The following is a 144179-nucleotide window of genomic DNA, read 5'->3' as shown; positions in this document are numbered from 1 at the left end:
GCACACTCTTGCCTCTGAGTCAGGAAGTCATGGGTTCAAGCAGAAGACTTGAGCACATAATCTGAACTGACGCTTCAGTGGAGTACTGAGGGCGTTTTGCAGTCAGATGTGCTCTTGGATGAGATGTTAAACGGCCTGCCCTCTCAGGCAGATGTAAAAGATCATATGGAGGATAAGAACAGTTTTAATCTCAGCCTTTACAATGAACCCCTCACGTCTTGTGTGAATTTCTCCAGTACTATCCATTCAGTGTCACAGGCAGCAGTTGATTTCCTCATATTACACTCGTCACTGTGTGAAGGACCAGCATGATTTGGAAGACAAGATCTCCACTAGCCAATAGATCACATGACAGTATTTGATGAGGAGTAAGGAAGTTCTCCTGGTGTCCTGGCCAACATTTATCGCTCAACCAATAACATTACAAAAAAAAACAAATTATCTGTTTATTTATCTCATTGCTGTTTGTGGGATCTTGCTGTGCACAAATTGGCTGCCGCGTTTCCTACATTACAACAGTGACTACACTCCAAAAGTAATTCATTGGCTGAGAAGCGGTTTGGGGTGTCCTGAGGCCATGAAAGACGCCACATAAATACAAGTTCTTTTTTTCTTTATCAGCTACATCAGAACCAAGAATGAACAAAAACAAACAAGCCTAATCTGGGGCAGACAAGCTCAGTCTGAAATAAACAAGCCCAGATCAAAAATATGGCACAGTCTGAACAAAGCAGATAGATTCAGTCCACATCAGACAGGCCCAGTCCCATGCAGATAGGCTGAGTTTGAAGCAATCAGGCCTAGGCCAAAAGCATAGGCCTGCTGAAAAGTATTTGGCCCCAGTCTAAATCTTCAAGGCCCAGTCCGAACATCAGATAGCTAAAAACCTTTTTGTTCTATTCAAGTTTGTGGTTTTAAAATTTTGAGGCCCAGCTGGATTAGAATTTAAACTCGTTGTCTGCTGCCATGTTTAAATATGGCTGCGGTTTAGTCAAGAATATTTACAGACATTTCAAAGCGGTTTAGTTGGTTTTAGTGGCAGCACCAGTAGCGGCTAACACTTCGACACCCCCCTCTCTCCCAACCGCACCCCCCTCCCCCCGCCCCTGGGTGATACAGATACAGATGAACAGATGGTTGGCCTGTGGGAGTTCCCTGCATAAATAAATACCACTATTTTTCTCGTAATGAGACAACTTTTCTTGCCAAGCCCAATACTACTGAGGTCATTGTTGCTCTGATTTTTTTTCTCTTTTTTCTCTTAAGCTGCAGATATAAGATCCTGCACTCTATTGAACCTCCCTGCAGCCTCATTGTATTGAAACAATAACTCATACCGCTGCATCAAAGATGGGAGGGAAAGTAGAGAGTGAGGAGGACATAAAAAACCTACAAGGGGCTATAGACAGGCTGGGTGAGTGGGCGGAGATTTGGCAGATGCAATACAATATTGGAAAATGTGAGGTTATGCACTTTGGCAGGAAAAATCGGAGAGCAAGTTATTATCTCAATGGCGAGAAACTGGAAAGTACTGCAGTACAAAGGGATCTGGGGGTCCTAGTGCAAGAAAATCAAAAGGTTAGTATGCAGGTGCAGCAGGTGATCAAGAAGGCCAACGGAATGTTGGCTTTTATTGCTAGGGGGATAGAATATAAAAACAGGGAGGTATTGCTGCAGTTATATAAGGTATTGCTGAGACCGCACCTGGAATACTGCATACAGTTTTGGTCTCCATACTTAAGAAAAGACATACTTGCTCTCGAGGCAGTACAAAGAAGGTTCACTCGGTTAATCCCGGGGATGAGGGGGTGGACATATGAGGAGAGGTTGAGTAGATTGGGACTCTACTCATTGGAGTTCAGAAGAATGAGAGGCGATCATATTGAAACATATAAGATTGTGAAGGGGCTTGATCGGGTGGATGCGGTAAGGATGTTCCCAAGGATGGGTGAAACTAGAACGAGGGGGCATAATCTTAGAATAAGGGGCTGCTCTTTCAAAACTGAGATGAGGAGAAACTTCTTCACTCAGAGGGTGGTAGGTCTGTGGAATTTGCTGCCCCAGGCAGCTGTGGAAGCTACATCATTAAATAAATTTAAAACAGAAATAGACAGTTTCCTAGAAGTAAAGGGAATTAGGGGTTACGGGGAGCGGGCAGGAAATTGGACATGATTTTAGATTTGAGGTTAGGACCAGATCAGCCATGATCTTATTGAATGGCGGAGCAGGCTCGAGGGGCCGATTGGCCTACTCCTGCTCCTATTTCTTATGTTCTTATGTTCTTATGTTCTCATCGTACCATCTGCTACTCAAACTCATTCTTACCCAGGGCCTCAGAAATATGGAACTTCTTTCTTACCTCAATTTTCCGTTCCGCAACAATCTTTAATTGTCCGATTCCAAATTTGGGGTGGGATGGGATGAATTTCTACAGTGGTTGACCCGTTCGCCCACCAAAGCTACAGCGGACAGACAGGAAAACCTCTGTGGAAATTCACTCTCCTTGTTTGTGGTCAACTGGCCATCACTTCTTGATTCACCTCATCCCCACTTCCCTTCACTTTTCAATCTTGGCTCTTTGACCTGCTCTATGGGTCTTGGCTCTTTGACCTGCTCTATGGGTCTTGGCTCTTTGACCAGCTCTATGGGTCTTGGCTCTTTGTCCTGCTCTATGGGTCTTGGCTCTTTGTCCTGCTCTATGGGTCTTGGCTCTTTGTCCTGCTCTATGGGTCTTGGCTGTCTGCCCTGCTCAGTGGGTCTTGACTCTTTGTCCTGCTCTATGGGTCTTGACTCTTTGTCCTGCTCTATGGGTCTTGACTCTTTGTCCTGCTCTATGTCATGACTCTTTGTCCTGCTCAGTGGGTCTTGGCTCTTTGTCCTGCTCTATGGGTCTTGACTCTTTGTCCTGCTCTATGTCATGACTCTTTGTCCTGCTCAGTGGGTCTTGGCTCTTTGTTCTGTTCTATGGGTCTCTTACCTTCTTTGAGCTGTGCTTCTTGTCAGGTTGTATTGTGCACAAGCCCAGCAACAGCTGCTGGGAGGGGAATGGACTGCAGAGCCTCTACCCTGCAGACACATCCAATTGGGACACAGGGATGGTCGAGGGCTGCTCCCTGTGTACCTCCCTGCACCTCGGAGAGTGAATGATTGCTGTCCAAACCCGGGAGAACAGCAAATCCTGGAGAACAGCAATTCCGGAGCAAACAGCTGACATCCCACGACACATCAGAGCAGGCGCCTCACCGCTCATGCTATTGGTCATTTTTCAAAGCAACCCAGCAGAAGGTTGGGAAGCCAGGGGAGAGAGAGAGGGGAGAAGGGGAGATGGTCCTTTTCCCTTTAACCCAAGGGATAGAGTTACCAACTCTGGTTGGACATATCCCTGGAGGTTTCATCACATGACACCTCCCACCTCCAACTGCCCCCCCACCACGCTCCCGCCATTGGTCGCTCGACACAACCATCCCCACGGCTCATCGCCTTCCCAGCCAATTGGAAAGCAAACAGACTCTCCATTACCCGATTGGATGATTCTTGACTGTTAGTCAAACAGCCATTTCTTCCCCCATCTCTAATATTTCTATAACTAAAAAACAGAAGTGTTCAAAGAAAATGAAAAACAAGAAACACTTTTTTTTACTGCCCTTGTAATTTTCCTCCAGGATTGCTGGAAGCAAAGTCCAGGAGATTAATCTTTAATTCCTGGAGATTCCTGGACAATCCTGGAAGGTTGGCAATGCTGCCAAGGGAGCATTCACACAAAAAAAACCAATACGCTCGCAGTTGCGAATCTCCCAAAGGGTCGAGAGCTTGAAGAAAAATTAAAATAGAATCTTTCTGGTACTAAATATAATTACTTTCTATTTGTAGAATTACCCACTTCCCAATAAGAGAAACCACAATTTTTTTTCCCTAAATACAGAACTGCTCGGGTTCACCTCATAATTTCCACAATGCCCATTAGTAAGAGGCCGTTACTGTTCTTCCTGGGGCATACACGTTGCTATTTGGTTGCTATAGGGAGGAGAAAGCAGGTGTATCCTGGGCCTCAGATGGTTGTTTCCTGTGTAGTGTTATTTTTCTCTCTCTCTCTCTCTCTCTCTGCAAGTATCAACGCGTACAGGCTGTACTTCCTGTCTTACCAGAAAATAAAACTGCTAAACTTTAGCAATGAACACTTTTCCCCTATTAGAAAAGACAGTAACAAAAATAAAATTATGTTAAAGGCTGCCGTGATAGCTCAGTGGGTAAATGCGCTGTGATAATGAGCCATTAGTGTCAGCCATGGCTCAGTTGCTAGCACTCTCACCTCTGAGTCATAACATTGTGGTTTAAGTCCCACTCCAGTGGCTTGAGCACATAATCTAGGCTGGCACACCAGTGCCATACTGAGGGAGTGCAGCACTGTCGGAGGTGCCGTCTTTCGGATGGAGATGTTAAACCGAGGCCCCGTCTGCCCTCTCAGGTGGATGTAAAAGATCCCATGGCACTATTTCAAAGAAGAGTAGAGGAGTTCTCCCCAGTGTCCTGGGCCAATATTTGTGGGACCTCGCTGTGTGCAAATAGGCTGCTGTGTTTCTTACATTACAACAGTGAGTACACTTCAAAAGTACTTTGTTGGCTGTAAACTGTTTTGGGACGTCCTGAGGTTGTGAAAGGTGCTATATAAATGCGAGTTCTTTTTCATGCAATTCAGAAGGGTCCCAGGTTTGATCTCTGCTCTGTGCTGAGTCAGTTGATTGCTGCTGGGGCTGCAATTGGGGGGTTGTTAATGTTTGCCTGACTACCTTGGGGTGAGGCGGGCCGGGGGGGGGAGAGTTTCTCTGGTCGGTACTTGTTAGTGTCAGCATAAATAGTACACAATGATTTCTTTTGTTTGCTATTTCTAATGAAATTGTCAATGGACCATGAGCTGTGGTACTGGGTCATACAGGGGTCAGGTTCAAACCCAACCTAAACTGAGTTGGCTAGTCTCAAATAGTGACAGTACTTAGGGTCTTACAATTGACCTGAACTCCCCCCATCAAGAGCTGGGAAGAGGGGAGGAGGGGTGGGGGGAAAGGGGAAAGGGGAAAGTGTCCAGATGGTTGGGGGAGTCAAGAACAAGGGGCATAATCTTAAAATTAGAGCTAGGTCGTTCAGGAGTGAAATCAGGAAGCACTTTATTCACACAAAGGGTAGTGGAAATATGGAACTCTCTTCCCCAATAAATATGTGGATGCTGGGGGTCAAATGAACTTTGCAAGGCTGAGATCGCTAGATTTTTGTTGGTTGAGGGTATCAGGGGATATGGATCAAAGGCGGGTAAATGGAGTTAAGAAACATATCACTCATGATCTAATTGAATGGTGGGACAGTCTCATGGGGCTGAATGGCCTCCTCCTGTTTCTACATTGCTTGGTTTCTGCTGCTGATCTCTATCTAGGAACGCATATTAGAAGTGAGTGTGGGTGCTAGTACAAACAGAGTCGGACTTGACCACGATGCACCCCACGTTGGAGTAGCCTTCTGACGCCCGCGGTCTGGGTTCACGCACCAAAGGCAAACCCTTGGGGGAGGGGGAGTTGGCTACCACCGCCAGTGGAACCATATCTCTCCACGAGACGCCACCTGTCAGAGCCAAGCGGATAAAGCAGCAAGGACACAAAAATCTTGTGGTGTGCCGCGGTGTTTATTGGAACCGCGGTCCGTAAATAGCAGCTGGCTACCGTACGGCCACCTGCTGCAATGTTTCAAGAATCTGAAGGAATAAAAAACCCGAGTGCACACACACTCGCGCACACATATACACACACACACACATGCACTCGGACACACACAGATACACGCACACACACACATGCACTCGGACACACACAGACACACGCGCACACACACACACACACACACACACACTCGGACACAGACACACGCACAGACACACACACTCGCATACACACACAGACACACGCACACACTCGCATACACACACAGACACACACACGCTCGCACACACACTTGCACACAGACACACTCGCACTTGAACACAGACACACGCTCGGACACACACTCGCACACAGACACACACAGACGTAAACTCGCACGCACACACACTCGCACACAGACGCACTCGCACACAGACACACACACTTGCACACACACTCGCACACACCTGTCGTTTGTTAATAAGCAAAGTTAATTGAGGAAAAAGTAAACTCATTTCAGCCCTGGTGGGTTTCCCCCTCCTCATCCCTCAGCTGTGGGAAAATTCTGCATTAAAAAAAACAGCATTTTTAGCCAATGAAATATATATTTCCCCCCTCCCCCCCCCACTCCTTTATTTTTCGGGGCAGATATTTGTACTCTCACAATGACTCAAACTTAAGAAGCTGTTTAATCCATTTCTCATTTTAGAAACGAGAAAAAGAACCTGACCACAAATCGAGGCCTGCGGTAATTTCCCTTTTCTGCTCCCTCCCTGTGCCCACTGCACCCGCAATAAAGTCACAGGACCATCTGTCGAAGCCGCGCGTTGCAGACGTAAGGAGGCATTGTGAGGGGCACTAATGCTGGAGAGTTCCTCTCTCTCTCTCTTTCTTTCTTTCTCTCTCTCTCTCTCTTTCTCTCACACACTCGCTCTTTGCAGGTCTGAATATCTATCATTATTTCATCTGGGTCATTTTACACGGAACAATATGCTGCACATGTCAGCAAGAGAGAGGAAAAAGCACAGAGAGGCTGTTCGTCATTCTTGTTTTTTTTTCAGCGAGCGATTACTGTGAATCAGCACGCACACACACAGCTCGCGGGGAATTCCGTGGAACCCACCCGAGAGTAAAATCCCTTCCATTCCCGCTGTCAGCCTCTCCCGACCCATCACTTCTGCTTATAAAGACAGAGCTTCTGTCTTTCAGCAGTAGCACTCCCAGGCGCCCGTTCATACCCAGGAAGCTGGAGTGGTTGTGTCAGACGTGCAGCATTGTAGTGTTTGCCGTGAGCCCTTCGGTAATCCTGAGCGAGCAATATTCTCTCAAAGTGCAAGAGCTAGAGGAGGAATGTTTTTCTTAACCCAAAGTGTGGTAAGTATGTTCAACAGATTATCAGCACGGGTAGTGGAAATAGAAACATAAATGGGTTTCAAGAAAGAACGAGGCAGGTTCTTGTCAATAAATGCAATTCATGGTTATTAGGAATGCACCAAAGGAATACTGTGGATTGGTGGACTAGATGGATTACTTTATTTGATAGTTTTCTTTCAGAAAATAATATTTTGGGATACAGTATATGAGTAATTTGAGACATGACATGTGATAAGTGTAACATGCTTGGGAGGAACAGGTGATTTTAGACCTCTGGTTCCCAAAGTTCTGGGGTTTTCCTCACCTCATGTCCGGGACTGTTGTAGACTAATTGTCAGAGATTGATTGCTACGATTAGTCAACAACTCCATTATCGTTGTATCATGTGACTACCAGGATGGTAGAAAGTGAACTGGATGGACCTTGGTTCTTTATGCATCTAGCAATTGTCCCTCTGGACCGAAGGTCTTCTCCGGCCTGAAACTGTTATAATATTACAAAAGTGACCCAAATGCCATAGGTCGAAGGAAGGGTCACGCAGTCCCCCGCCTGGTGACTTTTATATCTTGGCTTTGTCGCAATGGTGGGGTAGGGAAAGAAATTTAGGGAGCTGGGGAAGAAAATCGATCATGGTTCCCGCTCCTGGTCACTGTCCAACATTGTTAGTGCGTGGGTATGGATGTCCAGGCAGAGCCGGATTATGTATCTTCGGGATGCCTTCCTCACTCAAATAGCTTGCCGACGCTCGCGGTTCTGGCCACTCGAGTGTAAGCACCAGAGGGCTGGGTGTGCCTGTGAAACTGTCCCCCTGTGTGACTCACTGCCCATTTTTCATGTGTGAACCTAAGCAGTTAATGCTGGAGGGTATGACAGCTTAGCCTGATTCTGTCTTCACTCAACATCCAGGCACTTTCTAACAGCACTATCTGTGCATGGTGATCAGAAGCTGGAGCCCTGCCTGATTTTCCACCCTCTCCTGAGCCTATGGAAGAACTACGGCCCAAATTGAGGGACACAGTGGCTTAAGGTGAGTTACAGGCTGGAATATAATCAAGAGGTTCGGAAGGTTTAGGTACAAAATCAAATTGTCTACACTGGGTTCCTCACCATTTGTGTAATTTCTTTCTCTTTTTCTACAGGCGCTTTCAAGGAGTCTGTGCGGCTAATTCTTCCTGTCCCACCTCCCCCCCTCCCACTTTCTACTGAAGTCTTTATGGACTTAATGCTAATTGTGATAGGGGTTTTGGGCTCTGACTAACTCCTACATATTAGCATTAGCTCTGTGATGTGACTGCTGTCGACAGGTGTGTGTGTGTGGGGGGGGAGGGAGGTGGGGGGGAAAATCGAACAGAGACAAGTGGGAGGACGGGGTGGAAAGCAATGAATCAGAGTTTCTGGGAACATTACTCCCCCATCGCACAGGAAACCTGCAACTGCAGGTACAGCAAGGAGGTCTATGTCACAAAAAAAAAACAGAGATTCATTGGCCCCCGTGCACGAACGATGAGATGAACGCCTACTCTTGAAACCATGGTAACGTAGATGCTGCGGGCTTTCAAGTCTTGTGACGTCACGGGGAAAGTTGAGATGGATATATTTGCCTCAGAAAGAAAGAAAAAAGTAGTTGTGAACTCATGCTGGCAGAAAATGAGCTTGACTCTGATACCCTTTAGTTATAAGACGAGAGTATTAGAAGTATCTCCTCCTCCCGTCCCCACATACATAGAGAACTGGATACATGGGGGGCGGAAATCCCAATCAAAAAAAAAAGCAGTTGATGCCATCTTCTTACCGAAGAAGTAAATATCCGACGCTCTAGGGCACTGAGTTTAGGGCCAACTTCCTAGCTACCGGCCTTATTGAGTCTGGCAACTTAGTGTTGCTGGCGGTTGGTCAAGACTTCTGTATTAGGACCATTGGTATTAGCGCACTGTAAAAGCATCTTGGGACGGTCAAGTAGTCTGTGGCAGGCTGGCTGGCCTAGTGATTTGTGACTTATTGCCACTGAGATCCACTCAGAAACCAGCGTTTTCACTGCCTCTGTGACTTGTCAAACACAAAACTGCAGCAGTGGCAAGAATATTAGAAAGACCATTTGGCCCATCAAGCCCAATCCATCCAGAGTCCGTACATGATTATCCTATCCTGAGCTTCTCTCCCACATCACCTGTTCATTCCCTACTTTAAGTAACACTTCAAGGTTCCTTCCCCTACCTCCCCTGAAAGTAAAACCATGCACTGTCATTAACATCCCTACAACCCCAATCCCCTTTCTCAGTTAGGGTTGCCAACTCTGGCTGGACGTATTCCTGGAGGTTTCATCACATGACCTCCTGTCTCCAACCGCCCCACTCCCACACTCCTGCCACTGATCGCCTGACACATCCGACCTCGCGGTGCCCTGCCTTCTCGCACCAATTGGAAAGCGAATAGACTCTTCGTTACTCGATTGGATGATTCTTAACTGACAGTCAAACAGCCTTTTCCCCCCATATTTTTATAACTAATAAACAAGTCTTCAAAGCAAATAGAAAAGAAACACAATTTTTTTAATGCCCCCTATGATTTGTCTCCAGGGTTGCTAGCAGCAGTGTCCTGGAGATTAATCTTTAGCAACACTATACTCAGCAGATATCCATCCAGCTCCCCCTTAAAGCCAATCAATTGTCTCTGAACCAACTCCCATCTCTGGGTTTCTGTTCCGCTAGTCCAGTATCCTGTGGGAACATGAGTTTTTCCCCAATCTCTAACCTTGCTTGAAGCTCTTGAATTTTCTGTTCAGGAAGAAGACCGTGCTACAGCCAATAAGCATAGAAACTCAAGTCTCCACAGAGTATCACTCATCCAGCCTATGGGACATGGGGCTCGCTGTACTGCTAGGGCAGTCTGCGGAGGGCAACTGTGACTAGTGAGGATGGGCGTATAGTCTATTGTTTTACTTGGTCTACTTGGGATTAGGGAGTGTTCATATAGAGTAAAATCCATTTAAAAAGACACAGACAGAAAGAACGTCCATTTAAAGGATCAACCTTGTGGCTCTTCTCCGAACTCGTCTTGTCACATCCCAAAGCACTTCAAGTACACCTCCATAGCGCTCTTTATGATGGCCGGCAGCAAGGTTGAGGCGATTCACCTCATATGGGCTCAACTCCCAATCCAGAGACTTGAGTGCATAATCCAGGCTGACATTCCAGAGCAGTATTGAGGGGATGCTGCACTGTCGTAGGTGTCATCTCTCAGATGAGACATTAAACCGAGGCCTTGTCTGCCCTCTCAGATGGACTTAAAAGATCCCATGGCACTATTTCAAAGAAGAGCAGGAAAGTTCTTCCCGATGTCCTGGCAATTATGTATCCCTCAAACAACATCACTAAAACATATTATGTGGTCATTATCACATTGCTATTTGTGGGACCTTGCTGTAGACAAATTGACTGCTGCATTTCCTACATTACAACATTGACTAAACTTCAAAAGAACTTAATTGGCTGTAAAGCGCTTTGGGACATCCTGAGGTCGTGAAAGGCACTATATAAAATGCAAGTTTGTTCTTTTTTTGTTAGAAGCTATAAACTTCAAACTGACACCTTTGCAAAAGAAAAAGTCATTGGCCACTGGGACACCAATAGGAAGAGATTATCCCGGGCACAGGGAGTTTGAGCATAGACCAGGCAAATAATGGGCAATGGTGAGACTCGACACCACAAACATTTCCCATTAAAGCAGTCCTTTCAGTTCAACACACAACTTAATTTTCAGATCTAATTTTTTTATTGCAAAACCAATGAGACAGAGGAACGCTTATGTAATCAAAAGCATTCTACCAATAAAACCTCAAATTGTAAACTGTATTTGTCATTGTGACAAATGCAGTTTACAATTTGAGGTTTTATATAAATAAAAGAACAAATTCATAAATACATAAAATACATAAATAAAACATGGTCACAATCGATATTCACTGATGTTCTCAGTTTGAAGCAGCCCAGTGTCCGGTCTCACCACTGTCCTGGAATCAGTGTCCCAGTGTCCAGTCTCACCATTGTCCTGGAATCAGTGTCCCAGTGTCCGTTCTCACCACTGTCCTGGAAACAGTCGCCAATTGTCCACTCTCACCCATTGTTTTGGTATCAGTGTCCCAGTGCCCAGTCTCACCCATTGTCCTGGTATCAGTGTCCCAGTGCCCAGTCTCACCCATTGTCCTGGTATCAGTGTCCCAGTGTCCAGTCTCACCCATTGTCCTGGTATCAGTGTCCCAGTGTCCAGTCTCACCATTGTCATGGAAACTGTGTCCCAGGGTCCAGCCTCACTGATGTAACTGATCCTACAAGGGGGCAGGCAACCTTGAACCTGGTCCTGTGTAATGAGCCAGGATTAATTAATAATGTCCTAGTTAAGGATCCCCTTGGAATGAGCGACCACAACATGGTTGAATTCCATATCCAATTAGAGGGTGAGAAGGTTGATTCTCAAACAAGCGTTCTGAGCTTGAATAAAAGAGACTATGATGGTATGAGAGCGGAATTGATTAAAGTGGACTGGGAAATTAGATTAAAGGGTAAGACGGTACATGAGCAGTGGTGTTCATTTAGGGAGTTATTTTACAACTTTCAAAATAAATATATTCCACTGAGGAAAAAAGGGTGTAAAAGAAATGACAGCCATCCGTGGCTAAGTAAAGAAATCAAGGATAGTATCCGACTAAAAACAAGGACATATAAGGTAGCCAAACTTAGTGGGAGGATAGAAGATTGGGAAGTCTTCAAAAGACAGCAAAAAGTAACTAAAGGATTGATTAAGAAAGGGAAGTTAGATTATGAAAAGAAATTAGCAAAAAATATAAAAACAGATGGCAAGAGTTTCTATAGTTATATAAAAAGAAAAAGGGTGGCTAAGGCAAACGTAGGTCCCTTAGAGGATGAGACCGGGAAATTAATGGTGGGAAACATGGAGATGGCAAAAATGCTGAACAAATATTTTGTTTCAGTCTTTACAGTAGAGGACACTAAGAATATCCCAACACTGGACAAACAGGGGGCTCTACGGGGGGAGGAGCTAAATACGATTAAAATCACTCAGGAGATGGTACTCAGTAAAATAATGGGACTCAAAGCGGATAAATCCCCTGGACCTGATGGCTTACATCCTAGGGTCTTGAGGGAAGTGGCAGTAGGGATTGTGGATGCTTTGGTGATAGTTTTCCAAAATTCCCTGGACTCAGGAGAGGTCCCGGCAGATTGGAAAACTGCTAATGTAACACCGTTATTTAAAAAGGGTAGTAGGCAGAAGGCTGGAAATTATAGGCCAGTTAGCCTAACATCTGTGGTGGGTAAAATTTTGGAGTCTATTATTAAGGAGACAGTAACGGAACATTTAGATAAGCATAATTTAATAGGACAAAGTCAGCATGGCTTTATGAAGGGGAAGTCATGTCTGACAAATTTGCTTGAGTTCTTTGAGGATATAACATACAGAGTGGATAAAGGGGAACCAGTGGACGTAGTGTATTTAGACTTCCAGAAGGCATTCGACAAGGTGCCACATAAAAGATTATTACTTAAGATAAAAAATCACGGGATTGGGGGTAATATTCTGGCATGGGTGGAGGATTGGTTATCGAACAGGAGGCAGAGAGTTGGGATAAATGGTTCATTCTCGGACTGGCAACCAGTAACCAGTGGTGTTCCACAGGGGTCGGTGCTGGGTCCCCAACTCTTTACAATCTATATTAACGATTTGGAGGAGGGGACCGAGTGCAACATATCAAAATTTGCAGATGATACAAAGATGGGAGGGAAAGTAGAGAGTGAGGAGGACATAAAAAACCTGCAAGGGGATATAGACAGGCTGGGTGAGTGGGCGGAGATTTGGCAGATGCAATATAATATAGGAAAATGTGAGGTTATGCACTTTGGCAGGAAAAATCAGAGAGCAAGTTATTTTCTTAATGGCGAGAGACTGGAAAGTACTGCAGTACAAAGGGATCTGGGGGTCCTAGTGCAAGAAAATCAAAAAGTTGGTATGCAGGTGCAGCAGGTGATCAAGAAAGCCAACGGAATGTTGGCTATTATTGCTAGGGGGATAGAATATAAAAACAGGGAGGTATTGCTGCAGTTATATAAGGTATTGGTGAGACCGCACCTGGAATACTGCATACAGTTTTGGTGTCCACACTTAAGAAAAGACATACTTGCTCTCGAGGCAGTACAAAGAAGGTTCACTCGGTTAATCCCGGGGATGAGGGGGTGGACATATGAGGAGAGGTTGAGTAGATTGGGATTCTACTCATTGGAGTTCAGAAGAATGAGAGGCGATCTTATTAAAACATATAAGATTGTGAAGGGGCTTGATCGGGTGGATGCAGTAAGGATGTTCCCAAAGATGGGTGAAACTAGAACTAGGGGGCATAATCTTAGAATAGGGGGCTGCTCTTTCAAAACTGAGATGAGGAGAAACTTCTTCACTCAGAGGGTAGTAGGTCTGTGGAATTTGCTGCCCCAGGAAGCTGTGGAAGCTACATCATTAGATAAATTTACAACAGAAATAGACAGCTTTCTAGAAGTAAAGGGAATTAGGGGTTATGGGGAGCGGGCAGGAAATTGGACGTGAAGCTGAGTTCGGATCGGTCAATGCCCTGTGGGTGGTGGAGAGGGCCCAGGGGCTGAGTGGCCGGGTCCTGCTCCTACTTCTTGTTTTCTTTAGATTTGTGGTTGGGATCAGATCAGCCATGATCTTATTGAATGGCGGATCAGGCTCGAGGGGCCGATTGGCCTACTCCTGCTTCTATTTCTTATATTCTTATGTTCTCACCATTGCCAGCGAAACAGTGTCTCAGTGTCGTCTCACCATTGTCCTGGAATCAGTGTCCTAATGTCCAGCCTCACCATTGTCCTGGAAACAGTGTCCAGTCTCATCATTGTCCTGGAATCAGTGTCCCAGTGTCCGGTCTCACCATTTCCCTGGAATCAGTGTCCTAGTGTCCAGCCTCACCATTGCCCTGGAACCATGTCCCAGTGTCCAGTATCACCATTGCCCTGGAATCAATGTCCCAGTGTCCAGTCTCACCATTGCCCTGGAATCAGTGTCCCAGTGTCCAGTCTCACCATTGCCCTGGAATCAGTGTCCCAGTGTCCAGTCTCACCATTGCCCTTGAATCATTATACCAGTGTCCAGTGTCACCATTGTCCTGGAATCAGTGTCCCAGTGTCCAGTCTCACCATTGCCCTGGAATCAATGTCCCAGTGTCCAGTCTCACCATTGCCCTGGAATCAGTGTCCCAGTGTCCAGTCTCACCATTGCCCTTGAATCATTATACCAGTGTCCAGTGTCACCACTGTCCTGGAATCAATATCCCAGTGCCCAGCCTCACGATTGCCATGGAAACAGTGTCCCAGTGTCCAAGCTGGCCACAGCCCATTAACCTGCCACTAGTGTCCTGTGCTCAGGATGACCTCTCTCCCATTGTCTCGTCATTCATGCTGACCTCGTCCTGGCATTATGGTCTCAGTCGCAATCATTACGGGACCTTCATAATCAATGACACAGGATGCCTCTCTCTTTCTCCCATTCATTGGGTCAATTAAGGTGATTGACCACAACACCTCCTGAGTCACTGCCTGCCTTTAGGCACTTTACGAGTTGACCATACCAGCACCCTCCACTCCATCCTTGCTGAGCCTCTGTGATATTCCAAATCCATCTTGATCAACTCTTCCCATCTCAACAACAGCACGAGCTACATGACCAAAAGAAGTTTGGTTTTATGTGGTGCTTCCATCTGAGAGACTACTTAAAAAATATAATAATGATTGTGCTCATCAGTGTGAGGGAAGTTATTGCTGGGGAACTTGCTGTCGTCATCAAGACTCCCAGATCTGGGATTGCATAGTTAGGTCCAGAGTAAATCTTTCTCTACCCTACCCTACCCTACACCTGATAACGTGCCTTAGCCCTAATCTCAAACAGCACCCCTACTGCATCAATGTGACGTTGTTCTATATTCATACCAGCCACCCTTTAGCCTCCATGAGTGAGATTTCCAACATAATACCAACTGGGGCCAAATTAGGACACAGTTTTGTGTTGTGGCCCCTTGCCCACAAGGTACTGGACTGAGACTCATTTTGCATGGTACCTTTACAGCAGGGGGTCTTTGGGAGACTTCAATACCAAAGAGTTGGCATTAATTCAATGTGGCTTCTCAATATCCACAACCTTTTTGTTGTAAGGCCTCAGATACACCCCATGCAATCGCTGCACTAAAATGAAAGGAAAGTTCATGAAGTCTTTTCTCGTCTTGGCCATCTTTCTCCCATCCTCACCTGAAGCCGTTGACCCCTTAGTTTCCTCAGCCCTTGTCATTTCAGGCACCTCACACAAGTGGCCATTAGTCATGTGCAGTCATTGACAGTTTTGGCAGACTATTCAACTGTAGGAGCCATCACAGCTCAGCTAAATCATGTCTTCACCCAATGTCCACCACACATACACACTCCAAGCTTCACTGGATAACAACCAAGAACATGAACCCTGGACAATCTTCCCCTCCCTGACTCGGGCATACCGAGAAAAACTTCAATTCCCAGTTGCTACTCTGGTTGCTTTCAGTTATATAAGCACGGACTGGGAATTGAACTTGGGACCTTTCAGAACAGTATGGGTTAGCTACTCCCTGGATAAACTCACTGACTCATCGAACTGGCCCATTATTCATATTGATTATTTAGTACCGACAAAATTTGAAAACTCTATATTATAGAAAACAAACCATTGCTTATGTAGATACAATTCAGAAATTTTGTCGACTGTTGGATCATAAAATAAATGCAATAATCAGTAGGTTATGGCATTGGAATTGGGGTCGACAAATAATCCAGTAAATAAAGCAGATGAACCATCTAATGAGAGATCAAGGGGGGAGAAAATGCTGCCGTTTGGGTGAATAAAAACACCCAAAACACGAGATGGAATGATGTTAGGCACAAGTAATAATCAGGAGTGATCAATCAATCCCATGCTCCCAGCAAAGAGCCTTGCCGCATGGGAGTGCTGACTGGTGATCGGGCTAGCCACAATTCTCCGACCCATGCTGCCATCAAAGAGTGACTTCTCACTGGGAGCATCTTTATAATATCCTTATAATATCTTGCAGAAAAAGGAAAGTAGAAGACCTAAAAATACCATTCTCTCTATCCAAAGTTCAAAGTACGTGCTATACTGCAGGAGCGTCCAATCTACCATCCTAGCAATCTAGGCCTCAAAGCCCAGGCAAATATTTGTACTTATATTTCTTACTTGCTGATTTGTTCTGTTTGAATTTTCTGAGCCTGGAGGTTTGGGAAGGGATGCTTTTAGTTCTATTGGTGTCAGCTGTGGCTCAATTGGTAACACGTGTGCTTCTGAGTTTAGAAAGTGTTGGGTTCATATCCCCATTCCAGAGGCTTGAGTACAAAATCTAATCTAAGTGTAGGACTGAGAGACTGCTGCACGGTCAGAGGTGCTTTCTTTTGAATGAGATGTTAAACTGAGGCCCTGTCTGCCCTCTCAGGTGGACATAAAAGATGCCACATTTAAAGAAGAGCAGGGGAGTTCTCCCTAGTGTCCTGGCCAATATTTATCTTTCAATCAACATCACTGAAAGACAAATTATCTGGTCATTATCACATTTGTGGGAGCTTGCTGTGCACAAATTGGCTGTCGTGTTTCCTACATTACAACAGTGACTACACTTCAAAAGTGCTTCATTGGCTGTAAAGCACTTTGAAGTGTCTGGAGGTCATGAAAGGTGCGATGTTAATGCAAGTTCTTTCTTTGCAATCTGAAAAAGGTAGGTTAGCGTTTCTCTTTCGGATGCTGACGGTCTGTTGTGTACTTTTGAAACCTTCTGATTTTATTGCACCCTGCAACAACTCAGTACTTTAATTCCATCAGGTGCATTTCCTTTATGAACACAAAAGCAGGAATGCATTAAAAAAAAACATTTAAAATTCTAGGTGCCCACCTTCCCACAGCAGAGTGGTGAAAGATGTTCAAACGGTGAGAAGTGTTGCACTGACTTGTTCACTCTCTCTGATATGAATCTTATAAAGTCGTGAAACAGATAGTGAGGGAGCTTGAGCACACAAGTACACAGGTGCGTTATCACTGCTAGTCCAGCTCCCTCTGAAAAATGTTGATGCTGTCCATGACTGGGCTCAAAAAAGAGACAAGAGCCCAGCTGGATACTTTGGCCACTTTCAAATGGTTTATAGTCTACATTTTCTCACAACCTCCATCAACCAGTCAGGGAGTAAGAATCCTCTCTGGGCTCATAGCCCAAAGTGTTAATATAGATTTCTCTCTAAAAGCAAAACTGATTCTGGATGAAGACATCATAATTATCCACAGCTCACAGTGATTGTCATTTAATTGAAATGTGGAGAAAAATAGATTAAAAGTCTGTGGCGTATTATTTGTATTAATAAGGTCAAGGAACTGAGTGATGAAATGGGTTATCATCACTGGCCTTTCACCTTTGGCAATGTAGTTTAAATCCAGCCCAAAAAGATTAATGAAGGTCGTCTCCACCTGCTTGTTATAAAAGCTCTATATGAAATGAGTTGGGTTAGTCTTAATTCAGTTGCTCGTGGGTTGGGAACCACTACACAAAACTGCCCCATAATTTGGCATTAAATTGGCAATTCCAGAGTAGGTCTAGTGATAGCTGGTGTGGGAAATGGAAATGTTGGGGCAAAGTAGAAGGCGTTTTACTCTGCATTTAGCCATCATCTACCTGGCCTGCGAGTGCCTGATTCTACCTTAAATGAGAAAAGTAATCCATCCCCACCACCAACATTCCTCCCTTATTGAGCACAAAGTTCAGCCCCCACTCGCCCCAAAAAAGCAGGGTCAGAAACGTAGCTTTTATGGTAATTAACAAAAAGGTTTTGGTTTTTGTCTTTGTATAATTTACATTCTGAAGCAGAAATAAAGAAATTACTTGCATTTACATAAGGTAATACTTCACAGCCAATGGATTAGTTTTGAAGTGTAGTCACTGTTGTTATGTAAGCAAACATGGCAGCCACGGTCCCACAAGCAGGAAATGAGATGAATGATCAGTTAATCTGCTTTTCGGTGGTGTTGATTGAGGGAGGACGAAGTCCAGAAAACCAGCATAACTCCCTCATCTTCAAATAGTGCCTTTGGATTTTTTATGTCTGCTTCAGGGGGTAGACCAAAGCTCAGTTTAACATCTTATAGGAACAGGAGTAGGTCATTCAGCTCCTCGAGTCTGTTCCACCATTCAATTAGATCATGGCTGATCTGTATCTTAACTCCATCTACCCCCCTTGGTTCCATAACCCTTAATACCCTTGCCTAACAAAAATCTGTCACTCTCAATTCTGAAATTTTCAATTGACCCTCCAGCCTCAACAGCTATTTGGGAGAAGAGAGTTCCAGATTTCCACTACCCTTTTTGTGAAGAAATGCTTCCTGACATCACCCCTGAACGGCCTAGCTCTAATTTTAAGGCTGATCTGTATCTTAACTTAGTTTCTATCTACCCTATCAAATCCTTTAATCATCTTAAATACCTCAATTAGATCACCTCTTAATCTTCTATATTCATGGGAATATAAATCTAGTCTATGCAACCTGTCCTCATAATTTAATCCTTTTAGCCCCTCCTCATGGATGATGAAAGAGGGTGAAGGGGGTAACGGGTGGGGGGAGATGAATTATTGTTGATAAGCACAACTGGTCGAACAAGATGCAACACAATGGCCATTTTGAGAATAAAAGGTATTGCACAGACTCTCAACAAATGTACTGAAGGTCTCCACCTCTGGCAGCAATGCACCCAGTAATAGTATTAATGAGAAATCATGTTCTTGCAAAATTAACTGCACAGCTGACTGACTTTACAAGCCCTGGCAACATGACGATTCATTAAGCACGGTCCCAACTGACTCAGTTGGAAGGATGCTGACAGCTATTCTCATTGCCCCACATTTCCAACCCACGATATCTTGCGAGCCAGCCACAGTAATGGGAATTACCTGCCCCAGGTGAGACTGAGCGACTGCAGCAGAGTTCTGATTACCTTCACTTCAGCTAGAAAAAAATGCAGTAGTCTTAGAGGTTTAATTCCCTTAGTGCAACGCTTCTAGCACGAAGGTTACCACATTCCTGTCACCATTATTTTAACGCAGTTAAAATTTATTTGAAGCGGGTTAACAAACGGATTAAAATTGAGCAGAAAGTTAACATGAACACGCTAACCGGGGCACAAAGGGAATTCAACCCCAAAGCTCGTCCAGGCCTGAATTTTGCTTCATACATATGAAAAACAGGAGAGGATTTGCTAGGATATGAAATGCCCTACCAGAAACTGTGGTGGAAACAGAATCCACAATAACTTTTCAAAGTGAAGTGAATAAATACTTGGAGAGAAAAATTCTCAGTGTGGAGAACAAGACTAATTGGATAGCTGTTTCAGAGAACCGCCACAGGCACATTGAGCTGAGTGGCCTCCTTCTGATTCTAATTAACCTCTCGCCTTTTGTGAGAGAAAGACAGTATGTGTGAACATTAGCAACAATGACGTGTCCCATTGGTTTGACTTAGGTACGCGACTGAATCCTGCTAAATTATTAAGGGAAGCTCGCCAATGCTTGCAATCTGAGATAAAACAAATAGAAAACACAGGGCAGATTGGCCAGTGTCTGAAAGAGAAAAGGCAAAGGTAATGTTTGGGATGGGATTGTTCATTCGAACAGTGACCTGCTGTGCACTAACACCATTCTCCTTTTTCATTTGAAGTGAAGTTTTTCATAATCATTGTTGTAATCTATCACTGGGCAGCCTTTCCAATCTTGAATGATTCCCACTCAAAAACATCAGTGAATGGAAGATTTGAGTAAAATGTTGTGCTGTAACTTACAATAAAAGGATATATAAATAAAATAGTCTAAGTCACTTCTCTTATTTGTCTTGTTCTAAGATTATAGTTACCTTTCCCTCTAGCACCGTACAGTCAACAGCCTTGTGACAACCAGGTACAGTATGTAAACATTAAACATTGGATTCACCCCAATTTCCAGTGTGGAGCTATAACATTCAGACCAGGAAGGCTCCGGGATTGATGCCTGGCGTAGACGAGAAAGAACAACATGGTAACCCACTGAGCCCCTCCAATTTATCTCTTAGCATCTTTGAATGGCTTGGATTAAGAGACAGATTATAAATGTTGGATGTGTCAGATGCTGGAAGATTTTTTTTTTAAGTTATTAACCTTTCAACCTTTCTCCTGACAAAATATCCTTCCATCACGTTCAGATTCCTCAATGAAACTTATAACTCTTAGATTCGCATAACTCTGCCTAAATCCACCATTCAGGGCTGCCCATTCCAAAACCTTACTTGCACTGGTGGTTGGGACACAAGAATCTATTGGCTGATAGGTGACCTTTCTCTCCCTCCATGCAACAACCTCTCTCGCTCCTCATTGTGACCCGTTATGTCTGCATTTGATGGATATTATTGTCACTGTGCCTCTGAACTATCCTCTCCTGTTCATATAAAGCTACAAATACACCGTAACTACTCACTCTTCACCGCTTGCATCTTCTCTGCGATGAAGACTCATTGTGCCTATTCAAGCTCATTCTTTCCCAAGGCCTTCAAGCTCCTCATTTCCCACACTCTTTCCTTCCCTCCCTTCAATCCACAGGCTTTTAAATCCAAATTTATCATCTAGCCACTACATCCTAATCTAATTTTCTCTCTTACTCTTTTCAACCTGGATGGTTTCCTGCACCAACACATGGATCTTCTCCCTTCACCCCAGTTCCTCAATAATATTAAAACAGATAGCATGAACTTGCTTTGGAGTCATCAACTAGGAGACGTTGTCATATCATTTCTAAATCATCCAGCACTTAATGAGACATTCTGCTCTCAAAAAATACTCCACTAGGATATCAACTTCTCAACTCCCCTCCCCCTTAATGACTCTCAACAATAGTAGGAACTCAGCGTATTCAATCATTAACCTTTCAATGATTGTGTACATGCACCGATGGAGATGAACATTCAGAAGACTGCGCGGTGGAAACTTCAATACTGACATTTTCTGTCTAAAATTAACAAATCGCCCCTGTGGGGCATGCAGATTATTATGCTCATTATTTCATACGTCAAGCAAAAGAAAGCAGATAGTGCGTGGGAGTAGCTGAAGCTTTGACCTTTCTGATACCGATCCTGGTTTTGCATAGCTGTCCTGAGTAGGTAGCCAAGGTTCTGAACCCTCCACTGTATGTTGGCACGCTGCCCTCTCAACTCTAGGACCTCAGCCCAAATCCAGCCTAGATCTGGTAAAATGTGTCCTAACAACAGGGATAGGAACGTCCAACAGCTGCACCAACTAGGAAGGCTATGTCAGCTGGAATAGAAAGTCATTATCAGTCATCACTTGGTCCAGTACTGAACGCAGAGGATGTTAAGTTCAGTGTCCAATACTCCCCATATCCCCATGTGGACATTTCAGAAATAAACTTGAGAATGAACTAATGGCTGCACTCATTCAGATGTACGTGACAGCCATTGAAATTTGCTTTAAAGACACACCAGCTGCCGATGGCTCGATGGTGGAAGCGTTGCCCACTTGGCCATTCCACCATACAGCCAAGGAAGGCGTCAGGTTCAATCTCTGCCAGGTTCAATCTCTGCCAGGTTGGCTGATCTCAGCTAGGGGGGCAACCAAGACACTACAAATGACCTGCACACTTCTGTGTAGGGGAAATAAATCTGCAGCGTTCCAGTTCCTGATCATAGCTGGCCTGATAGTTGGAACACTATAGTTGGTACTTGGCTCAGCATCTCTAGCTTGTGGGGAGGAGGGGTTGAAATCAGCCAGGTTCCTACATCAGATGACTATCGAGTGACACCAGTTCCAAGTGCATGCATATGGAGTTTGGGTGAGGACAGAATTGGGCTCAGCTACAATACCCTCTCTACTGGAACAGCCTCCAATGTCTGGACTCACATGTGAAGAATGGGACTTAGGTGAGATACTGGAGGTCTTCCAGAACCTGTCGAACAGTGCTCCAGCAATAGTCAGTGCTTTCAAGGGAGAAAGCTCCTTAAGGAAGGCAAGGTTGCATCAGATCACCAAGCACTCACTCTAAGCCAGAAGGCACACAGCAACCGACCCAATTCAGAGAAATCAACAGCAGCTTGGCTGAAAGGACGAACCGACCTTTACAGTAAGACTGTCCTGGCAAACACTCTAGATAGTGGAATGCACTACCAGGGACATCCATAGACCACCCACAGCTGTACAACTTCTACCATATGCATTTCATTTATGTGACATATGGTACCGAGACTCATTGGGGGAGAAATTCGACTTGGGTGAAGATGCAATGTGGGTGATATTGATTCTACCGCCATTCAAACGCCCGTCCAATATTCAGTTACATTGAAGTCAATATAAGCAATGGTATTATTGGACCTGATATAATGGGATGTATATTGGGCGGTAGATGCGATACTACCCGTTTTACATCCCCTCCCAAGTCGAACTTCACCATTCAATCTTGCAAAATATTTTGCAAGAACACAGGTTGAAAATGAAACAAAGTTTTTAAGTCCTATTTTCGCTTGTTTGTTCCACCGCTGAGTCCAGCCTTCCTCCCCTGGCCTCCTTTCACATTTTTGATATCAATTCCCTCCCCTAGATGCTGACGTTTGCTGTGATGTAGCACTAGTTCCTCGGGTACTATTGGCCCTGCCATACCTCACTCAGCTGGCCATTCTCCGTGTCTGGGTCTAGGCACTGAATGTCAGCAGGCTAGTCCAGCACGAGCAGAGCCCAATCCTGCCCTCACCCAACGCACACGCACATGTACTTGTCAGTGTGGGGGGGGGGGGGGGGGGTCACTGATAGGAAGAAGGTACCCTGGTTGGTTTCTCCCCTCTCTAGCCCTAGCGGGGCAGAGGCCAACTGTAGTATCCCCACCAGCACTCTGGCTGAGAGCAGCCACCAGCAGAGACCAAGAACTGAATTTGTGACCTGGTCTGTGTGGCTCAGGGTTAGGTAAACGTACATGACACAAACTAATTCAGGTGCAGCCTTTTACACGAATGAGAACTTATAGCAAAGATGCACCTATTTGGTCTGGGAGCAGATAAGGTGGGAACCCTCTGCATAGGGATGAGAGACATGAGGGGGTGAAAATTAACTGTGGCCGTCTGCTACACACTATTAGGTCAGGAGGAGGAATCGGACCAAGAATTCTTTAACCAAGTAAGGGAAGCGTGTGCAGGGACACAGTTGTTATGGGTGACTTTGATTTTCCAGAAATAGATTGCTCTAGAAAAGAGCCAGGTATACATGATGGGCCAAATAGACTCTGCGGCACTGTAAATTTCTATAGTAAATCTATAACGGCTGGAATAATCGATCAATAGCACTATATTAACAGTACTGTTGTTGGACCTGATATTAAGTAACAAGGAGGAGGTGGTGCAGCAGGTCAGAGTCAGATAAAAGCATGGAAACAGTGACCATGATATGGTGGCATACGATGGAAAAGAGAATCAGCAGAGCAGAAACATTCAACTTTACGTCAATTGTCAACCGTGGCTCATTGGTAGCATTCACACCTCTCAGTCAGAAGGTTGTGGGTTCAAGTCCCACTCCAGAAACTTAAACACAAAATCTAGGCTGACACTTCGGTGCAATACTGAGGGAGTGCTGCACTGTTGGATGGTGCCATCTTTCCAATAAGATGTTAAACTAAGGCCCTGTCTGCCCTCTCTGGTGGGTGTAAAGGATCCGATGACACTAATTCGAAGAACAGCAGGGGAGTTTTCCCTGGTGTCCTGGCCAATATTTATTCCTCAACCATTATCACTAAAAAACAGATTATCTGGTCATTATCTTATTGCTGTGCGCAAAATTGGCTGCCGTGTTACCTACATTACAACTTGACTACACTTCAAAAATACTTTATTGGCTGTAAAACTCTTCGGGACGTCCTGAGGTCACGAAAGCGCGCTATATAATTGCAAGTCTTTCTTTTTTTTTAGAAAGGCAGATTTTGATAGGAAAGAGAGATGACCTAAGGAAACTGTTGGAGAAGAAAAGTGGATAATGCTTATAATAGGCACAGAGTATAGAACAGATACATACCACTAGGGAACAAGGGGAACAGAGAGAAAAGAATGATTACAGGAAACAATGGAAGTAGAACAGGGAATGAGCACAAAAAAAGATTGTTTCTACAGTATAAAACGATGGATAGCATGGTAGAAAAATATGAATATTAAAACAAGGTAAAGGAGATTAGAAACCGGTCATGGAAACTAAAATAGAACACGAGGTTAGCATTGCAGGGAATATTAAAATAAATGTCATGTAATTCTATATCTTCACAGCAGTCAGGTAAAATAAGGAAATGGTGGGGTCAGTAAAAGATTCCATCAGGGATAGCAAATATACTAATTTTTCTTCTCTCTGTTTAGAGTAAATGGTGGGTAGTGTCACCAGCACGGAGGTTGAATTTCCAGGGTGGTAAGGGTACAGATGGAGGAAGTAGTAAAATAAATAGAAATTTTGGATAGGCTGAGGAAATTTTTAAAAAGACAAGGCTCCAGACTGGGATGGACTCTGTATATGGGTTCTTAAAGAAGTGGCCAGCAAAATCAGTCACTAGCTCAAGAGAATCGTTAGGAATTGTCAGGCCTGACAAAGAGCGGGCTGCTGAGTGAGAGACCGGAAAGGGGCTGAAACCTGCAGGACCATGTCTCAACAGGTGTCGGGACAGGAGGGGAAGTGGTGGGCTTGAATTTTTCTCTCCTCCCCACCATGGTCCAACGATAGCTCTTACAAAACATTTTGACTGTTTAATACCATGATTATTAAAGTGGATATTGTTTATTCTCTCAACCGTACCTAGAGGCTGCAGCTTTAGCTGAAGTTTCAGTCAATAGCAATTGCACCTTGAAAATAATTTGGTCTCAAACTGCATTGTGTAATTACTGTAAATGTGTGCGTCAGATACAAAATCACGCTTGCCTGCCCTTGCTTCTATTTCTGCGCTTGCTTTTATTCAACTGAAAAAAAAAAGCCTCTGTCTAGCCTCGGGCAGCCTGGTGGTTTGCTATACAGCATTCATGGCAGAAGTTAATATCCTGCAATCCCTCATTTGGGAATTCAAACACAAGGGCCTGGCCTTTATAGAGCACCTTAGCACCACCTCAGAAATATCTGAGGGCTTCACATGACAATGGCTGAATCATTTTGAAGAGTGGTGACTTTAATCGTGGAGGCTAGGATGGCAGCCATTTTGCACACAGCAAGAACAGGTCGGGAATCTTTAGAAAAGAGAAGGCTGAGGGGGTGACCCATTAAGAGGTCTTTAAAATTATGAAGGGGTTCGATAGGGTAGACATAGAGAAGATGTTTCCACTTGTGGGGGAATCCAAAACTAGGGGTCATCAATATAAGATAGTCACTAATGAATTCAATAAGGAATTCAGGAGAAATGTCTTTACCCAGAGAGTGGTGAGAATGTGGAATTCGCTATTGGCAGTAGTTGAGGTGACTAACATACATGCTTTTAAGGGGAAGCTAGATAAGTACATGAACAAGAAAGGAATAGAAGGATATGCGGATAGAGTTAGATGAAGTAGGGTGATATACACCAATATAGACCAGCTGGGCCAAATGGCCTGTTCCTACGCTGTAAATTCTATGTAAGTCACCATCGGTAGTGAGATGGACGACTAGTTAATATGTCGGTGGTGATGTTGGTTAATGGAGGAATATTGCCCAGGGCACTGGAAGTTCTTCCTCAAATAATGTTGTGGGATCTTTAACATCCACTTGAATCAGCAGAACGGGCAGATAGGATGTCAGTTTAATGTCTCACCACCTATGACAATGCAGTGCTCTCTGCACACTGCACTGGAGAGTCTTCCTAGATTGTGAGCTTAAACCCACTGAGCCAATGCCACTTAACCTTATCTGGGAGCAGAAACTGTTCCTATAAATGCTGCAACCATTCATTTAGTGCTCATATAGGATACAGCAGCCCACATCTGTCCCAAGATACAGGGAGTAACACATGGATTGAGAATTGTTTTACATAGAATCACACAGAATGTACAGCTCAGAAACAGGCCAATCGGCCCAATTGGTCTATGCTGGTGTTTATGCTCCACACAAGCCTCCTCCCTCCCCACTTCATCTAACCTTATCAGCATAACCTTCTATTCCTTTCTACCCCATGTGTTTATATAGCTTCCCTTTAAATGCATCTGTGCTCCTTGTGGTAGCGAGTTCCACGTTCTAACCACTCTCTGGGTAAAGAAGTTTCTCCTGAATTCCCTATTGGATTTATACAATCTTATATTGATGACCCCTAGTTTTGGACCCCCCCACCCCCACCCACCACCACCAAATAGAAACATCTTCATAATTTTAAAGACCCCTCAGCTTTCTCTCTTCTAGAGAAAAGAGGCCCAGTCTCTTCAATCTTTCCTGATAGTTATAACCTCTCAGTTCTGTTTCATCCTGAAGAAATTAAAATGGGAGAGGCAACTCCTGACCGCGACCTGGCACCTTCCATTGTCTGGCTAAGGTTGCCTGAATGCCTCAGACAAGGATAGGGTCAAACTCGACTATGATACCCTTCTAGACTGAACACCCCATTAACACTCACACCCGGATTTTCCACTGTGGCGCTCCTGGAGCGCACTGGGAGTGCACGTCCGGAGATTCCGCAGATCCAGCCTGTGATTTTTTTAGGGTGAGGTACCCGAGGGCTCCCAGCCCTGTGGATCGACACCGTAACAAAAGAAGGAGAACATGGAGAAAGCCTGACGTAGACCTGACATCAGGTTAAGTGCACATTAGTTTTTGTACTAATTCCTACATAGAATCATACAGTACAGAAGGAAGTCATTCGGCCCATCGTGTCTGTGCCGGCTCTTTGAAAGAGCTATTCAATTAGTCCCACTTCCCCTGCTCTTTCCCCAAAGCCCTGCAAATTTTTCTTTTCAAGTATTTATCCAATTCCACTTTTGAAAGTTACTATTGAATCTGTTTCTACCACCTTTTTAAGACAGATCATAACTCCTCACTGCGTATAACTCTCCAACACAACAAGCTCAACACGGATAATATTTCATATTTTACTGCATACATCATTTATCCATTTACTTATATTACAATTTTTTTTTAAAAAACAAGCTGGCTTATTTTTCCTGCTCCATCTCTCTCCACCATCTGTTTACGGTGCTGTTGCTTCCACTGTCTCTGTATGAGCTTTGCCTTCTGTAACCTGCAGAACACAGAACAAGAGGGGAAACAAAAAGCTTTTTATTTTCTTTTCAATAGCACATCAAATAGCACCACAGTTGCACACAAAACAAATCAGTCACCAAAAACAAAAAATCAACTAGGTGAATCTAACACACCATTAATGGAAATGAAACTGAACTTTTCCAACTCACCAGTTTCTGGGATCTCTGCCTTAATCTTCCCCACACAGAGAAAAGGGTCTACGGAAAGGGATGGGAAGAGAGTTGGATTGTTACTTTCGATTATTACTGAAGAGGAGCAACAGGCCCCATTGTATAGGCATCCTCGAAGGATTAAATTACAATCTGAACTCTTCATCTGAAGTAACGATGAGTCATAAGGTCTTCAGAAGAAGAAAAATAGAACTTGCATTTATAATGGCATCTTGCACAACCTCAGGACAAGCCAAAGCGCTTAACAGATAATGTTGCAAATGCAGCAGCTAATTGTCCCACAGACACCGATGAGATAAATGGCCAGATGATCTGTTTTGAATTAAATGTTGGCCAGGACACCGGGAGAACTCCCCTGTTCTTCTTTGAATAGCGCCATGGGATCTTTTACATCTAGGGCCTTGGTTTAACGTCTCATCTGAAAACCAGCACCTCTGACAATACAGCACTCCCTCAATACTGCACTGGAGTGTCAGCCTAGATTTTGTGCTCAAGTCTCTGGAATAGGGCTTGAACCCACAACCTTCTGACTCAGAGGCGAGAGTGCTGCCCATGCCCACTAAGCCAAGGCTGACACCTAAAAATACAAGATCTCCTCTGGTGCCTCTGTTGGGAAGTATATTGCCTTGTGTGGAACTGAGCCACACAGACTAGGAAGGCTGCAGTTTGGACCCCAACTCTACTGCGTGAGCTGATCTCAGCCAGGATGGTGGTAGGAGTGTCACAATTGGCTCCAGCGTCCCTGAGCCAGGGGAAGGGGAAAATTTATCAACAAAATCAACCAGGATTCCTGCTCCCCATCGCTATCCTGTGAGGCCTGATCAAAAAGCGAGTGCTGATTGGGCAAGAACAGGACTGGGCTAAACTGTGAAGCTTGCCCTTGGTCAAATAGCCTTGCTGACCCTCACTGCCCAGGCTCACACGTGAAGAATGGCCACCTCAGCAACAGTATTAGATCAGCAACAAAGGCCAATGAAATTATACATGGGAAGAGTCAACACCTTTCGGAAAGGAGGGGGAAAGGAAATAGACAATATGATGGATTTAAAGAAGCAATTACAGGAAAATAACCTCAGTGAGGAGTCCGGGTGATGCCAAACTGAGAGCAGGGCTGGAGTGGCCTGTTGCCAGCTGACCCTCTGCCTCCTGTTACGTTGTCACATTATGTACCTTGGACAAGAATAGGCCATCAGGCCAATACGTGCTTATGTATTTGGAAGGCTTTTTAAAATTTTGTTTGCAATCAATTAATTTTTTTTTGCAGTATCCAGTCGGACTGCAACATCTGCAATGAAGGATTAAATCAGGGAAGTTCTAATCCCTGCAGCCTCACCAGGAAATTACACTGGAACGTTATATCCAGAGGGTTAATTGCTGACGATGAACCAAATGCAGTTTGAAAACCAGTCAGTTTACAGTCAAGATTTGATCACTATAGCTGTTCACCCTTTGTGCGGGGAAGCTACCTGCTCCTTGCCCTCTGCCACTGTCGCTCTACAAGCTGCCCATGAGTGGGCCAAGAGACTGACCCTTCCTTGCTCACTCTTTTGTGGGGATGTGCCTGGCCTCTGCTCTTATCTCCTGCAACAGCACGCGGCTAATATTGGGTGATACACTGTCACCATTTTACAGATGAGCCATTACTGATTTTACACCTCTCCCTAGTCAAGGGCACTCATGCCAATTCCCAATTGCTGCCCTGGTAAAGATCAGTTGAATCAGTAGAGACCAGGGGCTCAATTTTCAAAGTGAAAAACGGGTGGGTTGGGGGCGGGGGGCATTGAAAATTGCCCATTTCCAGTTTGCACCGGGGAGGGAAACCAACCCGTTCCCAGGAGGCGGGTCAGGCCTTAAAACCTTTCAAGGAGGCTTTGGACCTCCATTTTTCTGCACTTCCCGATTTCAACCTGGGGGGGGCCGGAATTCCCGGGCCTTCTGTTTTACATCTCGTGAACGGAGACGAGAAGGCCCGAAACTAACAGGTAGGTGCCTAGAAAGGCACAGCTTGTGGGCCCAGAGGAGCAGGAGTGCTTGCCCCAGGCCCAACAAGCCTACCTGCACCGACCCCCCCACAACGATCAAGGACCACACCCCCCCCAACCCGCTCCTCCCCACCGACCCCGATCCTCCCCCCACTCTGATCCTCCAACCCCCGACCCTCCCACTTCCGACCCTTGATCCTCCCCCAACCCTCCCCCTCAATGATCGCAGACCCCCGCGATGACCCCCTATCACAACACCCCCCCCCCGCACCCCATGACTGACCCCCGATCACGACACCCCCACCCCATGACTGACCCCCGATCCCTCCCCTCATGACTCAGGACCCCCGTGCCAACCTATGCCCACCCCCCATCAATACAAACAAAGACTGACCTGAACACGTCCTCTCCCTGGCTAGTCTCCCGTCTGACAGGCTGGTCTCAATCGATCAGGCCAGTCAGTCGGACGGGAAATTGACAAAAAAAAGACGTCCTTACGTCAAAATCGTACTAATGGGTTTCCAGTCCTCAATTTGACACCCCCCACCCCGCCCTCTTCCTGGCTCCGTTTTAAAATTGAGCTCCAGGTATCGAAGCTGGGACCTTCCAGTCTACATGACTCAGAGCTACCACAGAGTACCAAACAAGCCATCACATCAGAGCAGGAGTCTTGTTCCTCATCATAAACAGGCTACATAAAGGTGCTGGTCTCTCCTTTATATTGAAGGAATTTAAAGACTGATTCAAATACATAATCCACAATTTGTGTCAGCTTGCCTTCAGATGAAGGGGCAGAGAGATCCCCTGGAATCTACGGACCAGTCCGGACTGGGTTGTTGTGTTCAGGTTGTGGGCGGCAGTGATCTCATACTGCGAGCAGATGCTGGTCCTGGAAATGTGTGGTCCGTCGTTGACATCTACAAAATCACCGCACCTACAGAGACAGGCAGCAATCAAGAGGCTCACACTTGTACTGTGAACAGTCTGTTCACACTCCAACGCAAGGGCGAGAACAGTTAAGGAGAGTCACGCCATTCAAAGTACATTGCAGTGTTGTTACCAGGCTTATTTAGTGTATTGCTACCAATATGCTATCAGCAAAATGTTCTTTTAGACCAAAGCTCCTTATTGTTGGGTGATGCTCTAAATTTGTTACGTCAAATCACTCCCACTATTTCACCTTAGTGTGATTAGTTCAAATCTTCCCACCAGTTAGACAATCTTTAATTGTTCCGCTGGCTATTTTTCAGGTCAATGTCAGGTGAAGACAAGATGAAAATTTCACACACCCACCATTACACTTTACTGAAATCCTGGTGACCACACTGCATTCTATCATCCAATTCGATGCTTCTGGCTGTCTCCAAAACAGTAGCCTACAGAGCAGTTCAACACTGGGACACACAGTGGTCCTAAATTAAAGGCTAAATAATTAAGATACTAAAACAATGAACCACGTAGTTCAAGAGTCCAAGAGAAAGGGAATCACAAGGCACAAGTCAGGAATGTGATGGAACACTCTCCACTTGCCTGGATGAGTGCAGCTGCAACAACACTCAAGAAGCTCGACATCATCGATAGGACAAAGCAGCCCGCTTGATCAGCAGCCCATTCACCGACTTAAACCTTCACTCCCTCCGCCACAGGTCATCGTGGCTGCAGTGTGTACCATCTACAGGATGCATTGCTGCAAGTCGCCAAGGCTTCTTCAACAGCATCTCCCGCCTTCATCACACGGACTGCAGCGGTTCAAGAAGGCGGCTCACCACCACCTTCTCAAGGGAACTAGGGATGGGCAATAAACGCCGGCTTTGGTAGCAATGCCCACATCCCAAGAATAATTTTTTTTTAAATGAAGCACTTTTGTATATATTTATATTGTGGGGGTGAACTTTCCTTCTCCTCATGGTGTTGAGCGTCAGTGCAGGAGAATGGAGCCATTGCCCACTTTTGTCACCGATTGTTAACACCAGGCCCTCTCAGGTCACATTAGGTCCGGAGGAAGGGGAGGTGAGGAGGAATGGGAGGTGCCTTTGGATTGAGGTGGCCTGTGGAAACGTAAGGAGTTTTTGTTTGCCTCTTCCTTCCCTTATCAGAAAAAGATGTACAAATCCAAAACTCCGTTTTAATTCTGCAAGATGCTCTTAATTAATTACCTCAAGTTGCTCCCACCACTAGTGCTTCATTCTAGTCTCTAGACACAACCCCCAAAGATCAGAAGGGCAGAATCTGTAACACCAGGTGCTCTTCAGGAGGACTTTCTACAAAAAACATCTCACACTCACTTATATTTTACTGAAATTGTCATGATAATACTGCAGAAGATTGTTTTCACTCACTTGCAATGCATTTCACATTTGAGTTGAAATAGATTGATCACTGTACCGAGTTAGACAGTATCTCAGTGCAATTTAAGCAGTTCTCACCTATACAGCTTTACTAGCTTATTGGGATGGAGAGAAGCCTGCTCCTCAATCGCAGCCAGCTTGTGTCTGTGAAGAGGTGTGGACATGTTAGCACGCTCTACACTGATTGTCAATGCATATACACCCACACGCATCAATCTTACTCATACACATTGTCAAATACACACAATCACACCCATAATGCCATCATAAATACACAGAAATCAAGCACGCCACATATCCATTGTCAAGCGTACACAGAGACAATCACTGTGAATATACTCAGTATTGTGAATATACTCACACACACCACCCACATAACCATCGCAAGTACAAAACAACAACAACTTGCATTTATATAGCGCCTTTAATATAATAAAATTTCCCAAGGCGCTTCACAGGAGCGATTTTCAAACAAAATTTGACACCGAGCCACGTAAGGAGGTATTAGGACAGACTTGGTCAAAGGGGTAAGTTTTAAGGAGCGTCTTAAGGGAGGACAGAGAAGAGAGAGGCAAAGAGGTTTAGGGAAGGAATTCCAGAGCATAAGGCCTGAAGGCATGGCTGCCAATGATGGAGCGATGAAAATCGGGAATGTGCAAGAGGCCAGAATTGGAGGAGCGCAGAGATCATGGAGGGTTGTAGGGCAGGAGGAGGTTACAGAGATAGGAAGGGGCGAGGCCATGGAGAGATTTGAAAACAAGGATGAGAATTTTAAAATCGAGGCATTCCCGGGCTGGGAGCCAATGTAGGTCAGCATAGACACATCAATCCACACCGCATACCATTAACTTAAATAAAAACCATTACAGACAGGAATATATTAACATACCTACACAATGCACAACAGTCATCAGCTCAGATCCCAATCACTATTTACCATATTCTCTCCGCTGACCCCCCTAAATCAGGGATAGGTCACATGCTGCAGGCAGAAGATAGTGCCCCTCTGAACCCTGAGCACTCGGTAGTGCCTGAGTGTCTACCCCAAGGGGGTAAGAGGAATACTTCAGATTGTCATTCCCCAAATGAAATTGAGAATTCCCCAACGTGCACAAGCCCCAAACGCACTGAATCACCAACATTCTTCAGGGGGGCAGGGGGGAGGACGGACTCAGATTGCTGACTCAACAGCAGCTCCACAGGTGACCACTGAAGTTCAGAAGGGGGTCTTAAGCAAAGGCCAAACACCTTCAGAGAGGGAGAGGGGAGAACAGAGGAACAACTGGGGTATAGAGTTATGAGCCCAGGCCAAAAGCTTCCCCTAATAAACAAGGAAGTGAAATTTAATTTTAAAAATATACACAAGTCAAACCAATTCTGTTCCCTAGTGTAGAAGCAGAGTACCTGTGGGACACTAAGGTACAACTTAAGTTGCTGGTCAGAGCAGCACTTAACCAACCTCTGGACTATTCACCTTCCTGCCCACCCTCGTGTCTATGGTATAAACTATTTTGGAAAGTAAATTCACAATGAAAGCACAAATATTAAAGCTCCTCTGACACTTAGTGAGTTAAATGGGCTGTATGACTCAGCATTCAAAAAAGTCCCAGGTTCGAAACGCAAATAACTTTAGCCATTCACACTTGGATTGATAGTAGGGGTGCTACAATTAACCCATGAGGTATAGAAGGGAAAATAGAAAAGTCAGCCAGGGTTCCCACTCCTGATCATATATTCAGTGACTCCAGATGGAAAGTGAGAGCGTGTGTACGTGTGCACATATCAGGGGAAGGATTAGGCTACTCTGTGATTAACTGCATGGTCGAATAGCCCACCGATACTCCCCATCCAAGGTCCACACACCAAGAACGGTCACTGGGGCGAGGTACTGGAGGGCAGTGGGAGCCTGTGGAACTGTCTCCCAGCAAAGGCCAGTGCCTTCAGGAGAGGAGAGAAATCAGGGGAGGGAGGGAAGAGGGCCAGTACTAAACAGCAACAGGAGTGCAAGGACGGAGGTGCTTCCATTGTCTTAGAAGCAAAACAACAGCTGACCGAGTTGGTTGGATTTCTCCAGAAATCCTCACACTTACTTGTTCTCCTGAAACATTTCCATCGCAACCTTAGGTGCCACCTCCAACGATTCAAAGGGCAAGTCTTTATGAATAAGCCGATGAGCCTCTTTAGTGAGAGAGTGCAAGTTCTCCTAGAACACAGGCAGGAACACACGTCTGTGAGAACACGGTTCACACGTGTAAATAAATCCTAGCCTAACCTGTCCATGGTGGAGACCGGCCAGACCGTATCTAAAGAGATTTCTCCTCTCGTGTGCACACAGTGCTAACCAAGACACAAGAGAACAAGGCAATACGAGGACCATTACAACGGTGGCCACTTCAAATGTAATTCATTGGCTGTAAAGCGCTTTGGGACGTCCTGATGTTGTGAAAGGCGCTATATAAATGCAAGTTTCTCCTTTTCTTTCATGCAAGTCTGAAGCACAGAAAGAGGCCATGCAGCTCACCGTGTCTGTGCTAGCTCTTCACTGGAGCAATTCAAAATTAATCCCACTGCCCTGCTCTCTCCCCATAACCCTGTATCATCCTCTGTTGCAAACATGTATCCACTTTTCCTTGGGAAGAATCAATAGCCTCTGCCTGCGGCAAACCATTCCATTCTACAACAACCCTGTGCATAAAAGCCATTAGGCACATATTGGGGCACTCTTAAAAAGAGAAATTGATAAGTTCCCCACCGGCTTGGCAGGCACTGCCCAATGTGGAACTGAGCCACATTAACCAGGAGGCCTCAGCCTCAATTGCTGGTCTCTGCTGTATTTAGCTGCTCTCATCGGGGCCAACAGCTGAATTGGGCTTAGTGTGACGTTCTTCTCAGTTAAGAATTTGCTGAGACCCACGCTTTTGACCTGCACATTTGGCACCAAGGGCCATGGAACTGCCTGCTAGTGAGGGGCAGTGCCTTCAGAAGAGGAGGACAGGAGATTGAGGAGGAAGAAGAGGGTGAAAAATTATTTTTAAAAACCCGGTCTGAAGGGAGACTCAGTAATGGGACGGCATGCTAACCTCCGGCATCTGCATTCAAATCCAAGCTAGACGGAGGGGATAAAAATCCCCTTTCTCTGTTGGTTGTAAGGGTCTGAAATATATTGAGTTTGGAGAAATCTCAAAACGGTGGCCAGGAATGAATCCTCCCCTCCTTTAGATTCTGCCCCCGCCCCAAATCATGCACCACTCCTCATCCCCTCGGACAGAGGACCTGGCAATTCCTTAGGCTGGTGCCTGTGCCACTCTAAATGAACACTTGGAGGTGGACGAGAGCAGTTGGCGGTGCCTGCATAACGGTTGCTGGACTCCGAAAGTAATTTATTGTGTGAAGTGCTTTGAGATGTTTCAAGAACGCGAGATGACGTTATTATATCCATGTAAGCATTCTTTTTGTGACTCATCCTCCCTTATTCTCACTGTCCCATTCCAACTGAAACCACAAATAGGAACAGGAGTGGGCCATTCAACTCCTCGGGCCTGTTGCGCCATTCAATTAGACCACGGTTGATCTGTACCTCAGCTCCATTTACCCACCTTAGCTCCATATCTGATACCCTTAACTAATAAAAATCTATCAACCTCAGTCTTGAAAACTCCAATTGTTCCCCAGCATCCACAGCCTTTTAGAGGAAAAGAATTCCAGATTTCTACTACCACGATGAAGTGCGTTAGCATTCCAGGCCAATACTTACAATCCCTCCAAAACATCAGAAAGAGCACAGCCACAGGCAACGTGAACTATGCCCATAAACTGTCGCTCACGCCCGCTGCATGACCGCAACTCCAGCCGAGCATGAAAACCCCAATCAAAAGGGAGGATAAATACTCCAGGTAAAGCGACTTGTAAACCTTTGGACTACAGCTTTGCTGCTCTTTGGATCTTCAAGTTTCTCCAGGCACAAACAGAGGTTTCAGTCATTTTACAGGGGTCTGCACCATGGCTTTAGTCGAGATCACCATTTGAGATTAAAGGCATTAACGTTAAGTTTACAGCCCACCGAGAGCCAAGTCTCCACTCTGCCCCAAAGGCAATGAATTACAAGTATTGCAATGGTAAAGAGGCTTTTGCCTGTTATCACAGAGATTCACAGCAGTCTGTGAGGAATCACTACTGCAATGGTAACACTTCTCAAGTGTGATGAGGGCGACACCGTGTGGATAAAACAACAAACAGCACCTGGGAAAATGCAGCCTTCTTATTAACAAGATGAAGAATCAAAGATGCTTTTACACTGCCTGCTAAAAACCGTTGTTGGTAAGGGAGAGCAACCTGCATGCTCTGTTGCCTTTTCAGTCAGATGCTGGCCATGCGGGGTCCCGTAATATTACGTGTATTATGTACAAATATGATGTGGAGATGCCGGTGATGGACTGGGGTGGACAAATGTAAGGAATCTTACAACACCAGGTTATAGTCCAACAGTTTTATTTGAAAATCACAAGCTTTCGGAGCCTCCTTCACTCACCTGATGAAGGAGGTAAGCTCCGAAAGCTTGTGATTTTCAAATAAAACTGTTGGACTATAACCTGGTGTTGTAAGATTCCTTACATATGTACAAATAGGGAGAGGGATACCAGCTCCTTGCATTTACTTTGCAGATACAGAATCCTTTACTTGATCCGTAGCCCACATCACCCAGGGTCTACGATGCCATCAGTTCCAAATAGGTTAAGTCCTTTACCTTAAGGACAGAAGGAGAAGGTAGGGTCTGTGGTCAGCTATGTACCTGCAATGTGACTCACATTGATCTGCCTTTACAAACGCAGGAAATACAGACCAGGAAGATCCCAGCTCAATCCCCAGTCTGTGCTTAGTTGTGCTCTGCTGTGATGGAACATTTTATTCGCAGGTGGTATGCAATATCTGACCTGTCAGTTCAACTCACTCCTGGACTGTGAGATTCAATCTGCTCCGTACTGACCTATCTCTCGGTCTATATACACGCAGATGTGACATGGCAGGAGACAGGTTTCAAAATGGCAAACTTGTATCATGCTGTTGAGGGAAGTTTGCAAATTGGCCTGAAGCTGGAAATTTACCAGACCCTGGCAATCGGCAAACTTCCCTCATCAACGGCAATTAACCTCTAACTGACCTCGGGCTTGTGTTTATTTGCAGCAATTATGTTTTGTGGCCTTATAAGGACAGGCCACTTAGACACAGGTTTACCTTCCTAGCAGAATAATAGTGTGCACTAAATGATACAACATTCCTGTTGTTATATAACAGCCCATCATCTGACTTACCGTGAGCAATGCCACGAGAGATCAGCTGGTACAAGAACATACGAAATAGGAGCAGGAGTAGGCCATACGGCCCCTCGAGCCTGCTCCGCCATTCAATAAGATCACGGCTGATCTTCTACCTCAAGTCGACTTTCCCACTCTATCCCTGAGAATCCCTACGTGGTCAGTTTTTGGTAAAATATTAAGATGCCTACGTGGCAAAGAAGCAGAATGCAAAATGGTTAGAAAGGGTTAATTAGTTAGTAACTGAGATTGGTACAGGTGGCCTGGCCTCCTGCTGGGCCATATGTTTGCGTAGTCAGCAGGTTTGCATGGTCTTATCAATGTAGAGTCTTTGATGTGATTCAAGGACTGGTCTGAATGTCTCCATGTTTATGGCAGATCAATATAGGTAACGAGCTTAGCCAAAGTTGAAAGACATTCCAGGTTGGGAGATAAGGAACAGAAGGAACAGGGAAGAACATTCCAAGTTGGAAGGTGAGGAAGTATCCCCTTTGATGTCTAACAGCAACATGGTCAGCACATGGACGATCTATGATTGGCCGGCAATAATGTAACCTCGCATGGCAACCTGTGCCCGGCTTATGATTGGTGTTGACTCTTGTGTTAATGATGTTCCAACCCCTATCGATCTGTATAAAGGTATGAGTTTTTGTCTTTGTCTTTGTCTCCTTATTCTGTTAGAATCGTTCGGATTCTCTCAGGAATCTGAATTGAAGCTACAGACTAAGACCTGCTATTAAAGTTGTAATGAACTTTAAAATGTATTCGACTTCAGTTTTTACTGAACCAGACTGAGGGGAAAGAATCCGGATCGTCATCCCCATATCCCTTGATTCCCTTAGTGTCCGAATATCCGCCAATCTCAGTCTGGAATATACTCAACGACTGAGCATCCACAGCCCTCTGGGGTAGAGAATTCCAAAGATTCACAACCCTGTGAGTGAAGAAATTTTTCCTCATCTCAGTCCTAAATGGCCGACCCCTTATCTTGAGACTATGACCCCTAGTTCTAGACTCTCCAGGGAAAACAGCCTCTCAGCATCTACCCTGTCGAGCTCTCTAAGAATTTTATACGTTTCAATGAGATCATCTCTCATTCTTCCAAACTCCAGAGAATATAGGCCCACTCTACAGAATATCTATCCTCAGTATCTAAACTTACAACACTCAAGGGTAATCTTTCTCTTGGTTCAAAATGAATACACATTCTGAGGTGTGAAGGATGAAGGGAGACCTACAGAGGGGGGGGGGGGGGGGGGAGGAACCTTGCAAAATAAAATCAGAGGATGGCTGCACAAGGACGGGACTAACAGCAGCACGCTCACCACGGAGGGGGTCCAGTCATCTAGCCGTCCATCCAGTACCACGTCGTAACAGAACGCTCCAGAAATCACTACAAGAGAAAGGAAACCTTACACAGTGTCCACACACTCCGCAACAATCACAAAGTGGAAAACACGTCAATTATTTTACTGAGGACGAGGCGAGTGCCTTTTATCAGGTATTTGAATCCTTAGCTGCTTTAGGTCCACTGCATTGGTGTTGGTGACTCCCAGGTACAATGGGACGGTGGAAACTGGAGTAGGGTTCTGAGTGGAGGCCACGAGCATCCCCACAGGAAGGGAGTCGTACCAAGGTCGTACATGTCCTTCAGTCAGCCTGCTCCCAAACCACGGTCAATGCTTCTGAGTCTTCCCCAGGAGACTCAATTGTGGCTCCTCCCACCATTCCCCCCTCCCCCACCCCGCCCTTCTCCCCATAGCACCATGACCGGAACTGCAAACAGAGTGGGGCAAGTGAAGGGAGAAGGTTTATCATTTCTCCTGTGCCTCTCTTACTCTGCAGGGTGTTATGCCGGGACACGGTTCCGTAAGTACCAGCAGCCCTCCATAGGACCACTGTTCACGTGCATCCTGGGCGGCAAATATGGAGTGGGTTACTCAACCCCAGGGGCATCGCAGAAAGCAAAATCCTTGTCCTGGCCCAGTGTCAACACATGACCCTTCCAGCAGGGCAAACGCGGTAGCGAGCAAAAGCCCAAGCTGATTTTTTTTTCCCCCCATGTTAGCTCAGGGGACCTTATGCTCCCACGACCATCCCAGCTGAGAGCAGGTAACACAAAACAGACCAGGGATCTTCCTGTTCTACAGCTCGGTGTCGCATCAGGCTGTGCAGTTACCCGTTGGCCCATCAAAGAATTACATGGAATTCACATCACAGAAGCAGGCTAATCGGCCCAACTGGTCCATGCCGGTGTTTATGCTCCACACGAGCCTCCCCCCCTCCATACTTCATCTAACCCTATCAGCATACTCTTATATTCGTTTTCTCCCTCACGTACTTATCTAGCTTCCCCTTAAATGCATCTGTGCGATCCGCCTCAGCTACTCTGTGTGGTAGCGAGTTCCACATTCCAACCACTCTCTGGAAGCCAAGGGGATGGTAGTTTGATAGTTGGATTAATCAGGGCAGTGCACAGAGAGAACGGTGCTAAGCTCCGTTTCCTTAAAAAAATACACAGTACCTGGTACTTCCGGTGCTCTGAGCAGCTGAATGTTATATTCGTCTTTAAACGCTGACTCAAGGACATACCCCATCATCATGGCGCACGATCGCCAATAAGCCTATTAAAAAACAAATGCAGAACGAGCGTTAAATAACATTTTCACAAACAACGCAAGACTGGAATGGAGGGGGGGTAGGGCTAATATAAAACCTTCACTCACCTCCCCCGCAAATAAAAGAAAGAATAGGCTCTTGGGTTCCTTTTAAGCCCCTCCAACCCATTTTCTTGCGTTCACCCTACCTCTTTAGAATCTCCCCCTGCTCCAACATTTCAGCTGCTTGCTCTCAAGTCCCAGCTAAAGCCGCTCCATAATTAGCAACAAGGGGCAACTTGGACACTGCTCGAAAAATAATTGAGCGAGACATTTCAGCAACACGATAGGACACGACTCGAAAACAAGACTTTTTTTTCCTCTTTCTCTGATTAACAGGAGGTTTCTCCAAAAGGAGGAGGCAGAGAGGAGATGCAGGGGGGGCGGGTGGCGGAAGAGTTAACCCAGGGCTTTCTCACACAATTCCTAGATGGAGTAGTAGAATTCACCCACCCTCTTAGTGAGGCACATAGAAGAAAAGGGGGATTTTTTTTTTTTTAAGAATAGGACTTGGGAGTTATTTAAATTGAGATGCCTTGATGAAGGGCCTCAACCCATAGTGTGGGATGAGCCACAATTTCCTCCGCTAAATACTGGAAAGACCAAAGCCAACATCTTTGGCCCACACAACAAACTCTGTACCCTTGCCATCGATTCCATCGCCCTGTCTCGGGCTGTTTGCAACCTCGAAGATTTATTCAACCCTGAGCTGAGCTTCCAATCTCATATCGTCTCCATCACAAAGACCACCTACTTCTACAACATCGCCCACCTCTGTCCCGATCACAGCTAATCTATCACTGAAACCCTCATCCATGCCTTTGTCACCACCAGACTCAACTGTTCCAATGCTCTCCTGGCCGGCCTCCCATCCTCCATGCTCCATAAACTTCAGCTCGACCAAAACTCTGAAGCCCGTATCCTGTCTCGCAATAAGTCCCACTTGCCCATCACCCAAGTGCTTGTTGATCTACACTGGCTCCCGCTCTCACAACACCTCAAATTTAAAATTCTTATCCTTGTGTGGAAATCCCATGGCCTCTCCTCTCCCTTTATCTATAACCTCCTCCAACCCTATAACCCCACCCCACTGAACAAAGTTCTTCTGATTGACCTCTTGAACAGCTCCCTTTGCCCCACCAGTGGCAGCCATGCTTTCAGCCGCCTAGTCCCCATGTTCTGGAATTCCCTCCCTAAACTCATTAGAACATAAGAAATAGGAGCAGGAATAGGTCATACGGCCCCTCGAGCCTGCTCCACCATTCAATAAAATCATTGCTGATCTTCGACCTCAACTCCACTTTCCCTAGAGTCCAAAAATTTATCCATCTCAGCCTTGAACATATTCAACGACTGAGCCCTCTGGGGTAGAGAATTCCAAAGATTCACAACCCCGAGTGAAGAAATTCCTCCTCATCTCAGCCTTAAATGGCCAACCCCTTATCCTGCGACTATGCCCCCATGGAGTCTATATGGGTAGAACTGAAAAATAAGAAGGGAGAGATCACGTTGATAGGATTGTACTACAGACCCCCAAATAGTCAACAGGAATAGTCAAAATCTTTTCCCAAAGGTAGGGGAGTCTATAACGAGGGGGCATAGATTTAAGGTGAGAGGGGAGAGATACAAAAGGGTCCAGAGGGGCAATTTTTTCACTCAAAGGGTGGTGAGTGTCTGGAACGAGCTGCCAGAGGCAGTAGTAGAGGCGGGTACAATTTTGTCTTTTAAAAAGCATTTGGACAGTTACATGGGTAAGATGGGTATAGAGGGATATGGGCCAAGTGCAGGCAATTGGGACTAGCTTAGTGGTATAAACTGGGCGACATGGACATGTTGGGCCGAAGGGCCTGTTTCCATGTTGTAACTTCTATGATTCTATGAAATTGAGGAGCAAATATGTAAGGAGATTACAGACAGCTGCAAGAAAAATAGGGTGGTAATAGTAGGGGACTTTAACTTTCCCAACATTGACTGGGACAGCCATAGCATTAGGGGCTTGGATGGAGAGAAATTTGTTGAGTGTATTCAGGAGGAATTTCTCATTCAGTATGTGGATGGCCCGACTAGAGAGGGGGCAAAACTTGACCTCCTCTTGGGAAATAAGGAAGGGCAGGTGACAGAAGTGAGGGATCACTTTGGGACCAGTGATCATAATTCCATTAGTTTTAAGATAGCTATGGAGAAAGATCGGTCTGGCCCAAAAGTTAAAATTCTAAATTGGGGAAAGGCCAATTTTGATGGTATTAGAGAGGAACTTTCAGAAGTTGATTGGGAGAGTCTGTTGGCAGGCAAAGGGACGTCTGGTAAGTGGGAGACTTTCAAAAGTGTGTTAACCAGGGTTCAGGGTAAGCACATTCCTTATAAAGTGAAGGGCAAGGCTGGTAGAAGTAGGGAACCTTGGATGACTCGGGAGATTGAGGCCCTAGTCAGAAAGAAGAAGGAGGCATATGACATGCATAGGCAGCTGGGATCAAGTGGATCCCTTGAAGAGTATAGAGATTGCCGGAGTAGAGTTAAGAGAGAAATCAGGAGGGCAAAAAGGGGTTATGAGATTGCTTTGGCAGATAAGGCAAAGGAGAATCCAAAGAGCTTCTACAAATACATAAAGGGCAAAAGAATAACTAGGGAGAGAGTAGGGCCACCTAAGGATCAACAAGGTCATCTATGTGCAGAACCACGAGAGATGGGTGAGATCCTAAATGAATATTTCACATCGGTATTTACGGTTGAGAAAGGCATGGATGTTAGGGAACTTGGGGAAATAAATAGTGATGTCTTGAGGAGTGTACATATTACAGAGAGGGAGGTGCTGGAAGTCTTAACACGCATCAAGGTAGATAAATCTCTGGGACCTGATGAAATGTATCCCAGGACGTTATGGGAGGTTAGGGAGGAAATTGCGGGTCCCCTAGCAGAGATATTTGAATCATCGACAGCTACAGGTGAGGTGCCTGAAGATTGGAGGGTAGCAAATGTTGTGCCTTTGTTTAAGGGCGGCAGGGAAAAGCCTGGGAACTACAGACCGGTGAGCCTGACATCTGTAGTGGGTAAGTTGTTCGAGGGTATTCTGAGAGACAGGATCTACGGGCATTTGGAGAGGCAGGGACTGATTAGGAATAGTCAGCATGGTTTTGTGAGAGGAAAATCATGTCTCACAAATTTGATTGAGTTTTTTGAAGGGGTAACCAAGAAGATAGATGAGGGCTGTGCAGTAGACGTGGTCTACATGGACTTTAGCAAAGCCTTTGACAAGGTACCGCATTGTAGGTTGTTACATAAGGTTAAATCTCACGGGATCCAAGGTGAGGTAGCCAATTGGATACAAAATTGGATTGACGGCAGAAGACAGAGGGTGGTTGTAGAGGGTTGTTTTTCAAACTGGAGGCCTGTGACCAGCGGTGTGCCTCAGGGATCGGTGCTGGGTCCGCTGTTATTTGTTATTTATATTAATGATTTGGATGAGAATTTAGGAGGCATGGTTAGTAAGTTTGCAGATGACACCAAAATTGGTGGCATTGTGGACAGTGAAGAAGGTTATCTAGGATTGCAACGGGATCTTGATAAATTGGGCCAGTGGGCCGATGAATGGCAGATGGAGTTTAATTTCGATAAATGTGAGATGATGCATTTTGGTAGATCGAATTGGGCCAGGACCTACTCCGTTAATGGTAGGGCGTTGGGGAGAGTTATAGAACAAAGAGATCTAGGAGTACAGGTTCATAGCTCCTTGAAAGTGGAGTCACAGGTGGATAGGGTGGTGAAGAAGGCATTCAGCATGCTTGGTTTCATTGGTCAGAACATTGAATACAGGAGTTGGGATGTCTTGTTGAAGTTGTACAAGACATTAGTTAGGCCACACTTGGAGTACTGTGTACAGTTCTGGTCACCCTATTATAGAAAGGATATTATTAAACTAGAAAGAGTGCAGAAAAGATTTAGTAGGATGCTACCGGGACTTGATGGTTTGACTTATAGGGAGAGGTTGGATAGGCTGAGACTTTTTTCCCTGGAAAGTAGGAGGTTTCGGGGTGATCTTATAGAAGTCTATAAAATAATGAGGGGCATAGATAAGGTCGATAGTCAAAATCTTTTCCCAAAGGTAGGGGAGTCTATAACGAGGGGGCATAGATTTAAGGTGAGAGGGGAGAGATACAAAAGGGTCCAGAGGGGCAATTTTTTCACTCAAAGGGTGGTGAGTGTCTGGAACGAGCTGCCAGAGGCAGTAGTAGAGGCGGGTACAATTTTGTCTTTTAAAAAGCATTTGGACAGTTACATGGGTAAGATGGGTATAGAGGGATATGGGCCAAGTGCAGGCAATTGGGACTAGCTTAGTGGTATAAACTGGGCGACATGGACATGTTGGGCCGAAGGGCCTGTTTCCATGTTGTAAACTTCTATGATTCTATGATTCTAGACTCTCCAGCCAGGGGAAATAACATCTCAGCATCTACCCTGTCAAGCCCCCTCAGAATCTTATATGTTGCAATGAGATCACCTCTCATTCTTCTAAACTCCAGAGAGTATAGGCCCATTCTACTCAACCCCTCCTCATACGGCAACCCTCCCATCTCAGGAATTAATCTAGTGAACCTTCATTGCACCCCCTCTAAGCCAAGTATACCCTTCCTTAGATAAGGAGACCAAAACTGTACACAGTACTCCAGGTGAGGTCTCACCAAAGCCCTGTACAATTGTAGTAAGACTTCCTTACTCTTGTACTCCCAACCCCCATGCAACAAAGGCCAACAGCCATTTGCCTTTCTAATTGCTTGCTGTACCTGCACGCTAACATTTTGTGTTTCTTGTACGAGGACACACAAATCTCTCTGAACACCAACATTTAATAGTTTCTCACCATTAAAAAATATTCTGTTTTTCTATTCTTCCTACCAAAGTGAATAACCTCACATTTCCCCACATTATACTCCATCTGCCACCTTCTTGCCCATTCACTTAACTTGTCTATATCCCTTTGGAGACTCTTTGTGTCCTCCTTACTTTCCCACCTAGCTTAGTATCGTCAGCAAACTTGGATACATTACACTCAGTCCCTTCATTTAAGTCATTAATATAGATTGTAAATAGCTGAGGCCCAAGCACTGATCCTTGCGGAACTCCACCAGTTATAGCCTGCCAACCTGAAAATGACTATTTATTCCTACTCTCTGTTTTCTGTCCGTTAACCAATCCTCTATCCATGCTAATATATTACCCCCAACCCCATGAGCACTTATCTTGCGTAACAACTTTTATGTGGCACCGTATCGAATGCCTTTTGAAAATCTAAATATATTACATCCACTGGTTCCCCTTTATCTACCAAACTCCTCTGCCTTTCCACCTCCTCTCCTCCTTAAAACCTTTGACAAGCTTTGATTGCCCACCCCACCTCCAATATCTCCTTCTATAGCTCGGCATCTATTTTCTGATTACACCTCTGTAAAGCGCTTTAATGCATTTTTCTATATAGGAACATAGGAACAGGGGTAGGCCATTCAGTGCCTCAAGCCTGTTCCGTCATTCAGTGAAATCATGGCTGATCTGTATCCTAATTCTATTTATCCGCCTTGGTTTCATATCCTTTAATACCCTTGGCTAACAAAAATCTATCTATCTTAGATTTGAAATTATTAATTGAACTAGCATCTACTACTTTTTGTGGAAGAGAGTTCCACACTTCTATCACCCTTTGTGTGAAGAAGTGTCTCCTAACTTCTCTCCTGAATGGCCTGGCTCTGATTTTAAGGTTATGTCCCCTTGTCCCAGACTCCCCCACCATTGGAAAAAGTTTCTCTCTATCTACCCTATCAATTCCTTTCAAAATCCCAAAGACCTCAATCAAATCACCTCATCACCTTCTATATTCCAGGGAATACAAGGCTAGTTTATGTAATCTTGCCTCATAATTTAACGCTTGGGAGCCCTGGTAACATTCTCATATTAAATGCGCTATTTCAATTCAAGTTGTTGATGTGGTAGCAATAACAGTAGTGCAGAACACCAAAGTTGAAATCAGCAGGAGGGAAGATCGGATAAATCAGGGAGTAGTGATTAGGTGTCACCAAGCTTAAGTTTTAAAAGGCGGAGGGAGGGGAGGAGTTCCACAGTTTTAACATCTTGAGGAGGAACAAGTTACGAATAGGAGATGGTGTGTAAAAAAAAAACAGAAAAAGCTGGGGGAGAAGCTCAGCAAGTGAGGCAGCATCTGTGGTGAAAGAAACAGAGTTAACGTTTCAGGTCGAAGACCTTTCGTCAGAACCGGTAGATGTTAAAAGATGTTAACATCTTCCAGTTCTGACGAAAAGTCTTCTGATTCTTTCTCCACAGACGCCGCCTCACTTGCTGAGCTTCTCCTCCAGCTTTTTCTGTTTCTATTTCAGATTTCCAGCATCCGCAGTATTTTGCTTTTGATGGTGCGTGAAAAGCCTTGCTTTCAACACAGAGAGGATGCAGGGAGGAGCAAGATGTCACATTTAGAGCTCGGGATGAACCAGAGAGAAAAGTTCACAACATTGATCGCCATTATAGACACGTAAATGTAACAGTGCAGCATTGGAACATATATAACCAGCGTGGGGAAAAATGGGTAATGAACAAATAGAAAAGTGCCTCCGTAAGAAGTCAGTTGTCTGAATTTAAAACGGTTCCCCGATGTAAGGAATAAAAACAGAAAATGCTGGAAATACTCAGCAAGTCAGGCAAACGTTAATTCTGTTTCTCCACAGATGCTGCCTGACTTGCTGAGTATTTCCAGCATTTTCTGTTTTTAATTTCAGATTTCCAGCATCCGCAGTATTTTGCTTTTGCCCAAATGTAAGGATGCAGAGTGAGGGTTTGGTGCAGAGTGAGCGGTGACACTGTAAGAGGCAAAGTTTAGTGGATGATTCAAGTGATTTCAGCAGAGTACAATGGGTGTACGAATTTCCCATATTTTGTCCACCTCAACTGTGAGAAACAAATGTTGATTTGTCCTTCCCGGCTTGGGTTGTCTATGGAGACAGTACTTTGGGCTATAGTGGTAGTTACAGATCTGTTCCTGGTGGTGGCAGTAGTGAGAGTTATTTGATGTGATGAATTAACAGCATCGTGCAAGAAGCCTATCGGCAAAACATTTCTATTGCCTTTTTTTTATTAAGCTCCCATTTTCTCTCTAAAGAAAACAGATTACAATTGACAGGTTCATTATGATTTGGCGGGGGGGGTGGGGGGAAGGAACCACACTCACCATCTCCATAGTTATCGCCTGTCAAAACACATCTAGAAAGTAAGGGTGAACACATTGGTTTTGTGGCAACATCACTCTGGCAATTGATTTATGCATAATGAAAGATTCCCCAAATGGCTCCATTCCTAAAAGCAGTGCCAAGTGTGGAAATGAGCCAGGAAGATCCCCAGGTTCAATCCCTGCTTGTCGAGCGAGCTGATCTGATCGGCGGTACTGATAAAAGTGCTACAATTGACTTGTGTCCCTGGGTTGAGGAGAGCAAAAATAAAGTTGCCAGGAATTCTCCTTCCCCCTCCCCCCATCACCGTCCTCACCACCCTAATGGAACAGTAGAGCTGGGCCTTTACCTTATTAACTTCTTCCGGGTTCTCGTCCTTGAAAGTGAGGAACTGGATGTCGCAGGATTTGTTGAGGGGTTTATACATATCCCAGATTTCCCCATCCACAAGTGCAAGTATGGAGCGCTTTAAGCACCATTCACTGATGTCTGTGCACAGGGACAACAGGAGGTTGGAGAGATTACAGAATGGAGCAGCAGATACTTCTGAAGGCAATTTTACAAACAACAACAACAACTTGCATTTATATAGTGCCTTTAACATAGTAAAACATCCCAATGCGCTTCACAGGAGCGATTATCGAACTAAATTTGACACCGAGCCACATAAGGAGATATTAGGACAAGCTTGGTCAAAGAGGTAGGTTTTAAGGAGCGTCTTAAAGGATGAGAGAGGTGGAGAGGTTTAGGGAGGGAATTCCAGAGCTTAGGACCTAGACAGCTGAAGGCACGGCCGCCAATGGTGGAGCGATTAAAATCTGGGATGCACAAGAGGCCAGAATTGGAGGAGCACAGAGATCTCAGAGGGTTGTAGGGCTGGAGGAAACTACAGAGATGGGGAGGGGGAGAGGCCATGGAGGGATTTGAAAACAAGGATGAGAATTTTTTTTTTTAAAAAGAGGTGTTACCGGGCTGGGAGCCAATGTAGGTCAGCGAGCACAGGGGGGAAACTGTAAACATAACTGCTTAAAAGCAGGTGCAAGGACTAGGCATACAGCAGGGAACTAGGGAGAGGCAAAGCATCAATCTCTGTACAGCTCTAGTATCAAACAAAATCAGGAAAAAAAATTGCAGAGGAGGGCCTGACAGCATCTGAAATGGAGACAGGTTAATGCTTCAGGAGTGACCCCTCTCCTATTTTGCCAGGTTTTCACTACCCCCTCTGACCTTCCCCTTTTGGGTGCTGCACAATCCGTTCTCAGCTTCATCCCCTTCAACGAATTCAAAGCTCGATACCAGAAAGGGTGCAGACAGGATCAAAAAAGGCTGACCACCCCCGTTATAAGTTTACAATCGTCTCTGTATTTGCAAACTACCACCACATCTACAACTTCCCTTTCCTCTCCAGAATCCTTGAATGTGTTGTCGCCTCCCAAATCTGTGCCCATCTTTCCTGCAACTCCATTTTGGAATTTTCCAATCAGATTTCCACCCCTGGCCACAACACCGAAACGGCCCTAAACAAAGTCACAGATTATATCCTCTGTGACTGTGACAATAGTCTGATTTCCCTCCTCGCCCTCCTCTGTCTCTCTGCAGCTTTTGACACTGTTGCCATCATCCTCCCTCCAACACCACTCCTCCATTGTCCAGCGCAGTGGGAGATTTCTCGCTTGGTTCCGAGCTGAGCTTCTGACTCCACATCCTCTCCATCGTCAAGACCGCCTACTTCCACCTCCGCAGCATCTCCCAGCTCTGCTCCTGCCTCAGCCCATCTGTTGCTAAAACTCTCGCACTGTCTTCATCGCCTTCAGACTCGACTATTCCAATGCTCTCCTGGCCAGCCTCCCATCATCCACCCTCCGTAAACTTCAGCTCATCCAAAACTCTGCTGCTCATATTCTATCCCACACCAAGTCTTGCTCACCCTTCAATCCTCTCCTTGCTAACCTACAACACCCTCCCATAACTCTCCGTACCTCTGACTAGTGAATTGCCCCCCACTTTCTCCCTTCCCTTTCCCCCCTCATGAGATCTCTCTATTCTCTCACCCACCTCAGGAGTAGGTCTCACTGGGCCAAACATCTCCAGCAGCCCAGAATGTGGGCAAGTGATGGATAACTGCAAACTATTGCAAATTGGGGGGAAAATAAACTATGGGAGCAAAATTGCTCTGTGCAGTATTAGTGTACAATCGCATTGCCTCCATGAGATTAACAACAATAACTTGCATTTATATAGCGCCTTTAACGTAGTTAAAACATCCCAAAGTGCTTCACAGGAGCGATTATCAAACAAAATTTGACACCGAGCCACATAAGGCGATATTAGGACAGGTGACCAAAAGCTTGGTCAAAGAGGTAGGTTTTAAGGAGCGTCTTAAAAAGGAGGAGAGAGAGGCGGAGAGGTTTAGGGAGGGAATTCCAGAACGTAGGGCCTAGACAGCTGAAGGCACAACCGCCAATGGAGGAGCGATTAAAATCGGGGATGCATAAGAGACAAGAATTGGAGGAGAGCAGAGATCACAAAGGGCTAGAGGAGGTTACAGAGATAGGGAGGGGCGAGGCCATGGAGGGATTTGAAAACAAAGATGAGAATTTTTAAATCGAGGCATTCCCGGAACAGGAGCCAATGTAGGTCAGCGAGCACAGGGGTGATGGGTGAATGGGACTTGGTGGCGAATTAGGATACAAGCAGCAGAGTTTTGGGTGAGCTTAAGTTTATGGAGGGTGGAAGATGGGAGGCTGGGCAGCAGTATTGGAATAGATGAGGGTTTCAGCAGCAGATGAGCTGAGGCAGGGGCGGAGACGGGCGATGTTACGGAGGTTTAAGTAGGCAGTCTTAGTGATGGAGCGGAAAGTATTTTATAGAAACGTGTTGTTAATATATTAATATCGTACAGTACCATTTTAAGCCCTGGATTTACCCACCTTGGCAAACAAAATGAGCCTACATTTGCTCAGTTGCCCAGAAGCTTTTGGTGAGCAACTGACTAAGGAACTGTCTATGGAAATTCTGCCCCAAGCTCTCCCAATTTCTCAGAGGGTAAAAGTGCCATCTTGTACGACACTAAAGCCAAACCAGAAGATCCCGGGTTCAATCGCTAGTTTGCACTGTTAGTGGAGCTCAGTAACGGTGGAAATAGGGGAGCTACAGTCACGCTATTCTTGATTGTTAACAAATCATTCCCGCCAAAAACCACACGTGGGTGGTGATGGGGTGCGGACAGGCTTGGTTTCAGCGGTGATGGCTTCCACAGTCGATTAGGCTACTGCCACTCACTGCCGAAGCTTTCACTTGAAGAATGACCAGTTAAGCGAGGGATTTGGACTACTGTTTTAGAAAAACTAGCATTGTTCATGGGTGGTCTGTGAAGCACAGCTATAACATTCATCTGCCAACCGGGGCTAGCTCTCTTAAGGCTGCTAGTCAAATAATTCCTGTGGGAAAATGGCTTAAATAGGTCTTGAGGCCAATCAGAGTTTAATTGCCATTTGGTGAGGGATGTTTGCAAAATGGGACATGCTTGTAAATTGCCGGTTCTGGGTCAGAGAGACATGACCTGGAACAACCAAGTGGCTTTTCTGTGTATTGAGTTAGACACTCCAGAGTGTTACGGGCACTCCCAAAACTTCAACTGCTTACTAATTTACTAACCACCAACTTACGCATGGCACAGTTGTAGGGAGTGGAAAGGCCCTTGTTCATGATGAAAACCGTTCCAGGATTGGACTTTCCAACGACTTTAACTTCGATTTTCTCAATCCGCGGGACCAGGTCTCGCTGTCTCTCTTTCTCCTTGTCAAACAGGTAGCTGCGCTTCTGAAGACGCTCGGTGCTCGCCGGGTGCAAGTCTGCAGACGTCGACAGAAATCCTGCGAGGAAACACCACAAAAAGGCTGTTCATAGAATCTTACAGCACAGAAGGAGGCCATTCAGCCCATCGTGCCTGTGCCGGTGCTTTGAAAGAGCTATCCAATTAGTCCTACTCCCCCTGCTCTTTCCCCATAGCCCTGCAAATGTTTTTCCTGTTCAAGTATTCATCCAATTCCATTCTGAAAGTTAGTATTAAACCTGCTTCCACCAGCCCTTCAGGCAGCGCATTCCAGATCAGAACAACTCAGTGAGTAAACAAATGTCTCCTCATCTCCCCCATTTGTTTTGCCAATTATTTTAAATCTGTGTCCTCTGGTTATCGACCTTCCTGCTAGTGGGAACAATTTCTCCCTATTTACTCTATCCAAACTCCTTCATAGGGCCATGAGGGACTCTGCTAGCGCCATGGCTCAGCCTGAGAACTGCCACTTCTCTGCAGCAACTCCACTACAGACCAAAGTTATGTTTTCCTCTACTGCTGCTTAAGCAGTCAAAGCAACTTAAGGAGAAACAGTGAAAGGGTAAAATTCAAACCCAGTGCTAATTATTGTCCAGTGTGTTTTTTGTGCTCAAGGTGAGAAATATCAGCACCAAAGAATGAAATGTTTTCTCAAGTTTGTGCAGTTGATGCCAGCATCAAGTCCCTCGAGATCAGCTACAGCGTGGGTTAATTTTTTTTAATTCGTTCATGGGATGTGGGCGTCGCTGGCGAGGCCAGCATTTATTGCCCATCCCTAATTGCCCTCGAGAAGGTGGTGGTGAGCCGCCTTCTTGAACCGCTGCAGTCCGTGTGGTGAAGGTTCTCCCACAGTGCTGTTAGGGAGTTCCAGGATTTTGACCCACGACGACGAAGGAACGGCGATATATTTCCAAGTCGGGATGTTGTGTGACTTGGAGGGGAACGTGCAGGTGGTGTTGTTCCCATGTGCCTGCTGCCCTTGTCCTTCTAGGTGGTAGAGGTTGTGGGTTTGGGAGGTGCTGTTCAAGATGCCTTGGCAAGTTGCTGCAGTGCATCCTGTGGATGGTACACACTGCAGCCACAGTGCGCCAGTGGTGAAGGGAGTGAATGTTTAGGGTGGTGGATGGGGTGCCAATCAAGCGGGCTGCTTTGTCCTGGATGGTGTCGAGCTTCTTGAGTGTTGTTGGAGCTGCACTCATCCAGGCAAGTGGAGAGTATTCCATCACACTCCTGACTTGTGCCTAATAGATGGTGGAAAGGCTTTGGGGAGTCAGGAGGTGAGTCACTCGCCACAGGATACCCAGCCTCTGATCTGCTCTTGCAGCCACAGTATTTATGTCGCTCGTCCAGTTAAGTTTCTGGTCAATGGTGACTCCCAGGATTTTGATGGTGGGGCATTCGGCGATGGTAATGCCGTTGAATGTCAAGGGGAGGTGGTTAGACTTGTTGGAGATGGTTATTGCCTGGCACTTGTCTGGCGCGAATGTTACTTGCCACTTATCAGCCCAAGCCTGGATGTTGTCCAGAACTTGCTGCATGTGGGCATGGACTGCTTCAATATCTGAGGGGTTGCGAATGGAACTGAACACTGTGCAATCATCAGCGAACATCCCCATTTCTGATCTTATGATGGAGGGAAGGTCATTGATGAAGCAGCTGAAGATGGTTGGGCCAAGGACACTGCCCTGAGGAACTCCTGCAGCAATATCCAGGGGCTGAGATGATTGGCCTCCAACAACCACTACCATCTTCCTTTGTGCTAGGTATGACTCCATCCACTGGAGAGTTTTCCCCCTGATTCCCATTGACTTCAATTTTACTAGGGCTCCTTGATGTCTTGACGTGAAGGGCAGTCACTCTCACCTCACCTCTGGAGTTCAGCTCTTTTGTCCATGTTTGGACCAAGGCTGTAATGAGGTCTGGAGCCGAGTGGTCCTGGCGGAACCCAAACTGAGCATCGGTGAGCAGGTTATTGGTACCGCTTGACAGCACTGTCGACGACACCTTCCATCACTTTGCTGATGATTATGGGGAAATGCATGGGAAAGCTTCCTCTCACTGCCAGGTTAGCTACAACATGGGACAGATTCAAGCTAGAATACTCTCTCCACTGTCCCAACATTAACTACAACTCAGCAAAGGACCCCTGACTGCACCAGAATGTATGATTTTAAAATAGGGGGGACCAAATTACATCTGCACACCCTGGTCCAATTAAGTCCCATCCCCTAACCCTACTTTTATACTTCCATTATCTAAATTCATATGTTGACATTTAATATGGGAGTTGCCTATGTAAACTTGTCACACTATAATTACACCCTTCTGCCAGTGGCAGCACTGCAGTACCTCCACGCGCAAGAAGGTTAAATGACACCATGACATTACACGGGCACAGTAATGTGGACGCGGGAATTTATAATAGAAAAAGTTGTCAGGAAATGCACACAGACACAAGGTTTTTAATATATTATAGATTGCATTTATATTATAAGAATATGTTGTCTTGTATATTATAGATTATATTGTCTATATTATAGATTGTATTGTACAATAAAGATTATATCTATTTCACATTATAAATTGTATTAAAAATATGTATTATAGATTGCACTGTATTGCATATTATATATCGTATTGCATATTATAGATGATATACAAGACAACAGATTATAATGTCTAGGTTATAGATTGTATTGTACATATACCATTTATATTATGAAATATTGTATGTATTATAGATTGCATTGTATTGCATATTATAGATCATACTGCATATTATAGATTGTTTTGTATACATTATATATGGTAAACTTCATAGAAACCCTAAAGTATCAGAAACAAGGTGAGAACAGAAGCCGGAACCGAATGTCAGATACTCACTGCCACTCGGACCCAAAACCCGACGCACGCAGCGAGCAGCCATGGTGACGGGAGCGGGGGAGGACCGACCGCCTCCAACTGATCCACGGGGCAAATAAACGAAACGGAATCGATCGCCGAAAGAAGCAGGCCGCTGACTAACCGCCCACGCCACCGGCCCGCACCCTCCGCTCCGCTCCGCACCACACAGCCGCTTCCTCAACCTCCTCCGCTCCGGCGATCCGCTGCGCCGTTCGCGTTCGCGTCCACGTCCGCGGCGGATCAACGTCACGAGCACGTTCACGTGTGCGTGTGTGTGTGTGACGTCACTAGGACCGCCCATTGAGCATGTTAAGTCACTGGGCGGGGCCAATTGCCCCCCCCCCCCCCACTGTGACGCAATAGGGCCTCCTGTTACTGGCCCCTGACAACAGTGATGACAGGCAATGTGTAATAATCTGAGGGCAAAACATAAGAGCATAAGAAATAGGAGCGGGAGTAGGCAATACGGTCCCTCGAGGCTCCCCCGCCATTCAATCAGATCATGGCTGATCCTCGACCTCAACTCCACTTTCCCGCCCGATCCCCATATCCCTTCATTCCCCTAGAGTCCAGAAATCTATCCATCTCAGCCTTGAATATACTCAACGACTCAGCATCCGCAGCCCTCTGGGGTAGAGAATTCCAGAGATTCACGACCCTCATGAGTGAAGAAATTCCTCCTCATCTCAGTCTTAAATGGCCGACCCCTTATCCTGCGACTCTGCCCCCTAGTTCTCGACTCTCCAGCCAGGGGGTAACAGCCTCTCAGCCTCTACCCTGTCAACCCCCCTTCAGAATCTTACATGTTTCAATGGGATCACCTCTCATTCTTCTAAACTCCAGAGACTATAGGCCCATTCTACTCAATCTCTCCTCAAAGGACAACTCTCTCACCCCAGGAATTATTCTAGTGAACCTTCGTTGCACTGCCTCTAAGGCAAGTATCTCCTTCCTTAGGTGAGGAGACACATTTTCTTTGGAAGGAAAACTTCTTTGCAGCATCTCTTTATCTTGAGCGCACAATCTAGGAAAGAACAAACTTGCATTTATGTAGCACCTTTCACATCCTCAGAATGGCCCAAAGCGCATGAATTACTTTTAAAAGTATCTCCAACATCATCCCGTTCTGATGATAGGTCATCAACCTGGAATGTTAACTCTATTTCTCTCTCCACAGATGCCGCCCGACTCTGCTGAGTGTTTCCAGCATTTTCTGTTTTTGTTGCACATTTCCAGCATCCAGTATTTTTTTTTTGTTTTACTTTTAAAGTGTTGCTTTGCAATCAGCTATGACATCCTGTTGGCACAGAGCAAGGTCGCGCACAGACAGCAGTTAATCTGTTATTTGTGGGTTTTGGTTGAGGAGGGAATGTTGACTAGGCAAACAGGAAAACTGCTTGCTCTTTGAATAATGCCGTGGGATCTTTAACATCCACCTGAACTATTGGAACAGACAAAGCCTTAATTTAATGTCTCATCTGAAAACCAGTACTTCTGACAATCTCCCCCCTCAATACCGCACTGAAGTGTCAGCAGGCCATTAATATATCTTCCCCACTTTTATCTTCTTGCCTTCATTTTCGTTCTCTCCTTTTATTGTCATTTTAGCAAGAAACAACTTATATTTATATAGCGCAAATTGGCTGCCGCATTCCCCTACGTTACAACAGTTACTGGATTTTAAAAGTACTTCATTGGCTGTAAAGAGCTTTGGGACGTCCTGAGGTCATGAAAGGTGCAATGTAAATGCAAGGTTTTTCTTTTTTTTTTAACACTAAACCAATAAAGCACTTCCTCTGAAGGTTAATGCCAAAGTAGAGAGGAAGTACTTCAGGAATTTTCCAGATTAGTGACACAATTTATTTGGCTCGGAAGCTGTCTGGGAGGAAGAAGATCTGCATTCAGAAGCTGCCCTGAATGTAGACAACTGCTTCTTAATCTCTTCTGATCCAGTCAGTCCTTGTAGTACCTGAGACATTTCAGCCACAAGAAGATTGCTTGGTACCTTAGGAGCAATGGCACCTAAGGTACCAAGCAATCTTATTCCCTAGCATCTCTGGCAGGTTGTATCATAGGAAAATGGAATTTCAGGCTTCCTGATGTCCCAGTAAATATACAGCCTTGGGCAGTATTGAAATATAATAAGACTGGCATTTATATATTGTCTTACCATTAAAAGTCTACAAAAAGTCTCAAAGCGCTTTACACAATGTATTTCTTTTTGAATGGCCTCAGTTGGTAACACTCTTGCCTGTGAGTCAGAAGGTTGTGGGTTCAAGTCCCACTCCAGGGTACAAAATCCAGCCTGCACTCCCTCAGTGCTGCACTGTTAGAGGTGCTGACTTTCAGATGAGACATTAAATCAAGGCCTCAGGTGGACATAAAAAATACCATGGCATTATCTTGAAGGAGAGCAGGGGAGTTCTCCCTGGTGTCCTAACCAACATTTATCCCTCAACCAACATCACTAAAATAGATTGCCTGGTCATTATCACATTGGTGTTTGTCAGACCTTGCTATGCACAAATTGGATGCAACATTTCCTCCATTATAACAGTAACTACACTTCAAAAAAAAAGTACTTCATTAGCTGTAAAGTGCCTTGGGACGTCCTGAGGCCATGAAAGGCACTATATAAATACAAGTCTTTCTTACGGTTATGTAGGCAATTCTGTCATCCATTCTGTACCAGACATGTTCTACTAAAAGTAATGAGATGTCAGCTTGTCCCACAAAACAGTAATGAGATGAATGGCCAACCAATCTATTTTTGAGGGAAGAACGTTGGTCAGGGCACCAGGAGATCTCCCTGGTCTTCTTTAAACAATGTCACAGCATCTGAAACACTGGAATGGGCAGATGGGTGCATATGGCGTCACCTTTAGAGGTAACTGCCTCATCCATGCATTCTCCTGCCATGCATTAACTGCTGGATGTCCCAGGAGAATGACTAGGGATCAGTGTAGGAACAGACTCCTGGTGAAGCTGCAATCAAGATGAAGAAAGAACTTGCATTTATATAGCGCCTTTCATGACCTCAGGACATCCCAAAGTGTTTACAGCCAATAAAGTACTTTTGAAGTGTAGTCACTGTTATAATGTAAGAAATGCTGCAGCCAATTTGCACACAGCAAGGTCCCACAAACAGTAATGTGATAATGACCAGATGATCTGTTTTTAGTGATGTAGGTTGAGGGATAAATATTGGCCAGGACACCAAGGAGAACTCTCCTGCTCTTCTTCGAATAGCGCCATGGGATCTTTTATGTCTGCTTGAGAGGGCAGACATGGCCTCGGTTTTATCTGAAGGACAGCACCTCCCACAGTGCAGTTATCCCTCAGTGCTACACTGAAGAATCAGCCTGGATTTTGTGCTCAAGTCTGTGGAGTGGGAGTGAGTCCACAACCTTCTGACTCAGAGGTGAGAGCGCTACTAACTGAGCCAAGGCTCACAAGCTTATCTCCTAGCCTGTCCATGTCAGAACTATCAGCCTCTTGTAAATTGGAGCCCAAGGTCCCAAAAGCCACAGTCAAAGTACTCGCAATAATATTCGCAAGGAAAATTATGCCTGCACTTCAGTCCTAAGGGGTTTTGCTGCCTTTGGCAGTAAAGTTGCCACTCACTCTATGGGAGCATGCAGGTTTTCAATACCCTCTTGCATGACTGCACAGATGTTGCAGCTACACTTCTGCATAATCCCCAACATAACTCATGGGGAGATTGGAATGTTTTCAAAGGACTACGTGAAGCGCTTTTGCTCATTCCCCTCTATATGTAGCACCCCCCCACCCCACCCCGCCATAAAGTACGAATCTGTGTGTCCTCCAGCAGAGAAACATCAGACCCGTCACATTATTCCTCTCAGATGTTTGACCATTTCAACGCAGTGAAGATACAAGAAGAAGTCTGGACTTGGGTAATTGGAACAATCTCGGGTGGGCCAAATGGCCTTTCCTCCTCTTTGACTTGTCTGCAAGTTTGTTTCTCCTAATTAATAGGGAGATAGCGGAGCCCGTGTTTAAAACAAAAATGACAAGAACAGATAACAGTCAGAGTTGCGTCCCAGTCATACGTTTCTCTACGTGTCTCTCTATTGTTCTGGGTTGCACTAGGATGATACCAGAACTGAGAGGTTATACCTAACAGGAAAGATTGAACAGGCTGGGACTCTATTCCCTAGAAAAGAGAAGGCTAAGGGGTTACCTGATAGTAGTCTTTAAAATTATGAAAGGGTTTGATAGGGTAGACGTAGAGAAGATGTTTCCACTTGTGGGGGAGACCAAAACTAGGGGCCATAAATATAAGATAATCGCTAAAAAAATCCAATAGGGAATTCAGAAGAAACTTCTTTACCTAGGGAGTGGTTAGAATGTGGAACTTGCTACCACAAGGAGTAGTTGAGGCAAATAGCATAGATGCATTTAAGGGGAAGCTGGATAAACACATGAGGGAGAAAGGAATAGAAGGATATGCTGATAGGGTTAGATGAAGAGGGGTGGGAGGAGGCTCATGTGGAGCATAAACACTGGCACAGACCAGTTGGCCGAAATGGCCTGTTTCTGTGCTGTAAATTCTATGCAACACAGTTAGTTCTTAGTTTAACAAACAGAGGCTGGTACCTCCCAATGAAGAGAGGCACAGAAAGAGTCAGTAACAGAAATCACAGGTGAAGATTGGAGGCAGCTCTCCCTTACTCTGTTTTATCACTACTATTCCGATAATTGCTCCTCTGAATTTTCCTCCCTCCTTCCTTTTAAGCACTAACTATTCCATCCTATACGTTCTTCTTCCTTCCTGCATCCTCACTGCGTTGAAATCAAGACTAATTTCACTGATTCGTACCTGTTAACTTAATCTTTCCCTGGACCTCAACACTGAGGAACTCCTCCCATCCTTCAGTCTCCCCTTCCTCCCGCAGTCTACTGGCTTTCAGATCTAAAGCTTGGCATCACTACATCTGTTCCCAAAAGGTGCGTAAAGTAGAAGGTTATCTGGTGAAGCACAGAGCGCATTGTGAACCAAGTGGGAACTTGAGAATTTGGAGAGAGGGGGAATTAGGTGTAGAGGGGGAAGGATAGTGAACAGAGAGGAAGAGCTCTAAGAGTCCCGGAATAAAAGGGTAGGTTAATCGGGGTAAGTAAACAGTAAGTAAAGTAATAATAATCGAGTATCTAAAGGGAGTTTAGAAAAAAAAGGTTTCTACATACAATGGACAGGCAGCTGAAACCTTTGCCTGCAATTCCTGCGCCATGTGGGAACTTCAGGACGCTTCATGTGTCCTGGACGGCCACGTGTGCAGGAAATGCCTCCAGTTGCTCGAGCTCAAGCTGAGGGTTTCTGAGCTTGAGGGGCGGCTGGAGTCATTGCAGAGGGTAAGGGAGACTGAAGATTTCCTGGATCATACGTTCCAGGAGGTGGTCACTCCGCAGCCACAGAGAGTTCAGGATAGCAAGTGGGAGCCACCCGAAAGAGTAGGAAGAGGCAGGCAGTACAGGAATCTTCTGGGTGTGTGCCATTCTCAAGCCGGTATTCAGTATTGAATACCAGTGAGGGTGACAACACCTCAAAGGAGTGCAGTCCTGAGCATGGCACCATGGGGCAAAGGACTGCACAGGGGGGCACAGTGAAGTGTAGAAATGCAGTAGTCATAGGGGATTCGATAGTCAGGGGGACAGACAGGCATTTCTGTGACTGTCAATATGAGTCCCGCATGGTGTGTTGCCTCCCTGGTACCACGCTAAAGGACGTCAGGGAGTGGGTGCAGAACATTCAGCAGCTGGAGGGAAACAGCCAGAAGTCGTGGTCCATGTGGGTACCAATGACATAGCAAAGAAAAGGGATGAGGTCCTACGGGTGGAGTTTCAGGAGCTAGGGTTAAACATAGCATAAGAAATAGGAGCAGGAGTAGGCCATATGGCCCCTCGAGCCTGCTCCGCCATTCAATAAGATCATGGCTGATCTTCGACCTCAACTCCACTTTCCTGCCCGATCCCCATAGCTCTTGATTCCCCTGGAGTCCAAAAATCTATCGATCTCAGCCTTGAACATATTCAATGACTCAGCATCCACAGCCGTCTGGGAAAGAGAATTCCAGAGATTCACAACCCTCCAAGTGAAGAAATTCCTCCTCATCTCAGTTTTAAATGGCTGACCCCTTATCCTGCGACTATGCCCCACTATATCTAGACTCTCCAACCAGGGGAAATAACCTCTCAGCATCTACCCTGTCAAGCCCCCTCAGAATCTTATATGTTTCAATGAGATCACCTCTCATTCTTCTAAACTCCAAGGAGTATAGGCCCATTCTACTCAACCTCTCCTCATAGGACAACCCTCTTTTCCCAGGAATCAATCTAGTGAACCTTTGTTGCACTGCTTCTAAAGCAGGTCTATGCGTCATTAGATAAGGAGATCAGAACTGTACACAGTACTCCAGATGAGGTTTCACCAAAACACTGTACAATCGTAATAAGAATTCCTTACTCTTATACTCCAACCCCCTTGCAACAATAGCCAATATGCCATTTGCCTTCCTAATTGCTTGCAGTACCTGCATGCTAACATTTTGTGTTTAGTGTATGAGGTCGCCCAAATCTCTGAACACCAACATTTAATAGTTTCTCACCATTTAAAAAATATTCTGTTTTTCTATTCTTCCTACCAAAGCGAATAACCTCACATTTCCCCACATTATACTCCATCTGGCATCTTCTTGCCCACTCACTTAACCTATCTATATCCCTTTGCAGTCTCTTTGCATCTTCCTCACAGCTTACTTTCCCACCTAGCTTAGTATCGTCAGCAAACTTGGAGACATTACACTCGGTCCCTTCATCTAAGTCATTAATATAGATTGTAAGTAGCTGAGGCCCAAGCACCAATCCTTGCAACACCCACTAGTTACAGCCTGCCAACCTGAGAATGACCCGTTTATCCCTACTCTCTGTTTTCTGTCTGTTAACCAATCCTCTATCCATGCTAATATGTTACCCCAACCCTATGAGCCCTTATCTTGTATAACAATCTTTTATGTGGCACCTTATCAAATGCCTTTTGAATAACAAATATACCACATCCACTGGTTCCCCTTTATCTACCCTGTTGGTTACATCCTCAAAAAACTCTATTAAATTTGTCAAACACGATTTCCCTTTCATAAAATCATGTTGACTCTGCCTAATCATATTATGATTTTCTAAGTCCCCTGTTACCACTTCTTTAATAATGGATTCCAGCATTTTCTCGACAACTGATGTCAGGCTAACTGGCCTGTAGTTCCCTGTTTTCTCTCTCCCTCCTTTCTTGAATAGCGGGGTTATATTTTCTACCTTCCAATCTGCTGGGACCATTTGAGAATCTAGGGAATTTTGGAAGATCACAACCAATGCATCCACTATCTTTGTAGCCACCTCTTCTGGAACCCTCAGATGTAGGCCATCAGGTCCAGGGGATTTATTTGCTTTTAGTCCCATTAGTTTCTCTAGTACTTTTTCTCTACTGATATTAATTACTTTAAGTTCCTCACTCGTATTAGACCCTTGGTTCCCTAATATTTCTGATATGTTTCTTTTGTCTTCTACTGTGAAGACAGATACAAAATATTTGTTTAACGTCTCTGCCATTTCCTGATTTCCCCATTATAATTTCTCCTGTCTCAGTCTCTAAGGGACCAATGATTACTTTTGCTACTCTCTTCCTTTTTACATACTTGTAGAAGCTCTTACAATCTGTTTTTATATTACTTGCTGGTTTACTTCCATATGCTATTTTCTCCGTTTTTATCAATTTTTGGTCGTCCTTTGCTGGTTTCTAAAACTTTCCCAATCCTCAGGCTCACTACTCTTCTTGGCAGCATTATAGGCCTCTTCTTTTAATCTAATACTTGGGAGTTGGGAGTTGGGATGTCTTGTTGAAGTTGTACAGGGCATTGGTGAGGCCACACTTGGAGTACTGTGTACAGTTCTGGTCACCCAATTATAGAAAGGATATTATTAAACTAGAAAGAGTGCAGAAAAGATTTACTAGGATGCTACCAGGACTTGATGGTTTGACTTATAGGGAGAGGTTAGACAGCCCCAGGACATTGCTGCAGGAGTTCCTCAGGGCAGTGTCCTAGGCCCAACCATCTTCAGCTGCTTCATCAATGACCTTCCCTCCATCATAAGGTCAGAAATGGGGATGTTCGCTGATGACTGCACAGTGTTCAGTTCCATTCGCAACCCCTCAAATAATGAAGCAGTCCGAGCCCGCATGCAGCAAGACCTGGACAACATCCAGGCTTGGGCTCACAAGTGGCAAGTAACATTCGCGCCAGATAAGTGCCAGGCAATGACCATCTCCAACAAGAGAGAGTCTAACCACCTCCCCTTGACATTCAACGGCATTACCATCGCCGAATCCCCCACCATCAACATCCTGGGGGTCACCATTGACCAGAAACTTAACTGGACCAGCCATATAAATACTGTGGCTACGAGAGCAGGTCAGAGGCTGGGTATTCTGCGGCGAGTGTCTCACCTCCTGACTCCCCAAAGCCTTTCCACCATCTACAAGGCACAAGTCAGGAGTATGATGGAATACTCCCCACTTGCCTGGATGAGTGCAGCTCCAACAACACTCAAGAAGCTCGACACCATCCAAGATAAAGCAGCCCGCTTGATTGGCACCCCATCCACCACCCTGAACATTCACTCCCTTCACCACCGGCGCACCGTGGCTGCAGTGTGCACTATCCACAGGATGCACTGCAGCAACTCGCCAAGGCTTCTCCGACAGCACCTCCCAAACCCGCGACCTCTACCACCTAGAAGGACAAGAGCAGCAGGCACATAGGAACAACACGACCTGCACGTTCCCCTCCAAGTCACACACCATCCCGACTTGGAAATTTATCGCCGTTCCTTCATTGTCGCTGGGTCAAAATCCTGGAACTCCCTTCCTAACAGCACTGTGGGAGAACCTTCACCACACGGACTGCAGCGGTTCAAGAAGGCGGCTCACCACCACCTTCTCAAGGGCAATTAGGGATGGGCAATAAATGCCGGCCTCGCCAGCGACGCCCACATCCCGTGAACGAATAAAAAAAAAAGACTGGGACTTTTTTCCCTGGAGAGTAGGAGGTTAAGGGGTGATCTTATACAAGTCTATAAAATAATGAGGGGCATAGATAAGGTCGATAGTCAAAATCTTTTCCCAAAGGTAGGGGAGTCTATAACGAGGGGGCATAGATTTAAGGTGAGAGGGGAGAGATACAAAAGGGTCCAGAGGGGCAATTTTTTCACTCAAAGGGTGGTGAGTGTCTGGAACGAGCTGCCAGAGGCAGTAGTAAAGGCGGGTATAATTTTATCTTTTAAAAAGCATTTGGACAGTTACATGGGTAAGATGGGTATAGAGGGATATGGGCCAAGTGCAGGAAATTGGGACTAGCTTAGTGGTATAAACTGGGCGACATGGACATGTTGGGCCGAAGGGCCTGTTTCCATGTTGTAACTTCTATGATTCTATGATTCTATAATACTACCCTTAAATTATTTAGTTAACCACAGATGAATCACTTTTCACATGGAGTTTTTATTTCTCAATGGAATGTATATTCATTGAGAATATTGAAATATTTCTTTAAATGTTTGCCATTGCTTATCTACCATCATACCCTTTAATCTTATTTCCCAATTTATCTTAGCCAACTTGCCCCTCACACCTATGTAATTGGCTTTATTTAAGTTTACGACTCTAGTCACTCTCAAACTCAATGTGAAATTCTATCCTATTATGACCACTCTTCCCCAGAGGATCCTTTACTGTGAGATTACTAATTAACCCTGTCTCATTACACAATACAAGATCTAAAATAGTCTGTTCCCTGGTTGGTTCCATGACATGTTGTTCTAGGAAACTGTCTCAAATGCATTCCATGAACTCATCCTGCAAACTACTTTGGCCAATTTGATTAGCCCAGTCTATATGAAGATTAAAGTCCCCCATGATTACTGCATTACATTTGTTACAAGCTCCTATCATTTCATGATTAATACTCTGTCCAACGCCATAGCTACTATAAGGGGGCCTATAAACTACTCCCACCAGTGTTTTCTGCCCCTTGTTATTTCTTATTTCCACTCATACTGATTCTGCTTCCTGATCCTTCCGAGCCAAGATCCTGTCTCACTACTGCCCTTATGTCACCCAGGCTACACCCCCTCCTTTTCCATTCTGCCTGTCTTTTCGAAACATCAAGTACCCTGGAGTATTTAGTTCCTGACCTTGGTCAACTTGCAACCATGTCTCTGTAATGGCTATTAGGTCAAACCCATTTATCTCTATTTGTACAACTAATTCATCTATCTTGTTACAAATGCTCCGTGTATTCAGATAAAGAGCCTTTAATTTTAACTTTTTACCATTTTTCTCTGCCTTGACCTTATTTGCTGATGCACTATTACTGTTATACTCCCTGTCCTTTCCTGCCACACTTATCTTTACCCAAATCACTGTACTGCTCTATTGCCTTGACTTTTCTCATTAGATTTCTAAAGTTCCCCTCACCTGACCCCTCCCCCCACTTTTTCAGTTTAAAGCCCTATCCACAGCCCTAGTTCTTCAATTCGCCAGGACACTGGTCCCAGCCCAGTTTAAGTGGAGCCCACCCCAATGTAACAGCTCCCTCTTTCCCCAGTACTGGTGCCAGTGTCCCATGAATTGAAACCCCTGTCTCCCACACCACTCTTTCAGCATTTAACTCTCTGATCTGTTTGTCCCTATGCCAATTTGCACATGGCTCAGGTAGTAATCCAGACCTTTGAGGTTCTGCTTATTAATTTAGACCCTAACTCCTCAAACCATCTCAGCAGAACCTCATTCCTAGTTCTACCTATGTCATTGGTTCCTACGTGACTGGATCCTCCCCCTCATGCTCCAAGTTTTTTTCCAGCCGCGAGGAGATATCCTTAACCCTGGTATCGGGCAGGCAACACAGCCTTTGGGACTCTCGGTCGCGGCTGCAGAGAACAGTGTCTATAACCTGACTATACTATCCCCTACCATTATCACATTCCCTTTTACTCCCCCCTACTTGAATGGCCTCCTGTACCACAGTGCCATGGTCAGTTCCCATACAGGTGCCTCGTACCTGTTGGACAAGGTCAAAGGCCGAGGCTCCTCCATCACTGCCACCTGGGTCCCCATACCTGCCTGACTCCCAGTCACATCCTCCTGTCCCTGACCACTGAACGAATGTAACTACTACCTAACCTAAGGGGTGTGACTGCCTCCTGGATCAAAGTGTCCAGATAACTCTCTCCCTCCTGGATGCATCGTAATGTCTGCAGCTCGGACTCCAGCTCAACAATTCTGAGCTGAAGTTCCTTGAGCAGCAGACACTTACAGCTGATGCAGTTGCTCCAGATCTCGCTGGTCTCCACCAACTCCCACGTGCTGCAGTTACGACACACCACCTGCCCTGCCATCCCTATCTAACCTTGTTTTATTTATTTACTTTATTAGAGTTTTTTTATCACAGGACCTCGAAGGTAGTAATCTCTGGATTACTCCCAGTGCCACACACCAGTGAGTACAGAAATAGGAAGATAAGGCAGTTTAATGCATGTCTAGAGACATGGTGCAGTCTTCAGATTCTTGGGGCATTGGAACCAGTTCTGGGGCAGGAGGGACCTGTTCAAGACGGATGGATTGCACCTCAACAGAACTAGGACCAATGTGCTCGCGGGGAAGTTCACTAGTGCTGGGGTGGGGGGGTTAAACTAATTTGGCAGGGGGATAGGCACCAGGATACAGCATTAGAAAGGAGAAACAAGGTGAGAGACAGGTAGCGCTAGAGTAAGAAATAGTACAGTATTAGGTGGGATTAGTCTAAGAGAGAATACGAGAAGGTCTAAGATAGGTTTGCAGTGCATGTGTGTAAACGCACGAAGCGTGGTAAATAAGGTTGGTGAGTCGCAGATGCAAATAGCCACATGGGAATATGATGCAGTGGTGATAACGGAGATCTGGCTCAAAAAAGGGCAAGAGTGGGTACTAAATATTACTGGATGCAAGGTGTTCAGGAAAGATATGGAAGGGAAAAAAGGAGCGGGGTGGCAGTATTGATTAAGGAGAATATTGCAGTGCTGCAGAGAGAGGATGTCCTTGAGTGGTCAAGGCCAGAATCTATTTGGTTAGAGTTAAGAAACAATAGAGGTGTCATTATACTACTGGATGTATTCTATAGGCCACCAATTAGTGGGAAGGATAGAGAGGAGCAAATTTGCATGGAAATTAAAGAGAGGTGCAAGAACTGTAGAGTAGTGATAATGGGGGACTTCAACTATCTTAATATAGACTGGGATAGTAGTAGTGTAAAGGGCAAAGAGGGGGAGGAATTTTTGAAGTGTGTTCAGGAGAACTTTCTTGGTCAGTATGTTTCCGGCCCAACGAGGAAGGAGGCATTGCTGGATCTGGTTCTGGGGAATGAGGTGGGTCAAGTGGAGCAAGTGTCAGTGGAGGAACATTTAGGGAACAGTGATCATAATATCATAAGATTTAGATTAGTTATGGAAAAGAACAAGGAGCAATCTAGAGTTAAAATACTTAATTGGAGGAGGGCCAATTTCAGTGGGTTAAGAACAGATTTGGCCCGGGTAAATCGGAATCAAAGATTGGCAGGCAAAACAGTAAATGAACAATGGGCGGCCTTTAAAGAGGAGATGGTTCAGGTACAATCTAGGTACATTCCCACGAGGGGGAAAGGTAGGGCAACTAAAGCCAGAGCTCCCTGGATGACAAAAACATAGAGAGTAAGACAAAGCAGAAAAAGGGGGTGTATGACAGATGTCAGGTTGATAATACAAGTGAGAACCAGGCTGAATATAGAAAGTACAGAGGGGAAGTCAAAAAGGAAATAAGAAGGGCAAAGAGAGAGTATGAGAATAGACTGGCAGCTAACATAAAAGGGAATCCAAAAGTCTTCTATGAGCATATAAATAGTAAACGAGTAGTAGAGGAGGGGTGGGACCGATTAGAATCCAAAAAGGAGATCTACGCATGGAGGCAGTGGGCATGGCTGAGGTGCTAAATGAGTACTTTGCATCTGTCTTTACCAAGGAAGATGATTCTGCCAAAGTCACAGTAAAAGAGGAGGTAGTTGAGATACTGGATGGGGTAAAAATTGATAATGAGGAGATACTAGAAAGGCTGGCTATGCTTAAAATAGATAAGTCACCTGGTCCGGATGGGATGCATCCTAGGTTGCTGAGAGAAGTAAGGGTGGAAATTGCAGAGGTACTGCCCATAATCTCCCAATCCTCCTTAGATATGGGGGTGGTGCCAGAGGACTGGAAAATTGCAAATGTTACATCCTTGTTCAAAAAAGGGTGTAAGGATAAACCCAGTAACTATTGGCCAGTCAGTTTAACCTCGGTGGTGGGGAAGCTTTTAGAAACAATAATCCGGGATAAAATTAATAGTCACTTGGACAAGTGTGGATTAATAAAGGAAATCCAGCGTGGATTTGTTAAAGGCAAATCGTGTTTAACTAACTTGATTGAGTTTTTTGATGAGGTAACAGAGAGAGTTGATGAGGGCAATGTGGTTGATGTTGTGTATATGGACTTTAAAAAGGCATTTGATAAAGTGCCACATAATAGGCTTGTCAGCAAAATTGAAACCCATCGATTAAAAGAGGAAGTGGCAGCATGGATATGAAATTGGCTAAGTGACAGGAAACAGAGAGTAGTGGTGAATGGTTGCTTTTTGGACTGGAGGAGGGTATTCAGTGGTGTTCCCCAGGAGTCGTTACTAGGACCACTGCTTTTTTTATATATATGTTAATGACTTGGACTTGGGTGTACAGGGCACAGTTTCAAAATTTGCAGATGGCACAAAACTTGGGAGTGTAGTAAACAGTGAGGAGGATAGTAATAGACTTCAAGAGGACATAGACAGACTGGTGGAATGGGCGGACACATGGCAGGTGAAATTTAATGCAAAGAATTGCAAAGTGATACATTATGGCAGGAAGAACGAGGAGAAACAAAAAAAAAAAAATGGTACAATTCTAAAGTGGGTGCAGGAACAGAGAGACCTGGGGGTATATGTGCACAGATCATTGAAGGTGACAGGACGGGTTGAGAAAGCAGTTAAAAAAGCATACGGGATCCTGCGTTTATAAATATAGGCATAGAGTACAAAAGCAAGGAAGTTATATTGAACCTTTATAAAATATTGGTTTGGCCACAACTGGAGTATTGTGTCCAATTCTGGGCACCGCACTTTAGGAAAGATGTGAAGGCCTTAGAGAGAGTGCAGAAAAGATTTACTAGAATGGTTCCAAGGATGAGGGACTTCAGTTACATGGATAGACTGGAGAAGCTGGGGTTGTTCTCCTTAGAAACTAGGTGAGATCATGAGTTGTGAGGAGGATGCAAAGAGGCTTCAAGGCGATTTAGACAAGTTGAGTGAGTGGGCAAATACATGGCAGATGCAGTATAATGTGGATAAATGTGAAGTTATCCACTTCGGAAGGAAAAACAGAAAGGCAGAGTATTATTTAAATGGTGATAGATTGGGGAATGTTCTTGTACACCAGTCACTGAAAGCAAATATGCAGGTGCAGCAAGCAGTTAGGTAGGCAAATGGTATGTTGGCCTTCATTGCAAGAGGATTTGAGTACAGGAGCAAGGATGTCTTACTGCAGTTATACAGGGTCTTGGTGAGACCACACCTGGAGTATTGTGTGCAGTTTTGGTCTTACCTAAGAAAGGATATACTTGCCATAGAGGGAGTGCAGCGAAGGTTCACCAGACTGATTCCTGGGATGGCAGGACTGTCGTATGAGGAGAGATTGGGTCAACTCAGTCTGTATTCACTTGAGTTTAGAAGAATGAGAGGGGATCTCATTGAAACATATAAAATTCTGACAGGACTAGACAGACTGGATGCAGGGAGGATGTTTCCCCTGGCTGGGGGGTCCAGAACGAGGGGTCACAGTCTCAGGATAAGAGGTAGGACATTTAGGATTGAGATAAGGAGAAATTTCTTCACTCAGAGGGTGGTGAACCTGTGGAATTCTCTACCACAGAAGGCTGTGGAGGCCAAGTCACTGAATATATTTAAGAAGGAGCTAGATAGATTTCTAGACACAAAAGGCATCAAGGGGTATGGGGAGAGAGCAGGAATATGGTATTGAGATAGAGGATCAGCCTTGATCATATTGAATGGTGGAGCAGGCTCAAAGGGCCGAATGGCCTACTCCTGCTCCTATTTTCTATGTCTATGTTTCTTAGACCAGAGAAGGTTGAGAGGCAATTTGATAGAAGTGTTCAAAATCATGAAACATACATAGAAACATAGAAAATAGGAGCAAAAGTAGGCCATTCAAAATGATCATGGCTGATCGTCTAACTCAGTAACCTGTTCCCGCTTTTTCCCCATATCCCATTAAGAAATATATCTATCTCCTTCTTGAATACATCTAATGGCTTGGCCTCCGCTGCCTTCTGTGGTAGAGAATTCCACAGGTTCACCACCCTTTAAGCGAAGGGTTTAGATAAAGTAAATAAAGAGAAACTGTTCCCATTGGCAGAGGGGTCGAGAACCAGAGGATACAGATTTAAGGTGATTGGCAAAAGAACCAAAGACAATGTGAGGAAAAACTTTTTTACGCTGTGAGTAATTATGATGTGGAAGGGTGAAAGGGTGGTGGAAGAAAATTCAATTGTGGCTTTCAAAAAGGAATTGGGGAAATATTTGAAGGAAAAAAAAATTATAGGGCTACGGGGAAAGAGCGGGGGAATAGGACTAACTGGATTGCTCTTACAAAGAGCTGGCACGGGCTCGATGAGCCAAATAGCCTCCTTCTGTGCTGTCACGATTCTACGAATCTATCTCTCCTATTCTGTCCAAGTTTACTGGCGTCCTGCACCTTAGGCTTTGGTCCTACCCCTTGGTTTATCAATGTTTTTTTTTGTTGTTGTTGTGAATGACTCATTTTTTTTTTATTGATAAAAAAAGAGGCAGGGGTAACTCCAAAATGGCGAAGCCCTAACAGTCCAATGAGTAGGAGCCAGCAGGTGTACCGGGGGGGTGGGGACAGTGCTGGCAGTGGGCAGCAGCTGGGAGAGTTCGGGCGCTAGGACCCTGCGAGCGCTGCTGTCCTTTTTGCCGACGGAAGAATGAAAAAAGTCCTGACTGGTTAAGAAGCAGCAACAAGTCGGAGCCGGGGCATCCGTCAGCCTCATCCCACTGCCCACAGGGATTGGGGAAAATCTCCCGGAAAGTTTTGGAGGAACTTTTCCCACTTTGTCTGAGGGGTGGTAAAATGGCGAGAGTTGAAGTCTTTCTGTTTTCCTTCAGCCTCCTGGAGTTGAGTAAGTACTTTACAAAGTCCTTTAAACTTTTTTTTTATTCAGGGCACGGATCCTCCCCCTCTCCAACCAACCCCCCCTCCCCTCCCCTCCTCAACTCTTTTGTTCCTAACGGTTTCCTTTGCCATGTATTTTATTAAATCACCTTGAATCTGGGGAGGTGAGCTGGACCCTCACTATTCCCATCAAAGGGAAGAGTTGACAACTCCCTGGTGCTGCTGGCTTTACTTGGGATCCATCCTTACTGTTGTTGACGTTTTTACCCATCAAGTGTGTCCCCAAGGACTGCTGGCCAGGCCTCCAGGAATGTTCCTTTTGTTTGGGCCAAGAGGCTCTGGATAGAATCATGTTCACAGAACATTTACGGCACAGAAGGAGGCCATTCGGCCCGTCGTGTCCGAGCCACCCAGCCTAACCTTGCGAGAGAGAAAAAAAAACTTTAGTTCAAAAGTTAAGTTTTTAAAACCCAATTCCCATTCTGCAGGTGCCAAACAGGGAAATGTGAAGTGGAAGAGGGGGGAGGGCAATTCTGCAGATCTGGAATTGATGGTTCTGTTGTTGGCTGAACAACTGGATCTGGGCAACACAGGTTATTCCCAGGTGATAAAACAGAAAATACTGGGAAAAACACAACAAATCCATCAGCAGTTTAAGAGATTGATTGGACTGTGCCAATTCCTTATTTTTCTTTTCCCTGAAAACGTTCTTTCCATTTAACTGGCAGTTGTCCAGTTCTAATCCTGGCCCTTTGCTCTGGATTATATAATTTGTCTTTTTTTTTTCTCCCTCAAACAAACTAATGCGGTCGAGCAATCCGGATGGCGAGGCAGGGATTGCAGAGCAAGCAAGGCCCTTGGATTTAATTTTCCAGCTGTGCAGAGTTCAGCTGATCCCAGCCAAGGCACTGACTGGGCTGATGCATTTCACATCAGCACCCTTGAGTTCGAGAGAGGGGGAGAGGGGGGGGGGAGAGAATCACGGGCTGAACTCCCACTCCTGATCCAGACACCTCTTCCAGAAGTGTGTGCACCAGGTGAGAAGAGGTTTCCGTTACGAGGGAATGCTGGAGAAACTTGGGCTCTTCACCCTTGAAAGGAAACATCTGAGGAGTCAGCTTATAAAGTGTGTGTATCGTGACGAACAACTGTTTGGGACAGGCTGGATGGACCAATACATCCAACCTATTTCGTATGTTCGTACAACGTAAACTAGATTGTACACGGTATGGAAAAGTTAAATCTGGGAAATTACTTTAAGCTAAAAGAATAGGTTCCCACTCTAGAGACTTGAGCACAAAATCCAGGCTGAGGGAGTGCTGAACTGTCGGAGATGCCCTCTTTCAGATGAGACGTTAAGCGGAGGCTCTGTCTGCCCTCTTAGGTGGACGTAAAAGATCCCATGGCACTATTTCAAAGAAGAACAGGGGTTTTGGTGTCCCAGACGATATTTATCCCTCAATCGACATCACTAAAAAACAGATGTCCTGGCCTACGTTTATCGCTCAACCAATAACACTACAAAAAAAAACAGATTATCTGGTTATTTATCTCATTGTTGTTTGTGGGATCTTGCTGTGCACAAATTGGCTGCTGCGTTTCCCTGCATTACAACAGTGACTACACTTCAAAAGTACTTAATTGGCTGTAAAGTGCTTTGGGACCTTTGGGTCCTGAGGTTGTGAAAGGCGCTATATAAATGCAAGTTCTTTCTTTTTAAAAGGACTGATATCAGGAAGTTTTTCTCCACTCATGGAATGGACTCCCAGATAGAATAGTGGTGGTGAGCACCCTGGTATCGTTTAACAACCAGTGGGATGCTTCAGTGGGTTGTGTTTTTAAGGTCCTACTGCATGGATGTGCTAGATGGGCCGAATGGGCTTCCTCTACCATTAATTAGCAGGGACTGGCTGCTAATGTTCACAGACTAGGCATGAATAATGCCCTCCTGTGCAGAGCACTGTTGGGCTGGTGAGGAACAGTATCACAGCACAAGAAGTCATGGGGGAGAGAAGCAGGAAAATAGAAGTAAAACAAATCTTGATGTCAGGCGCTGGGGCACAGGGAGTGGTTGCTGTCCTTGTGTGCTAATCTCTGTGACCGGGGGGCGGGGGGGGGGGGGGGTGCGGGTGAGATGAGCATTCCCGTGAAGAAGTGGGAGCGTTGGAGACACAGTCGCCCCTCCTCCCCTCCAGCAGCCTGTGCTCACCATCCTGTTGTCGGTCGCTGGAAGTAGGGTGAGTGAGGGTGGCAGAGCGAGTCAACTGCATTAATTGTCCTGAGTAATAATACATGGGCACCAAGGAAGGGCTCGGAAAACATCTTGAAACAAATGTCGTGCAGCTCATTTCTGAAGATCCGCATTAAAATGGGAAAAAAAATCATTCTTGTAAACCTGAATTTTTACTAAAGGACACCTTTTAAATCTCTCTGGCATGACTTTTTAAAGAAAATACATTTACTCCCCATTTTTCTCCTTTTTAATGTTAGTGCCTTGCTGGGGTTTGGTTCCATGGGCGCTAGTACCTCACGCAAGTTTTTTTTAATCCATTCTCCGGATACGGACAGCGCTGGCAAAGCTGCCCTTGAGAAGGTGGTGGTGGGCCGCCGCCTTGCACTGCTGCAGTCTGTGTGGTGGAGGTGCTCCCACAATACTGTTGGGTCGTGAGTTCTAGGATTTTGACCCAGCAACGGTGAAGGAACGGGCGATCTATGTCCAAGTCGGGATGCTGTGTGAGTTGGAGGCGGTGGTGTTCCCATGCACCCATTGCTCTTGTCCTTCTAGGTGGCGGAGGTCACGGGTTTGGAAACGGTTATTGTTCATGTGTGAATCTTGGCTGTGAGTAGACTCTGGAGGGCATCACAGCTCAGTCCAGTGATGCACTTTCCAGCAGGGGTCAAAGGATGGTGACCAGGAATAGGAACCCTGGCTGAATATTCCCCTCCCTAAACCCTGTTTTTTGTTGTAGCACCTCTACCACCGACTAACTCTGAATAGGCTGGGGATCCGAAGTGGGACCTTTTCAGGTCTGTAGCAGCTCAGATACTTGCCGGTTAAATTCGCTGTGGCGTCGGGATATTGGGGTTACTTTTTCATAGAAACATACAGCACAGAAGGAGGCCTTTCGGCCCATCGTGCCCGTGCCAGCTTTTTGAACGAGCTATCCAATTAGTCCCACTCCCCTGCTCTTTCCCCATAGTCCTGCAAATTTTTCCTCTTTTTAATGTGTTTGTTTTTTCTGAAAAGTTCACAAAGAGTTTTTGTTTTTTCACATCCCTATTAACTTGACTCTCTCTTGGCCTTGGCAGGCTGTCAACAGTGCAGCAGTAATGACATTAGTTCCAGTACATGGACAGTAACACGTACTGTATATAGTGCCTATTCTATTGATTTCCTCCCACTGTCCAGTGAGTGGTCCTCTCTTTTTATATAAAAAAAACAAAGCAAAAAATATCTTGTATTTATAGAAATAACTTGTATTTATAGAGTGATTCATTTTGGAAGGAAAAATGAAGAGAGGCAATATAAACTAAATGGTACAATTTTAAAGGGAGTGTAGGAACAGAGAGACCTGCGAGTATATGTATACAAATCTTTGAAGGTGGCAGGGCAAGTTAAGCACACAGGATCCTTGGCTTTATAAATAGAGCACAAAAGCAAGGAAGTTATGGTAAACCTTCATAAATCACTTATTAGGCCCCAGCTGGAATATTGTGTCCAATTCTGGGCACCACACTTTAGGAAGGATGTCAAAGCCTTAGTGAGGGTGCAGAAGAGACTTACTAGAATGGTACCAGGGTAGAGGGACTTAAGTGGAGAGACTAGAGAAACTGGTACTGTTCTCCTTAGAGCAGCGAAGGTTAAGGGGAGATTTAATAGAGATGTTTTGATAGAGTAGAGAGGGAGAAACTGTTTCTACTGGCAGGAGGGTCGGTAGCCAGAGAAATCAGATCTAAGATAATTGGCAAAAAATCCACACGGGGGAAATTGGGAGAAATTTTTTTACTCAGCGAGTTGTTATGATCTGGAATGCACTGCCTGAAAGGGCGGTGGAAGCAGTTTCAATAGTAACTTTCGAAAGGGAATTGGATAAATACTTGAAAAGGAGAAAATTGTAGGGCTATGGGGGTGTGGGACTAATTGGATAGCTCTTTCAAAGAGCCGGCACAGGCACAATGGGCCGAATGGCCTCCTTCTGTGCTGTAAGATTCTAACCCCTTATTGCATCTCTCAGAAACATCTCAAAGTGCTTCACAACACCAACAATTTGCATTTATATAGCACCTTTAATGTATTGAATTACTTTGAAGCGAAGTAACTGTCGTTGTTTAGTCAAACATGGCAGCCATTTTGCACAAGGCGGGATCTCTCAAACAGCAATGGGATGAATGACCTGTTGGACTGTTTTTGGTGGCGTTGGTCAGGAGAACTCGCCTACTCTTCTGCCTACAGCTGCCAGGGAATCGTCAACATCCACCTGAGCAACTGGACAGGGCCTCACTTCAACAACTCCAACAATGTCGCACTCTCTTTTGGAGTGTTGACCTGAATTATGGGCTGAAATCCTGAAGGAGGGTTAAACCTACGACCTTCTAACCCAGGGACAAGGTTGTTACAGACTGAGCCATCCTGATCTTGCAGACGAGCTGGGGAATGTCGTGGCCAATATTTATCCCTCAACCAACATCACTAAAAAAACAGATTAGCTAGTCATTATCATGTTGCTGTTTGTGGGATCTTGCTGTGTGTAAATTGGTTGCCGCGTTTCCTACATTACAACAGGCACTACACTTCAAAAGTACTTCATTGGCTGTAGAGCACTTTGGGACATCCTGAGGTCATGAAAGGTGCTATATAAATGTCAGTTCTTTCTTTCTTATTAATTCTACACGCCCGTCCCCAGGTTTCTTCCAATTTATTTCCTGAAGGCAATGATTCATACTGGGACGTGGTTCCAACAGTCCTCATATTACATGCAAATTGTCATTCTTCATATGTGGTCCAGGAATGTGAGTGTTAGCAGTGTATGCAATCTTGGAACGGATTGCCACCTAGCCTAACCCTGGTCTCGCCTGGTGTCTACACACGTGCACCAGCAGACAGGAACTTGGTCTGATTTTTTTTTTTTTCCTTCTCTAGTCCAGGAATACTGCAACCAATTATAGCGCCCGAATCTGACCACCATTTTCGACTGAGATCAGCAAACTTGGTATTGACATGCGGGGAGGGCGGGGGGAGCAGTGAACCTGGAACCTTTCTGGTCTCTGTGCCCACACTGTGAAGTACACCACCACGAAGCTACAAATGGAGCACATAAAACTCATTCTTCACTGTGGAATTCCGCTCAGCTGCTCTGTTTGAGAGATACGTGTCTTCACAAAGACAGATGGGAATGCAACAAACTTCTGTTTGATTTTTCCCTTGCTGTGAGAGTTTGGAATTCCTTGGTACGGTCGACCTTGTACTGATTGTTATCCTTCTTTTCCATTTGTGTTTATAACTTTTTTTTTTATGTGAGTGAATTTTGCGCTCATTAAACTTAGTGTCAGGCAATCTAGGGGCTTTCCCATTTTCAGGCAACCAGTGTCAGTGCAGTTAGATCAATTACAGCAAAGGTTAGATGCAGAATAAAGGGAGTGTTACTCTACTCCAATGAGCATGGGTGTGACTGTCTCCATTTCACATGCCAGCTGTCTTGTGGTCTCCTGAGTGAGTTGCCAGTTTAGTGCCAAATTAGGGCCAGTTTTGTTCTGTAGACCTTTCCCCATGAGGAAATGGATTGAGACCTCTGTCCTCTCCCTCCTTTTGTCCTGTTAGCCTTGGCTCAGTTGGTAACACTCTCACATCTGAATCAGAAGGTTCTGGGTTCAAGTCCCACTCCAGAGCACAAAATCTAGGCTGATACTCCAACGCAGTACTGAGGGAGTGCTCTACAGTTGGAGGTGCCGTCCTTCGGATGAGATGTTAAACCGAGGCCCTGGTGTCCTGTCCAATATTTATCCCTCAACCAACGTCACTAAAAAAAAATAGATGGTCTGGTCATCATCTCATTGCTGCTGTGGGATCTTGCTGTGTGCAAATTGGCTGCCTCATTTCCTACATTACAACAGAGACTACACTTCAAAAGAACTTCATTGGTTGTAAAGCACTTTGGGACAGCATGAGGTTGTGAAAGGTGCTATATAAATGCAAGATCTTTGTTTCATTTTTGGCCTTGTGGGACCAGAAGCGAGTCCCTCTCGTGGTATATAACCTGCCTCCTCCCCCATCTCCCTCATAGAGCGAGTTCATCAAAATTAATCGGACCACATGCACACCATGTACCAACTACAGTGCTTAAGAGGTAGAGCATTCGGTGATTTTGTGACACATTCCCAAGTCACCAGAGACCCGTCTGAACATGACGAGAAAGTGACATTGGGTCAGCTCGAACGAATTGGCACCTTCATCAGTCTCCAACTTTAACTGACCAGGAACTGAAAACTCTATCTCCTTACTTCCATTCGGGATCCCTTCCTCCTAGAATCTGTAGGTTTTTGAAAGGAAAGCTTGATTTCATCTATAAGCTAAGATAAGAAATAGGAGCAGGAGTATGCCGTACGGCCCCTCGAGCCTGCTGCGCCATTCAATCAGATCATGGCTGATGTTCGACCTCAACTCCACTTTCCCACCCAATCCCCATATCCCTTGATTCCCTTTTAGATTCTAAAAATCTATCGATCTCAGTCTTGAATGTGCTTAACAGCTCAGCATCCACAGCCCTCTGGGGTAGAGAATTCCAAATATTCACGACCCTCTGATTGAAGAAATTCCTCCTCATCTCAGTCCTAAATGTCTGACCCCTTATCCTGAGACTATGCCCCCCAGTTCTAGACTCTCCAGCCAGGGGAAGCAGCCTCTCAGCGTCTACCCTGTCAAGCCCTCTTAGAATCTTTTATGTTTCAAGGAGATGACCTCTCATTCTTCTAAACTCCAGAGAGTATAGGACCATTCTACTCAATTTTTCCTCATAGGACAACCCTCTCGTCCCAGGAATCAATCTAGTGAACCCTCATTGCACGCCCCACCCCCAAGACAAATATAACCTTCATTAGGTAGTCACATCTAAGCCTTTATCCAGATTTCACAGACAACAAACTAACAACAACCTTGATATCTGAGATAAGCAGTTCCCTAATTTTGTTCACCTCGTGCCAATCACCATTCTCAGATTGTCTTGCTCCCAGCTCTCTGCCTCTCTAACTGAGCATCAGAAGCAGGGTTCCCAACGCTCCCGCTTTGGGCAGGAGTTTTGGAATGGACGATTGGTCTCCTGAGCACCGCTTTTGGCGACTTGGGAGGAACGGCCCTTGTATACGCGGATCGCGCATGCGCAGTAGCCTGGCTGTTGTGGCCTGCAGCCAATCCACGTTGTCTGTACCCTGCTGGTCACCTCCTCTATTGGGAACCCTTCGTTTCATTGCTGGCTGTGAGGATGGTGGCTTCAGGGCCAAGGAAAATCACCTGGAAACTCCACGAGTCCTGAGAGACCAACACAAACTGGGACGAGAGAGAGAGAGAGAGAGAGAACAACACAGACTGGGGGAGAGAGAGAGAGAGAACAACACAGACTGGGGGAGAGAGAGAGAGAGAGAGAACAACACAGACTGGGGGAGAGAGAGAGAGAGAGAGAGAGAGAGAACAACACAGACTGGGGGAGAGAGAGAGAGAACAACACAGACTGGGGGGGAGAGAGAGAGAGAGAGAGAGAGAACGACACAGACTGGGGGGGAGAGAGAGAGAGAGAGAGAGAACGACACAGACTGGGGTGAGAGAGAGAGAGAGAGAGAGAGAGAACGACACAGACTGGGGCGAGAGAGAGAGAGAGAGAGAACAACACAGACTGGGGGAGAGAGAGAGAGAACAACACAGACTGGGGGAGAGAGAGAGAGAGAGAGAACAACACAGACTGGGGGAGAGAGAGAGAGAGAGAGAACAACACAGACTGGGGGAGAGAGAGAGAGAACAACACAGACTGGGGGGGAGAGAGAGAGAGAGAGAGAGAGAGAGAACGACACAGACTGGGGGGGAGAGAGAGAGAGAGAGAGAACGACACAGACTGGGGGGGAGAGAGAGAGAGAGAACGACACAGACTGGGGTGAGAGAGAGAGAGAACGACACAGACTGGGGTGAGAGAGAGAGAGAGAACGACAGACTGGGGTGAGAGAGAGAGAGAACGACACAGACTGGGGTGAGAGAGAGAGAGAACGACACAGACTGGGGTGAGAGAGAGAGAGAACGACACAGACTGGGGTGAGAGAGAGAGAGAACGACACAGACTGGGGTGAGAGAGAGAGAACGACACAGACTGGGGTGAGAGAGAGAGAGAGAACGACACAGACTGGGGTGAGAGAGAGAGAGAGAACGACACAGACTGGGGTGAGAGAGAGAGAACGACACAGACTGGGGTGAGAGAGAGAGAGAGAACGACACAGACTGGGGTGAGAGAGAGAGAGAGAACGACACAGACTGGGGTGAGAGAGAGAGAGAACGACACAGACTGGGGTGAGAGAGAGAGAGAGAACGACACAGACTGGGGTGAGAGAGAGAGAGAGAACGACACAGACTGGGGTGAGAGAGAGAGAGAGAACGACACAGACTGGGGTGAGAGAGAGAGAGAGAGAACGACACAGACTGGGGTGAGAGAGAGAGAGAGAACGACACAGACTGGGGTGAGAGAGAGAGAGAGAACGACACAGACTGGGGTGAGAGAGAGAGAGAACGACACAGACTGGGGTGAGAGAGAGAGAACGACACAGACTGGGGTGAGAGAGAGAGAACGACACAGACTGGGGTGAGAGAGAGAGAACGACACAGACTGGGGTGAGAGAGAGAGAGAGAACGACACAGACTGGGGTGAGAGAGAGAGAGAGAACGACACAGACTGGGGTGAGAGAGAGAGAGAGAGAGAACGACACAGACTGGGGTGAGAGAGAGAGAGAGAACGACACAGACTGGGGTGAGAGAGAGAGAGAGAACGACACAGACTGGGGTGAGAGAGAGAGAACGACACAGACTGGGGTGAGAGAGAGAGAGAGAACGACACAGACTGGGGTGAGAGAGAGAGAGAGAGAACGACACAGACTGGGGTGAGAGAGAGAGAGAGAACGACACAGACTGGGGTGAGAGAGAGAGAGAGAACGACACAGACTGGGGTGAGAGAGAGAGAGAACGACACAGACTGGGGTGAGAGAGAGAGAACGACACAGACTGGGGTGAGAGAGAGAGAACGACACAGACTGGGGTGAGAGAGAGAGAACGACACAGACTGGGGTGAGAGAGAGAGAACGACACAGACTGGGGTGAGAGAGAGAGAGAGAGAGAACGACACAGACTGGGGTGAGAGAGAGAGAGAGAGAGAACGACACAGACTGGGGTGAGAGAGAGAGAGAACGACACAGACTGGGGTGAGAGAGAGAGAACGACACAGACTGGGGTGAGAGAGAGAGAACGACACAGACTGGGGTGAGAGAGAGAGAACGACACAGACTGGGGTGAGAGAGCGAGAACGACACAAACTGGGGAAGGGAGAGAGAGAGAACGACACAAACTGGGGAAGGGAGAGAGAGAGAGAACGACACAAACTGGGGAAGGGAGAGAGAGAGAGAGAACGACACAAACTGGGGAAGGGAGAGAGAGAGAGAGAGAACGACACAAACTGGGGAAGGGAGGGAGAGAGAGAGAGAATGACACAAACTGGGGAAGGGAGGGAGAGAGAGAGAGAATGACACAAACTGGGGAAGGGAGAGAGAGAGAGAACGACACAAACTGGGGAAGGGAGAGAGAGAGAGAGAACGACACAAACTGGGGAAGGGAGAGAGAGAGAGAGAGAGAGAACGACACAAACTGGGGAAGGGAGAGAGAGAGAGAGAGAGAGAACGACACAAACTGGGGAAGGGAGGGAGAGAGAGAGAGAATGACACAAACTGGGGAAGGGAGAGAGAGAGAGAATGACACAAACTGGGGAAGGGAGAGAGAGAGAGAGAACGACACAAACTGGGGAAGGGAGAGAGAGAGAGAGAGAGAGAGAACGACACAAACTGGGGAAGGGAGAGAGAACGACACAAACTGGGGAAGGGAGAGAGAACGACACAAACTGGGAAGGGAGAGAGAACGACACAAACTGGGGAAGGGAGAGAGAACGACACAAACTGGGGAAGGGAGAGAGAACGACACAAACTGGGGAAGGGAGAGAGAACGACACAAACTGGGGAAGGGAGAGAGAACGACACAAACTGGGGAAGGGAGAGAGAGAGAGCACGACACAAACTGGGGAAGGGAGAGAGAGAGAGCACGACACAAACTGGGGAAGGGAGAGAGAGAGAGAGAGAGAGCACGACACAAACTGGGGAAGGGAGAGAGAGAGAGAGAGAGCACGACACAAACTGGGGAAGGGAGAGAGAGAGAGAGAGAGCACGACACAAACTGGGGAAGGGAGAGAGAGCGCACAACACAAACTGGGGAAGGGAGAGAGAGAGAGAGAACAACACAAACTGGGGAAGGGAGAGAGAGAGAACAACACAAACTGGGGAAGGGAGAGAGAGGACATAAACTGGGGGAGGGAGGGGGAGAAACATAAGTAAGACAAAGACCAAAGTAATAAATTTGAAAAAAGTTGATTTTGAGGGGATGAGAATGGAACTAAGAAAGATAAACTGGAAAAATTTACTGACCAACAAGGAAATACAATATCAGTGATATCATCCGAAAACACGTCAGGTTCCACATGTACTCTGACGATACCCAGCTGTACCTCACTACCACCGCGCTCGACCCCTCCACTGTCTCTCATTTGTCACACTGCTTGTTCAACATCCAGTACTGGATGATCAAGAATTTCCTTCAACTAAATATTGGGAAGACCGAAGCCATTGTCTTCGGTCCCCGCCACAAACTCCGATTTCTAGCCACCGACTCCATCCATCCACCTGGCCACTGTCTGAGGCTGAACCAGATGGTTCGCAACCTTGGCATCCTATTTTTTTTTATTAATTCATGGGATTGGGCGTCGCTGGCGAGGCCATCATTTATTGCCCATCCCTAATTGACCTTGAGAAGGTGGTGGTGAGCCGCCTTGTTGAACCGCTGCAGTCCGTGTGGTGAAGGTTCTCCCACAGTCCTGTTAGGTAAGGAATTCCAGGATTTTGACCCAGCGACAATGAAGGAACGGCGATACATTTCCAAGTCAGGAATGTGGAGGGGAACGTGCATGTGGTGTTCCCATGCGCCTGCTGCCCTTGTCCTTCTAGGTGGTAGAGGTCGCGGGTTTGGGACGTGCTGTCGAAGAAACCTTGGGGAGTTGCTGCAGTGCATCTTGTCGATGGTACACACTGCATCCGCTGTGCACCGGTGGTGAAGGGAGGGAATGTTTAAGGTGGTGGATGGGCTGCCGATCAAGCGGGCTGCTTTGTCCTGGATGGTGTCGAGCTTCTTGAGTGTTCTTGGAGCTGCATTCATCCAGGTAAGTGGAGAGTATTCCATCACACTCCTGACTTGTGCCTTTATAGATGGTGGAAAGGCTTTGGGGAGTCAGGAGGTGAGTCACTCACCGTAGAATACCCAGCCTCTGACCTGCCCTTGTAGCCACAGTATTTATGCGGCATGCAGCAAGACCTGGACAACATCCAGCCTTGGGCCAATAAGTGGCAAGTAACATTCGTGCCAGATAAGTGCCAGCCAATGACCATCTCCAACAAGGGAGAGTCTAACCACCTCCCCATGACATTCAACGGCATTACCATCACCGAATCCCCCACCATCAACATCCTGGGGGTCACCATTGACCAGATATTTATTTGGACGAGCCACATCCTTTAGGCTGGATGGCCGACTCCAGTTCCTGTGTTCCTATGATGAGAGGCTGTCCAATAGAGCATTGGGATGGTCAATTTAGATAACAGGGATTAAAATAACAAGGGATTGAAAAAAGAGCAAGAGAAGAAAATCTTTCGAGGGTTGTTATATTTGGAAAATACGTCTCAATCTTTCAAGACGGCAGGTGATTAATAAATGATTTCTCTGCAACTGAGGTGGCCGCAGGTTTAAAAAAAAATGAGACCAAAACCGAAGGGACCTGCCCCGATCTCCACAGCATTTATGGTAATGGGCTCGGACGAGGCATTCATGTGAAATAAAGGCCTCTGTGGTTACTGTAGTCTTTTGTGTAAACTGACACGTCGAAATAAATAACCACATAAATAAGTTCTGTGTGGGCATGTCATTGAGCAAAATGTCACCCGAGCCGAGCGTGCTTTTGTTGTGGGCCGGCAACCAGTCCGATTCAGAGAAAACCGTGGTGGTGATTACCGGCAATACTGTCTGTTGCTGTGTGTGTCTGTTTTTATATAAACCATCATCTCTGGCACTCTGCCCTTCACCGCATCCTGATTTCCCAGAAAGACTTTCATGTCAGCTCAACGGACATGAGGATAACTTGCCCAGGTGGGGAATGCTTTCAGTAACGCTCCGTCTGAACCACTTATTGTCCATTTTCCTCCTGTCAGTTTTCTCCCCTTCCTTTGTTGACGGGATGGACTCCTTGTGGCTACCCGGTCGGCCTCTGGCACCTGTTGTACCCGTGTGAGCCTTGAGGGCGAGTGTGGAATATTGCCTGTCGTTCAATGTGCACTTTTGCTGTCAGCCTCCCTCTTCATTGTATTCTGCCTTTCAGGTTAAATTATATGTGAAATTACTGCAATGTCACCAAACTTGATGGCAACTTGCAGTCATTTAACATGTAACTTAATCCTTAAACTGACATGCTGAAGTATATGACCACAATTAGGTGTCAGCCTTGGCTCACTGGTAGCAATCTGACCTCTGAGTCTGAAGGTCATGGGTTCAAGTCCCACTCCAGTGACTTGAGCAGATAATCTAGGCTGATGCTTCAGTGCAGTACTGAGGGAGTGCTGCATTGTTAGAGGTGCTGTCTTTTGGATGAAATGCTAAACCGAGGCCCTGTCTGTCCTCTCGTGGATGAAAACCTCCCATAGTACAATTCGAAGAAGAGCAGGGGAGTTCTCCTTGTGTCCTGGTCAATATTTATCCCTCAACCAATATCACTAAAACAGATTATTTATCTCAGTGCTGTTGGTGGGACCTTGCTGTGTGTAAATTGGCTGCTGCATTTCCTACATTACAACAGTGACCAGGAGGGTGATTTTTAAACCCCAAGAATGGGTGGGTTGGGGGCGGGTGGAAGTTAAAAATAGTTGGTTTTTTTGGTCACAACCGCAACCCGGCTTTATTTCCGAGTCTAATGTGGGTGCGTAAAAGTACAGCTTCCCACTGGGAATGCAAAGTCCCAAAATTTTCCAGTTGCGACCCAAAAAAAAACCTATTTTCAACTCCCACCCGCCCCCAACCCACCTGTTCTTGGGGTTTAAAATCACCCCCTTTACTTCCAAAGTACTTCGTTGGCTGTGAAGCGCTTTGGGACATCCTGAGGTTGTGAAAAGCAATATATAAATGCAAGTTCTTTCTGTTTTAAAAGCAGAGAGCTCTCCAGTGTCCTTGCCAGAATTTCTCCTTCCACAAGTACCATAACAACAACAATAACAACTTGCATTTATATAGAGCCTTTAACATAGTAAAACGTCCACAAGGCGCTTCACAGGAGCGTTAACAAACAAAATTTGACATCGAGACACATAAGGTGACATTAGGACAGGTGACGAAGAGCTTGGTCAAAGAGGTAGGTTTAAAGGAGCATCTTAAAGGAGGAGAGAAGTAGAGAGGTTTAGGGAGGGAATTCCAGAGCTTAGGGCCTACGCAGCTGAAGGCACGGCCGCCAATAGTGGAGCGATTAAAATCAGCGATGTGCAAGAGGCCAGAATTGGAGGAGCGCAGAGATCGGTAGCATTTGAACTCATGATCTCCTCTGGATTGCTAGTCCAGTTTCCATAACCATTACATTACCATTACAGTACAGCTTATTAAAGTTAAGTTTACAATCTGTATTCCACAGTGTCAGCTAGCTCTTCAACTGTGAGGGTCTGAGTCCGATAGTGTCCTCAATTAATTTCAAAATACCATCATTTTCCAGCAGGAGGTCACTGGAAAGTGATCGGGGTGGGGGGAGAGAATAACCCTGGCTGCTCTATTTTAAATTCCCCTCCCTTAGTGTTAGGAGTGCTGAAACAGGTTGCAGCCTCCCGACTGCATCTCCATCTGAAAGCTCTGGAATTCCCTCCCTAAACCTCTCCACCTCTTCACCTCTCTCTCCTTTTAAGACGCTCCTTAAAATCTACTTCTGTGACCAAGCCCTTAGTCACCCCTCTCTGATATCTTCTTCTTTGGCTCGAAGTCAATTTTAATGTGATCATGCTTCTGTGAAAGGCCTTGGGACGTTTTCCTATGTTAAAGGTGTTACATAAACCCAAGATGTTATTGGTTTGCTTACCTCAGTACCACACCATGAGGTATGTTTGCTCACCGAGCTTTCAGGTTGTGTCATTCAACGCTCTAGTTCTAGAATGTCAATTCAAACTGCCTTTTTTACTTGGGACTACATCGGGTCACCCAATCAAGTTTTTTTTTAATTCATTGCTTCTAGTTCATTTTGGGGTTGATGCAGGCACTAGGACCCAGTTGTACGTAGTGGGTCTCCAGTTCTTCAAGGTGAAACTGAGCTTGGATGGTGTACAGCGAGCGAGGAGTCACTGGAGGCTGACACATTTTTATCCTGCAGAAAAGGCAGTTATCCAAGAATGTCCCCTCTCTTTCTCAACCCTGCAAGCCAGTTTAACACACAGCTTGAAAGCTTAACAAAGCCTTCAGGACTTTTCTTTTCACAATTGTCCGTTGAGAGAAAATGGCGTGAATTCAAGTCTTTTTGTCTTTCCTTCAGTTGCCTAAGAGTTTGGACTTCAGAGTGAACATTTCACACACAGTCTCCTTATACAACTTGTACTGAAGGCAAGGATTCCAACCTCACTTCCCTTCCCCCCCCCCCCCCTCCCCGGCCAGCAGTATCTGTTGTTGTGGGGGTTAACTTGCATCTTGCATGAGTTCTTTTTATCTTTCAGTTTTTCTCTCCTCCTTTCCTGAAGAGGGGAAGAAATTCAATCTAGTTTCGCCCCTTTTTTCGGGCAGATAAATGAGGGGGAACCGTACCAAAATTGGGCCAGGTTCCACCATTTTGGTCCGGGCGACTTTTAATCGGAGGTGCTGGCCTGAAACAGGTGATAGGCCCCCGACTAGCAGATTCAAGGGACCTATCGCCCGTTTCAGGACCCCGATGCTAAATTGGGCAAAAGCTGTACGAAATTGACGGGCAGGAAAAGACCAGCTGGTCCATCAAGCCTGCCCCATACCATGATGGCTGGAGTATCATGGCTAAACTCTTCCTTTAACCACATCACCCCCCCCCCCCCCCGCCTTCCCCTGCAGCCGTGTAATCTACTGGGAGAAGCAAAAAAGAAACAAAAAAAAATCCAGGGCCAATAAGGGAAAAAATACTCTGGAAAATTGCTCTCCGACTGTCTCAGGGGCCTAGTTTTAAAAGAAAAACAATTCGGGATCATCGATCTCGTGTTGATGCAGTGGAGATGGTTCCCACAAATATGGTTGAGATGGTGGATGAGTGGGAGGAGTCTACTACCCACATCTGCCACACACTGGGGGAAGTTTCTCATGACCCGCAGAACACCCTGGAGACTGCGTCAGCCCAGGAGATTGCTGCAGCGTCAAGACACCAAGGGAGGGCTTCTAAGGAGATTGGTGGCAGCCAATAGTTCAGCGATAGATGACAATGACCGGTAGCAACTCAGTAACTGTGCCCAGCGCCAATGGTCTACAAGGAGTGGGCACAGATGGCACTGTCTCTCCTTCGCAAGAGGGAACTCCAGACATGGAGCACAGCACCCCTTTGCCACTGCCAGCGCCAGGCTGCTGGAAGCTGGTCCCTTCAGGACAGCAACTACATTTGAAGCCTACTTCAGAGTATTGCTGATAAGTTGCTAGTTTTGGTAAGTGTTATTCCTTGATTTCGTACAACCATGTCCTTCCAGGTTGGCTTTCGTAGAGTTGAGCAGATCTGCCTCTCTTTGAAACATCCCTGTTCACTTCTGAGGATATCTGCAGGGCTGATGTTCATCCATAGATGTGGTATTCCTTCCCTCTCGGGTTATCTGCTTCTATTCCTGGTAGACCATCGCTGGCTAAGTGAGATAGCCACCTGGACCTCAGAAAGCTTAGCCTGACCGATGGGATAGGACAGGGGGATAGTCCTGCATGGGTGATTTCCCCCTTAACCCCCAGCTCCCAGGAACTGTCTTGAGTTCCCTTCAGGGTGGGGGATTAAGGGTTCCTTAATTCATGGCAAGCTGACACCTGAACCTTCCATGCCTAAGGTTTACTAGGCAGCTAAAGTTCAGCTTGCTTGAACTGTCTTGTAGTAACTAGTCCAAAGTAACGGATAGTCAAACCAAACCAATCACAGCAAGAATGCTGTACACCGAGTAAAGAGGCTAACTTCCTCTTACCAAAGTCATCAAAAATGAACATCACTCTATTAACACATCTGTAATCAGACAATTAATAAAGAGTACAGAAAATACTTGAGTCAATATTATTAACTGACAGTGTTTTGATCGTCGCGGGCTTGAACGTGGTTTAAATGTATCAGAATAACTCAGTTGGGTTCTTAATACAGAATAATGTTACACTCTTCAAGGTTACTGTAAATTGGCGAGGCTATTTTACGGTGTCATTTTTAATATTTTCTTGTGTTCATTGTTCCCAGACGCTCCTGTAAGTTGCCTTTTTTCCCCTAAGATCTGGGTATGCCTTTTGCTGCCCAATATTCAGAATTCAGCACTGTGGTTTTCAGATCACTGTGGTTTTCAGATCACTGTTCCTACATTAAGGCCTTGTACAAGTTCAACACTCTGGCATTTGGTATTAATTTCAATTTAGCAACAAACTAGATAAGAGTGTAGAGCTTCAAAACATGTGGTCTGTATGCATCAGTCGTCTCTGGTATCAGAAGAAATGGTCAGGGAACTTCCTGTACTTATTTACAGGTTCAAAGTTGCATCAAAATTGATACAAACATCACTCTTTTTATTCTAGATACAAAAACCAAGAATTCCATTTGCTTTTTTTAGTGGCCTTATCTGTTTGTAACGTTACTTATAATGATCTGAGTATCTGCATACCAAAGTCCCTCTGCTTCTCTGTTCCATTTAAAAATCCTATTATTTAAGATGCATTTCCTTTCCCTATTCTGCGTTTCGAAATGTATTACTTCATATTTTTCCACATTTTTGAACAGCACTGCCACCTATCTCTTCATCTGGCTAGCTTATTTACCTTCTCCTGCAGTCTCTCACAATGCGTGAAAGGGAGGGAGGAACTTAAAACATTTACAATCACCACAGGGAAAGGGTTCTGAAAAAATTATTAGAACTCAAAGCTGACAAGTCCCCAGGACCTGACGGACTTCATCCTGGGATCTTAAAAGAAGTGGCTGCAGAGATAGTAGATGCATTGGTATTAATTTTCAAAAATTCCCGAGATTCTACAAGGGTCCCATCAGATTGGAAAATAGCGAATGTAACTCCTCTATTCAAGAAAGGAGGGAGTCAGAAAACAGGAAACCACAGGCCAGTTAGCTTAACATCTGTCTTAGGGAAAATGCTAGAATTTATTATTAAGGAGGTTATAGTAGGGCACTTAGAAAATCTCAATGCAATCAGGCAGAGTCAACACGGCTTTGAGAAAGGGAAATCGTGTTTGACTAATTTATTAGAGTTCTTTGAGGAAGTAACAAGCAACGTGGATAAAGGGGATCCTGTGAATGTGGTGCACATGGATTTCCAGAAGGCATTTGATAAGGTGCCACATCAAAGGCTACTACACAAAATAAGAGCTCATGGTGTAGGGGGTAACATATTAGTATGGATAAAGGATTGGTTAGCTAACAGGAAACAGAGAGTAGGCATAAATGGGTCATTTTCAGGTTGGCAAGATGTAACGAGTTATACAGGGCCTTGGTGAGATCACATCTGGAGTATTGTGTGCAGTTTTGGTCTCCTTTTCTGAGGAAGGATGTCCTTGCCATGGAGGGAGTGCAACGAAGGTTTACCAGACTGATTCCTGGGATGGCAGGACTGAAGTATGAGGAGAGATTGGGTTGACTAGGCTTATATTCACTAGAGTTTAGAAGAATGAGAGGTGATCTCATCGAAACATATAAAATTCTAATAGGACTAGACAGATTAGATGCAGGGAGGATATTCCCGATGGCTGGGGAGTCCAGAACCAGGGGTCACAGTCTCAGGATAAGGGGTATGCCATTTAGAACCGAGATGAGGAGAAATTTCTTCACTCAGAGGGTGGTGAACCTGTGGAATTCTCTACCACAGAAGGCAGTGAAGGCCAAGTCATTAGATGTATTCAAGAAGGAGATAGATATATTTCTTAATACTAAAGGGATCGAGGGATATGGGGAAAAAGCTGGAACTGGGTACTGAGTTAGACGATCAGCCATGATCATTTTGAATGGCGGAGCAGGCCCGAAGGGCCGAATGGCCTACTCTTGCTCCTATTTTCTATGCTTCTATGAGTGCCACAGTGCTGGGGCCTCAACTGTTTATAATCTGTATCAATGACTTGGATGAAGGGACCGAATGTATGGTTGCTAAATTTGCTGATGACACAAAGATAGGTAGGAAAGTAAGTTGTGAAGAGGACATAAGGAGTCTGCAAAGGGATTATAGATAGGTTAAGTGAGTGGGCAAAAATTTGGCAGATGGAGTATAATGTGGGAAAATGTGAACTCGCCCACTTTGGCAGGAGGAATAGAAAAGCAGTACATTATTTAAAAGGAGAGAGATTGCAGAACTCTGAGGTACAGAGGGATCTGGGTGTCCTAGTACATGAATCACAAAAAGTTAGTATGCAGGTACAGCAAGTGATTAGAAAGGCAAATGGAATGTTGTCATTTAATGCAAGGGGAATGGAATATAAAAGTAGAGATGTTTTGCTACAGTTGTACAGGGTGAGACCACATCTAGAATACTGTGTGCAGTTTTGGTCTCCTTATTTAAGAAAGGACATAATTGCTTTAGAGGTGGTTCAGAGAAGGTTCACTCGACTGAATCCTGTGATGAGGGGGTGATCTTTTGAAGAATGAGAAGTGATCTTATTGAAACATATAAGATCCTGAGGGGACTTGAAGGGGTAGATGCTGAGAGGATGTTTCCCTTGTGGGAGAGACTAGAACTAGGGGACACAGTTTAAAAATAAAGGTTCTCCCATTTAAGACGGAGATGAGGAGAATTTTTTTCTCTCAGGCGGTCGTGAGTCTGTGGAACTCCCTTCCCCAGAGAGCAGTGGAGGCAGGGTCATTGAATATTTTTAAGGCTGAGTTAGATAGATTCCTGATTAACCAGAGAGACAAAGGTTATAGTAGGTAGACAGGAAAGTAGGGTTGAGGTCACAATCAAATCAGCCATGAGTTTATCAAATGGCGGAGCAGGCACGAGGGGCTGAATGGCCTACTCCTGTTCCTATGTTCCTATAATTTGCCATACATAAGTTTGGTGCCATCAGTAAATTTCAATATTGCTCCCTCAATATCAATGGGGAACGGTAGTGTAATGGATATGTTACTGGACTAGTAATCCAGAGACCTAAGCACAAAATCTCGGCTGGCAGCCCCATTGCAGTACTGAAGGAGTGCTGCACTGTCGGAGATGTCGGCTTTCGGATGAGATGTTAAACCGAGGTCCCATCTGCCCTCTCGGGTGCGATGTAAAAAGATCCCACGCCCACTATTAGAAGTTGTAAACAATTTTACAACACCAAGTTATAGTCCAGCAATTTTATTTTAAATTCACAAGCTTTCGGAGATTTTCTCCTTCCTCAGGCAAATGTTTCAAGATCTCCTTGAAGCCTACGCATTTATACATAAATGCGTATAAATGTATAAATGCGTAGGCTTCAAGGAGATATTATGTATAAATGCGTAGGCTTCAAGGAGATCTTGAAACATTTGCCTGAGGAAGGAGAAAATCTCCGAAAGCTTGTGAATTTAAAATAAAATTGCTGGACTATAACTTGGTGTTGTAAAATTGTTTACAATTGTCAACCCCAGTCCATCACCGGCATCTCCACATCATCACTATTAGAAGAGTAGAGCGGTTCTCCCCGGCCAGTATCCTGGCCAATATTCATCCCTCAATCAACAACACTGAAAAAAACACATATTAACTGGTCATTAACACATTGCTGTTTTGGGATCTTGCTGTGCGCAAATTGGCTGCCACGTTTCCTACTTTACAACACATGACTACTCTTCAAAAGTAATTCATTGGCTGTAAAGCACTTTGGGACGTCCTGAGGTCATGAAAGCCCTTTACAAAGGCAAGTTCTTCTTTCTTTTTTAATTCTTAAATGCAGGTCATTTATGTACATAGTAAATACAAGTGGCCCCAGCACAGCCTCCTGTGGGACATCACTCACTGCATCTTTCCAGTCTGAGAAACTTTTTACCCCTGCCCTTTGCTTTCTCCCACCAGAAAATGTCTAACCTGCCTTTGTATTGATACATGCTGATTAAAAGACTGAGTACTATAGTAATTTATCTGGAGTCGGGCCAGTACCGAAGGGGTACAGTTGTGTAGTGGTTATGTTACTGGTTACAGAGGCCTGAACTGATAATCCAGTGAATGTTAGCTGCTAATCCCACCATGGCAGTTCGAGAGTTTTTTTTGAAAAATCCGGCATCAGTAAAAGTGACCATGAAGCTGTCGGATTGTCACTAAAAACCCAACTGGTTCGCTAATGTCCTTTTTAGGGAGGGAAACCTGCGGTCTGGCCTATATGTGACTCCAGTCCCACACCGACCTTGTTGACTGCCCTCTGAAGTGGCCCAGCAAGTCACTCAGTTGTACCAACTAGGGGTGGGCCGTAAATGTCAGCCTTGCGAGCAACATCTACATCCCAAGAATGAATATATGTAAAGAAACAGGTCAGGTGCTGAAACTGCAGCCAGTGACTGGTCAACACCGAGTGGTTAAATGACCCTGGCCACCTCCAGACATTGCCAATAACTTTGGGTGAATGAGTGTCCGGAGGAGGGTAATAGGACGCTCGATGGAGGAAACGCCGCCAGAAGGCGGATGAGTTGATCCCTGAATTAGCCAACGGTATCCACGACCTGCAAGGGGTGACGCAGCTACCGTCCAGAACCAATCAATGCAAGAGCGACCATGGACAGTCTAAAGCACAGCACAAGGGGTCAGGGTTCAAGCCCCTGCTTTAGGATTGAGAGTCACAGGAGCTCCGACAACAGTCAACCGAAGTTGATGAACAGGCTGGTGAAATGTCATAGAATAGAATCATAGAATGAGGCCATTCTGTGCTGGCTCTTTGTAAGAGCAATCCAGTTAGTCCCATTCCTGCACTTTTTCCCTTCAAGTATTTATCCAATTCCTTTTTGAAAACCACAATTGAATCTGCTTCCACCACCCTTTCAGGCAGCGCATTCCAGATCATAACCACTCGCTGCGTAAAATAGATTTTCCTCATGTCGCCTTTGGTTCTGTTGCCAATCACCTTAAATCTGTGTCCTCTGGTTCTCGACCCTTCCGCCAATGGGAACGGTTTTTCTTTATCTTGTCACCTGAATAGTTTGACTTCTAGGCAGCTGAAAGTATATAAACACATATACGGTAACGCAACAGTACTGCGGAAATGTACTGTCCAGATGGGAATGTTCCAGCATAGCAGCTAGTTTCAGTTGAACTGTCATAGCCCTTTAGTTGTTGATCTGACTTCAAAATTGTCTAATTGGAACCAGGCTTCCTCTTCAGCTGGTTTCTAGCTTTGGTTTATTTTCCCTATCAAATGACTTCCCATGATCACGAGAAGCTAGGAACAGGAGTAGGCCATTCAGCCCCTTGAGCCTTCTACGCCATTCAATTAGGTCATGGCTGATCAGTACCTCAACTCTACTTACGCGCCGTGGCTCCATATCCCTTGATACCCTCACTTGACAAAAATCTAACAATCTCAGTCTTGAAGCTCCAGTTGTCCCCCAGCAGCCACAGCTTTGGTTGGCGCCAACTTTAACTTTTCCCATCCTCTTTAGGTATATCCATGGGGATTGAAGCTTTAGAAATGGCACCATGCAGTAACCACAGTAATATTTTTGTAAAATACCACGCTCACTCTACCCCGTACTTCCATATCAAAAGCAAAATACTGAGGATGCTGGAAAGTTCTGACGAAGGGTCGCCGACCTGAAACATTAACTCTGTTCCTTTCTCCACAGATGCTGCCTGACTTGCTGAGTATTTCCAGCACTTTCTGTTTTTATTTCCGTACTTCCATATGTCTCTCATCCGGCACCTTACCAAATGCTTTTTGGCAACCTATATAGACAACGCCTGCTGCTGCCTTCCCTTTATCTATCTTGCTGCGTGCTTACTGCGGGCGAGACACAGTTAACTGAAGGCTGTACAGCCACGGTGATCTCACTGCAGATTGCCGTAACCCTTTTAACTGTGGGAGGAGGCTGCCGTGCCGGATTTGGAAAGGAACAAGTTAGGGAGAGCGAGCCAGAGAAAGATTAGAAAAGCTCTAGAGTCCTTCAGCATGATAAATTATTGACTGTCAGGACTATTTATTTGAACGGCAGCCAAAGAAGCTGATTAAATAGAGCTGTTCTTTTTTTTTTAAAAGAGTTTTATATTGTTGTGTTTGATTTCCTTTTCATGGAGGGGAGGGGAGCTGTTGTGTGTATTTTATATTTGTTTTTTCTCCCTATCCGTTACTTTTTATTTTCTTTCCTCCAATTTTCTCTGCCGATTATTCTCACCCTCACCGCTCCTGAAGGTATTGACTCCTGTCAGCCATGGCTCAGTACTCCTGCCTCTGGGTCAGAAGGTTGTGGGTTCATTCCCCACCCCAGAGATTTGAGTGCAAAATCTAGGCTGACACTCCAGTGCAGTACTGAGGGATTGCTGCACTGTCGGAGCAAGACGTTTTTCCGGTGAGAGGTTAAACTGAGGCCCCGTCAAACCCCTCGGGTGGATGTAAAAGATCCCATGGCACTATTTTGAAGAAGAGCAGGGGAGTTCTTTCCGGTATCCTGGCCAATATTTATCCCTCAACCAACACCACTAAAAAAAAACAGATTATCTGTTCATTTACCTCATTGCTGTTTGTGGAATCTTGCTGTGCACAAATTGGCTGCCGTGTTTCCCTACATTATAACAGTGACTACACTTCAAAAGTACTTCATTGGCTGTAAAGTGCTTTGGGACGTCCTGAGGTCATGAAAGGCTATATAAATGCGAGTTCTTCTTCTTCCTCACTGGTGAATGTACCCTGGATATGGTGCTTCTGGTCCTCACCCAAGTGACCATTATTCATTGTGTTGAGCATTGGTAGTGAGTATTGGCGCACAGCGAGCATCAGAGTCGAGGCTGATCCTGCCCTCGTCTGATGTCCATGCGTGCGCACTTCACTGATAGCAATGAGGAGCCAGATTTTTCTGCTCACTGATCCAAGGACATGGAGTCCATTTCGAGCTCTCAACTGCCATCTGGGCTGAGATCACCCAATGCAGCACAGATTAGACCGACTTGTTTATGCATGTTTTATGTTTTAACACTTAGCCTGTGCTAATATTGGATGGAACGTGATTGATGAGGGTGAAGGTTCCTGATCTGGGCCAAGATTTCTAATATTGAGTAGCTCATTTAGATGTTGACTGGGGAAGATCTCATTCATTAAATCTCTTGGGTTTCTCTAGTGGTTCAGTTGGCTAATTTATTGCCCAGTGGGCAGACAGTTTAGGCAGGCTTCTCTGGCCTGTGCTGACTCTATCTCAACAAGGCAGCAGTTCAAGTGCCACAGATGACTTGAGTCCTCTTGGGCTGGGGAGGAGCAAACAAATCAGCTCGGATTCCTGCTTGTTAATGGTATCCAACGACTTCTGGGGAAATGCGTGTGTGTGTCAATAGAGGACGGAATTGAGCGCAGAATCGCAATTGAGTCGCCTGGCAACACTCACTGTTGAGGCCCAGTTGTAAATAATGGCTGCTTGGCAGGTTACCAGAGGACAAAGGCCACCTCTGGAACTGTACCCCAGCAAAAAGCTCGCTATTTATTGGTGGAGAGTGAGGAGAGGGCAGGTGTTACTGACACTGAAGCTCGCGGTTTATTGGTGGTGAGTGAGGAGTGGAAAAAGAATATTTCCTAGGGTTTTTTTTGTTGAATTTCCACTCCAATTTTTCCTCTCCTTGCATCCTGAAATATCCTTTCCCAAGTGGTTATTTTGGGAGAACATTGATCGTGAGTGTTGGCAGCTTGTTTGACTGCACAAGGCATAGTAACCGAGCCCCGATCCTGTCTTCACCTGATGTCCATTTCCAGCAGGGCTCACTCTACAACAACCAGTAGACGGATCCCCTGCCTAACTCAGGGCCGTTAAAGTCAACAGTGGTCCCCAACTGGGATCTGCTTTTGATTTCTGTAATGGAGTATGAAATGTCTTTCAGCAGGAAGCAAATTTTACGACTAACACTTGAGGAGGAATTTCTTGCTTTAATCAGGCTGCGCTTTCTTGGTTTAGTAATGAAGCTCCCTCCTATCATGCCTGACAGCTATAATTCTTGGCTCTTTGCTCAATCCTGCTTTGGGAACACCATTCAAAGACTAGTCTTGATCTCTGAAGCAGTTTGCTGTGCAAGTGTATAAATAACTGCACATTGCTGTGAGTCATTCGAGTAAGTCATTATTTTGATTTGAAGCCTTTGTGAGAAATAATCGCCGAAGCATTCTAGAAAGCTCTTCCCTCTTCCCGCCTCCCCTAACGGCTTAATTGGTAAATGCGCCACTTGGAAGAAAATCAACGAGGGTTACCATCCAGATTGCAATCCAGTGACCCCTGCTAGAAAGCATATTTGTGTGTGACTGTGGGTAAGGACAAGATCATGCTTGGCTCTCATAAAGGACGAAAGAACTTGCATTTATAAAGCGCCTTTCACAACATCAACGCGCCCCAAAGCGCTTTACAGCCAATGAAATACTTTTGAAGTGTAGTCACTGTTATAATGTAGGAAATGCGGCCGCCAGTTTGGGCACAGCAAGCTCCCACAAACAGCAACGTGATAATGACCAGATAATCTGTTTTTGGGTGTTGGTTGAAGGATAAATATTGGTCACGTCACAGGGCAGAACTCCCCTGCTCTTCTTCGAAATAGTGCCATGGGATCTTTTACGTCCAGCTGAGAGGTTTAACGTCTCATCCGACAGTGGAGTGCACACTCAGTGCTGCACTGGAATGTCAGCTTAGATTCTGTGTGCACGTCTCTAGAGTTGGACTATGAAGCCACAACCTTCTGACTCAGAGATGAGAGTGCTACCCACTGATTCATGGCCCTCATGGTGAAATAGCCTACTGACACTCACCATCTGAACTAATGCCTGCAGTATGATTGGTACCATAGGAACAGGAGTAGGCCATTTAGCCCCTCTAGTCTGTTCTGATATTCAGTGAGATCATAGAATCATAGAATCATAGAAGTTTACAACATGGAAACAGGCCCTTCGGCCCAACATGTCCATGTCGCCCAGTTTATACCACTAAGCTAGTCCCAATTGCCTGCACTTGGCCCATATCCCTCTATACCCATCTTACCCATGTAACTGTCCAAATGCTTTTTAAAAGACAAAATTGTACCCGCCTCTACTACTGCCTCTGGCAGCTCGTTCTAGACACTCACCACCCTTTGAGTGAAAAAATTGCCCCTCTGGACCCTTTTGTATCTCTCCCCTCTCACCTTAAATCTATGCCCCTCACCTTAAATCTATGGTTGACCTGTGACCTAACTCCATATACCTGCCTTAGCCCCATATCCCTTAATGCCTTTGGTTAACAAAAATCTATCAATCTCAGATTTAAAATTAACAATTGAGCTAGCGTCAACTGCCATTTGCAGAAGAGAGTTCCAAACTTCTACCACCCTTTGCGTGTAGAAGTGTTTCCTAACTTCACTCCTGAAAGTCCTGGCTCTAATTTTTAGGCTATGTCCCCTAGTCCTAGACTCCCCAACCAGTGGAAATAGTTTCTATCTACCCTATCAGTTCCCCTTTAATATCTTGAAAGCTTCGATCAAATCACCCCTTAATCTTCTAAATTCTAAATTCCGGGGAATACAACCCTAGTTTGTGTAATCGCTCCTCGTAATTTAACCCTTGGAGTCTAGGTATCATTCTAGTATGGTGTCATCGACAATGCTATCAAGCGGCACTTACTCACCAATAACCTGCTCACCAATGCTCAGTTTGGGTTCCGCCAGGACCACTCGACTCCAGACCTCATTACAGCCTTGGTCCAAACATGGACAAAAGAGCTGAGTTCCAGAGGTGAGGTGAGAGTAACTGCCCTTAACATCAAGGCAGCATTTGACCGAGTGTGGCACCAAGGAGCCCTAGTAAAATGGAAGTCATTGGGAATCAGGGGGAAAACTCTCCAGTGGCTGGAGTCATACCTAGCACAAAGGAAGATGGCAGTGGTTGTTGGAGGCCGATCATCTCAGCCCCAGGGCATTGCTGCAGGAGTTCCTCAGGGCAGTGTCCTAGGCCCAAACATCTTCAGCTGGTTCATCAATGACCTTCCCTCCATCATAAGGTCAGAAATGGGGATGTTCGCTAACGATTGCACAGTGTTCAGTTCCATTCGCAACCCCTCAGATAATGAAGCAGTCCGTGCGCGCATGCATCAAGACCTGGACAACATCCAGGCTTGGGCTGATAAGTGGCAAGTAACATTCGCGCCAGGCAATGACCATCTCCAACAAGAGAGAATCTAACCACCTCCCCTTGACATTCAATGGCATTGCCATTGCCGAGTCCCCCACCATCAACATACTGGGGGTCACCATTGACCAGAAACTTAACTGGACCAGCCACATAAATACAGTGGCTACAAGACCAAGTCAGAGGCTGGGTATTCTGCGGCGAGTGACTCACCACCTGACTCCCCAAAGCCTTTCCACCATCTACAAGACACAAGTCAGGAGTGTCTCTCCACTTGCCTGGATGAGTGCAGCTCCAACAACACTCAAGAAGCTCAACACCATCCAGGACAAAGCAGCCCGCTTGATTGGCACCCCATCAACCACCCTAAACATTCACTCCCTCCACTACTGGCGCACAGTGGCTACAGTGTGTACCATCTACAGGATGCACTGCAGCAACTCGCCAAGGCTTCTTCGACAGCACCTCCCAAACCCACAACCTCTACCACCTAGAAGGACAAGGGCAGCAGGCACATGGGAACAATATTACCTGCACGTTCCCCTCCAAGTCACACACCATCCCGACTTGGAAATATATCGCCGTTCCTTCATCATCGCTGGGTCGAAATCCTGGAACTCCCTTCCTAACAGCACTGTGGGAGAACCTTCAGCGCCCCAGACAGCAGCGGTTCAAGTAGGCGGCTCACCACCCCTTCTCAAGGGCAATTAGGGATGGGCAATAAATGCCGGCCTTGCCAACGATGCCCACATCCCATGAACGAATAAAAAAAATCTAATCTGCACTCCCTCCAAGGCCAGTATATCCTTCCTAAGTTGCGGTGCCCAGAACTGATCACTGTACTCCAGGTGTGGTCTAACCAGGGCTTTGTATAGCTGTAGCATAACTTCTACCCCCTTGTATTCTAGTCCTTCAGTTGTAAAGATGTTTGTTTGCTCCTGTGGAACTGCAACCCCAGCGACGATCTGCCATCATCAGCTGGGAAAATTGGAGAATATGTTTTTTTTTTCAGAATTTAGACCTCAGTGACCCTCACGAAAAGGCTGAAACTTTGCCGTCATAATGTCTTGGGTCCAAAAAGAGGTCATTCCACCAACCATTATAATGCTCGAGGTTTTGTGATAATTCAATGGATTCCATTTCCCCTTTAACATGTCTTACAATCTTGAGTGAAGGGGAGTTGGAGGAACAATCATGTTGAAAGTTGCAATTGTAAAATGTTAATTGAACACCATATCGAAATCACCTCTGCTTAAACAGCCTAAGGGTGAAACATCAAGTGAGTTCCCAGAACAAATTAAACAGCATATTCTACAAATTCAGCAAGCAATTGTTTTCAAGTTGTTTTGAAATATCCAATTTTCAGATCTTATGGCAGCTTCCTTCCCCCCCCCCCCACCTTTGCCCACTCCCACCTCCTCGATCATCTGGGGGGGAAGGGTTGTTAGTCAACTTTCTTCAGAATATATACCAAGGGGTTCTGCCCCTGCCTGATCCAAGGACCTGAAGCAGGGCTTTAGCACTCTGGTTTGTAGCTGTTCTGTGCTGTACAGAGGTGTCACGGTTGTATTGTGCAGCCGGTATCACCGAGGGGTCATCCATCCATCCTTCCTTCCTTCATATGGCTGGGTCACGTTCCAGTGCTTCAGGATGAAAGAATCATCTGCATCTCCCAGGAAGCGTGACTTACTGTGCTTTATTTTTTCTGGTGGGAGTCGCGCACCGCTTGTTCGTTGACTGAACGATGGCCCTTCCTATTCGGGTGTGCCACAGGGTGGTTGTTAGGCATGCCAATGGCTATAGGAAGCAATCTTTCCTTATGGAAAGCCACCATTGTGGGAGAAACTGCTGCTGACGTGTGTGACAGGGCTTCATTTACCACCTCAACAGAGCAGTGGACTGTAAAGCAGCTGACTTCAGTGATGTCTCCTACAAGGGACCAGGTGGCACACCTCACCCATGCCATGGAGCAGAAAACTTCCCTGTACAAGGGAGACTTGCATTTATATAGTGCTTTTACACAACCTCAGGCATCCCAAAGCACTTTGCAGCCAATGAAGTTTAGATACTGTAGTAATGTAGGAAACGCGGCAGCCAATTAGTGTACAGCAAGATCCCACAAACAGCAATGAGATAATGATCAGATAATCTGTTTTTAGTGCCACTGGATCTTTTATGTCCATCTGAGAGGGCAGACAGGAACTCAGTTTAACATCTCATCTCAAAGACGGCACCTCCGATAGTGCAGCACTCCCTCAGTACTGCACTAAAATGTCAACCTAGATTTTTGTGCTCAAGTCTCTGGAGTGGGACTTGAACCCACAACCTTCTGACTGAGAGGTAGGTGTGCTACCAACTGAGCCACAACTGACACAGCTGTAGTATTTGAGTGCTGAGTTGATGCTTTGAAATCTTGTCCTTCTATTTTATAACTAATGCCTGTTCTAACCTGGAGTTCCATACTCTTTTTTTTTTTCTTTATATGGCCACTCCCCTCAACACCAATATCAAGATTGGCCTTTAACAAGTCCTTGAAGAGCAGAAAGTCATTTTTTTCCACCAACCCAAGTTTGGATTGGAGCAGTCCTCAGAACCGTGATAAGAGGTCGTGCTCTCCACTGGGACTGCACTGCCCTTGGTGCATGTGTACTTTTTCACTACAAAAGGAAAATGCAGTCCTTGAATCTCCTGTGGAATGTTTCTATCAAGTTTCTCCCCAAAGGTAATCAAGCAAAACACTAGAACACGATCTATCCTTACTTGCTACGTTACACACGTCAATGATTCGCTGCTTCCTTGGCCTAACCATTCCAAAAAGTCTACAGCAAAAGGACGAAGCGGGTTTGGGAAGGTCAATAGTTCAACCTGTTGATTGAGCTGAGACTGATGATGATGCTGAGTTCATTTTTGTGGATCTGAAGAGCAATCCTATGGAACTCCATGCCTAATTCCCTTTGCCTTGCCAAATCTAAGGCGAGTAAATGGAGTTGAGGTACAGATCAGCCAGGATCTAATTGAATGGCGGAGCAGGCTCGAGTGGTTGAATGGACCTACTCCTGTTCCAATGAAATGAGATTGCTTGAATCTCTTGCCTTCCTGGAATCATATAGAATCATGCAGCACAGACGGAGGCCATTTGGCCCATCGTGCCAGTGCCGGCTCTTTGAAACAGCTATTCAATTAATCCAACTCCCCTGCTCTTTACCCCTAGCCCTGCAAATTTCTCCTTTTCCAGTTTATATCCAGTTCCCTTTTGAAAGTTACTATTGAATCTGCTTCTGCCACCCAGTGCATTCCAGATCGTAACAAATCGCTGCGTAAAAAAAATTCTCATCATTTCCCCTCTGGTTAGTGACCCTCTTGCCGGTGGAAACAGCTTCTCCCTATTTACTCTATCAAAACCCTTTGGAATTGAGTGAATTCTCCTTTTTATCTGTTCTCAGTTGGTCAAAGCCACGGGGTCACCATCGTATCTTCAGATCGCGATGTTGAAGTGCATGAATTTGAAAGTAAGTGCTAACTTTTATTTGTGTCTGTAACGAAAGGTGAACTGCTGGTTTCATTTACTTGAAAATATGAAATGTGTTGAAATCATGCTGTGTGATATTCTTCATGAACATTTGTGTGAAATCCCTCTGCCTGCTATTTCAGCAGAGGCATAAACTCATTCAAAGCGAGCAGGTTAAACGTTTGTTAAAGGAGGAGACAAAGGAAGTTTGTGCGATTATGTTTGTTACTAATATCATGATTTCAACAGCCCATCTTTTTTTCATTAAATTAGCAGCATTGTTTTTCTGATTATGAAAGTTATGCTTTGTTCTGTTGTATGGATTGTGTATATGACACCAACATATGAAATGTTTATTTGATTTGTATTCAGGATATCTGTCCTCCATTGTGAATTCTGTATGCCTGTCTGCCTATCTATCTATCTCTATTATGTCTATTTATAATGTATTCAAAAAATCTTACATCTGTGTACACTTCCTATCCTCAAAACTTTACTTCCCGTTCCCAAGTTTTTGTCTTACTTTTGTGTCCACTTTTTCCCATTATAAATTCTTACGTTGAGATTCCTATGCTCTGGAGAAGGTGCAAAAAAGATTTACAAGAATGATACCAGAGCTGAGAGGTTATAACTGTCAGGAAAGACTGAGCAGGCTGGGGTGCTTTTCTCTAGAAAAGAGAAGGCTGAGGGGTGACCTGATAGAGGTCTTTAAAATTATGAAGGGGTTTCATCGGGTAGACGTAAGTTTCCAATTGTGGGGGAGTCCAAAACTAGGGGTCATAAATATAAGATAGTCATTAATAAATCCAACAAGGAATTCAGGAGAAACATCTTCACCCAGAGAGTGGTTAGAATGTAGAACTTGTTACCACAAGGAGTAGTTGAGGTGAATAGCATAGAAGCATTTAAGAGGAAGCTAGATAAGTACATGAGGAGGAAAGGAATAGAAGGTTATAGAGTCATAGAGTCATAGAGCACGGATAGAGGCCCTTCGGCCCATCGTGTCCGCGCCGGCCATCAGCCCTGTCTACTCTAATCCCATATTCCAGCATTTGGTCCGTAGCCTTGTATGCTATGGCATTTCAAGTGCTCATCCAAATGCTTCTTGAATGTTGTGAGGGTTCCTGCCTCCACAACCCTTTCAGGCAGTGAGTTCCAGACTCCAACCACCCTCTGGGTGAAAAAGTTCTTTCTCAAATCCCCTCTAAACCTCCCGCCTTTTACCTTGAATCTATGTCCCCTTGTTATAGAACCCTCAACAAAGAGAAAAAGCTCCTTAGTATCCATCCTATCTGTGCCCCTCATAATTTTGTACACCTCAATCATGTCCCCCCTCAGCCTCCTCTGCTCCAAGGAAAACAAACCCAATCTTCCCAGTCTCTCTTCATAGCTGAAGCGCTCCAGCCCTGGTAACATCCTGGTGAATCTCCTCTGCACCCTCTCCAAAGCGATCACATCCTTCCTGTAGTGTGGCGACCAGAACTGCACACAGTACTCCAGCTGTGGCCTAACCAGTGTTTTATACAGCTCCATCATAACCTCCTTGCTCTTATATTCTATGCCTTGGCTAATAAAGGCAAGTATCCCATATGCCTTCTTTACCACCTTATCTACCTGTTCCGCCGCCTTCAGGGATCTGTGAACTTGCACACCAAGATCCCTCTGACCCTCTGTCTTGCCTAGGGTCCTCCCATTCATTGTGTATTCCCTTGCCTTGTTAGTCCCTCCAAAGTGCATCACCTCGCACTTTTCTGGGTTAAATTCCATTTGCCACTGTTCCGCCCATCTGACCAACCCATCTATATCGTCCTGCAGACTGAGGCTATCCTCCTCACTATTTACCACCCTACCAATTTTTGTATCATCAGCGAACTTACTGATCATACCTTTTACATTCATGTCCAAGTCATTAATGTAGACCACGAACAGCAAGGGACCCAGCACCGATCCCTGTGGTACCCCACTGGCCACAGGCTTCCAGTCACAAAAACAACCTTCGACCATCACCCTCTGCCTTCTGCCACTAAGCCAGTTTTGTATCCAAAGTGCCAAGGCACCCTGGATTCCATGGGCTCGTACCTTCTTGACCAGTCTCCTGTGGGGGACTTTATCGAAGGCCTTACTGAAATCCATGTATACCACATCCACTGCGTTACCCTCATCCACACGCCAAGTCACCCCCTCAAAAAATTCAATCAAATTAGTCAGACTAATATGTTGATAGGGTGAGGTGAAGTAGGGTGGGAGGAGGCAAGTATGGAGCATAAACACTGGCATAGACTGGATTGGCCGAATGGCCTGTTTCTGTGCTGTAGATTCCACGTCCACATGTATAATTGAATAGATTAGCTTGGCCTCTTCTTCAGATAACTGTTACACACGCAACTTCTGTGCTGGAGTTATTGAGGATCAAAACAAGTTGGTTACACTAAAGCAAGTAGAACGCTAGACTAATAGCTAGAACAATAGTGTACAAGTTGGAGAAAGTCTTGCTCAAACTGTACTACTACAACAACATATATAGCACCTTTAACGTAGAAGAATATTCCAAGATGCTTCACAGAAGCGTAATCAGACAAAAATGGAAGCCAATCCAAAGAAGTAGCTATTATGAGGGGTGACTAAAAGCTTGGACCAAAAGGTGGGTTTCAAGGAGGGTCTTAAAGGAAAAGCAGGAGGTGGAAAGGTTCAGGGAGGGAATTCCAGAGCGTGGGGCTGAGACTTCTGAAGGCATGGCCGGCAATGGTGGGGCGAAGTGAGTGGGGAATGCACAAGAGGCCAGAGTCTGAGGAATGCGCAGCTCCTGGTTCTCTGGTCAAAGCCCCTTGACTACAGTTCTGGTCACCAAAACACAAAGGAACCCATTCAATCCCTCGAGGCAGTTCAATGATGAGCCATGAGCTTTGATCTAAGGTATCAGAAGAGTAAGGTATGAGGAAAGACTGAAGAAACATGGTGACTGAGAGGCATTGTCACTTTTTGGATTCTGTTGACCATTTATCCACAGGAAGGGTTGGGAAAAAAAGTGTTAGCTTTAAATGTTGTGTTTTGAAGTATGTGTAGACGTTTTTAATAAAAAGCTCTGAGACATAAGCAGTTAAGATGCTAGTGAGCTAAGCTTTGATGTTGTTTCCCATAGACTGTAAATAACAAGCAATTCATTAGTCTGTCTCAGCAATTGAAAAGCACCTCAGACCCATTGTGTTGGCTAGCATCCAATCTCTTTCTGACTGAACAGAGCAAAATAAGAGACTGAGACACGGGCAATCAGTCAGGTTGATGACACAAAAGGCTATGAGGCAGTCAGCCCAGAAAAATCTGAGAGAGGTTAGAAGGAAGGAGGGAGTGGTTAGAAATTTCCCTCTTTAAGTCAAGCAAGGCAGCCAACTGAAGTAGGAAAGCATAGCATGTGCAGTATTTTGTATTAATTACCTAGACACAAGTTGTACTGATTTCAAATAAATAGACTTGCTCTGTATCTTCCACCCTCCATAAACTTGAGCTCATCCAAAACTCTGCTGCCCGTATCCTAACTCGCACCAAGTCCCGTTCACCCATCGCCCCTGTGCTCGCTGACCTACATTGGCTTCTGTCCTGGCAACTCCTCGATTTTAAAATTCTCATCCTTGTTTTCAAATCCCTCCAAGGCCTCACCCCTCCCAATCTCTGTGTCCTCCTCCAGCCCTACAATTCTCTGAGATCTCTGCACTCCTCCAATTCTTGCCTCTTGCGTATCCCCGATTTCCATCACTCCATCGTTGGCGGCCGTGCCTTCAGCTGCCTAGGCCCTAAGCTCTGGAAATCCCTCCCTAAACCTCTCCGCCTCTCTACGCCTCTCCTCCTTTAAGAAGCTCCTTAAAACCTACCTCTTTGACCAAGTTTTTGGTCACTTGTCCTAATATCTCCTTATGTGGCTCGGTGTCAAACTTTGTTTGATCATTTTCTTGTAGGACGTTTTACTATGTTAAAGGTGCTATATAAATGCAAGATGTTGTTATTATTATTCATACGATGTGAATTTAAAGCCAGTTGACAACTCGTATTTGGCCTTGTTTCACCACGTGTGTGCTTGGTCTGCCTTTGAAAAGATTGAAGAAGGATATGTGCAAAAGATACGAGCATCCAGTTCAGATCACACAGTGGGTGCTATTGTTACATCCCTGGGCTATGCTATTGTATAGATATTGGGCGTTGAGGGCACACCTTGAAACGTAAGGCACTCAGACCACTGGGTCCGAGAGAATATCTAAGGCAAGACCATAAATTCGTAACGGGTGTAAGACAGTAGAAATAACGGAAAAGGTAAATCCAGTAAACCATTTCAAACTAAACACGAGTAGAATAAGGGGACACGGGCACAAAATAGTGAAGAGCAAATTTAGGACTGGTATCTGCAAGTTCTTCCTCACACAAAGAGCAGTCAACACATTGGAATAGACTTTTAGATAAAGTAGAAGAGAAATCGCTGGAATTACTCACGAAACAATTGGGAGGAACTTTAGGATTTTTTTGAATGGATGGGCCAAATGGCCTTCCTCATCTGTTCCTATGTTGTTTGTATAGAATAGAATCATAGTGTCATACAGCACAGATGGAGGCCATTCGTGCCCATCATGCCTGTGCCAGCTCTTTGAAACAGCTATCCAATTAGTCCCACTCCCCCTGCTCTTTCCCCATAGCCCTGCAAATTTTTTTAACTCTTTTTAATTTGTACTGCAGCATTCCAAGTGCTTACGAGTTGAAATGTACTATTGTGTGCTTATCTCTGTTGTGCTTGCATGTATGCATGCTTGCATATGGGTGTGCATGCATATGGTTGTATGAACTTGTGCACTGTGCATGGTTGTAGGGCTCGTGTATCTGTGTGCATGTATGTGTGCATGGTTGTAGGGCACATTGGCCCTCAATTTACTGTCAAAATAATGGCGAGGCTAACAGCGCTCACCATTATTTATGCACAAATCGTACAGCAACTTCCAGCGAGTGCACATGCGCAGTTAAACGCGAAAATCCAGAAGTTGCTGTCCGAGATGCGCTGCCCCTCCATCAGCTTCGCGAAAACGGCATCTCGCCATCTGACTCACCATTCAAATACATTGAACAGCATGAAGTAAACTCGCCACCGAAAGTTAGGGCTTGTCCATTCCAGTCTAAGCACCCTTTTAACGATGTGGTAAGTGTAAATTACAGCCAGACAACCTCTCTGGCATTGAAAATTAACTTTTACAAGTGTGGAGTCTCATTCCTCCAGATTTTAATTGTTGTTGGAGGTTATTTTTTAACTTTTTCTGACTATCTCTTTTCTCTCTCTCTTAATCCAATCTTTCCTCCCCTCTCTTTATTTCACTTTCTGTACCTGATTTGACATTGAATTCATTGTTTGAACTTACACTTCCTGGTTCAGACTCTGTGTTGTTGTTCATTAACGATTCTTCAGTCTGATTGGCGAAGGAGACACACGGTTGCTTGCCCTGTTCACATAGGTCTCAGATGCCCTGGATCTCTAACTTACAGTAACGTCCAGCACAAAAGCTCATGGATAGTCTGTGGGCAAGGGCAAGTCTATCGAGCGGCAGCATGTACACATGCATGACGGTAGGCATATTGTGTGTGTGTTTGAGTGGTTCTAGTGCATATTGTATGTGCGTGTGTGGCTGTAGGCCCATGCGTGTGCGCGCAGTGTGTACGTTTGCATGTTTGTTACCTGGAAGTTAATGAATTAGCTGCCAGGGGATGGCATGCGATAAGCGGCAGGATGGTATGTGTGCATGATTAATGATGTCTCCTACTTCTTAGGATGGTTACTTTTCTAATTAATTGTTTTGGATCCCTAATCATATTCATTTTCTGCCTTTCAAGAATTCTAGCAGCACCAATGACTTATTCCCGAAATAGTGGATGAGGGGGTTGTGTCTGCTTAACATTTTCCTGCATAGGTGACACAAAGATACTGCAAGATATAAATCTGTGAAAATCACTGGGCGATCTGATTCTGGATATCCAAAAGCACACAGCGATTCCGACTGTGCGGTAAAGGGGAGTTCATTCTGCAACTAAAAGCTTGGTTATCAGTGCCTTAAAAAGACACATAATTGCATTTGGTTCCTCAGAACATAGACTGAAATTCAGCAGAGATCAGCCTAAAAGATAGTAAAGCTTCAAAAATGAGGTAAAGTTGCAATCAAGTGATGTACGTGTCTCAGTCCCGGGCCCAACCACTGACGTCGGTGGGTCTGGTTCCCGCACTCTTTGCCTCAGTCCTACTCCCTCAATGTTGCGTGCAAGCCAGTCATAATGAAGGTCATTTTAACCTAACTCTCCGGGCGGGAATCCCACGGGATCGTCTGGAACGCTCGTTTTACACCCCGTCTAATATTACTCTCTGTTGACTTCAAAGGAGAGTAGAATCGGGCAGGGTGTAAAATCAGCTTTGCCCCCGATCCCATCAGTTTCCCAACGGGCGGGTTTGATTAAAATTGCCCCCACTGTTTCAGTGTGGCAGGAGCTAGCGTTTGCTCTTTGAGGGAGAAAATAAGAATTACGAAACCCCAAAATTGTAACAGCGCTGTTGATTTATTAGTGTATAAATGTTTACACCACGTGATTTCTGTTACTTAAGGGTTGGAATTACGCTAGGATATTTGCAACCAATGTGTTAGCGTGTTGATGTGAAATTCGCTTGTGCTATTTTAATGGGTTGGCGAGCCCATTTAAAGTTAATCAATTTGTCTAAATAGCGTACAAGTGAATTTCATATCAATGCAGCAGCTCGACATTTTCATTCTTCAAAAGGAAATTTGCATTGTGTCCAGAATAAAGCATTAAAAACATTTTTTAATTATATATTTTTTTTTGGTGTGGATATTTATTTCCAAATGCAATGGTTTGACTTGGGGTCATCCTTTTAGAAATCACCGGGTAGGCTTCAGCTGGAGTATTGTGTCCAATTCTGGGCTCTGCACATTAGGAAGGATATCAAGGCCTTGGAGAGGGTGCAAAGGAGATTTACCAAAATAGAACCAGGGATGAGGGACTTCAGTCATGTGGAGAGACTAGAGAAGCTGGGGCTGTTCTCCTTACAGCAGAGAAGATTATGAGGAGATTTGATGATAATTGTTCATAATTATGAGGGGTTTTGATTGAGTAGATGGGGAGAAACTGTTTCTACTGGCAGGAGGGTCGGTAACCAGAGGTCACAGAATTAAGATAATTGGCAAAAAATCCAGGGGGGAAATGAGGAGACATTTTTTTACGCAGCGAATTGTTATGATCTAGAATTCATTATCTGAAAACATGATGGAAGCAGATTCAGTCGTAACTTTCAAAAGGGAATTGGATATATACTTGAAAAGGAGAAATTTGCAGGGCTACGGTGAAAGAACTGGGGAGTGGGACCAGTTGGATAGCTCTTTCAAAGAGCCGGCACATATACGACGGGCCAAATGGCCTCCTTCTGTACTGTGTGATTCTATGAATTGAATGGGTCAATTGAAGCTTTCAAGACTGAGAGCGATAGAATTTTGTTAGGTAAGAATATCAAGGGATTATGGGTAAAAGGTGGTTGAATGGAGTTGAGGCAGAGATGGGCCATCATCTAACTGAATGGCTGAAACAGGCTCGAGGGGCTGAATGGACTACTCCTGTTCCTGTGTAACTTTTGCTAGCGTGATTTTTTTTTTTGTGTAGTCAGTTGTTATATAGTCTCTATCTCGCCACACGCCCTCGTCAAGGCCTTGGAGAGGGTATAGAGGAGATTTACAAGGAGGATACCGGGGATGAGGGACTTGGAATAGCGTCCCAACCCTCACTGTCAGGGTTTACATGTGAATCAAGGCCAGCTGGGCAAGATACCCAGCAACAGTCAGCACTTTGCGGAGAAGGACTGGGGAATTGTTAAAAAGACTTTCACACGTGTTACAGAATTTTTTGCATCCCCCACCCCCCACCCCCCGACACTCAAAATGTTTTCTCTTGTTTACAGCGGCAGTTCTTCCCTGCGAATACATCTTGGAAAGAGATAATAACGCACGCCTGGAGTGGAAGAAAATCAAAGGAAAACATGTCTCCTTTGTGTATTTTAATGGTTCCCTCATGGGTATGTGCTGAAACATGGACACATCCGGCATTGCAAGCAAAACGCCGACACATTCCTTCTAATAGAAACAAAATGGAAGAGCACAGGTTGGGAGAGATTGAAATGGAAGGTTCAGGATGGATGATCGAAACAAAAGGATGAGGTTTTGAGAGATTGAAAGGGAAACCAGGGGTCACAGTCTCAGGATACGGGGTATGAACCGAGATGAGGAGAGATTTCTTCACTCAGAGGGTGGTGAACCTGTGGAATTCTCTACCACAGAAGGCAGTGGAGGCCAAGTCATTAGATGTATTCAAGAAGGAGATAGATATATTTCTTAATGCTAAAGGGATCAAGGGATATGGGGAAAAAGCGGGAACAGGATACTGAGTTAGACGATCAGCCTTGATCATTTTGATTGGCGGAGCAGACGCGAAGGGGCCGAATGGCCTACTCTTGCTCCTATTGTCTATGTTTCTATGAAAGGATGGGGATGAGTGGAAGAATTTAAGTGGAAATGAGGAAAGGGGTTGTAATGGAAGGGCAAGGAATGGAGGGAGGATTCTGCCCTTCCAGCAAGAGGGGGGAGAGGCATACGGCATGTTCATAGAAAAGGGTGTTTAGGAGAGAGGGGGCGAGGTGGAGTGATTCAGGGCTGTAGATATAGAGAGCAGTGATGTCAGCGCTGAAGGAGCGGGCCATAAAAGGCTCAGTGGAGGGAGCGAGGAGTAAACCAGTGTCCGAGGAGCACTGAGGAAGCCTGGGCAAGGCCTTGAGAGGGTTTGACGGAGAGCAGGAGCATCTTGAAATCAGTATAATGGAGCAAGGGGAGCCAGTGGAACTTGGCAAGTTCAAGGGTGGGTGGGAGTGCAGGACTTTCTGTGGGGGAAGGCCCTGGTCGCAGCATTCTGGATGAGTTGAGGAATGTGGTTGATGGAGGCAGGTAGGGGCCTCTGGATGATCGGGAGCCAGTGGAGGTCGTCAAGATCCGGGGCGATAGGTGAGCAGGACTTGGTGCAGGACAGGGTGTGAGTTTGGAGGGAGCTGGAGCTTGTTCAGGGTGCGGCTCGAGGCCGGTGAAGAGCTTAGTGGGAGAAGTCATGTATCGAGGTAACAAGCTTGGTACAGGATATCAGTAGCGGTGGGGAGAGAGGTGTAATGTTGTAGATCATGTTGCACGTGGGCCTGATCTGCTCCTCGCCTGATGTTAGTAGGATCCTTGGCTATTTTTACTCCTCAGCAGCCCAGCCCTGAGCTGATGGTTTCTTTTAAAGTGGAATTTAATCTTTCAGAGTTAAATCTGTCTTTTGAGACGTTAAGCCAAGGCCCCGTCTACCTGTTCAGATGAAGGCAAAAGATCCCATGGCACTATTTTGAAGAAGAGCAGGGGAGTTCTCCCCAATGTCTTGACCAATATCAGTAAAACAGATTATCTGGCCATTTAAAGAAAAAAGAACTTGCATTTATATAGCGCCTTTCACAACCTTCAGGATGTCCCAAAGTGCTTTACAGCCAATGAAGTACTTTTGAAGTGTAGTCACTGTTGTAATGGATGAAACGTAGCAGCCAATTTGTGTACAGCAAGATCCCACAGACACCAATGTGATAATGACCAGACAATCTGTTTTAGATGTTGGTTCAGAGATAAATATTGGCCAGGACACCAGGGAGAACTCCCCTGCTCTTCTTCGAAATAGTGCCATGGGATCTTTTGCATCCACCTGAGAGGGCAGACGGGACCTTAGTTTAACGTCTCATCCGAAAAATGGCACCTCCGACAGTGCAGCACTCCCTCAGTACTGGCACTGGGAGTGTCGGCCTGGATCATGTGCTCTAGTCTCTGGAGAGAGACTTGCACCCACAACCTTCTGACTCAGAGGCGAGATCTCTACCAACTGAGCCACGGGTGAGACCTGACAATTTATCTCATTGCTGATTGTGGGACCTTGCTGTGTACAGATTGGTTGCCGCATCTCCTTACAGAACAACAGTGACTGCACTTCAAAAGTAATTAATTGGCTGTGAAGCACTTTGGGATGTCCTGAGGTCGTGAAAGGCGCTATATAAATGCGAACTCGCTCTTTTTGATCTTTTTCTGAGTTTATTTTCGAGTCTATTTTTTTTCTTTTGAAGAGAAATACAGAGACCGGGCATCAATGAGAGGATCCAGCATCGTGCTGAATAGAGTGACCCGGGCAGACATGGCCACCTACCGCTGCGAAGTGATGGCCAAGAAGGACACGAAGGTCTTCACAGAAACAGCAATCAAACTCGTTGTCTTAGGTGAGTTGTGAGGACCTCCGCAAGGTCAAAGGTCACTTTTTAATAACCAGTCCAAAAAATAAAATGGCTGGACAGGTCCTGTACGCATCTGAAAACAGACATTCCAGATGTGAGAGAGACCTGTGTATCTCCAATATTTTATTACAGGTTTGAAGCTTTCGATTAATGCCGGACGGGTCTGTGTGCTTGGCTGGCACTGATACGTACTGGTACCAATTAAGTGCCCCACAGAAGTGCCGATTTTAGCCTGTAGAGATGTTTTGAAAAGAAAAAACTTTTCTCCTCTTTTCACCTGATGGTGTTCAAATCCCTCCCCTCACCCCTGCCTATCTCTGTGCCCTTCTTCAACGCTACAGCCCTCCGAGAACTCTGCGTTCCTCCAATTCTAGCCTCTTCTCCATCCACCACTTCCTTTGTCCCACCGTTGGCGGCCGTGCCATCAGCTGTCTAGGCCCTAAACTCTAGAATTCTCTCCCTAAACCTCTCCGTCTCTCTCTCTCTCTCTCTCCTTCTTGACGACGATCCTTAAAACCTTCCTCTTTGACCAAGCTCTTGGTCACCTGTCCTAATGTCTCCTTCTTTGGCTCGGTGTCAGTTTTTGCCTGTTTACACTCCTGTGAAGCACCCTGGGACGTTTTACCACGTTAAAGGCGCTATATAAATGCAAGTTGTTGTTGATGGAACCGTGGGTATTGAAGTTTAGTGAGCCTGTTTTTAACTTTTGAAAAATTCTCTCTTGACTCCTTAAGCAACAATGCAAGATGGTTTAAGAAATTTTAAAGCTGTTCCTCTTCCCCAGGACTCTGATATTCCACCATCCGCTGTAGAACTGAGCAATACAGGCAGCCCAAACCTCGATGCCTGGTGTGCGCTGAGCCAGCCGATCTCGCCTGAGGTGGTGGTAGTGCGAGATGCAGTTCGTCGCAGCATCGCTGGGTTATGGAAGGGAAAAGGGAGGTTTCGGTTTTGTTCACCACACCACAAGAAAAATATTCAGGCATTGAGAGAGGGTATAGAAGAAGGGCATCGAGACTGATCCCAAATGTAAAGGGATGAGCCGTGAGGAAAGATTGAAGATCGAGCTCTACAGTACAAAAAGGAAACCTCACAGAAGTGCATAAAGTAGCAAACGGTGTATACATCCAAAAGATAAATGCAAACTATACGCGAGTACTATAAACATTGTAAGAAACATAAGAAATAGGAACAGGAGTAGGCAGTACAGCCCCTCGAGCCTGCTCCGCCATTCAATAAGGTCATGGCTAATCTTCGACCTCAACTCCACTTTCCCGCCCTATCCCCATATCCCTTGATTCCCCAAGAGTCCAAAAATTTATCTATTTCAGTCTTGAATATACTCAACGACTGAGCATAGACAGCCCTCTGGGGTAGAGAATTCCAAAGATTCACAACCCTCTAAGTGAAGAAATTTCCCCTCATCTCGGTCCTAAATGGCCGACCCCTTATCCTGAGACTGTGCCCCCTACTTCTAGACTCTCCAGCCAGGGGAAACAGCCTCTCAGCATCTACCCTGTCAAGCCCCCTCAGAATCTTATATGTTTCAATGAGATCACCTCTCATTCTTCTAAACTCCAGAGAATGTAGGCCCATTCTACTCGAGATCTCCTCATAGGACAACCCTCTCATCCCAGGAATCAATCTAGTGAACCTTCATTGCACCGCCTCTAAGCCAAGTATATCCTTCCCTAGATAAGGAGACCAAAACTGTACACAATACTCCAGGTTTGGTTTCAGCAAAGCCCTGTGCAATTGTGGTGAGACTTCCTTACTCTTGTACTCCATATAGACAGGCTGGGTGAGTGGACGGAGATTTGGCAGATGCAATACAATATTGGAAAATGTGAGGTTATGCACTTTGGCAGGAAAAATCAGAGAGCAAGTTATTATCTTAATGGCGAGAAACTGGAAAGTACTGCAGTACAAAGGGATCTGGGGGTCCTAGTGCAAGAAAATCAAAAAGTTGGTATGCAGGTGCAGCAGGTGATCAAGAAGGCCAACAGAATGTTGGCTTTTATTGCTAGGGGGATAGAATATAAAAACAGGGAGGTATTGCTGCAGTTATATAAGGTATTGGTGAGACCGCACCTGGAATACTGCATACAGTTTTGGTGTCCATACTTAAGAAAAGACATACTTGCTCTCGAGGCAGTACAAAGAAGGTTCACTCGGTTAATCCCGGGGATGAGGGGGTGGACATATGAGGAGAGGTTGAGTAGATTGGGACTCTACTCATTGGAGTTCAGAAGAATGAGAGGCGATCTTATTGAAACATATAAGATTGTGAAGGGGCTTGATCGGGTGGATGCGGTAAGGATGTTCCCAAGGATGGGTGAAACTAGAACTAGGGGGCATAATCTTAGAATAAGGGGCTGCTCTTTCAAAACTGAGATGAGGAGAAACTTCTTCACTCAGAGGGTAGTAGGTCTGTGGAATTTGCTGCCCCAGGAAGCTGTGGAAGCCACATCATTAAATAAATTTAAAACAGAAATAGACAGTTTCCTAGAAGTAAAGGGAATTAGGGGTTACGGGGAGCGGGCAGGAAATTGGACATGAATTTAGATTTGAGGTTAGGATCAGATCAGCCATGATCTTATTGAATGGCGGAGCAGGCTCGAGGGGCCGATTGGCCTGCTCCTGCTCCTATTTCTTATGTTCTTAACCCCCTTGCAATAAAGGCCAACATACCATTTGCCTCCCTAATTGCTTGCTGTACCTGCGTGTACAAATAAGGAGAAACTGTTTCTATTGATAGGAGGGACGGTAACCAGAGGACACAGATTTAAGATAATTGGCAAAAGAACCAAAGGCGAGATGAGGAGAATTTGTTTTACGCAGCGAGTCGTTATGATCTGGAATGCACTGCCTCAGAGGATGGTGGAAGCAGATTCAATAGTAACTTTCGGAAGGGAATTGGATATATTCTCGAAAAGGAAAACATTTGCAGAGCTGGGGGGAAAGGGCAGGGGAATGGGACTAATTGGATAGCTCTTTTAAAGAGCCAGCTGAGGCACAATGGGCCGAATAGCCTTCTACTGTTCTCTGTGATTCTAGGAACTTAAATTTAAATAAGTGGAAAGTAAGTTTAAAACAGATATATATTAGGAAGAATTTTTTTTTGTTCAAAGAGTGCTACATATTTGCAGTTATCATCCAGGGAGCGTGATGGATGCAAAAGTACCGGGGTGATTTAAAATGCAGTTGGACTGTGATGAGAGGTCGCATGGGGTCAAATGGGCTGAGTGGTCGGAGAGGTTATTCATACATGGTGCTGCAGCACTCTCTGCTGGTGATAAAACAGTACTGCATCAAAGTCCCTGTTTCTGGATAAACAAAACTTGAGGGGGTAATTTTCAACCTTGGTGGGGGCAGAAAGCTAGCGATAGCGGATCGGCCGCTGGTTATACAGTCCACCTGATTTTATTTCCTTTCCATTGACCTCTGGGTAGCTAGTCCAGTGCCGTAACCACTAGGCTGCCTTACCCAACTGTTGAAGAAGTGCAGCTGTAGTGATTTTTAGTTTGTGGTTTAATAACTTAACATTACCGTGGTCTCGATCAATAGAAGCAGCCTTTCAGTGGCTTAAACCTGTCCTTCAGGTCAGGTGTTACACCAAGGTCCTGTCTGTTCCCATGGTTCAGGTGGATGTCAAAGATCCCATTGCACTATTGGAAGGAGAGCAGAGAGTTCCTCCCAGTGCCCTGGCCAACATTCTTCCCTCAATCAACACCACCAAAAAAACAGATTAACTGGTTTGTTCATCTTATTGCTGTTTATGGGATCTTGCTGTGCGCAAAATGGCTGCATTTCTAAAAAAAAAATTCACTGTTGGTGAAGCACTTCATGGTGTTTCTGGGAGAGGTGTTCAGGTGCTGTGTAAATACATGAAAACACCATTAGACCCAACAAGCCTGTTCCTTCAATTGAGATTAGCCCCACCCATCCAATTTTTCAACATAGCCCTCTTCTGTCTCCAGAAATGAACCTAATTGTCTCTTGTGCCCATTTATATTGACTGCTTCAAAGGCCTTTCCCCAATAACATTCACTACCTCCTTTATATTTGAGAAAAACAGTTGTGACTGACTGCTGTTCACCAATCTCGTGACAATTTACACGATGACTTTGGCCTCAGATTTTTCTTTGTTTTTTTTTTTGCCACTCCCAATGAGATTGTGAGTTTGGAGGGAGAGTAAAACAGTGGGTCTGGGTGGGACGGGTCTGATGGTCTTTTCCTGCCTGTAATTATTCAATGGAGACCGAACATAGGAATAGGATGAGGCTATTCAGCCCCTCGAGGATGTTCTACCATTCAGTTAGATCATGGCCGATCTGTACCTCAACCCCATTTACCTGCCTTTTCTCCATATTCCTTCATACCAATACCCAACAAAAGTCTATCTGAAGACACGTTAATGTTATAGAAGGGCAGCCAGGAGCAGTTCTCTCTCTCTCTCGACTGACCTAGTCGAATATCAAATGGCTGATTTACCTTGTCCCTATGGCAGGAGAGACCTACTTTTGCATGGGTCTTGCAAGTTGCCCCCAAATTCACCGGCTCCACCTCTGCCCCCGTGGGGTCTGGCGCAGTACGGTGCCAGGTGGGAATGTAAATGGGTGAAGGGGGAAAGAGCGCCACCAGGTGGCTGGCATAGCACTGCTGAAGTGCCTTTAGCCGATATCCTAACTCGCACCAAGTCCCGTTCTCCCATCACCCCTGTGCTCTTTGACGTACATTGGCTCCCTGTCTGGCAACGCCTCGAATTTAAAACTCTCATCCTCGTGATCAAATCCCTCCATAGTCTCGCCTGTCTCTTTAACCTCCTCCTGTCCTACAACCCTCCGAGATCTCTGATTTCCTTCAATTCTTGCCTCTTGTGCATCCCCGATTTCTGTCTCCCAACCGTTGGCGGCCGTGCCTTCAGCTGCCTCAGCCCGAAGCTCGAGAATTCCCTTCCTAAACCTCTCCCCCTCTCTACCTCCTTTAAGACACTCCTTAAAACCTATCTCTTTGACCAAGCTTTTAGTCACCTGTCCTAATATCTCCTTATGTGGCTTGGTGTCGAATTTTGTTTGATAATCGCTCCTTGAGATGTTTTACTACGTTAAAAGCTCTATATAACTGTGAGTTGTTGTTGTTGTTGTCAGTGCTTTACGCAATAGTGACCCCCCTTCCCCCCCTTTCTCCTCTACTCTCCTGTTGCCAGTGCCGCCGGCGGTTCCCACCTGTAAAGTTCCCAGCTCGGCGACGTCAGGGTCTGCGGTCGAGCTGGCCTGCAAGGAGTCCGAGGGCTCTCCGCCCTCCCAGTACACCTGGTACAAAGACAACAGCGTACTCCTGGAGCACCCGGCCAAGGACTCCACCTTCACCAACACGTCCTACACAGTGAACCGAAAGACTGGAATGCTGGTAAGTGGAGACCATCGGGGAATGAAGTCATATAGAATGGGAACTGAATTCCAATTAACGGTGATGTTTAATTAATGGCCATCTCACCTGTTCTTGCTTTGGGGTCGAATGTGGCCCTTGGCCCGGTGGTAGCACTCTTGCCGCTGAATTAAGAATATGCGGAGTTGTGCACATTGAGGAAACAGGCGCAACGTTATTTTAAAAAATCAAAATCCTGCTCAATACTCTCCCAATCATGATTACTAAAAATAGAGGCCTCCTCGCCTCCAAAACTAGGATGAGTCCAGCACGAGAAGGATAATTTCCCTACTTGGGAACCAACTCAAAATACAAAGTGAATTGGAAGCCAAGTGGAGGTGATACCTGAGCAACGTTCTTTATCCCGCATCTGTATGACCCCTTTTTTTTTTGCTTTGACAGATATTTAACCCTATCAGGAAGAGTAACAGTGGGTCGTACTTCTGTGAAGCGAATAACGGAATTGGCCAGGCACAGAGATGTTCGGTTAAGTTCATGCAAATCAGTAAGTGCTTCCGCTTTTATACCTGGTCCATTGTCTTATTGTGTTCAGTGAGTTCCTCGCCACAAATGCGGCCTAACTAAAGGCTGAAAGAACATTACAGTGACCTCCTAGCTTTCGTGTTCTTTGCTTGTTAGCTTGACTCAGTTGGAAGCATTCTTGCCTCTGAATCAGAATCTAGGAGTTCTCCCCAACTAAGATCAGCTAAAGCAACGAAGACCAGAGATAGGATCTGGATGTTTACAGCAGGCCATTCAGCCCATGGTGTCTGTGCTGGCTCTTTGTAACTGACCCACTGTCCTACTCTCTCCTCATAGCCCTTGTATCTTCTTCTGCTTCAGGTATTTCCCTTAAAAGCAACAATGGTCTCTGCCTCAACCAGACCCTGTGGCAAGGCATTCCATGCTCCAGCAATCTGTGTAAAGAATATCCTCATAACTTCTCTCCTCACTCTTTTAGTAACAATTTTAACTTGATGACCCCCACATCATTGACTCCCCAACCAGGGAAAATAGTTTGTCCCTGTTCACCGTATCAAACCCCTTCGTAACTTTACAAACCTCGATTGAATCTCCTCTTAGCTTTCTCTGGTCCAGCAGAAATAGTCCGAATATCTCAAGTCTCTCCTCATAACTGTACTTTCTCATCCCTGATATCATCCTATTGAATCTAATTGTTGTTGTTTACACAAGTGCAGCAGCCATTTGCGCACAGCTAGATCCCACAAAGAGCAATGAGATGAATGACCCGTTTATCCAATTATTTTGGTGGTGTATGGCATTAATGGCCTTTCTATAACAGGGCACCCAAAACTGCATACAGTACTCTAACTGCGGCCTAACTATTTCCTTCTATAAATTCATTATCTTCTTGAACCGCTGAGGTCCGTGTGGTGAAGATGCTCCCGCAGTGCTGTTAGGTAGGAAGTACCACTCCATGACCATGAAGGAACGGCCAATATATGTCCAAGTCAGGATGGTGTGTGACACGGAGGTGAACTTGGAGGTGATGGTGTTCCCATACACCTGCTGTCCTTGTCCTTCTAGGTGGTGAAGGTCACGAGTTTGGGAAGTGCTGCTGAAGAAGCCTTGATGAATTGCTGCAGTGCATCCTGTAGATAGTACACACTGCAGCCACAGTGCGCCGGTAGGGAAGGGAGTGGATGTTTAAGGTAGTGGATCAAGCGGGCTGCTTTGTCCTGGATGGTATTGAGCCATTTGTCGCAGAATACCCAGCCTCTGACCTGCTCTAGTAGCCATGGCATTTATGTGTCTTGAGTTCTGGTCAATGGTGACCTCCAGGATGTTGATGGTGGGGGATTTGGTGATGGTAATGCTATTGAATGTCAAGTGGAGGTGGTTAGACTCTCTCGTTGGAAATAGTTATAATTTTTTTTACACCGAATTCAAATTCTCAAACTACCACGGTGAGATTTGAATTCACATTTTCTGGGTTATTAGTCCCTATCTTTGGATTACTTATCCAGTAAAATAACCACTAGAATACCGTACCCATGTCGATTACTGTCTTGTGCCCAGATTTATAAAACCCAAAATACTATTGGCCTTTATTATGGACTTGCACTTTTAGGGAATTATGTATTTCAAGCTTTAGGTCCCTCTGTTCATCCATTCCTTTCAGTGTCTTTCCATTGAGTATACTGCCATTCGTTGTTTTTCCATATGGTACATCTACGAATGAGACATTCATAATTCATACAGAAAGAAAGACTTGCATTGATACAGCATCTTATTGCATCTCTCAAAGCACTTCACATACAATGAATTACTTTCAAGTGCAGTAATTGTCGTTATGTAGCTATTTATGCTCAGCAAGATCCCACAAACAGCAATGGGATCAATGAACAGTTTTGCTTTGGTGGTGTTGGTTGAAGGAGGAATCTTGGCCAAGACAACAGGAGAACTCCCTGCTCTTCCTCTGATAATGGCGTGAGATTTTTTTAATGGCCAGAACCCCTGCTGATATCTCTTCTGCAAGATGGCTGACCAGGGTAGTACTCCCTCAATACTGCATTGAGCTGAGCTCTAGATTATTGTGCTTAAGTTCTGGAGCGGTGCTTGAGCCCACAAACTGCTGATCCAGAGGTGAGAGTGCTACCAATTGAGTCCAGTTGATATTACACTGATGAATGAAAAGTTTAATCAAGATGCCTTACCAAATGCAAAGGGGTAGAAATTGGTATGCATTTCGCCCAAATTTCAGGTGTAAAATGCGCGCAAAGCATACCAATTTAGCAGTGGGATGGCTTGCACCCAATCTGTGCAGGTGTTGGCCCTGCTGCTGCATGCGTGGGGCCCATTAGGCCTGCCCAAGACTCACCTGAGGGGCCGCTGCCAACAAGGCCTTAAGGTGGGTTTCTCCAATGGGCGAGCCGCCCGAGGAGACGTGGCCAGCTCCGGCCACGTGCCCCAGTTATTCAGATGAAGCCCGAGGACCAATTTCTATCAATCCTCGGGACCTCTTTCAGTGCCGCGCTGGGCTGAAAACAGGCCCAGACAAAAATTTTTTTTTTTTTTAACCCCACAGAGCCCAGACTCACCCGGTGCAGTCCTGCGGGAGTGCTGCACTGTCCTTCGGTTGAGACGTTAAACCGAGGCCCCGTCTGCCCCCTCAGGTGGACGTAAAAGATCCCGCGGCCACTATTTTGAAGAAGAGCAGGGGAGTTCTCCTCGGTGTCCTGGTCAATATTTATCTCTCAATCAACATCACTAAACCAAATTACCTGGTCGTTATCACATTGCTGTTTGTGGGACCTTGCTGTGCGCAAATTGGTGTCCTACATTACAAGAGTGCCAGCATTTCAAAAGTACTCCAGTGTCTGTAAAGCGCTTTGCGACGTCCTGAGGTCGTGCAAGGCGCTGTATAAATGAAAGTTCTTTTTTTTCCTTTTCATCATGTTGTATGTTGGTGAGATTGTTCGCCTCCCACTCACCTGACACACTTGTTCACAGATGACCTCAATGTCGGTGCAATCGTCATCGCCGTGGTTACCGTTGCCTTGGTGCTGTCGCTGTGCGGGCTTGGAGTATATTACGCCCACAGGAAGGGCTACTTAGGGAGTGAGTAACATCTTGTTTCCTGGGTCAGTGTCAGTAGAAGAGTTCTGGGTTGTGATTTTACCTCCTGCCAGCAAGGGGCCAGCTTGCACGTCCGATAGGAACGGGCTGGCCACTGTCAAATCGCCTGGCGATGCCGACTGTCCAGGCTCGCGCATGGAGACTGGCCGCTTGGGCGAGACTACCGACGTCCATGGAATCATGCTGCCAACAAGAGTCAGCACCTTCAATAAGGGAGGGGAGGGTGGAGAGAAAGCGGAAATATTTGATGCAGATGTCTGGGGAAATGGGCAGTGTTATTACACATTGTGATCGCTTTTTCTTGTACATTTTCACATCAAACAATATTTGTATAATCTTCCTCCCTACAAAAACATTCCTCCTTCTCGTATTTATTTCAATCATTTGGTGCACTTTATAATTTGTTCCAAAGCACTGTGAAACATAGAGATTTTTCCTGTTCCTAATGTTGCTTGTGACTGTTAAATATTAATTACCGTTGTGTTTTATTTTTACTCTTCACAGAGACAAAGTCATCTAAGTAAGTGACTGTTTTTCCTTTACCGCCACCCCACCCCCTGAGTTTTTCCCCTCTCCTCCTCCTCTCCTGAAGCAGATGTCTTCACCGTTGGTGGCCCTGCCTTCGGCTGCCTAGGCGCTAAGTTCCCCTCCCTAAACCTCTCCGCTTCTCTACCTTCTCTCCTCCTTTTAAGACGCTCCTTAAAATCCACCTCTGATCTAATATCTCGTTGTGTGGCTCGGTGAAAAAATTTTGTTTGATGACACCCTTGTGAAGTGCCTTGGGACCTTTTTCGCTACGTCAAAGGTGCAATATAAATGCAAGTTGTTGTCTTCTTCTTCATCTGTTCTTATGTAAGGAATCTTACAACGCCAGGTTATAGTCCAACAGTTTTATTTGAAGGTTGGGGGGGAGGGGGGAGATGAGATGGGGAAGAAAACATTGTTAACGACCAGTGTTATCAAAATCCTTTCACTTCCACTAACACCTCTCTGTCTGAACACTTTGATTGACTTGACAACGGGCAGTTGGAAAGATTATCTGTAATCACCAGGTATTGTTCTCTGAATATAAATGCGAAACGTTCAAGGATTCCCACATTCACCTGACGAAGGAGAAAGCCTCCGAAAGCTTGTGATTTTCAAATAAAACAGTTGGACTATAACTTGGTGTTGTAAGATTCCTTACATTTGTCAACCCCAGTCCATCACCCTGGGTGCAGGGTAAGCACATTCCTTATAAAGTAAAGGGCAAGGCTGGTAGAAGTAGGGAACCTTGGATGACTCGGGAGATTGAGGCCCTAGTCAAAAAGAAGAAGGAGGCATATGACATGCATAGGCAGCTGGGATCAAGTGGATCCCTTGAAGAGTATAGAGATTGTTGGAGTAGAGTTAAGAGAGAAATCAGGAGGGCAAAAAGGGGACATGAGATTGCTTTGGCAGATAAGGCAAAGGTGAATCCAAAGAGCTTCTACAAATACATAAAGGGCAAAAGAGTAACTAGGGAGAAAGTAGGGCCTCTTAAGGATCAACAAGGTCATCTATGTGCGGAACCACGAGAGATGGGTGAGATCCTAAATGAATATTTCACATCGGTATTTACGGTTGAGAAAGGCATGGATGTTAGGGAACTTGGGGAAATAAATAGTGATGTCTTGAGGAGTGTACATATTACAGAGAGGGAGGTGCTGGAAGTCTTAACGCGCATCAAGGTAGATAAATCTCCGGGACCTGATGAAATGTATCCCAGGACGTTATGGGAGGTTAGGGAGGAAATTGCGGGTCCCCTAGCAGAGATATTTGAATCGTCGACAGCTACAGGTGAGGTGCCTGAAGATTGGAGGGTAGCAAATGTTGTGCCTTTGTTTAAGAAGGGCGGCAGGGAAAAGCCTGGGAACTACAGACCGGTGAGCCTGACATCTGTAGAGGGTATTCTGAGAGACAGGATCTACGGGCATTTGGAGAGGTAGGGACTGATTAGGAACAGTCCAGCATGGTTTTGTGAGAGGAAAATCATGTCTCACGAATTTGATTGAGTTTTTTGAAGGGGTAACCAAGAAGATAGATGAGGGCTGTGCAGTAGACATGGTCTACATGGACTTTAGCAAAGCCTTTGACAAGGTACCGCATGGTAGGTTGTTACATAAGGTTAAATCTCACGGGATCCAAGGTGAGGTAGCCAATTGGATACAACATTGGCTTGACGACAGAAGACAGAGGGTGGGTGTAGAGGGTTGTTTTTCAAATTGGAGGCCTGTGACCAGCGGTGTGCCTCAGGGATCGGTGCTGGGTCCGCTGTTATTTGTTATTTATATTAATGATTTGGATGAGAATTTAGGAGGCATGGTTAGTAAGTTTGCAGATGACACCAAGATTGGTGGCATCGTGGACAGTGAAGAAGGTTATCTAGGATTGCAACGGGATCTTGATAAATTGGGCCAGTGGGCCGATGAATGGCAGATGGAGTTTAATTTAGATAAATGTGAGGTGATGCATTTTGGGAGATCGAATCGGGCCAGGACCTACTCCGTTAATGGTAGGGCGTTGGGGAGAGTTATAGAACAAAGAGATCTAGGAGTACAGGTTCATAGCTCCTTGAAAGTGGAGTCACAGGTGGATAGGGTGGTGAAGAAAGCATTCAGCTTGCTTGGTTTCATTGGTCAGAACGTTGAATACAGGAGTTGGGATGTCTTGTTGAAGTTGTACAAGACATTAGTTAGGCCACACTTGGAATACTGTGTACAGTTCTGGTCACCCTATTATAGAAAGGATATTATTAAACTAGAAAGAGTGCAGAAAAGATTTACTAGGATGCTACTGGGACTTGATGGTTTGACTTATAGGGAGAGGTTAGATAGACTGGGACTTTTTTCCCTGGAGAGTAGGAGGTTGAGGGGTGATCTTATACAAGTCTATAAAATAATGAGGGGCATAGATAAGGCAGATAGTCAAAATCTTTTCCCAAAAGTAGGGGAGTCTATAACGAGGGGGCATAGATTTAAGGTGAGAGGGGAGAGATACAAAAGGGTCCAGAGGGGCAATTTTTTCACTCAAAGGGTGGTGAGTGTCTGGAACGAGCTGCCAGAGGCAGTAGTAGAGGCGGGTACAATTTTGTCTTTTAAAAAGCATTTGGACAGTTACATGGGTAAGATGGGTATAGAGGGATATGGGCCAAGTGCAGGCAATTGGGACTAGCTTAGTGGTATAAACTGGGCGACATGGACATGTTGGGCCGAAGGGCCTGTTTCCATGTTGTAAACTTCTATTTTCTATGTTCTATGTTCTATCTCCACTTCATGAGGTACAATTGCAGAGGTGTCGGTCGCCCTCTGCTACCTCATTCAGGTGTCCATTCTTCACATATATGGACGAGTGTCACCGGGGCGTTCAGTGGGCCTCATCCTCTCCGTACTCAACACTTACTTACCCATGTTCCAGCAGGTATCACTGAATAGGCTGATCGGGAATGGGCTCAAATTATCCATCCCCAAGTCCCGACTAACACCCTGGCTGAGATCAGAAACTTCGCACAAACTGGTTTCACTCCGTGCCCCTTTGATTTAGGAAGAGTATAGGAGATTAAGGGGTGATCTAATTGAGGTGTTTAAAATGATTAAGGGAGTTGATAGGGTAGATGGAGAGAAACTATTTCCTCTGGTGGGGGAGAGTCCAGAACAAGGAGGCATAACCTTAAAATTAGAGCTAGGCCGTTCATGGAAGATGTCAGGAAGCACTTCTTCACACAAAGGGGTAGTGGAAATCTGGAACTCTCTTCTCCCAAAAAGCTGTTGAGGCTGGGGGTCAATTGAAAATTCCAAAAATGAGATTGATAGATTTTTGTTAGGCAAGGGTATTAAAGGTTACGGAACCAAGACGGAAAATGGAGTTAAGATACAGATCAGCCATGATCTAATTCAATGGCGGTACAGGCTCGAGGGGTTGAATGTCCTGTTCCTAAGGGGAAAAGGCAGCCGTGAACTCCTGCTCCTATTCACTATCCGGCGAGTCGGGTGCAAGGTATGTGTGTGTGAGCATCCCACGAGGACGGGATCGGGCTTGGAATTTATCTCCCCACATTCAAACAACCTGCATTTATATAGCACTCCTCATATAGCCAAAAGCATCTTACAAGCGGGGAAGGGTGGGCACTGAGTAAGTAAGTAAGGGATCTGTGGGGAGAGGGAGATACCAAGGACACTGTTGAAAAGAGCCTTTTGAAGGTGCGGAAAGAGGAGGCAGGGCAAAGTGATTCATGAAGAGAATAGTGACTGAAAAATATAAGCCTCCATTTGTACGGCAGAGAGAGTGGGGAATGGGAAGTAATTAAGAGACAGAGGAACAGAGGGTGTAGACTACAATCTCTGTCTGGGCTCACACGTGAATGGCGGATCATTAAAAGCATAGAAGGAGGCCATTGAGTCTGTGCCAGCTCTTTGCTAGAGCAATCCAAAAACTAATCCCATGGCCCTGCCGTTTTCCCCGTAACTTTGTTGTATCCTTGTCTGCTTCAAATATATATATATATATATATATATATATCCAATTTCTCCTTAAAGGATGCAGTAGTCTCTCCCTCAATCACTCCCTGTAGCAAAACATTCTATGCTCAAACACTCTGCATAAAGAAATGTCTCTCCTCACTCTCTTAGTGACTGTTTTAAATTGATGATCCCTCATCACTGATTCCCCAACCAGAGGAAATAGTCTCTCCCTATACACACTATCAAAACCCTTGATCATTTTAAAAACTTCTATTAAATTAACATTCTCTGCGCCAGTGGAAATAGTCCCAGTATCTCGGCTCTCTCCTCGTAACTGGTTACCATCCCTGGCATCATCCTGGTGAATCTTCGCTGTAGCCTCTCTCTATGGCTTTAATGTCCTTTTCTGTACTGGGGCACCCAAGTGAAAAGCTGATGTGGCATTGATCAGCGCCTTGTGGAGAGAAAGGTAAGGGGGAAATAGGCAAATAAAACTTAAATACTTTACAAAGTGCGGAGAAGATAGAATAACTCACCTTTGAAGTCATAGCACAGCTGAAAGGAAGCTTCATCTGCAGCTATAGGTCATGCAGAGAGGATTTGCAAATAGACATCTGCTGCATTGAGACTCCCTGCGCCCAGAGTTATGAACCATACATCGATATAGTCACTGCACCAGAATTTTTCATTGTATGTGGAGTATTTTCAGAGATCCAGAGAATGTGATAAGCACTATATAAATGTAGTTTCATTCTTTCTCTTGCCTTTTTCTGTCTCGATCTCTTTTTGTGTATCTGTTTCTTTATCCTTGTGTGTGTCTGTGTGTTTCTCTTCCTGTTTTTTTTTTTGCCTAACGTACAAAGCAAAGGTCATTTGGGCCATCAAGCCCACCCCATCCAGATGTGGTGCAGCTAGACACGTCCATTCCCGCATGCCACCTCCAGCCACACAATCTATGTCCTAAAATCCTTGAAACAACACATTTATACAGGCATATTTCTTAACGTAGAAGATCCCATGGCACCATTTTGAAGGAGAGCAGGGGAAGTTCTGCTCAGCGTCCTGACCAATATTTATACCTCAACCAACATCACAAAAACAAATTATCTCACCTGGTGTCTCTGATCATTTCTCTCCGAGGTTACCCTGTACTCACATTGCTGTTTGTGGGATCTTGCTGTGTGCAAATTGGCTGCCGTGTTTCTTGCATTACAACAGTGACTGCACTTCAAAAAGTATTTAATTGGCTGTAAAGTACTTTGGGGAATCCTGAGGTCGTGAAAGGCGCTATATAACTGCAAGTCTTTCTTTCTTCCAAATTGTTGGCTTTCCTCATTTCTTTCCCAATAATTCACGTTCTCACCTGCTGTCTCTGATCATTTCTTCCTGAGGTAACCCTGTTCACACCTGCTGTCTCTGATCACTTCTCCCTGCGGTAACCCTGTTCACACCTGCTGTCTCTGATCACTTCTCCCCGAGGTAACCCTGTTCACACCTGCTGTCTCTGATCACTTCTCCCCGAGGTAACCCTGTTCACACCTGCTGTCTCTGATCATTTCTCCCCGAGGTAACTCTGTTCACACCTGCTGTCTCTGATCATTTCTCCCTCAGGTAACCCTGTTCACACCTGCTGTCCCTGATCATTTCTCCCCGAGGTAACCCTGTTCACACCTGCTGTCTCTGATCACTTCTCCCTCAGGTAACCCTGTTCACACCTGCTGTCTCTGATCACTTCTCCCCGAGGTAACCCTGTTCACACCTGCTGTCTCTGATCACTTCTCCCCGAGTTAACCCTGTTCACACCTGCTGTCTCTGATCACTTCTCCCCGAGGTAACTCTGTTCACACCTGCTGTCTCTGATCACTTCTCCCCGAGGTAACTCTGTTCACACCTGCTGTCTCTGATCACTTCTCCCTCAGGTAACTCTGTTCACACCTGCTGTCTCTGATCACTTCTCCCTCAGGTAACCCTGTTCACACCTGCTGTCCCTGATCATTTCTCCCTGAGGTAACCCTGTTCACACCTGCTGTCTCTGATCATTTCTCCCTGAGGTAACCCTGTTCACACCTGCTGTCCCTGATCATTTCTCCCTGAGGTTATGATATACTCACTTGATGTTTCTGTTTCCGCAGGGAAAATAGCACCAACCACACGACTGCTTCTCCAGTTACTGAAGTAAGTGTGAATTAATGTTACATGTCAATGTGTTTGTATGGGAGGAGAATTTGCTGAGCCTCGGTTCTACAGCACGTTGGGACTCTGCAACTGCACTGCTGAAGGAAAGCATGAAACTCCAACAAAAAATCTCAAATAGGCAGGAAAGAGTCACATCGCAGGAACAGACTGGGACATTGTAATAACACTTCACTTCCATCAAAACGTTTCATATAGGTCTGTTATTCCTCTGTAATGCACACAGGGTCTATAATTCCTCTGTAATACACACAGGGTTTCTGTTCCTCTGTGATGCACACAGGGTTTCTGTTCCTCTGTAATGCACACAGGGTTTCTGTTCCTCTGTAATGCACACAGGGTTTCTGTTCCTCTGTAATGCGCACACGGTTTCTGTTCCTCTGTAATACACACAGGGTCTGCTGTTCCTCTGTAATACACACAAACTTTGCTACTTTTGAAGCAGCTTTTGCAATTTGTCCCTGATTGTTACGAGTTTATCAGCATTAATACTTACCGCAAATGATCTGGCAGCTTTCTCCATTTGGTGAGTTTTGATGGTGCCCAGAGATCCCTGACGGCATAGTGAATAAATGCTCCATATGACATGCTAGTGAGCCAGTTCATAAGGCCCAGCTTGAACTGTGGTCTGTGCTGGGTTAATTGATCTCAGCCGGAATGACTGTACCGGGTTACAGTGGCCCTTGGATAAGAAAGGGGAAAAATCACCACCTGACGACATGCCCTGGATGGTACAGGTGTGTGAATATCAGACGAGGACAGGATAGGCCTTGTCTATGATGCCCACCATTGTCAAATAACCTGCCAGCACTCACTGCCTAGGCTCACTCAGACGGTGCATAAGAGTAGCTGACACCAGTGGAACTGTATCACACTGGGGAGAACATCTGTTAATCAGTGAGAGCAGAGAAAGTGGAGACTGAAGCATCTGGTTTGGGACACGCTGTGTCTGCACTAAACACTGGCCAGTCTGCCGTGGTGTTACTCACAGCAAGTCAAATGACACGCTGTTGCGTAGCGACGGGAGCTTGGCGTCCTGGGACGCACGTAGCATTATGCAAACTGATAAGGTGTTTAACTTCACACTGTCCTTTTAAAGCCACCAAGTCTAATTGCTGTAAGTAAATACATCCTGAGGTCAATTAATTGTCGGTGAGGGGAGGTACTTCTAAACTTCCGGCTCCAGGTCAGAAGAAACCACCGTAAAATGACTGGCTCACTTGCTCTTTTTGTTCTAGATACCTTTCTTACGTTATATTTAATTATAGATTTTACACATCTAGATATATATATTTTTTCTGATTTTCTCTTTTTCTTTACTGTCGCAGGATTTCAAACACACCAAGTCTTTTGTTATCTGAAGTGGACAAAATGACAGTACGTCCAAGAAGAATTCCAAACCACTATTTGTATCCATAAAGAATACTCGGCTTGTTTTTTTAGAACAATGGGGTAGATCTTGACTTTGCTGCTCCAATTCTGGCATCCCCGATTTCCTTCGCTTCACCACTGGCGGAGGCCTGAAGCTCTGGAATTCCCTCCCTAAATCTCTCCACCTCTCTCCCCTCCTTTAAGACGCTCTTTAAAACCTACCTCTTTGAACAAGCTTTTGGTCACCTGTCCTAACCTCTCCTTATGTGGCTCAGTGTCAATTTTTGTTTGATAACGCTCCTGTGAAGCGCTTTGGGGTGTTTTACTACGTTAGAGGTGCTATATAAATGCAAGTCGTTGTTGATAGTGTAAAATGGGTGACAGCAAGTCGGCAGGCCCGTCTTACGTCTCTCCCCGTTTGACTTTGATGGAAATAAAAATGGGGAGTGACGTAAACCGGGCGGCCGACTCACCATCACCCGTTTTACACTATCGCACAAAGTCAAGATCTACCCAATGACTTGTAGTCCAAAGTAGCGTCCTGAGTGTGACAGTTAAAGGCACTGTTGGGCTCACGTCCATGCACATAAACCACCACCTATAAAAAGGGAAAACCCCACAGACCCCACATTCCTTTAAACAGGGTCTTACGTAAGAGAAAGGGAATTTTTTTCTACAATTTAATTTCTAATTAAATTAGTTTTCAAAAAAAGAGAAACAAAAGCTGCAAATCTAGTGAGTCAGGAGTTCTGACTTAACTTTTATCTAATCTAACCCTATCAGGGGAGTCCTCCCCATTGTGGCCAACATTTATCCCTCAACCTACGTAACTAGAAAGAGATTATCCAGTCATTTATTTCATTGCTGTTTGTGGGATCTTGCTGCGTTCAAACTGGCTGCCGCATTGCCTACATTAAAACAGTGACTATACTTCAAAAGTACTTCATTGGCTGTAAAGCACTTTGGGATGTCCTGAGGAGGTGAAAGGTGCTGTATAAATTTCAAGTTTGTTCTTTCTTTCACCACACCTACTCATTTTATTCAGTCCTATAAAGCAGTGGTGTCAAAACTTCGGTCTGTGACTCTTTGCAGTCCAGCCCCATTAATTTGCATATATCTCAAGTTACTGATGTCTTGGTGTTCTGATTTAGGATTTGTCTGTTAATAAAGAAAGACTTGCATTTATATAGCGCCTTTCACAACCTCAGGATGCCCCAAAACGCTTTACAGCCAATGAAGTACTTTTGAAGTGCAGTCACTGTTGTGATGTAGGAAACACGGCAGCCAATTTGCGCACAGCAAGCTCCCACAAACAGCAATGTGATAATGACCAGATAACCTGTTTGTGATGTTGGTTGAGAGATAAATATTGACCAGGACACTGGGGAGAACTCCTCTGCTCTTCTTCAAAATAGTGCCATGGGGTCTTTTACGTCCACCTGAGAGGGCAGACAAGGCCTCGGTTTAATGTCTCATCCAAAAGATGGTACCTTCGACAGTGCAGCACACCCTCAGTATTGCACTGGAGTGTCAGCCTAGATTATGTACTCAAGTCTCTGATTCAGAGGTGAGAATGCTACCAACTGAGCCACAGCAATGAGACAATAGTATTAAGAACAGTTCTTTCCAAACTTCCAGGCCCATAACATTGAAACAGGCCTCATGAGTGAGTATCTGGGGGTCTGCAAGCAATGCCTTAAGACTTCTGTATTCTATATGTTGATTTATTAGCAGTTTATTGATATCACAGAGTACTAACAAACATTTTTCTACAATGATGGCACTGTTTTCCTTTTGCATAGAGAGACTAAGTGGGAAAAATATGGCAGGGGGGTGAAGTGTGAGGTAATTCACTTTGGAACTGAGAAAGACAAATTGGAATATTTTCTTAATGGTGAGCGACTAGGAGCTGTGGAGGAGCAATGGGATTTAGGGGTCCATGTACACAAATCACTAACTTTTGTACCCGTGCACTAGCTTTTAATCAAAATGGCTAATGGAATGTTGGCATTTATCTCGAGGAGGTTGGAATTCAAAAGCGATACTTCAGTTGTACAGAGCCTTAGTCAGACCCCATCTGGAGTACTGCGTTCAGTTCTGGACAACGAACCTCAGGAAGGATATATTGGCCTTGGAAGCGATACAGCGCAGTCACCAGAATGACACCGGGGCTTTAAGGGTTAAGTTATGAGGACAGGCTGCATAAACTTGGTTCGTATTCCCTTGAGCTTAGACGGTTGAGGGGTGAAATAATTGAGATGTTTAAAACGATTAAGGGATTCGATACAGTACATACAGAGAAACTATTTCCTCTGGTGGAGGAATCTAGAACAATGGGGCATAATCTTCAAATTAGAGCCAGGCCGTTCAGGAGCGAAACCAGGAAGCACTTTTTCACAGAATGGGTAGTGGAAATCTGGAACCCGTTCCCCCAAAAGCCTGTGAATGTTGGGTCAATTGCAATTTTCAAGACTGAGATTCATAGATTTTTGTTGGATAAGGGTATCAAGGGATATGAAGAAAACACGGGAAAATGGAGTTGAGGTACAGATCAGCCATGATCTGATTGAATGGCGGAACTGGCTTGAGGGGCTGAATGGCCTAATCCTGTTCTTGTATTCCGATAATAGTTTATGCTGCCTTTCAGAAAGTTGGGACAGGGGATGCCCAATAATGCATGAGGCTGCATCAGTATTTGCAGGAGACCCTGAGAATCTTTTAATATTTGCATGGGATCCCCGGGAGTGTATCAGTATTTACAATAAGCAGAGAAGCTTGACACCATCCAGGACAAAGCAGCCCGCTTGATTGGCACTCCATCCACCACCCTAAACATTCACTCCCTTCACCACCGGCACACCGTAGCTGCAGTGTGTACCATCCACAGGGTGTATTGCAACAACTTGTCAAGGCTTCTTCGACAGCACCTCCCAAACCCCGTGACCTCTACCACCTAGAAGGATAAGGGCAGCAGGCACATGGGAACAACACCACCTGCATGTTCCCCTCCAAGTCACACACCAGCCCGACTTGGAAATATGTCACCGTTCCTTCATCGTCGCTGGGTCAAAATCCTGGAACTCCCTACCCAACAGCACTGTGGGAGAACCTTCACCACACGGACTGCAGTGGTTCAAGGCGGCGGCTCACCACCACCTTCTCAAGGGCAATTAGGGATGGACAATAAATGCCGGCCTCACCAGCGACACCCACATCCCATGAACGAATAAAAAAAAAAAAGGTCCCCAGGAATATATCAATATTTGCAGGGGGTCCATACAGAAAAGTTTGGAAATCACTGCTCTAAGAGTTTGCTTATCTCCCAATGTATTCTGATTGAAGGGCCCACAACAGAAACATTAACCTGTCTTGTCTCTTTTTAGATGCTGATGGGTCTTGTGTATTTCCAGCATTTTGTTTTCCTTTCTTTTTAAAATGAGTTGGAACTAGTTCTTTGAATGCAAGCACTTTTTACATGTTTTTAAACTGTTTTGAGTTCAGTAACTTGAAATGGTGCCGATGTATTTTATGTAGCTGTGTCTAACACCTAACAAGGATTTTTTTTTTTTTAAAATACTTTAAATGAACTTTTAACAGAGCACATGTAAATTTAACTCGATGTTTATCTGCTATTGACAACTCATTATTTGACTCAACGTTGCACCCAAGGTACTGTATTGAGACTTTTGCGTATTTTTTCTAACACTGATTAAACAGAAGCAGTACGTGGAACTTTCAGTTGTTACTGTTATTGTGCGTGAAGCTTCGTGGCCCCAAGTACAGCTATGTTCTCTGGATTATTATCCAGGAGCCTAACCACGACACCACCATCCCGGTGAATCACTTTACTTACTGAAGAATCAAAAGAAAGGTGACCCAACCCAGTATCAGCTACTGCTCCCACCGTAGCCATTACCAACAAAACACCCATCATCTTGAACAGTGTGACATTACTGTATTCAATAACATCAACTGATTCTTTTCCTACATCACAACAGTGACTACACTTAAAAGTATTTAATTGGCTGTAAAGCGCTTGGGGAAGTCCTGAGGTTGTGAAAGGCACTATATATAAATGCAAGTTTTTTTTTTAAAATTGGGGGATGAATTTCCCCAGGGGTTCTCCCACTCGTCTGTCGATTATCTGGGGTTTCCATGGCTCTCCCGCCAAAGTTTTAGCGGGGGGAGTACGAGAACCCTCGCAGAAATTCAGCCCCACTGTATGCTCCTGAAAATGGGTTAGCAAAACGTACAATTGCATCAATATAAACCGTAAATATGAGAGTCACAAATAAATCTAACAGGGAATTCAGGAGAAACTTCTTTACCCAGAGAGTGGTTAGAATGTGGAACTCACTCCCACAAGGGGTGGTTGAGACAAATAGCATAGATGCATTTAAGGGGAAGCTAGATAAACATGAGGGAGAAAGGAATAGGATGATATGCTGATATGGTTATATGGAGTAGGCTCATGTAGACCACAAACACCAGCGTGGATCTGTTTGACCGAATGGCCTGTTTCTGTGCTGTACATTCTATGTAATTCGATGTAATCCCATTGCAAAATTCTGGGAAAGTAAGTTTAGTTTTTTTTTAAATTGTTTTTACAGGGCTTGTTAAAGATCGTCCATTTCTACCCTTTTGCTGCTGGAGAAGAGGTTCACATTATGCACCATAATCTAGCCCACCAAACTCCATTCCATAATATATGGTTAGATTAACATTCTCCTTAGAGCAGAGGTTAAGGGGAAGCTTAATATCGGTGTTCAAAATCATGAAGGGTTTTTGATACGAGTAAATGAGGAGAAACTTTTTCCACTGGCAGGAGGATCGATAACCAGAGTTAAGGTAATTGGTAAAAAAAACAGGGGAGGTGAGAATTTTTTTTATATAAACGCAGCGAGTTGTAATGATCTTGAATGCACTGCCTGAAAGGGGGGGTGGGTGGGAGCAGATTCAATCGTGACTTTCAAAAGAGAATTGGATTAAATACTTGAAGGGGAGACAATGGCAGGGCTATGGGGAAACAGCAGGGAAATGGGACTAATTGGATAGATCTTTCAAAGGGCCAACACAGGCACGATGGGCCGAATAGCCTCTTTTTGTGCTGTAAGATTCTATATTCTATTCTATGATTTGCACTTATATAATACTTGTTCACTGGTTTGTCCCGTTTTCAGGGTGCACAACGATATCTACAAGGTTAGCGTCTGCGCTCAAGTCTGAAGAGTGCAAGGCTGGTGGGCGAGTGGGGTGGGGGGCGGCAGAGACAGATAGGCAACCAAACCGGCTGACTGATTCATGTAGAAACTTGTATAAGGAGTGCATGTACAGAACAGATACACCCAGTCTACGGTGAGTGAGCTGTGTGATCAATACGAGAAAAAGACGTGCTTTAATCCAAATGGAATTTATTAAGTTACAACTCTACAGTCCCAGGAAACATCAACGAAGAACAGAAAGTTCCTTCCTTTCTGGAGACACTAATCACTTGCTGACTTCTTCAAATTTGGGAGCTAATGAGGAAAAAATAAAAAGATAGTTTAGTGGAAAGCCTTTTTGTTGGAGTTCTTTTTTAAAAAGTTTTTATTTTTAATACTCTGCATTACTGTTCCAGCCCCACACTCTCACTGGAGGCTGACCTTCCAGTCTCTGCACCTCTACAACTCCATCTCACTCAGCCATCAGCAAAGAGATGCTTTGCTACTGTAGCTGCTTTAAAAGTTAAGACAAGTTGCGTTAAGTCGCGTGCTCCCTGCAGAGGTCATGACTAAATCTGCCCTGAAACAGCACACTAATCACAGGACCTGTACACATACAAGTACCGCCACTCCGAAATTATCAGGTGAAATATTTTACAAAGCTGCATTGTAATTTCGCATTGTAATTTCACATTGCAAAGTGCCATATATATTTATATATACGTACACACACACACGGTGAGAACCTCCATTACCCCTCAGAATTGGGCCAGTGCTTCCTGAGGGTGCCAGGGAGCGTGCCGACTCTTGCCTACAGGTTTTCTTCGCTTACCGTTTGCATCTTCCAGAACAACTCACCCTCAAATTTGAAATCTGGGAATTTGAGGAGATCGCCTCCCCCGTACAGCCGCTGCAGCTTGGCGATCTCCTCGGCCATGTTCTTCTGGTACTCTGCAGTAGTGTCAACAGGACCACCCGCTTTCCTGTATTTAAAAAGGGAAGGAAGGAAAACACTAAGATTCAAGTCGAATACCTTGATCTCACATATACATTACCCATACCCATTTTAACCAATTCAGAACCAAGGTGATCCTGCCGGTATCATTAACAAACATTAGGTTAAAGCTGCACCTCTCTGGGTTCTGTATTGGCGTGCTCACTTTGCCCCCCCCACCCACCCCCACTATTTTGAATTTCAAATAAATCAATTTTATTCAAATACTACAATTCCCTCGTGACTCGGAGCTGTGTGACACTGTAACTCATTCTTTTCCACAACTGTGGAAACTTCCTTACCTCCCTCAAACTGCTTCTGTACTCACACCGTGAAAAACTGGGTCTACTGACTGAATAGGGGATTTGGATTAAGTGTAAACACAATGAAGGCCATTCTCCTAGAATCCAATCCAATCTAAAGCAGTCGTCTTCCTCCTACAACATCTCCTTTTAAAATCCAAGTTTAGGGTCATCTTACCACTACCCCTCAATTTCTCATTTCCTCTTCTAGTCTTCTCAGCTTTGGTGCTGTCTTCGTGGTCTTGGCTCTTCAACTAGGTTTCCCAATTGAAGAAAAACCTCCTTAGCGCTCTTTTCTTTTGCAGCTTTTCCCCCTCATTCTCTGGCTGAAGAGCAGCGGAAAGTACAGCCTACAGCTCATTGTCTTCACATAATCGAGGAAACAGATCTTCGGGATGCTGCAGATGGGATGCTAGAGATGAACACTGATTGAATGACCGGAAACAGAGAGAAACAGGGACAAAAGGTGATGCCTATAAATGCATGGCACCTTCCTTTGGGAGTGAGTTCATTGCTGGTCTGTATTGAGTTAACTAACCTCAGCTGGGCAGCAGAACAGGTCCTACAATTGAGCTCAATGTACTAGGTATAACACCTGTCCTTATAAAATCATACCATCCACTAGTTCCTCCTTAAAAAAGGATTGCCCGCTTCCCTCCCATTCTGCATCTCTTTCCAGTCACTTACGTGCTCTTGGCGTCATAGTCTCGGATCTTATCTACAAAGAGTTTTTGGATAGGGTCGAGGTTCTTGGTCTTGTTAAACACGACGGCCGTGAACCCGATGTTTCGCCGGAGCTGAACAGAAAGCGCAGATCGCAGGACGGTGGAAAACTGGAACACGCGGTGCAGAATCATGGTGGCGTGGCTGGGCAGATCGGAGTTTGCACTGTAGAAAACAAGAATAAAACACGGTTTATAAAGACCTTCCTGAGGCAAACACCACCACCCCCACCCCAAACCACTGCATCACCCTCCCTTTCTCCCCATACACCACCCCCCCAACCTCTGCATCGCCCTCCCTTTCTCCCCATACATGAGAGAGAACAAATTGTAGTGCTAACCGAGACCAGTTGACTCAGCAAAGACCTTCCTGGTCTGAATGGTTCGAGAACACTAACGGGCACTGCACTTATCAGTGAAACGATCTGGGGAGTGAAACCAAGTCCTAACTTTAGCTCCGTAATCAGTAAGGGACGGTCTCAGTTGGCGCTACAATTTGTTCTCTCTTGTATGGGGAGAAAGGGGGAGTGGGGGGGTAGAAGAAAGGGAAAGTTAACTCACAGTATTGTAGCTACAGAGGAGCGTTGGTAGATACATCAGCTACTCACCCTTCCAGCTGGTGGAAAGGAAATAAAAAATATAAATAAAAGAGAGAGCAATAAATCAAATTATTTCTGTGGGCTGTAAAGATTTTTAGGAACTTGCAGGACTGAAAGAGGTGACTGCACGTTCGAGAAAAATACCGCACAGTGCTCTCTCATAACCCTCAATCTCACCTGAGTATCGATCCAGCTGCCTCCTGAATTTGCCACCACCATCCACAGAATACAGTACATATTCACCACTACGTGACATTGTTAAATCTAAACTGCTCATCTGCCCTCTTCTGATCATGTAGCCTTACTCTAACTGTACTGTAACTTTCTTTTTAAAATAATTGATTAAGTCTTGCCCATCTTCCATCCACTGATAGAAATAAGAATTTGACCTGGAGCGACAGACACAGGAGGAAAACACTCAACATCGATTTTACAAAATTGACAGACGGCTAATGGAGAGAATAAAGCAACTCATGGGGAAAGAGCTGAATCTGGACGACACCCACCCAATCTCCTGCCCCCTCCCCCCACACAAAATAACTTAAAAGCTACAAGATCAGAGATAAATCATTTCCAATTGGCACACTAGTTGCCCAACTAACATAGGTTCCTCGCAGTCCAATACCCCAAAAGCTTGTGACCATTATCTATTTGTAAAAGAATAATAACAACTAATTTTACCAACTTTCCACCACGCACCCCCCCCAAACCCAAACCCAACTGGGCCAATGCGTGGGCATTGCTTTGAGTTCGGACAGTTGCTCTGCTGATGAAAATTCACCCCAAATCCTTAACAATTAACAATCCCACATCATAAAGGCACAAAGTGGAAAAACTGACTGCTTTAATACCTATATTCCAGTTCAACTTGGAGAAATTCCATTGCAAAAACCAAACTGTCGTGACACCAAACAAGACAAGTGAAAACCTTATTACAAAAATCTTCTGGAATTGGGGTTTAAGACAAGTCTTCAATTAAATAAACCCCCACAAGTTAAACCCAAGCACAGAGCAGATCAGAACACTTGCTAGAATTTTACAGCGCTGAAGGAGGCCATTTGGCCCCTTGTGCTGCTCTCTGAAAAAGCTATCCACTTACTTACCCCGCCTGTAACCTTTTAAATTTTTCTCATTCAATTATTTTATCTACTTTCCCTTTTTAAAATGTATTATGGATTCTGCTCCCACCACTGTTTCTGGTAGTGCATTCCAAGTCCTAACAACCCTCTGCATATATAATATATTAAAAAAATTATAACCTCTTCCACTGTCCTAATAATGATCTCAACATTTCTGCCTTCAAGTTAGCAACTCATGGACCAGTGGAAAGAATGTCTCCTGACCTATCTTTTCAGAACCCGTCATAACTTTGACCATCTCTGACCAGATGTCCTCTTAGCTACAATTTTTGATTTTTTAAAGCAATGTAAAATTGGGATCTTAATTTTTTTTTCACAAATATAGATCAAAAACCTTAAAATGACAGCACAACACCCACCCACAGAGATTGACCTGAAGGGGGTGACCCAGGGGGACAGACCCAACACCAGAGAACCTGCTTCACACCTCAACATTTACCCACAGAGAGTGACCCAGGGGGACAGACCCAACACCAGAGACCCTGCTTCACCCCCTCAACACTCACCCACAGAGAGTGACCTGAAGGGAGTGACCCAGGGGGACAGACCCAACACCAGAGACCCTGCTTCACCCCCTCAACACTCACCCACCCACAGAGAGTGGCCTGAAGAGGGTGACCCAGGGGGACAGACTAAACACCCACAGAGAGTGGCCTGAAGGGGGTGACCCAGGGGGACAGACTAAACACCCACAGAGAGTGGCCTGAAGGGGGTGACCCAGGGGGACAGACCCAACACCAGTGACTCTGCTTCACTCCCTCAACACTCACCCACAAGGAGTGACCCAGGGGGACAGACCCAACACCAGAGACCCTGCTTCACCCCTCAACATTTACCCACAGAGAGTGACCCAGGGGGACAGACCCAACACCAGAGACTCTGCTTCACCCCCTCAACACTCACCCACAGAGAGTGGCCTGAAGGGAGTGACCCAGGGGGACAGACCCAACACCACAGACTCTGCTTCACTCCCTCAACACTCACCCACAGAGAGTGACCTGAAGGGAGTGACCCAGGGGGACAGACCCAACACCAGAGACCCTGCTTCACCCCCTCAACACTCACCCACAGAGAGTGACCTGTAGGGAGTGACCCAGGGGGACAGACCCAACACCAGAGACTCTGCTTCACTCCTTCAACACTCACCCACAGAGAGTGACCCAGGGGGACAGACCCAACACCAGAGAACTTGCTTCACTCCCTCAACACTCACCCACAGAGAGTGACCCAGGGGGACAGACCCAACACCAGAGACTCTGCTTCACTCCCTCAACACTCACCCACAGAGAGTGACCCAGGGGGACAGACCCAACACCAGAGACCCTGCTTCATTCCCTCAACACTCACCCACAGAGAGTGACCCAGGGGGACAGACCCAACACCAGAGACCCTGCTTCACTCCCTCAACACTCACCCACAGAGAGTGACCCAGGGGGACAGACCCAACACCAGAGACCCTGCTTCACTCCCTCAACACTCACCCACAGAGAGTGACCCAGGGGGACAGACCCAACACCAGAAACTCTGCTTCACTCCCTCAACACTCACCCACAGAGAGTGACCCAGGGGGACAGATCCAACAACTCTGCTTCACCCCCTCAACACTCACCTACAGAGAGTGACCCAGGGGGACAGACCCAACACCAGAGACTCTGCTTCACTCCCTCAACACTCACCCACAGAGAGTGACCTGTAGGGAGTGACCCAGGGGGACAGACCCAACACCAGAGACCCTGCTTCACCCCCTCAACACTCACCCACAGAGAGTGACCCAGGGGGACAGACCCAACACCAGAGACTCTGCTTCACCCCCTCAACACTCACCTACAGAGAGTGACCCAGGGGGACAGACCCAACACCAGAGACTCTGCTTCACTCCCTCAACACTCACCCACAGAGAGTGACCCAGGGGGACAGACCCAACACCAGAGACCCTGCTTCACTCCCTCAACACTCACCCACAGAGAGTGACCCAGGGGGACAGACCCAACACCAGAGACTCTGCTTCACCCCCTCAACACTCACCCACAGAGAGTGACCCAGGGGGACAGACCCAACACCAGAGACTCTGCTTCACTCCCTCAACACTCACCCACAGAGAGTGACCCAGGGGGACAGACCCAACACCAGAGACCCTGCTTCACTCCCTCAACACTCACCCACAGAGAGTGACCCAGGGGGACAGACCCAACACCAGAGACTCTGCTTCACCCCCTCAACACTCACCCACAGAGAGTGACCCAGGGGGACAGACCCAACACCAGAGACTCTGCTTCACCCCCTCAACACTCACCCACAGAGAGTGACCCAGGGGGACAGACCCAACACCAGAGACCCTGCTTCACTCCCTCAACACTCACCCACAGAGAGTGACCCAGGGGGACAGACCCAACACCAGAGACTCTGCTTCACCCCCTCAACACTCACCCACAGAGAGTGACCCAGGGGGACAGACCCAACAACTCTGCTTCACCCCCTCAACACTCACCCACAGAGAGTGACCCAGGGGGACAGACCCAACACCAGAGACTCTGCTTCACCCCCTCAACACTCACCCACAGAGAGTGACCCAGGGGGACAGACCCAACACCAGAGACCCTGCTTCAATCCCTCAACACTCACCCACAGAGAGTGACCCAGAGGGACAGACCCAACACCAGAGACTCTGCTTCACCCCCTCAACACTCACCCACAGAGAGTGACCCAGGGGGACAGACCCAACAACTCTGCTTCACCCCCTCAACACTCACCCACAGAGAGTGACCTGTAGGGAGTGACCCAGGGGGACAGACCCAACACCAGAGACCCTGCTTCACCCCCTCAACACTCACCCACAGAGAGTGACCCAGGGGGACAGACCCAAGACCAGAGACTCTGCTTCATTCCCTCAACACTCACCCACAGAGAGCGACCCAGGGGGACAGACCCAACACCAGAGTCTCTGCTTCACTCCCTCAACACTCACCCACAGAGAGTGACCCAGGGGGACAGACCCAACACCAGAGACTCTGCTTCACTCCCTCAACACTCACCCACAGAGAGTGACCCAGGGGGACAGACCCAACACCAGAGACTCTGCTTCACTCCCTCAAACTCACCCACAGAGAGTGACCCAGGGGGACAGACCCAACACCAGAGACCCTGCTTCACTCCCTCAACACTCACCCAGAGAGTGACCCAGGGGGACAGACCCAACACCAGAGACCCTGCTTCACTCCCTCAACCCTCACCCACAGAGAGTGACCCAGGGGGACAGACCCAACACCAGAGACTCTGCTTCACCCCCTCAACACTCACCCACAGAGAGTGACCCAGGGGGACAGACCCAACACCAGAGACTCTGCTTCACTCCTCAACACTCACCCACAGAGAGTGACCCAGGGGGACAGACCCAACACCAGAGACTCTGCTTCACTCCTCAACACTCACCCACAGAGAGTGACCCAGGGGGACAGACCCAACACCAGAGACCCTGCTTCACTCCCTCAACACTCACCCACAGAGAGTGACCCAGGGGGACAGACCCAACACCAGAGACTCTGCTTCACCCCCTCAACACTCACCCACAGAGAGTGACCCAGGGGGACAGACCCAACAACTCTGCTTCACCCCCTCAACACTCACCCACAGAGAGTGACCCAGGGGCACAGACCCAACACCAGAGACTCTGCTTCTCCCCCTAAACACTCACCCACAGAGAGTGACCCAGGGGGACAGACCCAACACCAGAGACTCTGCTTCACCCCCTCAACACTCACCCACAGAGAGTGACCCAGGGGGACAGACCCAACACCAGAGACTCTGCTTCACTCCCTCAACACTCACCAACAGAGAGTGACCCAGGGGGACAGACCCAACACCAGAGACTCTGCTTCACCCCCTCAACACTCACCAACAGAGAGTGACCCAGGGAGACAGACCCAACACCAGAGACTCTGCTTCACTCCCTCAACACTCACCCACAGAGAGTGACCCAGGGGGACAGACCCAACACCAGAGACTCTGCTTCACTCCCTCAACACTCACCCACAGAGAGTGACCTGTAGGGAGTGACCCAGGGGGACAGACCCAACACCAGAGACCCTGCTTCACCCCCTCAACACTCACCCACAGAGAGTGACCCAGGGGGACAGACCCAACACCAGAGACTCTGCTTCACTCCCTCAACACACACCCACAGAGAGTGACCCAGGGGGACAGACCCAACACCAGAGTCTCTGCTTCACTCCCTCAACACTCACCCACAGAGAGTGACCCAGGGGGACAGACCCAACACCAGAGACTCTGCTTCACTCCCTCAACACTCACCCACAGAGAGTGACCCAGGGGGACAGACCCAACACCAGAGACTCTGCTTCACTCCCTCAACACTCACCCACAGAGTGTGACCCAGGGGGACAGACCCAACACCAGAGAGCCTGCTTCACTCCCTCAACACTCACCCACAGAGAGTGACCCAGGGGGACAGACCCAACACCAGAGACCCTGCTTCACTCCCTCAACACTCACCCACAGAGAGTGACCCAGGGGGATAGACCCAACACCAGAGACTCTGCTTCACCCCCTCAACACTCACCTACAGAGAGTGACCCAGGGGGACAGACCCAACACCAGAGACTCTGCTTCACTCCCTCAACACTCACCCACAGAGAGTGATCCAGGGGGACAGACCCAACACCAGAGACCCTGCTTCACTCCCTCAACACTCACCCACAGAGAGTGACCCAGGGGGACAGACCCAACACCAGAGACTCTGCTTCACCCCCTCAACACTCACCCACAGAGAGTGACCCAGGGGGACAGACCCAACACCAGAGACCCTGCTTCACTCCCTCAACACTCACCCACAGAGAGTGATCCAGGGGGACAGACCCAACACCAGAGACTCTGCTTCACTCCCTCAACACTCACCCACAGAGAGTGACCCAGGGGGACAGACCCAACAGCAGAGACCCTGCTTCACTCCCTCAACACTCACCCACAGAGAGTGACCCAGGGGGACAGACCCAACAACTCTGCTTCACCCCCTCAACACTCACCCACAGAGAGTGACCCAGGGGGACAGACCCAACACCAGAGACTCTGCTTCACCCCCTCAACACTCACCCACAGAGAGTGACCCAGGGGGACAGACCCAACACCAGAGACTCTGCTTCACCCCCTCAACACTCACCCACAGAGAGTGACCCAGGGGGACAGACCCAACACCAGAGACTCTGCTTCACCCCCTCAACACTCACCCACAGAGAGTGGCCCAGGGGGACAGAACAACACCAGAGACTCTGCTTCACTCCTCAACACTCACCCACAGAGAGTGACCCAGGGGGACAGACCCAACACCAGAGACTCTGCTTCACTCCTCAACACTCACCCACAGAGAGTGACCCAGGGGGACAGACCCAACACCAGAGACTCTGCTTCACCCCCTCAACACTCACCCACAGAGAGTGACCCAGGGGGACAGACCCAACACCAGAGACTCTGCTTCACCCACTCAACACTCACCCACAGAGAGTGACCCAGGGGGACAGACCCAACACCAGAGACTCTGCTTCACTCCCTCAACACTCACCCACAGAGAGTGACCCAGGGGGACAGACCCAACACCAGAGACTCTGTTTCACTCCTCAACACTCACCCACAGAGAGTGACCCAGGGGGACAGACCCAACACCAGAGACTCTGCTTCACCCCCTCAACACTCACCCACAGAGAGTGACCCAGGGGGACAGACCCAACACCAGAGACTCTGCTTCACCCCCTCAACACTCACCCACAGAGAGTGACCCAGGGGGACAGACCCAACACCAGAGACTCTGCTTCACCCCCTCAACACTCACCCACAGAGAGTGACCCAGGGGGACAGACCCAACACCAGAGACTCTGCTTCACCCCCTCAACACTCACCCACAGAGAGTGACCCAGGGGGACAGACCCAACACCAGAGACTCTGCTTCACCCCCTCAACACTCACCCACAGAGAGTGACCCAGGGGGACAGACCCAACACCAGAGACTCTGCTTCACCCCCTCAACACTCACCCACAGAGAGTGACCCAGGGGGACAGACCCAACACCAGAGACTCTGCTTCACCCCCTCAACACTCACCCACAGAGAGTGACCCAGGGGGACAGACCCAACACCAGAGACTCTGCTTCACCCCCTCAACACTCACCCACAGAGAGTGACCCAGGGGGACAGACCCAACACCAGAGACTCTGCTTCACCCCCTCAACACTCACCTACAGAGAGTGACCCAGGGGGACAGACCCAACACCAGAGACTCTGCTTCACCCCCTCAACACTCACCCACAGAGAGTGACCCAGGGGGACAGACCCAACACCAGAGACTCTGCTTCACTCCTCAACACTCACCCACAGAGAGTGACCCAGGGGGACAGACCCAACACCAGAGACTCTGCTTCACTCCTCAACACTCACCCACAGAGAGTGACCCAGGGGGACAGACCCAACACCAGAGACCCTGCTTCACTCCCTCAACACTCACCCACAGAGAGTGACCCAGGGGGACAGACCCAACACCAGAGACTCTGCTTCACCCCCTCAACACTCACCCACAGAGAGTGACCCAGGGGGACAGACCCAACAACTCTGCTTCACCCCCTCAACACTCACCCACAGAGAGTGACCCAGGGGCACAGACCCAACACCAGAGACTCTGCTTCTCCCCCTAAACACTCACCCACAGAGAGTGACCCAGGGGGACAGACCCAACACCAGAGACTCTGCTTCACCCCCTCAACACTCACCCACAGAGAGTGACCCAGGGGGACAGACCCAACACCAGAGACTCTGCTTCACTCCCTCAACACTCACCAACAGAGAGTGACCCAGGGGGACAGACCCAACACCAGAGACTCTGCTTCACCCCCTCAACACTCACCAACAGAGAGTGACCCAGGGGGACAGACCCAACACCAGAGACTCTGCTTCACCCCCTCAACACTCACCCACAGAGAGTGACCCAGGGGGACAGACCCAACACCAGAGACTCTGCTTCACCCCCTCAACACTCACCCACAGAGAGTGACCCAGGGGGACAGACCCAACACCAGAGACTCTGCTTCACCCCCTCAACACTCACCCACAGAGAGTGACCCAGGGGGACAGACCCAACACCAGAGACTCTGCTTCACCCCCTCAACACTCACCCACAGAGAGTGACCCAGGGGGACAGACCCAACACCAGAGACTCTGCTTCACCCCCTCAACACTCACCCACAGAGAGTGAC

The 144179-nt window shown here is 45.9% G+C and overlaps 3 protein-coding genes across 6 annotated transcripts; 1 reads left to right on the top strand and 2 right to left on the bottom strand.

Annotated features, from left to right (window-relative positions):
* Nucleotides 1–27228: 27228 nt before the first annotated feature.
* On the bottom strand, nucleotides 27229–54102 carry mrpl39 (mitochondrial ribosomal protein L39). Its single transcript, XM_067993364.1, has 10 exons — nucleotides 53825–54102; nucleotides 50775–50981; nucleotides 47456–47595; nucleotides 39751–39850; nucleotides 38552–38619; nucleotides 34005–34117; nucleotides 31993–32058; nucleotides 30344–30500; nucleotides 27564–27611; nucleotides 27229–27391 (listed from the first exon to the last, which is right to left on the bottom strand). The coding sequence occupies exons 1-10, from the start codon at nucleotides 53865–53867 to the stop codon at nucleotides 27341–27343; spliced, it is 993 nt and encodes a 330-aa protein (XP_067849465.1). The 5' UTR covers nucleotides 53868–54102; the 3' UTR covers nucleotides 27229–27340.
* A 15905-nt stretch (nucleotides 54103–70007) lies between these two features.
* Nucleotides 70008–132903, top strand: LOC137327485 (junctional adhesion molecule B-like). Of its 3 annotated transcripts, XM_067993362.1 has the most exons (11): nucleotides 70009–70207; nucleotides 100462–100527; nucleotides 108508–108621; nucleotides 110734–110883; nucleotides 116108–116310; nucleotides 116731–116833; nucleotides 119803–119910; nucleotides 120433–120448; nucleotides 126539–126581; nucleotides 127928–127976; nucleotides 132581–132668. In XM_067993362.1, the coding sequence occupies exons 1-10, from the start codon at nucleotides 70159–70161 to the stop codon at nucleotides 127958–127960; spliced, it is 885 nt and encodes a 294-aa protein (XP_067849463.1). In that variant the 5' UTR covers nucleotides 70009–70158; the 3' UTR covers nucleotides 127961–127976; nucleotides 132581–132668. The 3 variants fall into 3 exon arrangements, with proteins under 3 accessions (XP_067849461.1, XP_067849463.1, XP_067849462.1); XM_067993361.1 differs by lacking the exon at nucleotides 132581–132668 and having other exon boundaries at nucleotides 70010–70207; nucleotides 127928–131702; XM_067993360.1 differs by lacking the exons at nucleotides 119803–119910; nucleotides 120433–120448 and having other exon boundaries at nucleotides 70008–70207; nucleotides 132581–132903.
* A 461-nt stretch (nucleotides 132904–133364) lies between these two features.
* On the bottom strand, nucleotides 133365–138188 carry atp5pf (ATP synthase peripheral stalk subunit F6). Of its 2 annotated transcripts, none has more exons than XM_067993359.1 (4): nucleotides 138141–138188; nucleotides 135155–135355; nucleotides 134030–134154; nucleotides 133365–133486 (listed from the first exon to the last, which is right to left on the bottom strand). In XM_067993359.1, the coding sequence occupies exons 2-4, from the start codon at nucleotides 135322–135324 to the stop codon at nucleotides 133458–133460; spliced, it is 324 nt and encodes a 107-aa protein (XP_067849460.1). In that variant the 5' UTR covers nucleotides 135325–135355; nucleotides 138141–138188; the 3' UTR covers nucleotides 133365–133457. The 2 variants fall into 2 exon arrangements, with proteins under 2 accessions (XP_067849460.1, XP_067849459.1); XM_067993358.1 differs by lacking the exon at nucleotides 138141–138188 and adding an exon at nucleotides 135751–135792.
* Nucleotides 138189–144179: the final 5991 nt, after the last annotated feature.

Source organism: Heptranchias perlo, chromosome 11, assembly GCF_035084215.1.
Source record: "Heptranchias perlo isolate sHepPer1 chromosome 11, sHepPer1.hap1, whole genome shotgun sequence".
In the NCBI taxonomy this organism is placed as follows: Eukaryota; Metazoa; Chordata; class Chondrichthyes; order Hexanchiformes; family Hexanchidae; genus Heptranchias; species Heptranchias perlo.
This window is presented reverse-complemented; position numbering and strand designations above follow the sequence as displayed.

Coding starts and splice junctions, on each gene's coding strand:
- mrpl39 (XM_067993364.1), bottom strand. CDS start 53,867: ATGGCTGCTCGCTGCGTGCGTCGGGTTTTGGGTCCGAGTGGCA. Junction 30,501..31,992: donor AAGCTAGTAAAGCTGTATAG/GTGAGAACTGCT, acceptor CTGTCTCTGTAG/GTGCGGTGATTTTGTAGATG. Junction 27,392..27,563: donor GGCAGAGATCCCAGAAACTG/GTGAGTTGGAAA, acceptor TGTGTTCTGCAG/GTTACAGAAGGCAAAGCTCA.
- LOC137327485 (XM_067993360.1), top strand. CDS start 70,159: ATGGCGAGAGTTGAAGTCTTTCTGTTTTCCTTCAGCCTCCTGGAGTTG. Junction 70,208..100,461: donor CTTCAGCCTCCTGGAGTTGA/GTAAGTACTTTA, acceptor ATCTGTTCTCAG/TTGGTCAAAGCCACGGGGTC. Junction 100,528..108,507: donor TGAAGTGCATGAATTTGAAA/GTAAGTGCTAAC, acceptor TCTTGTTTACAG/CGGCAGTTCTTCCCTGCGAA.
- atp5pf (XM_067993359.1), bottom strand. CDS start 135,324: ATGATTCTGCACCGCGTGTTCCAGTTTTCCACCGTCCTGCGATCTGCG. Junction 134,155..135,154: donor GACTATGACGCCAAGAGCAC/GTAAGTGACTGG, acceptor TTTTAAATACAG/GAAAGCGGGTGGTCCTGTTG. Junction 133,487..134,029: donor CCCAGATTTCAAATTTGAGG/GTGAGTTGTTCT, acceptor TTTCCTCATTAG/CTCCCAAATTTGAAGAAGTC.